Below are 144,179 nucleotides of genomic sequence, written 5' to 3' on the forward strand. Positions count from 1 at the left end.
CTGTGTCAGAAAACTGTAAACTTACTGTGAACTGTAGATGGGACAAGCTCAGAATGTGGCCTTCTACACAAGGTGGCCTTTTGAAAGAATTGCATAAACTATGGTAAGTGAATGCCCTTGAAATCAAGGACATGAAGAAAATGCCCTGGCATGTCCGTGTTATCTCTTAGGGAAAGGAAAAGGCAAAGGATATCCCTGGTTCTTTTCACGTGGCCAAAGATGATAAGACATAGCACCAGGTGTATTCCTTTGCTGTACCTGTATTTGCTTAAGCTAACTGTAGACATCACCTCATGTTCTGCTTTCTTTAGCCATAAAAATGAGAAGGGCTTTGCACTACTCTTGAGCTCAAATGCCTGGAGTTCCCTGGTTATCCTAGCAGATCTTTTGGCACATCTTCAGGGGAAACTTAGCCTTGTTGGCTGGGCTGGGTTAATACTTCACTGATATGCCTTTCTAAATAAACAGAGCAAAATTAAAAAAAAAAAAAACCCATGGGTGTATCATTGAGATGACTCAGGGAAAAGACGGTTGGCACCAAGTCTGATGACCTGAATCCTAAGTTGAATCCTGAGGATTCACACAGTGGAAGGAGAGAATCGACTCTTAACCAATTGTCCTCTAATCACCATGGTAACATGGATGTTATGTGTTATCCATGTGTACACACACCCACACACACACTCATACTACAAATCAATGACTGTAACAAAAAATTACAAAAAGAGGTTGCAATTTTTTAGAGAATCCCTTAGCATTTTAAAAAATACTTTGCCCTACACATACCCTGAGCATACTTATTTTCACATTTGCAGAATAGATTTCTTGTGTACTGTTGGTCATTTCATTTGGTTGTTGCAGTCGTCAAAGGGAAATGCTGACATTGTGTTGGTGCTGGGAATGGACCCTAGGATCTCGTACATGCTAGGCAAGCTTTTGGCTTACGCCAGTCTTGAAGTTCGAGAGATCTCTTCATCTTGTGATGCCCCTGTATCCACCTCCTCTATGCTGCCTTTCATCCGGGCATCACCAGACCTGGCTTAAAACAAACCTTTCACTGGTAGATGAGCGGACACACATGTTTCGACAGTAGTTAATTCTGTGGTCCTCTTGCCTTTTAAAATGTACAATTTCTCTTTTCAGTTCACTTGGGCATTATTTTGGAGTATGAATGAGGAAAGGAATTAGAGGTGACCTACTTTAAGAAGCAACACTGCTGTGGGATAGCCTTTCTGTATGCTGTGAATATATGTTGCTCTCATTGGTTGATAGTAAAAGCTGCTTTGGCCTATAGCAAGGCAGAATACAGCTAGGCAAGAAAGCCAAACCGAATACATAGAGAAAGATGGGTGGATTTGAGAGAGATGCCAGCCAAGCCACTGGAGGAACAAGGTGTATTAGAGCGCAGGTAAAACCACAAGACACGTGGCAAAACACAGATGAATAAAAATGGGTTAATTTAGAAGTAAAAGCTAGCTAGTAATCAGCCTGAGCTGTTCAGTCAAGCATTGTGTAGTTAATGTTAGGCCTCTGAGTGATTATTTAGAAGTGGCTGTGGGACTGAGCAAGGCAGAGAAACCTCTGTTTGCACAACACAGTGTCTTCCTGCTTGATAGGAGAAGCAGGGCTGATGTCACTGACTTTCCCTCAATGTCCTGGGAAAAGCAGTCACTTGCTTCAGATTCCTTCCTTTTGATGTGGCTGCAGGCTTCTATGCAAGAGCAGAGAGAAAAGATGAGCATCTTTATCTTCCGTCAACAGGTGGAGGTCAGCAGCGCTGGAGCGGGGGTCCCTATTTGCTACACTGTGCTCCCAGGAAGATGGAGAAGGACCTGACTTTAAACACTCAAAATAAGTCTGGGACATGGCTCAGTGGTTAATTCTTGCTACTCTTCCACAGGGCCAGGATTTCATTCCCGGCAAGCACTGATGTCTGCAGGTCCCATTCCTGTAATCCCTGCTCTGTAGAAGCCAGCATACCCTTTTGACTTGGCAGGCACCTGCACACACGTGCATACATACATACACACAAACACAACAACAACAACAACAACAACAATAACAATACTGACAAAGGAAAATTGTTTAAAGTTCAAAATAAGCTGGGTGGTGGTGGTGCAGGCCTTTAATCCCAGCACTCGGGAGGCAGAGGCAGGCAGATCTCTGAGTTCGAGGCCAGCCTGGTCTACAAGAGCTAGTTCCAGGACAGACTCTAGAAACTACAGGGAAACCCTGTCTCGAAAAAAAAAAAAAAAGTTCAAAATAAGCTAGTCACAGTGGTATATGTGGAATTTAAAATAAGTAAACAAACAAATAAAAACACAACACTGTATAATGACCCTTGCCTAGGTTTCTTCTGCACAATAAGCTGCATTATTTTAATTTGGATTTAAAAAAGAAACAATGATTCCTTTGAGCAATGGGTCTTTTGTAGGGATGCAGTGTTCTTCTCCAAAGACCCATGCATTGAACACATGATCAAGTGTCTGGAACTTTTGAAAGTCTCACCTAGATGGAGGACAGGTCGCGGGGAACAGTACTTGGACCCTGTGCTTTCTCCCAGATGCCTCTCTCTGTGTGTTTTTTGTCTGCTGTCAGGAGGAGCTCCTGCCTTGTACCCTACTTAACCATGGCCTGCTGTACTGTAGATCCAGAATCAACAGCCAGGAATCTGGACTGAACCCTCTGAAGTCAGGCACTAAGACAAATAATTTACCCTTTGAGCTATTTTGTTCTGGCATTTTGTTGCAGCAATATAAAGCTGATCAACATACCTAGAATAACCTCTTTGAGCTCACATGGGAAGACACACAGAAAGATCTTATTTCAGGTTGAAAAACATGGATCACAGGTTGGTGAGGTCCTTGAAATATTAAAAAAGAGATGGACAGTCAAAATAATTTGGAATCAAAATTCTTAGAACACTAATAGGAACAATATCAAGAGAACCCAGGAGTTCGTAAACTTGTTGACACTGGATTTTTTTTTTGAGAGAGAAAGAGAGGGGTCAGGACTAGAAACAAAGTCATAGAAACTTATGGGAAAATGAACCATATAAACTGGTCTCAACAAAATGGAAATGGCCACCAGGAAAACATTCAAAGTATGTAGCTTTTACATGGAGAAAAAAAGGAAAGAAGAATACTAATCCTGAGAACTGATGTTCTCATGGAAAAATAAAGTAAAAAAATACATGCTTAAAATAAATTCAGTGTATTCAGTGTCTCTACAAGAGACAATTAAAAGCAAAATAGATAAAAACAAAAAAACTACGTTGTGGGGGAAAAAGTATGCTAGATGCTAATGAATGGTAAGAAAACAAGGGTAGGATTTAAATATAAAATAAATATATATATAGATACATATCTACCTGTGCAAATAGTTAGAAAGATATTAGGTAGATCAATAAATAGATTCTTTTGAAATAGGGTCTCAAACTGCCAAGGTTGACCTTGAACTAACTAACTAACTAACTAACTAACTAACTAACTATATATATGTATGTATATATATATATACATATATATATATATAGTTGAGGATGACCTTGAACTTCTTTTTTTTGGTTTTTTTTTGTTTTGTTTTGTTTTTCTTTTTTCTTTTTTTTGTTTTTCGAGACAGGGTTTCTCTGCAGCTTTTTTGGAGCCTGTCCTGGAACTAGCTCTTGTAGACCAGGCTGGCCTCGAACTCACAGAGATCCGCCTGCCTCTGCCTCCCGAGTGCTGGGATTAAAGGCATGCGCCACCACCGCCCGGCTGACCTTGAACTTCTAATGTTCTTACTTCTACCTCTGAGTGTGTGGATTACAGGCACAGACCACCACAATGACTTACGAACTTATGAACAGTACTCAGATCATCATCTAAGGCTTGAACAATTGAGATGGGCAGCAAGCAAGAAATGGGGTAAAGAAGAGTCTTAAGAAAGAAAAGCGAGAGAGAGCTAGGATGTGCCTGCTGAGCAGCCCCAGAAAAGCGTGCCTCAGGTCAGATGCCCTTTCCAACTGGCTATCACGATCATCTATCTATCTTTCATTTTTATTTCTTAATTTCCAGGCAACTCTCTCTCCTTTAAAATGACACTTTATTAATTCTTTGAGAATTACATAAAATGCAGCTTGATCATACTCCCTTATCCACCAAGATCTACTCCCACTTCCCTACCAACTCAACTTCCTGTCATTTTAAAATTATTTTTTTTAAAAAAAATTATGGAGTCGTCTGGCCATGGTCGTGCACATCTTTGTCTCCAGCGCTCGGGAGGCAGAGGTAGGCAGATCTACATAGTGAGTTCTGGGGAAGCCAGGGTTATGTAAAGAGACCCAGTCTCAAACAAACAACAAAAACAAAAAACAAGCAAACAAAACCTCATGGAATCCAGTTTGTGTTGCTCAAGTACTCCTGAGTGTGGGGCTTTTCCTGGAAGGTGTTCAGATTCTCAGTGGTCACACCCTTAGAGAAAACTGACTTCTTCTCTAAGCAGCTACCAGTTGAAAATAGCTATTCAGCTAGGGGGAATTTCATGCCCAGCTTCTTCATCCGTCCTGGAATTTTGTCTGGCTGGTTCTTGCGCAAGTCTTGTGCAGGCTGTCACAGTAGCTGTGAATTCACACGTGCCAAAGACATGTGTCCATGAAACACTATTTGCATGTAGTCATCTATCACCCCCGACTCCTACAATCTTTCTACCCTCTCTTCTCCAATGATCCCTTGGCCTTGTGGGGGAGAAGTGTGATATAGATGTTTCATTCAGGGCTGAGCATTCTGAAGCCTCCTATTCTTTGCAAAATTAGCAGTTGTTTCTGAGTTAATTGCCATTCACTATAAGATGAAGCTTCTCAGCCGGGCGGTGGTGGCACACGCCTTTAATCCCAGCACTCGGGAGGCAGAGGCAGGTGGATCTCTGTGAGTTTGAGACCAGCCTGGTCTACAAGAGCTAGTTCCAGGACAGGCGCCAAAGCTACAGAGAAACCCTGTCTCGAAAAACCAAAAAAAAAAAAAAAAAAAAAAAAAAAAAAAAAAAAAAAAAAAGATGAAGCTTCTCTGATGAAGGCCGAGGGATGCACTAATTTAGGGGCATAGTAATGCCATTGGAATTAGTTATAATCCTATCTTCATTTAGCAGACTAATAGTAGTGGGTTCTCCCTAGGCTAGACCTATCTAGCCACAGGTTCTTGGCATCAATAACCAAGAGGTGTTGGTTGCATCTCACAGAGTGGGCCTTAAATCCAACAAAAAATATTTGATTTCCCTTAAATCCTCCATGTCATCAGTGGGTATATCTGGACAAGACACTCATTTTTGTAGCTCACAGTTCAGCACGGGGGGGGGGGGGGGATTAATAAGTACATTACCCCTTGCAGCACCATGAAAGCTAGGCAGCAAGGAAGTTCCAGGTCAGTTCCAGCCTGATTTCTCTACGCTAAATGACTCTAACATGTGGTGTCTTTAGCAACAGAAAAGTTGGAGAGTAACTAGGAGCAATTTGACAACTTTTTCATAATTCTAATTTCCAGCAGGAATAAATAATTCATTGATACTTTTCTCTTGGTAACTTTATTACTTACAACAAGTGCATATCTTTTTGGTTTGGTGTGTAATTCTGAAAAAACATGATGAGATTAATATTGAGCCATGAGAGTGTTTGGGAAACGACATCTTTGTAGGCTCCACTAGCACTTTTCATGAAGTGATGACTGCTTCATGTTGAGATGGCTTCTCATGTATTTTCTTAGAGCCATTTCCTTTGAACTTGTTTGATACACAGTCTCATTACATGTTGAACCTGAAATGTCCTCTGTGGGATCATGTTTTGAACCCTTGGACCCAGCTGTTTGGGGAGGTTCTGGGGACTTCGGGAGGTGGCATCCTACTGAGAGCAGTAGGTCATTTGAGGGAAGTTCTCAGAGATATGGATAGTCCTGTTTCATGTCTCACTGCTCCCTGATCAGCCTAATGGGAGCAACCTCCACCACACACTTTTGGCTTCATGATCTGACTTTCTGCTGCCACGAAGTCAATAGTCAAGAGTACTTTCTTCAGCGACTATGGTCAGGCATTCTGTTGCAGCAGTGCAAAGGTTAATAAACCCTGCCCAGCTTTTGATATTCTGGCCTAAGAACTATTGCTAGCTTATGATGTGAGATTCTAACTGTCTCAGCAGACAATGGCTAAACTGACTTTTGTGGCTGTGAAGGGTATGTGTGTTTCTAGTCAGCACAGGTTAGTGTGGAGATCTGTTGGCAAACCAGGATCTAGAACTGGAGGACGACCTGCTACTCACAGCCACATGGGCTTAACAGGACTGAACTGATGCTCAAATCCACAGTGTATTTCTGCACATTCTTATTTAGTAGGACACTGTTACTTCTAAGACATCTCATTGCATTTTCTATTTATTTATTTATTTATTTATTTATTTATTGGTTTGTTTTGAGGCAGGGTTTCTCTTTCTCTGTGTAGCACCCCTGGCTGTCCTTGAACTCATTTTGTAGACCAGACTGGCCTTGAACTCATAGAGATCTACCTGCCTCTGCCTCTAGTGCTGGGATTATAGGAGTGCACTACCAGCACCCCCTCCCTCCTCTCCTCAGTCCCCCACCCCAAACTCACCCCACCCACTCCTCTTCCACCGTTTCTCTTCAGATACAGGCAGGCCTCTCATGGGTATTAGACAGTCGTGCCATATCAAGTTGCAGATCTCATTGTATTTGCAAATATGTGCATTGCTTTCATGACTGTAACGCAAGCCCTCTGCTGGAAGTTTTCAGAGGAAATAACCCTGTCAAGATCCACATGATGCTGCTCTCACCTCCACCCCCTTGACTGAGGCTAAATTGGAACACTCATGAGAATGTGGTACTTCTGTGAAACAGCTATTAAGTGGATGATGGCAGAAGGGAAAAATATAAATTTCTATTAGGAAACTCAAGCCTGCTTTAAAGGCAGTAATACTCCTCCAGAAGCTATACTGAAAGGTGTTGCATATGGAAACAAATATACAATCCAGGATGGCAGAATATGATGAGAATGTAGACAGTTTATGCTTGTGAGACAGGCTATACATTTTCAGAGAACTTAAAACATAAGCATTCACGTTCATCTTCTGGGTTAGTTAAGGTCACATTCACTGGCAAAGCAGAATTCCAGAGAGATTACAAGTAAGACCAACAACACAAGCTCTCCAGCTCTACTGGAATTGGATGATGACATTTCTAAAGCAGTTAAGAAGGATTACAGCATCATTTTGAGATCAGATTGTCAAAAGCTACTTTTTTAGGTACCACAAAACCAGAGTTCTGAAATATACCCTAACATTTGTGAAGCAAAACAAAACAAAACAAAACAAAAACAAAAGATGTTAAGAGCTATGGAAAGCACTGGGATCCCCTAAAATGGTCAAAATGAAAAGTTCAGTGCAACTTCAAGGAATAACAGTACAGACATAAGTGGTGATGGGCGAGGAAAAATAAAATCAGCAGTGTTTCCAGGGGTGCAACCTTTCTATAGCAACACAGCCCCGGGCTGCACTCTAACAGGACACGTGTTTTACTGCTTAGATCTGAGACTAAATGAAGGGTGGAACCTGCATTTACCTTGAGGGGTGCCACCTTTTCTTAACACTGGAAACACCATTGCTAGTAAACTTTAAGGTAGGAATGAAAGAACGGGGCATTGCTTACTCTATGTGGCTGCCAAGTGTGAGACACCCAAGAAGTATGTAAACCACATAGTTTAGAGCTGACTGCTCCATCTCTTGACCACTATGTTAAGAACTGCTTGCAAGAATTTCCATCTCATCCATAAAGATTATAAATTAACCTACTTAAAAATTTTGGCTAAAGACAACTTAGTGAGTGTATGATGACCACAAGCTACCGATAAGTAGGCATTAATAGGTCATGCTTCCTAATTTTGAATAATTAAGATAGGTAAATTCATGACGATTAAGCTTTACCAACATCGCTTGATTTTAGTTCACATTCACTCACATGATTTTTGCTCTTGTGGTGCTGAAGACCAAACCTAAGACCTTAAGATGAGCAAGCAGTCCAACTAAGATGTATTCCCAACCTGCATATTTTTAAAAGCCCAATGATATATGTAAATTTGTCTAAATATTAAAGGACAACAGCTATTTCAAGCTTACCTATTTTTAAAAAAGGAATGTAATTTTAGACCCCCAAAGCTATCCCTTCATGTTAACACCGTGTTGAGTCTGACTTTGACCAAGAATGTGACCAAGCCTCTGATTTGTGTTGACATCCTTACTAGAATGCCTTTTTGGAAGCATCAGTTTTCAAAGGGGTTACACAAGGCATTCCTAAATCTTATCTGTGAGGACATCACCATATACACTATTCAGCCCCAGTCATCAAAACACTTCTAGAGCCAAATGTGCAAATAAATTTTGTTATCTTAGGCCCCAGTCTTAAAATGATCAGTCACACAACACACAGAAGTTTCAACAGAAAGAAGCGGATGAAACAAACAAAAAATCCAAACCTAATGTTGTAATAGAGAAAATGCTGTTAGAGACTACAAATGTGGAGACTTATGTCTAAAAACAGCAAAAACCATTGGCCGCACTAGCAAAGCTGCCTGCCATGCTTGCTAAGGTTGTCAGGACATGCTCGAAGCATGTCAGCTGGCTTATTTTTAGCTGTTTTGGTGATGCAATATGAGACAGAGGAAACAGACCCTAAAATGTTCAGTCTCATTGAGAGTAACTTGGCTAAAATAAAGGAGTTATTGTACTACTTAGAACTGTGCTCAACAAGCTGAAGATTTGGAGTATGGATGTTGTGTGGTAGTGATCAACATAAAAGTCTTTGTGAGACATCTATTAAGATGTCACTGTTAAATCAGTTTGCTGAGTTAGAGAAAGTGACCCCTACAACTGTTTCCTCATAACACACCAGACCTCTGAGAGGCCCGAATTATGACTTTTCTAACATAACGTGACATGGTGATGGGCAATGCTTTTTCATCGTAGACGAGTCACGGGTGCCCATTTTCAAATCTATATGACAAAGTATGGATGGATGTTCTAGAAAGGCAACCAAAGAAGTGGAACTATACTGGCAGGTGACACGAAAGCCTTAACATCTCCCCTTCTCTCCACAAAAGCCTTAACAACCCATCCTCTCTTAGAGTAAAGCAAACACTTAAGTTTCAGGATATCAGAGCAACAGATGAACATTAGTGAAACGTGACGAAACAGTGGCATTAGACGACACTGAAACATCTAAGAATCAAGGGTCTAAGGAAGGGCTTATATACCAAAATGGTAAAATTCTGAGAACCGACAAGATAGAAAAAGAACCTCCTTTATGGTTTAACAGATACAATATACCGAATGGGCAATACTCCTCTGGTGATTGACATATTCAATGTGATCTCTATCAAAATCCTAATGGTCACACCACCACCACCAAATAAATGTAATAAAATGTTAACTAAGTTTATCACAAGCTAGAATTGTACGTGAAGAGGAGGAACTTCAATTGAGAAGTTTCCATTGGTTGTCTTTAGGAAAGCATGTAGGGCCTTTCCTGGATTAATGATTAAAGTGGGAGGGCCAGATTAGGAGGCCGGATACCACCCTTGGGTAGGTAGTCCTGAGTTCTATCAGAAAACAGGGTGAACAGGCTGTGGGGAGCAAGCTAGTGAGCAGCACTCTTCTATGGCTGTTTCAGTTCCTGCCCTGACCTTTTTTCAGTTATGGAGTATGTATGACCTGTGAGATTTAAGATGAAATCCTTTGCTCACCACATTACTTTCAGTCACAGTGTTTGAACACAGTAATAGAAACCACGCAATAGAAAATGAAGGCAGAAATTATCAGCAGGTTTGTGGGATATTGCGTTGACAGTCCTGCCCATGTGTGAGTAGTTTTGTGGAAGCACCTTGGGACTCTGGGCTGTGAGAGCTTAGAAGATGGGAACAGGGCAGATAATGTGGTCTTGGCTTGTTCAGTTTCAGAGGAAGTTTGAAGAGTTCCTTACTTTATCAGGGCAGCTCAATATTAAGAATCTGTGGTGTTCGGTCAGCTGAGGCTGTGACTCAGAAGCACTAACATGAAATCTTTGCTTTGCTGCAACAAGACAGTTCTGGCCAGTAGAGGCAGAAGAATCAGTTGCGATTAAAAAGAGGAGAGCATCGTGGAGGCAAACTTCTAGAAAATGTTTCCTCGGGATCAAGACAGAAGCTGTGACCCAGAAGGTCCAATGCTATCCTCACGCAGTTAAACTTGGTAATGTATAAGACAGTTCCGATGTGAACTCTCAGAAGCTGCTTGGCTAGCTATCTGCCATTCGCCACCTCCGCTCTGTCATCATGGACTAGTATTCTGAAACCAGAAACCACCAACACCCTTTCTTCTGTAAGGTGCCTTGGTCATGCCCATTTCCACAGCTGATAGGTAAATATAGTTCACAATCAGATTTTAATATCTTACTCTTAAATTTTAAGGAGCAAGACTCTTAAGGAACACTTACAATATAAAATTATGTTAAAGACCAAGGAAAACAATGAAGGGGACATAGAAATTCACATTATCCAGGCATGGTGGCACATGTCTTAAGCCCAGCACTTGCAAGGCAGGTGAACCTCTGTGAGTTTGAGGCCAGCCTGGTTTACACAGTGAGTTACAGGACAGCCAGGGATATAAAGAAAGTTCCTGTTTCAAAAGCAAAAGTAAACTATGAAACATTCATTAGAGGCTATTTTTTTTAAAAAAAATCTTTTATACCTTGTTTTTTTGTCATTTATTTTACATCCTGGCTGTAGTTTTCCCTCCCTCCCTCTCAGTTCCACCCTTCCCCATATCCCAATCCACTCCTCTTCCATTTCTGTTCAGGAAAGAGCAGGCAGGCCTTTCAAGGCTGACAGAATATGGCATATCAAGATGCAGTAAGACTAAGCACCTTGCCTTATATTAAAGTTGGGCAAGGCAACACAGTATGATAAAAGAGGATCCTAAATCCAGTTTAGCATCAGAGACAGCCCCTGCTCCCACTGTTAGGAGTCCCATAAGATCAAAGTACTCAACTATAACATAGATGCAAAGGGTCTAGGCAATTCCCCTGCAGGCTCCACAGAGTGCAGGTTGTTGGTTCAGGCTGTGATCCCCTATGAGCCCAGGTTAGTTGATTCTGTGGGTTTTGTGTTGTCCTTGACCCCTCTGACTCCTACAGTCCTTCCCCTTCTTCTGCAGGATTTGCTGGGTTCATCCTAATTTTTGGCTGTGGGTTTGCATGTTTTCATCAGTTGCAGATGATCTTATTCACTTCTTCAAAACAGTACAATTGTAAAGAATTGTAAAATAAACTGCATTTATTTTTCTCGGAGATGGGGTCTTAGTAGGCTCTAAGTGGGTTGGCTTTAAATTTTGGATCCTCTTCAGATGTTAAGATGCTTGATTTATAGGCGAGTCAAATATAGTCCTTTTATTATTACAAATTACTGCCACATATAACATATGCATTTTTCTCTGTGAAGCCCTGGCTATCTTGACAAGTTGGTCTTGAACTCAAAGGTCTGTCTGCCTCTTTCTTCCTTCCGAGTACTGCGATTAAAGGTGTGTGCCAACACTATCTGGCATCCTTGTCTACAAAGCTAAGATCCTGGACAGCCAGTGTTGCACAGAGAAAGCAAAGCCTGTCTGGGAAAACCAAAAAGTTTACAGTAAAAAGCTTTTCCCACCTGCTCTTTAGATGGGCTTTTCCTTTTGCTCAAGTACTCCAACCTCAGCCTCCTGAGATGCTGGGACTGAATCTGGCCCCGCTAAAGCTATATTTCTTTTTACCACAGGATGGCACTGTCCGTATAAACTTTAATAATAGGTAACATTTGTTGAGTACTGAACATTCCTAAAACTGCTTAAATCACTAATATTTATAATTTGCATTAAAAGTGAAAACTATATTATGTAGGTTCCATCACCCTGTTTTAAACATGGGACAAATGAGGAGTAAGTTTATGGAAGTCATATCTGAGACTGAAAGCCATGCATTCTAGTTCCAAAGCTCATATTGTTTCTAATTGTACAAAACTAAGACTCAATAAATTTAGGTTCTTGGGAATGTTTTTTCTTCTTACAAAATTATCTCAGCTTTCATTTTCTTTTGAGATGTGTGAACTCTGAGAAGATGAATATAAATGAACCATGTAACAAAAATAATCAACAACCACAGTTAACATTAAGATCAGTATTAAGGAGATTTAGTGTTACAGCAATAATTCCAATAATTCTACAGCATTAATAACCATATATTAACTCTGCAGAGCATTAAGTAAAAAGGCCTGAGACTCAGACACAAACACAATTGCTAAAAAAAAAAAAATACATAGTCGTTTGATATACTTGTAGTTACTCCATAAAGATGTCATCGAAGGATTGAATAGAAACGTATGAAATCATTTGTTCATTTATTCAGTAATGTCAAATTCAGTATTCTATACACTATGTTTATTCTATTTTTGTTCTATTAGATTACATATTTATAAAAATATTCAACTTATTTTTATGAAGAAATTAAATATTTCTGAAAAAGAATCATTCTATTACTGCTCTCTAGCAATAACCCTGAAGACATTCTTTCCAATCAACCAGCTGCTTCAGCACAATTAGCGCAGTAACAGCTTCTAACACCCAACTTTACAGAGTTCCTTTCCAGAGAGCACCACTTCACTGTTACATGATACAAACAATATTTTATAATTAACACGTTTCTCTTTGATACAGAACATTTTTTACCCTTCCCAGCAATCACACATAGATTAGAAATGTAACCTTCAAAAGGCACACACATTTACACTTTCAATTCTTTATTGTCTTAAAATTGTACAGGTCCTTTACAATACAGTATTTTGTTATTTAAATGACCTCTAAATGTTAATGTACAATGAATAGCTTTGCGAGTTCATCAATATGATTATTTGAAACAGTTCTAAGATGCTGAGATGTTTGAGTCCTGCACTTGAAAATCTTAGTGGTGCAGACTCTCCTTCCCCAGAAGAACGATGGACTGTCTGGAGAGTGCTTCTGAAGATTGCTCATCATTTATGGCTGATCTTAAAGTCAGTCAAATTACACTGTTATTTATTTTATTGAAACATCAAAGGGTATTTTAAAAAATTAAAGAATTTGCATTAGCAGTCTTCTGAGGAAAACTTAAAATTACGATTATCTGCATGCAGTAACACTCCTCTTTAAATAGTTTGGAAGGATTTATACATTTTATAAAGTACGTGTTAAAGAGTGGAAGGACTCTTGAGTTCAAAGAGAACAGATGCTGGTAACGACAACACTGGTTCTATTCAGCTAATGTTTATTAACAGGCAATTAATGAGGCTAGTCACAGACCACAGTGCAGACTCCGCCCTTGAAGAACATTAACTAGTTTGGTCCGATTTCTAGTTATTTGGGTGGAAACAAAACCACTTCGATTCAGCCAAGAATTTTGATGAATTTATTGTTCTTAAGATGTATCCACTTAAATGTGCAGATCACCAATGAAGTATACTGTTGTGTTGACTTTTGTTATTAAAAAAAAAAGATGGCCAGTTGTTTTGGAGTGATTTATTAGCACTGGAGGACAAATCAGAAAATGGTATCAGATGTAGATTTCTTCTGTGGCTATACTTTCTTATTCCATGACACAGCTTTCACCCTGTAAAACTTTGTCCCCAAAGGAACTTTAAATCTGTTTTGTGCCTAGGAGGGAAAGAAAAAAAATGAAATCATTGAATGACTAAATCAACTTATAAAAGTCCCCTCAACCATAATGCTTACTGCTAGAATATTGGAGAGGGGCATAAAGTAGAATCTTTACTTTGTATCAGACTACAAAGGATATGCTCTTGACCAAGTGAGAATATCCCGGAAACTAACGTTGGCATAGAGGGTGGGAGGGTGCTATAGCTACCCCTCCTCTCTCTAATGCAGTCTTACTATATACCCTTGATGCCCTGCATTCACTATGCCCATTAGACTGGCTTCAAATTTGCAGACTCTCTAAACACAATAACAATACTTACAAGATTTCTGGCTTAAACTAAATTTAATAAAACTCAAGAAAATTAAACTTAGCAAAAAATCTCAAAATATTAGTAACTATTTCCATACAATAAAACCCCTAGGTTACAGGGTATAATTATAGTTAAAAGGCATAGTTTTTACCTTTTTGGCTTGACAATATTCCTTTTCCATTACTTTTCCAAGGACCCAGGGTCTTCGAGATGCACCTGAAGCTAGTAAATAAATTGTTAATTTAATTTTCAAAGTTCGTGGGAAGAAAAGAACTGCAGAATCAAAATAGTAATGGTGTTCTCAAGAATATGTAATATTCTAAAAAGCATTGAAACAATCTGTTGCACTTTCCAACATGCAACTATGCAGGTGCTACTCCCTCAAAAAGTGATACTCCCTCAAGGAACACCAGCAAACTAAGTGAACATCATGAGCAAATAATTAACTCGACACTGCCACCTACTGAAGGAACTATTATGATGACCTCTACTTCTCAAAGTGGTAAAATACAATTCTAGGGTCTAAGTGAAAACAGGTTTCTGTCCTTCAATGTGGATTGGAACCTGCAACCACAATGCCTAGCACAGCAATGTCAAGACAATTGGGATTCAGTAAGCAATTAATAATGAAAAACCAAATTAAATCCTGAAGTGGACTTCCTGTGCAGAGAGACCAAGAACGGTGGAGGCAAGCCCTTTCTTTCAGAATTATAGTAGTTGTGCACATTTCCAGATTAACATGTTTAGAAATAACATAATTTAACCACATGCTAATTGTTAACAGAATTGACATGAATATGTGAATTCTTAGTTTTATCATGTTTGAATAAGTATACCATTTGATCAGTTGATCCACTGTAGAGCACTACAATCAATTTTAGATTTATTAAGTCCATAAAACTTATGTAACTAATGTAGATTTTTGTAACAAAAAGTGAGCAATTTTTCCTCCAAATGACTTAATTTGTGTATATAACACACAACATGAGAATATATCCTCCACTCAAGATTAATATTTTAGAACTATATGTGACACTTACCTCCCTCACCTGGTTTGAGATCCAGGGCAGGAAGAGACTCTGAGTGCAGAAAATACAAAGTAGGACTAACAGTAAACAACACATAATTGTCATGCCGTTCATCTAGGATGATGAGAACCAAATCTCCCACCTGAAAACTAAGGAGAGGAAGGTTACAGTCCTAGAGAGAGTTTATCACATGTGATACAAACTTGCTAGTATCCAGCTGGCTCTGAATCTGGGTTCTAGATCCACCTGCTTCAGCTGTCCAGGTGTAACTGCTATGGAAAGAGCACAGTCTCTGCTGACCACGAAGATACTCGCACAATTTCCCTTTGTCAATATACCATGTGGTACAGGTTAAAACTATTTGTACTGCATTTGCATTAGGTGTTACAAGCAATCTAGAGATGATTAAAGTAGATAGGATGCACATACAGGACACACACAAATACTGTAAAATAAAATAGAAGGGACTGGAGAGGGTGGGAAGCTGTCACAAAAGCAGAGGAATCTTTTCACAGATTTGTTGTCCTGAGTTCAATTCCCGGAACACAATGGTGGGGGAAGTCTGCAGACTGTTCCCTGACCTTCACACGCATCCTGTCATGCACACCCACTGGGATGACTTGAGGGTCCCCATAAGTCCCTTTCATTTATTGGTACAGATGTTAAAATCAACAGCCAGAAACTTTTAAAAACCAAAAATTTTCTTAATAAAATCTTTATTATCTAATTAAAGAAAAGAAGAAAAACCACATTGTACCAGGTAGGGGAAATATTTAGCCACGGGATAATTTTCCCTCCATAATCTTTCATTTTATACAAACACTCTGACACTCTTCATTCTAAAAGAAAAAGCAACTGAATTAAGTCCAAGTGTTCAATGAGTATAAACCTTAAAGAAAGCCTCAGTATAAACTTTAAAGAACATATGAAAAAGAAGTTGCAACTGCTTACATGCACTCACTAGTGTCTAACTCCCAAATTGTGCTCAAAATATTAACAGGTTCTGGAGAGAGCCTCAGATGTTAGTTGTAAGGGTAATCTTACGTGTTAGGTTCTCTACCTGACAAAATCAGTTCTCAAGCTTTTTTCCCTTCCCTTTTCTTGTTGTGAGCATAGTCCTTTATGGTTGAGCCATCTCTCCAGTCCTCCCTTCCCTATTTTTGAGACAGGCTCTTGCTATGTGATCCAGGCTGGACTTTGACTTGCAAGCAACTATCTCTGGCCTTCACTTTCTTAGCGCTAAGGTGACAGGCGATGATACAAGCATGTTGTAAGAAGAGTCTGAAATACTGCTGCGATGATGGGGTAAGCACTGTTTGAGTGAACTGCAAAAGCTAATACATTAAACAGAGGTAAAGGGTCTTCTGAGCCAGTTATATGAAGCTCATCTCTCATCTTCCAAATACCAATGATTCGGTGCACAGCTAGTTAAGCACAGAGAACCATTCTGACATTTCATCACTAACAGAATAAAACTGAGATGCTAGGGCCAGAACAGATATCTAAGAACCATAAAAAAAAAAATCTCAAACCAATTAACAACAATTATAATATTATAAGTACAATAAAGGTCTTCACAAATATTTAATTCAGAAGCTGGGCACTAGGATCCACTCCTTTCATCCTAACATTCAAGAAGATGGTGTGTGTCAGACCAGCCTGGGCTATATATATATATATTAAAAAAAAAACCAAATAAATGTTTAAAAGTTCAGCAATTCTTGAACAACAGGCCAGGCTTCATGAGCAGCTATGATGCTTTTCTTTATTACTCTGAAGCTCCTGCAAGACAACCCACAGGAGAAACAACTACTTCAATTGGTTAGGTTAACTTGTACCAGATAAGCTATAATGTCAAATGAGGACTAAGGAAGTTAGTCAGAGTAGATGGCAGGTCAGGTATTAGCCAGTACAAGAAATGCTGCAAGCATTTTGTGTCAATGACATAACTCTAATGGAATGACCTAGAACACAGTGCGCGGGGCTCCAAAAAAAACTGAAAACCCTTGTTTTCCAGTGAGCTGTTACACAAGTCACTCAGCATGGTCTAAATGATCGTTGTGATGACAACGTCTTCATTAACTAATAATCTGAATCAAAATTCACAAAATAAAAATTAAATACTTACTCTCGAATGGCTATTTTTTCAGAATGCCTTGAAGACACTGAGGACATGCTCTGAGACATCTGGGACAAAAGAAGGAATCATGCATGAGCAGCACACATCTAAAATACCATACTCACCAGAAATGTCTGGTGACACATTTCAATCTGTGTTCAAGCTGAAAAGTAGTATTTACATTCAGGAAAAATTCAACAATGAAATCTAAACTTCATTCATTCCCTTCCAAATACTATCTGATACAGAGCAGGGCTTAGAGAATGAGAGAATTTACTATCTGACTAGGAAGGCCTAACAGCTTGCAAAGATTTGATAAAATTAAACACAAAAATAACATACATTTACCAGTGAAGTTCGGTCTTACACAGGTTCACTCTATAAATAAGGCTCTAAGTGTGGAGAACAACATAAAAATATTTCTGTGTGAAGAAAGTGGGAAAGCACACTTCTCTAGAAACCAGGTATGGATGCATGTGCTAGCTCTCTGGGTCAGGTGGGAGTATCTCTGTTTCTTTTGTTACTACTATCCTACGTGCTAACAACTATCGCCCTATGAAAACAAAATAACAAAATATTAGTAAAAATCTCAGCCAACTGGGGCTTATTTTCCCTTGGGGACACTGTATTGGATAACATCTTTAAAGCCTTCTTAACTTGTAGTCTATATGTATAAAACATCTACTTTTTGTTGTTTGTGTGATGGCAAAAGAAAAAAAAGAGAGGCTGGCAATGGTGGTAAAAACCTTGCTGGAATTACTAAACTCCGGAGCTAGGACTATGCACTTCATGCAATTAGAAAGAGATCTTGTCTCAAAAACAAAGGAAAAAGAGAGGGGATGCTTCACTACTACATTTACTTTTGCTTCTTGACATATCAGAGTTTCTCTACGTAGTCCTAGCTTTCCTGGAACTTGCTCTGAAGAACAGGTTGGCCTGTTGAACTCAGAGATACACCTGCCTCTCTCTGCCTCCCGAGAGCAGGGATTACATGGACCAGTTAATTGTTTCTGAGACAGCTTCTTTCTATATAGCTCAGGTGAACTGACACTTTCTATGTAAGCTAGGCTGGCCCAGAACGCAGAGATTTGCGTCCCTCTGTCTTCTGAGTGCTGGAATTAATGGTGTGTGTCACTACAGTTGGCTCACTGTTACTTATTAAAATAATCAATTGCAGGGGCCAGTAGAAATGCTTAATTGGTAAAAGTGCTTGTCGCATAAGCCTTGGGACCATGGTGAAAGGAGACAACCAACTTCTAAAAGTTAACCTTGTACATCCATGTATGTATTGTGATATGTGTAAAATAAAAGTATCTCCCCCCTCACCAAAGCATGGAACATAAGACTAAACTATTTGCTTCCTTTAAAATATGCAATAATCAGAAAATAATCATTTTAAGGAAAACAATCTGATTTAGGGGGAAATTAAGTACTTGCTGTATTTAAAAAAATCATTAAAATATGATCGTCTCTGCAGTGGGCTGTCACAAGGGCATAGCCAGCTGTCTTCACATACAAAATTCATCAGACTAAATATAAACGTTAAAAAGCACACCTAATTCACTGAATGATAAACACAAAGATCACAAACATAAATAAGGAACCCAAGAAATATAGTTTTCTTAATAAATTACTATATTCTTTTCCATTTTTCCCCCTAAATATTCTAGTAAGGTCTACTTGGTTAAATTTCCATGAGGATTATTTTCAAGTCAAGAAAAACAGGATGGGTCTGGAGAGATTGCTCAGTGGTTAAGAGCACTGATTGCTTTTCCAGAGGATGTGAGTTCAGTGCCAACATCTACATGCTGGTTCACACTACCCACAGGCACACAGAAGGTATACATACAAAAATGTGGGCAAAACATTCATACATACATCTGTACAAAAGATACATACATACATCTGTGGAGTAATTCAACAACCAAGCATAACTCTGACCTGACTTCATTGAGGGCCAATGTCCAAATGGCTTTACAAACATTAAATATATCTATCATATACATTCTGTGCTGGCAAGATGGCATATCAGATTGAAGGCACTTGCCACCAAGCCTGATGAACTGAGTTCAATCCCCAGGCCCAATGGTCACAGGAACTTATTTTGTGAAGTTGTCTTGATTTCCATACTCATACCATGGAGTTCAATTCCCAGCACTCACATGGTGACTCACAACCATCTGTAATAATATCTGGTGCCCTCTTCTGAACTACAAGCACACAGCCAGGCAGAACACTGTATACATAATAAATAAATACATTTAAAAAAATAGAAACTGAACAGTTTTGAAAAAGACATAACCAGAAACTCTTACCAGCCTCTGATTTAACCGCTTGTTTTCTTCTTCTTTCAGCTGCAACGTCTGCAGAGAGAGAGAGAGAGAGAGAGAGAGAGAGAGAGAGAGCGCCACGTTTACCTCGGAACAGCTAGCAAGGTTGTCATCTTTACACTGTGTGCGTGTCCAGAGAGTTTAACTGTTCTCATCACTAATCCCTTTATGAGAATGACAACACTGGCTACACTGTCCCAAGACATGCTTCCTCAAGTTTTCAAATTTTGTCATTAGCTGTGGAATTTTAAACACACAATAATATCCGCACTTATCAGAGAAGATTCTCTAGCTCAGACCTGGAGTCGCATTTACAGTGTATTATCGCATGCTGTGTGACTCGAAGCTAAACAAAGAAAAAGATTGAATAAGATGGGACAGTCTGACTCTGGGTTATTGTCACACATGTAAGCTTGTGAAGAATGAAGACACTAGTAAGAAACTTTATGATGCAAAGAATGAAACTAGCCATGGTCTTAAGAGTTCATTCTCTTTTCAAAGGACTTTTGATTCATAAAATTTTCAATTTTTTTAATCTTTTTATTTATGGTATTCATGTCTATGTGTTTCTGTGAGTTTGTGTATACAATTTTGTTTGCAACTGGAAGCCCCTTATTGCCAACTTGTCTTCTTCGCTTTAATTAATATTTATTAAAAACTTTATTACTTGAATCTTTATTAATTCTTATATTCTTGCTCATCTCAAAAAAGAAAATCTATTTATTTTTAAATAAATGTGGTAAAAATCTTGGCTGTCATTAATAAAATATATGCTCTTTTTTGACTCTATAGTGCCAGTCACTGACCCAACTGCTAACTATTAATGGAGAACAAATGACAAAAGACAATAATAAAAATATTTAATTCATACAGCACCTGAAAATGTACTGGTCTCAGAAAGAAAAGCATTTGAGTGTTTTTATTTTGTACTTGTCGTCACATTAGACGAGCACTGCACAGAATGTCTGCTCACCCGCTCTAGAAGCATGATCCTCTGCTTCTCTTCCGATAGCGTATTTTCTCTGAAAGTGGGAGGATGTTTGTTAATAAAGTCTAAGAACTTTAAAACTTTGAATTAGACAATCATCAACAGAATTTTAGAAGTTTAGCCAGGTGTGGTATTGCAGGAGGCAAACAGGTGAATTTCTCTGAGTTTAAGGCCAGCCTGGTTTACACAGTGCCAGGACAGTCTGGAGTAACCCAGTCTAAAAATAAAAGCATTTAGAAGTTTAAATGCTACTATTAATTCAGTTAACTTTAGTAGAATAAGAACTTGTACTAAATTTTCAAAAGTAACCCATAGATCAGAATAGCTATTAATCTGTATGTAAACTCAGATACTTCCTAATAAGCAAAACTTTGCATACCTTTTTATCTAAAGATAATTTCTTCAAAATCCATGCTTTCCCAGATATTAAGTATCTTTCTCCCCATCTCAATTCATTTCCAAAGAAATGTATATGATGCAATATAGCTCTCTGCGAATGTTATGGTGTACCTGACATTAATTAATTGATTTATTTTGGGAGTGTGTATGTGTGGTCTATGCATGTGTGTGTGTGGATATGTGTGCATATGTATGAAGACCAAAGGTCAGCATTAGAGTCTTCATTGAGAGAGCTTGCTACCATTCTTTGACTTTTCTCATTGACCCTGGAGTTCAATAATTCTGCTGGCCAATGAGCTCCAGATCTGCCAGTCTCTGTCCCCCATGCCACCACCTTCACACTGGGAATATTCGATAAATGCTCTCATGTGCCTGACCTTACACTGAGCTTTCTACATTGTTTTGATTTAACTTCTTCTCCTGTATATAGAATATAGTTAGGTTTATTTCCCCCTACAGGTTATGTTTCCACTCTGGATTAATTTGTATCATTTACGACTTCTAATTTCAACATTATCTTAGCGTGTTTTACTTTGTCCTTTAAAACCACACTTTTACTTGGGCTGAGAACAATTAGTAAGGTAAAGAGGCAGGTGGTTCTCTGAGTTCGGGGCCAGCCTGGTTTGCAAAGCTAGTTCTAGAAGAGCCAGAGCTTTTAAACAAAGAAACCCCATTATTACAAAACAAAAAATATTAGAATTAGTATTTCCTTTTAGTATGTTCTGAATTTTAAAACAGAGCCTCACCTAAACTGTTTACTGTGGCCTCGAACACAGAGCTTTCCCCTGTGATCTGCCTGCCTTGGCATCCTTCACGGCTGAGATTAGCTGCCTGTGACAGCAGGCTCAGGCCCAGTGTGGCCCTGATGAACACAGTGGGAGACAGAGCCACTTACTGGACAGACATCATGCTTGTCTCCATCGCTGAGTCCACCCTTCCCTCATCAGCTATCTCCATGGCTGCTCTCTCCGTCTCCCCGGGCAGCTCAGGTGCGCAGGCCCCGTAGAGCTCTGGGGCTGCAGCAGCAGAAGCTGAGGGAAGGAAACTGCTGGTGCGCAGTTTGCTCACTTCCTCTTCAAGCTTCTTCTTCTCTTCAAGCAAACGAGCTCGGTCTTCGGAAAGGGACTCTATCAAATCTAAGACCCCAAGTTAAATAAGCATTAATAATAAATAAGCGCTTTACAAAAAATTTAAAATCATATAAGACACCACTAACCTTTATCACGCTCTTGTTGCTGCATTGTACTTTTTAATTTATCACTGAGATCATTTATTATGTTTTCTTTCCTCATTTTCTCTCTTGTTAAAACAGTGTTAAAATTGGTCTGAAACAACAGAAAGAGTCAATAATCTGCACATACTTAGCAGCCACTGCTATGAAAATAAGGTTGCTCTTTTCTTAGGTATATTTATGGAGTCACACAGTGAAGCTAGTGGTATGTATTCCAATAAAGATTATATTTTATCTTTGAAAACACATTTTATTTTCTCATTTTGCCTGTACTATTAGAAGAAAGGTATCAGCAAATGCTTGGTATTTGGGGAGATAGTCAGACGGGGCTGTAAACACTAGAGCGCTGCTGCATGCATCAGTTTCTTTGGTTGATTTTCCTTCGTCTGATATCTTTGATCTCTGGCTAACTTGTGATTACCACACTAGCATGCAATTCTCTCTCTCTCGGTCTTACTTGGACTTTTGTGATGGCCTCTGGACCCGTACAGTGACTAGACTTATTAATCCCAAGGTTTCACCATTTCTCACTGCAAAGATGTTCACATACCCAATTGCTTAGATGGATCTTATAACTAGCAATTTTAATTACAATTTCATTTACAAAGGAGACTAAACTTATTAATTCATTTATAAGAGTTCATTACAATCTTCCTAAAATAGAAAACACACATGAGAACGGCCTATCCTAACTTTTTATCATATCAGCTTAGCAGACCTCCTCGCCCCACACTTTTAGGAATCCATTAATGGCAACAGAGAGATTTAACTGTTTGATAGTTTTAGACAAAATCTATTAGTAAAGAACAAACTAAATTATGATTTCAGGCTAGGAACACACTGGCAAAACTCTAATAAGGAAATAATAATGCAGCCTAGGGGCCAGATGGCAGGATGCATTAAACTTGGGAGGCAGAGGCAAGCAGGTCTTTGTGAGTTTGAGGCCAGCCTGGTCTACAGTGAATTCCAGGATAGCCAGAGTTGTTAAACAGAGAAACCCTGTCTGAAAAAAACTAAAAATAAAAATTAAAAATAAAAGATGCAGCTTAGTACTATGAAATTTGTTAATATGCATATTAACCATTGTTCATTTTGAAAACTTTTCTATTTCTGTAAATGAAATGGATTAAGATGGTAATCAAAATTTATAATAAGCAAAATTGCATAAAAATGAATAGTGAGATTAAAAACCAATTGGCCTTTATTTGAAATTGTAAGATATCTTAGAAGTCATGCCTCTAACTGGACTAAGCTCCCAAGGTCCAAATGAGGAGCAGAAAGAGAGAGAACATATCAAGGAGGGCTGACTGAGAAGCCAAGGACAATGGCACTGGGTTTTGATTCTACTGCAAGTACTGGCTTTGTGGGAACCTAGTCTGTTTGGATGCTCACCTTCCTAGAAATGGATGGAGCGGGGAGGATGGACCTTGGACTTCCCACAGGGCAGGGAAACCTGACTGCTCTTTGGACTGGAGAGGGAGGCGGAGGAGGGATGGGGGAGGGGGAGGGAAATGGGAGGAGGTGAAAATTTGTAATAATAATAATAAAGAAGTCATGTCTCTAGTATTTTTTAAAAAACACAATTTTTAACTTAAGATAATTCAGATAGTTGTTAATTCACATTTTTTCAGTTAAATCAGTTAATTCAGCCTGAATTCATTATCCAGTATGTTCTTTTTTGAGTATGTGCTTATGAAAGAACACAGTGAGAATTTGCAGAGAAAAAGCCTAGTTAATTACATGTAGAATGAGTTGTGCCACAGATGCTCTACGTTCACATGCTCAAAAGGACAGATTCCATGTCAGCCTGAGTTGAAAATTCTTACATGGGCTACTAGCCACAGTCATGTGACAAATCACTGTTAAGTATTCCTTTTAAATAAATTCTTTTATTATTAAGAAGATCAAACAAAAATTAAGAAAACCAAGTAATGAAAACAAATTAACATCTAAGAACGCTCCTCAGCTGCACAGAGAACAGCTTTGCTGGCTTCTATCCTGCTTCCTCAAGTCTGAAACACACCTGTTGTTCAGCAATCAAAGAAGTTCGGACATTCTGCATTTCTTCATTCTTTCTTTTTTCTTGTTCTTCAAGCTGTTCTAGAAACTTAGCTTTTTCTTCCTGAAGCTTCTCCTGAAGTTCAGCAACTAAGCTTGAAGAATCTTCTCTGGCTGATTCAAAAGCAGAACTTAAAAATTGAAGAGAATTTCAAAAAACAATTACAAACATAATCACAATATATCAAATATTATACTTAGGCCATTTACTTCCCAGAAACCCATGAAAATGAGAAATGTATTTCCATGTGAATCCTACCCTTATGACTGAAAAGTAAACTATGAACTATGAATTACAGGTATCTTAAGTAACATGGCTGATGACAGCAAGGAACGTGGAATTATCAGGGCTTCCACAGGCATCTATGAAACCAATGTTCTTCTCAAGCACTTAAGATTCAGCTTTTCTACCCCTAAAACTGAAGAGGAAGCACATACCAGCTGACTTCTTAGATGGAAAGTTTTACTTCCCATAACATAGATTTTCAGTTCATTTTGATACTCAATGAACAAAAGTGAAGCTAAAATGAATTCTCCAGACAAAGGAAATGTATGTATTTCTGAACTGACTTGTTTCATTCAGTCAAAACTTGCTCATCTTTTAGGGGTTGCTGACAAGGAGCAGAGATAAGAATGGCCAAGTAAACAAAAGCAATCTTAAGTAAATGATTACACCTTGGTTATTAATCTTAATTTGCTTCCAACCTTTAAAAGATTCCATAAATTCTTCAAAGCTGTTGAGACAAGCCAGGCATGGTAGTTCATGTCTATAATCCCAGCAATCAAGTTTTAGGCAACTTTACCCAAGCCTGGGCTTCACACATTATCACGTTAGCCTGGTCTGTACGACCATACTTTCTCAATACCTCTCTATGCAATTCTTAAAAAAAAAAATGCTACAACAAAATAGAGGTTATTGTGTTATTATTAGAAAATTAATTTTCAGTGTGTCTTTGCTTAATTTTAAAAGACACTAGAATTTTTTTTGGAATAGAGGTGCATTTTTAGTTTCCTCACTCCTAAATAGTTGTCTATTATGGTAGCAATGTACAACTAGGAACTGAAATAATGTAGGAAAAAAACCACTGGGAATCTTTTTTTTTTTTTTTTTTTTTTTTTTTGGTTTTTCGAGACAGGGTTTCTCTGCAGCTTTTTAAGAGCCTGTCCTGGAACTAGCTCTTGTAGACCAGGCTGGCCTCGAACTCACAGAGATCCGCCTGCCTCTGCCTCCCAAGTGCTGGGATTAAAGGCGTGCGCCACCACCGCCCGGCTCCACTGGGAATCTTTTATCCATACATCCAAATTTATAGAGAAAACTGACTCAAATCTCAACACTCAGGCAAATCTTACACACACACACACACACAGAAGTCTGATTTGTGGCTTAGTGCAGAAAGGTTGGTATTTTCTAATTAATGTAACAAACCAATTAAAAGGTAAAGGATTTATTTCTAGTTTTCCTTTGAGTTGAAAGAAATGGAATGGTGAAAGTTAAAGCTTTAGTATGCAGTTAGCAGGGCTGCACGCAGTAAATGTTAATAAGAAAACAGAATATAAGAAAGACTCAGGACTGTAACAATGGATAACCAGGCACGGACAGAGCTGAATAATACAGTAATACTAATACAGTAGCTGAAGAATTCTCCCTAGAGCTAGAGGGTAACTGGCCACATTAGATAATCAAAGACAGACTGTATAGAATGGGCTCAAAGAGTGGGGTTGTAACTAGCCACTTACAGTGATACATTCAAATTTTACTGTAACAAAATGCCTTCTGATAAAAGAACAGAACACAGCAAACAGTCTAAAAAAGAGGTTTGTATTATTAAGAATAAAACAAACTATGCCACTGGGGGCATGTATGCACTGGGGCAAATACTTATCATTCTATGTTTTTTATCTTTGTATTGTCAGGTGCACTGCATTTCAGGATGAATGCTAGGCTGAGAGGGCACAGCTGGAAGACATGGTTCTAGTAAAGCAAGCACATACAGCCACCACACTTACTCCCTGTGATTAGCACGGGTGTACTGCACAATGAAAACTAAAAAGGCCTAAGATACAGAGAACAACCAATAATTATCCTGGGATGCGAACTGATGTTTTTTACGCTGGCTGGCCTCTACTTTACATATGCTGTTGGCCTTCTTTTTGCTTCCACCTCCTGAGTGGTGGGAATTAAACCCAGGGCCTTATTCCAACTAGATACGCATTCTACGAAAAAGACATCATCTCCAGCCGTCTCAGAACAAAAAAGCACATCCCGTGCCAAAAGATATTCTACAATACCTTGTGCTGAACATGATTTTACACGGTTATCAGGTACGTGATTTTATCTTATTTTATATTGCCCTAAGGCCCGAGATGAATTAACTAACACGGTAGAGAAACAGTAACTGCTGACACCACCCTTTGTTGAGCTTTGCTTTTCCACACGACCACTGGCTTGCTATGGCGCAGCGAACTGCCTTCTGGGAGAAGTAGTGGTGGTAAAAGGAGGCACTGAAAACCCAACACTAATTGGCTGCCACCCTTAAGCTTAAGTGGTTCTGTTTAAGCTCAATCAGACTCAGCTTAGGTATGACGGCAATTATGACCTAACTGAAATGAAATTTCAACCTGTAGAAGAATGCAAAGAGACCCATATCTATCACCATGCACAAAACTCAAGTCCAAATGGATCAAAGACCTCAACATAAAATTTGATATCATTTGTCTTTTTCATCTGCTACTTGTATTGACGGAAGTCCAGGCACCATAACAGATTAAAAACTACTGCGGAACTATACGTCTGACATCTTACCATTCATTATAATAGTGAAAAAAGGATGGTATTTTTTTCTTGTTAATATAGTAAGAATTAATTCTTCCTTAAGTATGTGAAATTCTATGCTGGGACCTGAAAAATAGCTCAGCAGTTAAGACTGCTCTTCCAGAAAATCTGGGTTCAATTCCCAGCACCCACACCCCAGCTCACAGCTGTAGCCACAGCTCCAGGGGATCTGACACCTCACACAACCAAGAAGCAGATAAAACACCAATGCACATACAACTTAAAAAAATCTGTGCCGTGAAATGGAAAATATTATCAAGTTCTTTGGCAACTAATCAAAATATGTAATAAATGCACCTTATGCTAAAATACTTATACAAATATTTTGGATATGTATTGCCAGCTTCATTTTACAACATGTCAACATTTGTATAAATTAGTGAACTAGAAATCACACAGGATTTCTTTTCAATGTACAAGACTGGCAGTTTCATGTCCTACAATGAAACCAATGAAAATTAACACTGCATTTTAATTTCATAACAAAGGACATGCAAAATTATGGGAAGACTACTAAGTATGTTATATTTCAATCAAAATATACTGCTAAGTTAGCCATGGTAAAATCCTACTTATATCAAGAAAGGTTTTAAAATAAATCTGACATATTATTAGTATTATGTTTTTCATTTGTATAAGTATATACATGTTCAGGGTCAAGTAAAGATTTCTCAGGTAAAAGGGGGACTGAATAGAAAATGTCTGAAAAAAATCCTGCCTCTACTGGAAGGCATCAGAGAGCATTTCTTAAGTACACTCTAAGAATGTTTAAAGGAATTTTTCCCCAATTATTCAAAAAACCTAGGATTAAAGGACTAACTTTCTGTGGGCCACAGCCTGTCGAGGTTAGATAAGAGCTGAAATCAAATCTATTTAATGAAAATAACTGGATTCTGCAGTGGCAGAGAACAATTAAAGGCAAACCATAGAGACAAAACGACTCTTCTTCAGGCATCAGATCCAAAGCAGATATCAGAAAACATCCTAGACAATCTTTCCTAATGGTCAGTCAGTGTCAGCCCACAGAAAGGGCTGGATAAAGGCTTACTAAAATAGAAAAAACATAACAATAAAGTTTTAATTGGGTATTTAATTGGGGAATCTAATTAGCTCTAGAAAATCGTATTTTGCACTGAATAACAAGACCTGGGCCAGCAATCGTCTACACTGCCTTCCTTAGACATCTGGGAGGATACCGTACTGCAGGTCATCCTGAGCCTACCGTGACTCACGAGGAAGACATTATGTATTGAGACTATGTGCTATGGGGTTGGAAAGCTGGCTAAGTAGTAAGAGCAATTGCCACTCTGCTCCTATAGAGGATTCTGCTTTGATTGCTTGCACCCACGTGGCAGTTTATAACCACCTTTAACTGCAGTCCCAAGGGATCTACTGAACTCTGTAGGCATCAGTCACACATATGGTACATATTTATGCATGCAACCAAAACCCTCAGACACATAAAAGAGTAAATCTTTAAAAAATAATGTTTAAAAAGCAACAACAAAAAACCCAAAGAACAACACCCCCTGGCACTGGTGGGAGAGGACAGCTCTTACAACACCCCCTGTTACGGGCTGGAGAGATGACAGCTCTTTGGCTCGGAGTACTTCCAGCTCCTGCAGAGGAACCTACTTCAAGTTACTAGGATACACAGGGCAGCAGAGAAACCCTCTGTAATCCCAGTTCCAGGGGATATAACACCTTCTTTTAGGATGTAAAGACACAATAGGCACATATGTGGCACAGGTATGCATGCGGGCACAATACCCATACACATAAAAATAAAGAGATCTTCGGGAAAAAAAAGGTTGATAAGACTCTGGACCAGTAAATCACCCACCTGAGCTAGCTACCCCACAATTTGTAGCAGATACAAATCCGTTTGTTTGTTCATTCATGGTGAAGGACGCATAAAAATATGCCGGATACTCCCTTGAGATATAAAATTCCTGTTCCCATATCCACCCTTCCTATATCCCAACCATCCTCTTCCCCCAAGCTCTTCCCATCCTCCACTTCACACTTTTCTCTCCTCGTCCCCCCATCCCACCCCACTCCCAAGTTCCCATTTTTTGTCCGGCAATCTTGTCTACTTCCAATATCCAGGAGGATAACTATATGTTTTTCTTTGGATTCACCTTCTTATTTAGCTTCTCTAGGATTTTTTACGAATTATAGGCTTGATGTCCTTTATTTATGGCTAGAAACCAATTATGAGTGAGCACATCCCATGTTCATCGTTTTGGGCCTGGGTTACCTCACTCAGGATGGTGTTTTCTATTTCCATCCATTTGCATGCAAAATTCAAGATGTCATTGTTTTTTACCACCGAGTAGTACTCTAATATGTATATATTCCACACTTTCTTCATCCATTCTTCCACTGAAGGGCATCTAGGTTGTTTCCAGGTTCTGGCTATTACAAATAATGCTGCTATAAACATAGTTGAACAAATGCTTTTGTAATATGATTGGGCATCTCTTGGGTAAATTCCCAATAGTGGGATTGCTGGGTCCTGGGGTAGGTCGATCCCAAATTTCCTGAGAAACCTCCACACTGCTTTCCTAGGGTTGGCAGAGACTTGACTCTAGAGGGGTTCCCAGGTGTCCAGGAAGATGCCCCCAGCTAGTTCCTTGGGCAGCTGAGGAGAGGATGCCAGAAATGTCCAGATCCTATTGCCATACTCATGAATATTTTGCATATCACCATTGAACCTTCACCTGGCGTTGGATTGAGAAAATAACAGAGCCCCACATAGGAGCACCAGACTGAGCTCCCAAGGTCCTGATGAGGAGCAAAAGGAGGGAGATCATGAGCAAGGAAGTCAGGACCGTGAGGAGTGCGTTTACCGATTGAGACGGTGGGACAGATCTAACGGGAGACCACCAAGTCCAGTTGGAATGAGACTGATGGAACAGGGGACCAAACCGGACTCTCTGAATGTGGCTGAGGGTGGAGGAGGACTGAGAAACCAAGGACAATGGCAATGAACATGAACTCTACAGCATGGACGGGCTCACTGTGAGCCTTGTCAGTTTGGTTGCTCACCTTCCTGGACTTAGGGGGAGCTGGGAGGACCTTGGACTTAACATAGTGGAGGGAACCCTGATGGCTCTTTGGCTTGGAGAGGGGCGTAGTGGGGGTATGGGTGAAATAAAGAAAAAAATATGTCGGATACTATAGGATAATCATAATTAAGACCTAGAGTTTGGGAGTATTTTCCTTTTGCTTGAGAGGATAAGTCTTTCATGACTAGAGGGAAGCTGTGGCAGCAAATAGCAGGCAAAGTTGAAAACTCATTCTTAATCACAAGCATGATGCAGGATTAAGTGGAAATGCACAAGGCTTTTCGTCTCAAAACTAGCTCCCAGTGATGTACTTTCTCCAGCAAGGCCCCAAACAGTGATACAAATTGGACACCAAGTGTTCAAAAGCCCAAGATTGTGGGATTCATTCCTTACTCAAACCGCTGTGCTGTCGTAGCTCATCCAGAGGGTGACACACAGCACTTATTCTGTTGTTTTTTTGCATAGGCAAGCTTGGTTCCTAACGATTCTTCCTAAATGCGGACACCCTTCAAAAGCACAGGTGAAGCACCAAAGCCACACCAATGGGCAGCAGAGCAGGCGGGAAGGGTAACCTTCTCAAAGGAAAAGCTGTAAAATCATGCAGAGCATTTGAAGTTACATAAGAGAAAGAAAAGGAAGAAGTATGGACCTATGATTCATTAAGGGTGGGTGAAAGAATTTTTCAGGCAGTAGACTTAAAAGAGATTTAGATTAAATTTGGTAACAAGGCTATTTATAGTGGTACAGGACTATAATTCAAGCACAAAAGAAGCTAAGGTGGGGTTCTGAGTTCAAGGATAACCTGGAATGTGAAATGAAACCATAGTCCTCTTACCCACCAAATAAAAAAAGCTAGTGACAAGAAATTTGTGAAAGCTGTGGCTAGTTCAGTATTATAACAGCTGCCTGATATCTTTTAGCATTAGTTCAATTCTCAGTACTGAAGGGACTGGGGGGTGGAAATGAGGGCACTTCGTGGAAAATGACCATAGATGTATCTCTGAAGATGGAAATCCCACCATGTACAAAACTCTGGTGTGTACACATACAAAGACATGAGTCATGCCTGTCAGGTGAAGAATTACAATCAGATAAGGTAATGACTGGAGTGGGTAATAGAAGAAAGCTTCAACTATTTATCAGAGTTGCAAGGGTAATTACAGAAATTACCTAGCAATTAAGTCTATCCACATTAAGGCATTTGTTTTTTAACCACTCTCATTCCCCCAATTTATGAAGTATAGTATGAAAATGGTGGTTACCCTGAGTTCTTTTCAACTTATCTTACAAAATTTCAGTGATTGTAACAGAACAAAAAGGGGAAAGAACAGATGTTTCATTGAGGAAAGACAGAATAACATCAATTTTAGTCTTACCTTTGAAAAGAGAGAGGATACCAAAATCTCAGGCATATGTGGGACAGAAGTTGCATCACACAAAACAAATATGATATTTGGACATACAGTATGGGTAAAGAAATATGTACATCTGAGAATTGATTCTAAAACAGGGCACAATGTTAGACTGCTCTCTTCTACTACAGCCGCATGGTTTGGAAGACAGAAGAAAGTCCTATTCTCCAAAAGTGGTTGTAGCCAGTTGTCAGTAACTTCCTCACAAGTAACTGAAAACTATTAATTTATGCTGCAGATTAAACCAACATTTGATGCTTTAAGAGATTCCTGAGTACTGCCATAGCTTGTCAGTATGATGAGGGCATCAGAGTCTATCTTCATGGCATTTCACTTAGAGCTGGATACACTCACTAATCATAGTCAACCTTGACAACTGCTCTTGTCTAGCTTGCACTGCTCAATTGTAGCAACAAGTGTGCTGAGTCAGTGTGGAGAAAATTCCCCACTCCTGTATTCTGATCTCTCTCAATACTGGATCAAATTCTTATTCTCCTACCTTGGTTTCTCATCACTCTAGCTTGCCAGAATCTTGGCAGGTCAGGTTTGCTAAATTTCCTTTTGTTTGATTGCTTTCTCCTTATAAGGCTCCATCTACTACTGATCCTGACCCTCGTACCTAGAATAACCTTGAACTAGTCCATGCTGTACTTAGAACTAAGCTCAGTTCTACAGTGACAATTTATGTTGCCTCCTGGAATAATTCCTTAATATTATATTATCAGGCTATTATCAGTTCTGGTCCTGAGCTTTTCTGTTTTAATTTTTTTTAACTGTTTTAACTTTAGTCTCCCATAGTACTATAACCATTCTCCACAATGCTTATTTCTCTATTAAACCCTTTTATCTCTTAAAAATACAAAAAGCTATTTTGAAATTAGCATTATATTGCAGGCAGATAATTAAGAGTGTTTAAAAGTGGTGACGCGAGAGGCGGGAATTAAAAACAAACGCATATACACACAAGCATACACATATATATTACACGTATGCCCTTTAAAATGTTCAGTATGAGACTAATGACAGTACTAAATGATGCACTAACCGTACTCTACAAAATGGACAAAATTCGAATACAACGTTTCTATACCAATCTGTGGTAGTTGAAACATATTAACAGATGGCAAAAATAAAATATAATGAAAAAAATCCCTAAGTCTGGAATTTAAAAAGATCTTTCCAACCAGAGAAAACAAGGAAACTGTAATATCAAGAAACGAATAGTGAGGAACATTCTGCATATTCCCACCTGATTTAGCCTCAGCTAAAGCACAGGCACAGGAAACTTAAACTCTCATACAAATATGGGAAGAGAACAAAATTAATTTCAACTAAAGAATTCAGTATAAGCAACAAACCTAAAAGAAATTTTTGAACAATTAATTTCTTATATACATTTTTCAAAATACTGATCTATTTTGTGGCTTGTTTACTTCTCAAGACAAGGTATGGCCTAGCACAAGTTCACTCTGTATCCCACGATTGGGCTGATAGCAATCCTCATGCTTTGGCCTTCCAAAGTACTTGGATTACAGGCACAAGCTACCATACCGAGCTCATGCACTAAGCTTAATACTTACCTTTTAGCTATTTGATTCTCAAGATGTTTAACTTTTTCTAATAATGCTTTCTCAACAAGTTCTCTCTCCAACTTAAATTCATTTAGTGCAGTTTGAATAGCTTGGTCTTTCTCGCAATTAAGCCTCTGAATCAACTGTTCTTTGTCGTGTTCGTGGCTCATGACCAATTTCTCCTTGTCTTTCTCTAGGTTCTGAATGAGAGCCTCATACTTCTCTTCTTGCCGGCTTAGTTTTTCATCTTTGTTTCTTTCAAGTGCACTCAGTTCTGAGTTCAATTTACTCTGCAGTTCAACTATTTGTTCTTTCAAGGTTTTTTCTATTTCAAATGCTTGATGATGCAATGATGTTACACTGTCTAATTCAGTCTTAAGTATATTAGATTCTTCTTCATGTCTACTAATTAATTCAGAAATGCACTGATCTTTTTCAATTGTCATTAAAGCTCTTAACTCTGCTAAGCCCACCTGATAATTCTCATTATTTTCATGAATCTTTTGGTTTAGTTTACTTATTTCTGTCCTCAAGTTTTCTGTCTCTTGATCAAGGAGAGTCTTCAAAGTTTCCTTCTGCTGTGTTCTGCTCTCTTCCAACAAGATCTTTATCTCATCAGTCTCTGCTTCCTTTAATGCAAGTTCAACCTCCAATTTACACCTCATGTCTGACAAATCAGAAACCTTGAGTTTCAATTCCTGCAACTGTTGTTCTTTTTCCTGGAGAGTTGAGGCATGAGATTCTAGTATATGGTCAATTCTTTGTTGATTTTCCTTTTTCAATCTCTCCAAAGACACTTTGTACTCTGTCATAGCTTTCTCAAACTCATGTGTGTGTCTGACATGCATTGTGTCCTCTAATTCCTTTAGGTGGCTTTGCTCTAAGCACCGAAATTCAGCTTTCAGTGACTCTATTTTCTTATCATTTTCAACATGTAGCTTTTTCAGGTCTTCTAACGCCATCTCTCGTGACTGCTTTAATTCTTCAATTTCACAATTTTGCGTACGCATAATATTTTCCATCTCTACCAACTTCTGGTCCTTTTCGCGCTGTAAGACGACGACGGCATCCTTTTCATGTTTAATCAATGCAAATTCACTGTCTTTACTTTGTAAAACTTCCTCAAGGGATATTAAATCTCCTTTCAATTTTTTAATTTTATTTGCATTTTCTTCACTGTCTTTTACTAGAGCATCAAGTTTACATTCATACTCACTTTTTAAAGACTGGAGTTCTTTCTGATGTTTTTCCTTTAGTGTTATTTCTAGGGAGCATTTGACTTTTTCAATAATATTTCTTATTTCTATTGCTATACATTTTAAAGAACTTGATAAATCACACTGTTCTTTTTGTACGAATGTTCTGAGGTGGCACAGATCCTCCTTGATGGTTTGTATGCCGATGTGAGAGTCTTGGGCAGCAACTTTGCATTTCTCCAGCTGGACATGCAGAGCAGCACGCTCTCCAAATCCTTCTTTTCCATGTGCACTCGTGTCCTGCAAGCGCCTACTATCTATGGCATTGATGACTGATGAATAAAGTGACTCCACCATCATTTCTGGACTTTGTGGATCACTTATAGGATTTGGAGATGACAAGTTTTCTTCAATCACAAACTCATTCACAGCAGACATAAAATCAGACTCAGGACTTTCTGCTAATGAATCCAAGTCTAACGAAGCTTGGTGAATTGTTTGTTCTGCATTCGGATGGGAGATGGTTTCAAAGTCAAATGTATGAGCATCAATGCTGTCTGGAGACAATTCTTCTAAGGGACACACTGCTGGATATGAGGGATCCTGAACAGTTAGTGGAGGAGGAGTTTTTGGTGAGGTAGTCGTTGTACTTTCTATCCTTGGAGAAGCAGCTGACTGTGGGGATGCCTGACTTGCAGAAACCTGGAACACAGAATGAGACTTCTAAAGATCTGTAATAAGGCAAACATCTTATATTAATAAAATTATTTAAAATTCATTTGCCTTTTGTTCATTCAGCAGATCTGTAATGGTCTGTGACATTTCATCCAAACTTTGTGCTGCTTTAACCAAATTATGTAGGGCAAGTACATGCTGGTGTAGAGGTTCAAAGTCACAAAGCAAGGGAACCCTGGAAAAGAATGCAAATAAACTAAACTGAACTTTTGGTTTCTTACAAGAACTATAAACAATTTCATTCTTTCAAAAACAATACAACAGCATGACCGGTACTTAGGCAAGGATGGGCAAGCTGGAAGAAGACTGTATCCTACAAAAACATGTATGCCAAGTCAGGAAAGCCAAAAGAAAGCAAATAACTTTTACCACTTCAAGATCAACTAAACTAAAAATACTTATGGCCTTTACCTGAGGAACGGCTGCACTTCTGAAGGACAAAATGATTGGAGAAACTGTAAATCTTTTAATGATATGTCTGGAAGTTCACAGTCAAATTTTCGAGGCTTCTGAGTCTATAAAAGGAAAAAAAACTTTACCAAATAAAATAAAAAAACAGATAAATTTAGATATTTCTTGCTATAATTGAATCTAACATAAGAGACTGACAAAAATCACAACAGAATTAAAATCAAAAGACCATGCAAAGATTAAAGGACACACTAGCTCTGTGAACCTTTAATAGTCTGGACAATGAATTGTTTGGTGATAACCAATACACTTATTCTTTCTCTTTTGTTCTTGCACCACTTTATAGAAATTCTAGAATCCCATCAACACTATGTGTTGGACTGTGCATAGGTTATTTCCATGACCCACAGAATGAACATAAAATGTCTCCCTATAGTAAACTCCGTTGCTGTACCTAGGAATATTTCTCTCTTTGCTCTTCACATTTTAAAAAATACTATGGGTCAACTTTTATAACTCTAAACTAAAAGTATTAATTGTAAAGTCCTACTAGTTTTTTTTATAATACTGGCAAGAGTGGTATATTTTAAAAATAACTTCAATTATCTTGGTTACTAGTCAAGAAGATGTAACTATGTCAGGACACTCTACATAAAACATAGATAAATGAGTATATACGTGAATTCCAATTATATTATCTGTATACACTCTTAAAATATTGCCTTGCAGAAACATGTTTAAAAGTGAAATCCTTGCTGGGAGGTGGTGGTGCACGCCTTTAATCCCAGCACTCAGGAGGCTGAGGCAGAGAATCTCTGTGAGTTCAAGGCCAACCTGATCTACAACATTTAGTTCCAGCATAGGCTCCAAAGTGACAGAAAAGCCCTGTCTCGAAAAGAACAAAAAAACAAAAAAAAAAAAAACACAAAACAAAACAAAAAACACCCTGAAATCCTAATATGGGGGAAGGATACAAAGCATTTCCCAAATTTTTTATTAAAAATACCTCATTGAAAAATGAGTAGATCCAGCTAACTGTCCTTAAAATATAACAAATGATATTTTCATGTTTAATTTTAATAAACATCTACTGCAGACCCAAGTTACTCTCACTTATCAAATAACGATATGGGGACAAAAGGATGAAAGGGCAACAGACAACAGAATACAAAAAATAAACGGAAAAACAAAACATCTAAAAACGGCATTCCCACTACTCGACAGCCTAATGTGGGCTGCTGGGTGATGAAGGAGCGGCACACATACTTTGCAGCAACCAACAGCTCTCTAATTGAACTAAAGAGCTGTTCAACAAGAAAGAGGCCATGTCTGGTACTGGAAACCTAGCTAAACACTCAGTGCTAGTGAAATCATGATTGTAGGAAATTTAGGACAACTGTGAAGAGAGTGGAAACTATGAGAGGACTGGGGAATTTGCCTTTTAGTAACAGTACAAGTTACATCTGCGAAGTTTCACCAACAAACCACTCAGATGTGAGCTAAACAAGACCCCAACCTACATGGGGGAAAGGCCTCAATCCCACACAAAGTACTACAGGCAACTTAATAAAAGATAGGAGCCGGATAGGTGGCCTTCCCCAGGGATGAGCCCACTTATCAACTGTCCAGTGCCAAACTGTCAACTCTGAAATATACATACAAGTAGCATTCTATGGACTAATGAGGATATATTTAGGAATATATGACATATACAGTAACAACTGATGAAAAATGGCCATGAATTTGAAGGAGAGCAGGAAGGGTTTAGAAGTAGTTTTGGAGAGAGGAGAGGGAGGAGACAGGAGGAGAGGAAAAAACACTGTACTTTGAATCTCCAAAAACAACGAAAAATAACCATTTACACATATCAAGGCTTACACCAGGTAACCCCTAAAACCAAAACCATTATACGTTGATTTAATCCTATTCTGTTGCTGATAAATGCTAATCCTGAAAAAAGAAGTTTTATAAGACACAAATTTAGTCACCATGAGAAAATACATACACAAAATGAGGGGGGCCAGGAGTCCAGTCCCTTAAACAGACGATTTCTTAAAAAGGATTTCCCTGCATGAAGAATTAGAAACATGGTTATTCTCGAAATTATTTAAGAGGTTAAAAAATAAGAAAGGAGAAGGGTAAATACATTAACACTTACTAAATAATTTCCCAAAGGATTCCCTTTTGGACTTCTCAGCTTCATACAATTGTTTTCCATCTTTGACTAAAGCACCAGCCCACTGAAAAAAGTTTATGTTAATGACATATGCCAATTATTAATCTTCATATATACAATTACACAGCTAGAACTGCTTACCTCTCTGTAGTGTTTAATGAACATTTTTCTCCGTACGACCTCAACCACGGCTAGGCAGTACATCTGAGGGACTGTGCTAAGAGCCTCGACAATTCTGACTCGCTCTAATAGCTCTATGACAAGGCGGAGCAGTGCTTGCAGTTTTTCTCCATCTTGATCAGCATGAAGCATCACAAAGCAACACCACCTACAGAATACAGGTTGTTATTCTGTAACTCACTGTTTTCAACAGTCCCAACACTTGCTAAAAATTATCTTGTAGGTAAGCTGTGAGGATCAAGACTATGACATCTAATCTCAGGGTTAATCAATTCCAATGAAATCATAAGGGGAAATTACTCATTACTGGGAGATAAAAAGGCATAAACTCTCAAGAATCTAAATTAAAATATGACAAAATCTCTTACTTCAGTCTGACATGTAGGTTGTTTGCTAGCTCTTGTTTGGCAGTGGTACACTTTTGTTTAATATCCAACAATTTTCTGTGGTTTTGCAACATAATCATCAGCTGATTTGCATGACTCAGGCACAGATCAGGTAACACAGATGCATCCTTCAAGTTTTCAGCTCTCATCTGATTAGCTAAAAATCCCTTTGAGAAATAAGTATTTAATTTTGTTAAATAAATGACATAAGCACTCAAGAGAAAAACAGACAATGGTGTGCTCTCTATTTTGTCCTCTAAAATCCGTATCACCCTAAAGGGGAAACATATAAATGGACAGTTGAAGGACCAAAAGCCAACTTAAAATAATCTCTATCTTGAAAGCTGTACTAAAATAACTATTCCAAACATAAGCCCAAAGCAAATTCTTTTTTTTTTGGGGGGGGGGGTTCGAGACAGGCAAATTCTTTTTAAAATGTCAGTAAAACATTTATTTTTTAACATTAAATTTAAGCTACATTAGATTTTTTTATATTTCTTTGTTTTTTCTTATTAAAAACAAAAACATGAAATATCAATATCACCAGGAATAAAAATTTAAAAGGGAATAAAAGCCACAGCACTTTAAAACCAGAGACAGGAAGGAAGACAACATGGGCTACACATTCCATGAGCTACAGAGGGCAGGAAAGAGAGGAAGAAGGAAATGGAAGAAGGAGATACAGCAGCACGAGATGAAATTCAACTATTCTGCTAGGGGACTGGAAAACAAGTGGTCATAAATGTGAAGTAATCGATTTTCAAGATTTCTTCTTTTCCTTTTTTTTTTTTTTTTTGAGGGAGAATACAAGGTACTAATTATAGTTCAGCTTCCTTTTTCATTTTTTTTAACACCTTAACAATAATCTTTTCCACACCAGCTGTGGAAAGTACTTTCCTGGTTTGTATTTCAGTTTTCATTCATAGTACCTGACCTCACTTTAGCAAGTTCAGCCACTAGGAGCATGCGTTGGCTGTGTGTGATGGCAGTCACCTGTATTCACAACACAGAAAAGGAGGTAGATGCACCTCAGGCTGGGTAACAGAGTGAGATCCTGCCTCAGACTGAATAACAACACAGAATATATCTTTTGTTTCCCCTCTATTATGTGGTATACTGTTATAAATATGATTTGTGCCCACAAGCTCACTTTTTGAGTGATGGCCCTCCCTTGGTGCTGTTCTGAGAAGATATGGAACCCTTGGGATATAAGACTTAAGCAAAAATGAATCACTGTGGTATGGGCCCAGCCTGCTCCATCCTTTGCTTCTGTATCCTATTTTCTTCTTGTCTTGCAAAGAGGTAAGTTGTACCTCTGCTCCTCCTGAAGCTGCTCCTCCTGAATCTGCTCCTGGTGCCCTACATTTATCATCATTGCGACTATACCCTTTTTTTCCCCCTTAAACTAACCATAGTGTCAGTTATATAGTCACAGAACAGGCAAACCTATAATTAATACACATGAGAATAATAATGCATTACCAACAGTGATGGGAAGCATGAATAAATGTGTGCACTAAGTAGACACTGTACCTAAAGTATACAAAAAAAAAGCCAAGCATAATACCTGAGCAAGCTCTTTCTGTTCATTTACCAGTCGGCCACAGCTAGCAATCATCTGGTCCAGGGCATACAGACGATCTTCAAGTCCTTTAATGGCTTTCATATTCTGATTATCAAGTTTGGCAATAGTTTGATGGCATTCTAATATAAATGGTTGAATAATCTTTGGGTCAAGCTAAATGAGAAAAAAACATATAGGAGTAAAATCTGGAAATAGTTTCAACTATATTTCACACTAATTGAACAGAGTCAGATATGAAAGTGACAGAAAATGACACAGAAAAATCGTGCGCAGGAAATCAAGTTACACTTCCAAAGTAAGGTAACTAAGACTCGTCTCATCCTAAAAATCTGGTGCTAAACAACTACAATAAAAATTCAAGTGCATAATCCAGTAATCACATATCTCAATCAATGCTATAATTTAATCAATTCTCAATATCCATAAGAAAATGCTATTTTTCAATTGAGCCAATAATGACAAACTCATTCTTGGGCAGTAACTTGATCAGTTCAACTTCTCTCAAAGCATCTTCCACAGCCAGGCATCTTGGCATATGCTTGCAATTTAGAGATTAGGAAGCAATGCAGAATGAGAGTTCGAGCCCGCACAAGCAACTCGTCCCCATCTTTAAAAAGGCAAGATTTTTTTTCTTCCTGAGTAAGACAGAAAACTTACTGCAAGGAAATAGCTTAATCAGTGTGCTTTCTTAATTTTAATCTTTACTGAAAGGAAACAGCTTGATCAATATGCTTTCTTAATTTTTAATTTTACCTGTTATCTGGCTTTAATTCTACAGGTATGATGGTAACTATTTTCTTGTTATTAAAGGCTCTTGAACTTTGTCATAGCAGACAACCTTTGCCAATCTCTTCAGGTCCTGCTGGTTCCTTCACAGATTTCTTCTCAGAATCTAACTACTCCATTTACGTTATAGTCTCACTCAGAGATTCAAACTATATCGCCTAAGTTAGTTTCAAATTTTCAGTGTTGGGATACTGCCAACAGCAAGTTGTTCAATCATTACTTTGATTGCAGTACTGGAGATTGAGCCTGGAGCCTTGGTAGAAAGTGTTCTACTTCTGAGCAAAAGATACTCCATTGCCTGCACATAGGATCAGAAGATTTCTGAGAATTAGCTCTCTCCTTTCACAAGGCAAGTCCTGGGGGTTGAAATAAGGTTTTCCAGCTATACCCACTAGGTCATACTGCCAGATCCTAAGCTCAACTTTAATGAAAGAAACCTAACACAGTTTTTCAAGCCTCAGATGTGATCTTCAGTGTCTGCTACTATCAACATGAAGGTATCAACAAAGTGTGTGTGTGTAAGCACATGTACATGTGTGGGTATGAGTGTGAGCTCTCCAAAGCCATGACATACATGTGGAGGTCAAAAAGCAACCAGTGGAAGTCAATTCCCTCCCTCCACCATCCTTTACCCACTGAGTCATCTCACTGACCAATGTCTTTGGACTGTCCTTCTGATCTGTAAAGGAAATATTTGATGGGGCCCTTTAAGTGGGGCTAGAGAGAAGGTGAAACAGAATGACAATCCAAGATGTGAACAATGGTCAGAAAGAGAAAACAATAAATTTATTTTGAGTTTCTTTAACATAATTTCTAAGAAACTTAACATAATTGCTAAGAAACTTATGAACACTATCAGGCAGTGGTGGCGTACACCTTTAATGTCAGCACTCGGAAGGCAGAAGCAAGTGGTTCTCTGTGAGTTCGAGGCCAGCCTGCTCTACCAGAGCTACAGAGAAGCCTTGTGTCAAACAAAACAACAACAACAACAAAAAAGTAAAATTAAAGCAGATGTATTAGTGTAGCTTTCATGCATTTTGACAACTGTACACTGTTTGCTGGAGCGAATGCCTAACTGAATGAAATACCTACCTATCAGATCAGATGTTATCAATGATACAGATGCTCAACACATTTAGGAAACCAAGATCTTAGAGGCATTCACTTGACTTACAACTTAAGGTAGGCAGTGCTGTTCCAGGCATCCTACAACACTTAGACCAAGTTTTTTTTTTTTTCTTTTTAAAAGAATGAATGAATCAAGAACCAAATCTATTTTCTCACTAAGTGCCCCTTTAAGCAAAGCCTAACTATTCCAGTCTTCATATTCTGTTAACTGAAATCTTCAAAACCTTAGTATTCTGTGTCAATAAAACAATTTCGTGATGCAAATGTTTCGCGTCAGCTCACAGAGTAAATATAAAGTGACATTTGTCCCAGGTTTACCTCTAGAACTGTAACTGTAACGCCTTACTGACCAATTTAGATAGACTAGTTATAATTTCTCATGTAGGGAGGTGTTCACCAGGTAGTGATTTATCTTTCAACTACTCAAAAATTACATAAACCCTTCTCACTTAATCAAAAGCATGATTACAAGTAATTTGATCTAATCTACAAATTCCAATCCAAGGTATACTACTTCAACTATAACTTTAAAGCCCACCCGTGACACACACACAGTACTTACCCTGCTCATAGAATCAAAGCACTTCCTGACCAAAGATTCCACATCATTAGGTCTATCTTGAACATTTATCCAGTCTAACAAGGACACATTAAAAAAAGGAAGATCACTGTCTTTCTCATCTACTGAAGCTTCTTCTTGCTGGACAGTACTTTGACAAGATTCCCTAAGTCCTTTGCCCCGTTCAGCATCGGTGGGATCTGGAGGTACATGCTCCACTGACTTGTGAAATGAGGTTAACAAGGATGTGTTAGTTGTTCTAGGCATAGCAGGAGAGAGCACCAGTTCAGTGGATCTTTTCATCTCAGTTTTCTCTGAGTCTTCATGTTCATTTAAAGAATCCAGTCTTCCCAAACATTCCCTGTAACTATGTCTGGTTAGGCACTCCAAGAGAGGAATCTTGGCCATTACTGCAACCGCAGTTCCTAAACTTAATATACAAAACATGAGTCAATAAATCAAGTGTGTTCTAGTACCATGCAATGAAATCACAAAACTTCAAAACACCAGCCCTACCACTGTTCCATTTGCAATACACATATGAGCCCTTTCATCAGCTAAAAGTACAGTTTAGTAGAGAGGTGATCGCTATCATCAAAATATAAATTTATAAGAAAGCTATCTAGATTATACTAAACATGTAGATATTGACTTTTTAATCAAACTTTTTAAAGAAAATTTTTTTATTAGAAAAAATATAATAAAACAAAGGTTGGCCAGAATAGCCCCTCAGACTACAACACTACCGTTAACACAATCAAATAAATTTAATGTGCTGAAAGCACAAGATAAAAATTTAGTCTTCAAATAACTCATAACTCACTGCATCAGGAAAATGGATTAAGACATGAACTGTTAAAAGAAAATAGGGGAAAATATGAAATCTCTGAGATTTCATAAAGCTATATTGTATATTAAAAGATTCAGGCAGGTTCTTAAAGCAATTAAATTGATCTGGTTAGTCAGAGTCCCTCCAAAATAGTTACTTAGAAAAGTTATTGTAATGAACAATAAAAAATGATCCGTTAATGTTGACTATTCATTCTCTTTCCTATCAATATTTCTTTCAGTATCAATGAAGACCAAAACTTTTCAATAAATAGTCAACCTATAATGCCGAGAAAACTGAGAGAAAGGAGCCATGTGGCCAGCAAAAATGTTTGTCTAATACAGGGAATTGAATTGAGTCCCCAACATCACTAAAAAAAAAAAAAAAGTATAGATTAAGGAAGAGAAGAAAAATAAGATAACATGCTATCACCTCTAATAAAAATGCAAAGGAAAATAAGAAACTAGAATACAAAATCTGGAAAGTACATATATGAGCATGAATTGACAACAGTTATTTTAAGGTTGAATTAATGCTCATTTAAATATTAATTATAGTTTTGTAGTACTTTTCTTCCAAAATCCAATGGCATTAGACATCTAATATGTAAAGAACTTATACTAGGAGGGCAATATTAAATTGTTTCTGTCTGATGGCTTTTTATTTATGAGATGTGAGGTTTGGTCCTTTTTTTTCCTCTCCTCCACTTTACATTTTCTCTATTGGGCAAATTATAAAGAAAGATTATTAGTTTTACATATCAATCCAAGTTTTTCATGACTAAAACACTCAAGGGAGAAAGAGAAAAATCAACATGTAAAATTTGTTCTCTGACTTCAACATAAGCACCATGAAGCACACAGGTCTGTACTTGCACATAATAACAATTATTATAATAATATCAAATGTTTTAAGACTCATTTAAATAAACATATGGCCTCTAAGGAGCAAATATCCAGTGACTGAAAATTACTGATAAATTTCAAAGGCATTATAAAAATCCGCTTAATGATAAACATACTGAGTAAGTTTTAACTTGATGTCTTCTATGGATTGCAGATAATCTGAATAAATACTTTCAAACTTGAAAAGGAGCTTTTGGTATGAATTTGAACAGTCCTCCAGATTGGCCATGATTGCAGCCCAGCCTTGGTGCTGTAGATGTTCATCGTGGACAAGACCTTCACAGAAAGAGCAAAGCTTCTTTGCAACTTCATACATTTCCTGTTTTACAATGGAAAAAAATAAAAGAAATCAATGATGTGTGTGTACATGTTTGCACATACATACATACATTATTTTCAAATATTTGTGCCAAACATAAAAGATTAAAAATTCATTATCAATTCTAGAGTAACACAAACACATGTTGAACTTGTCAGAGTCCTCAAACTATAGTTGTGTCTGTGTGCGCACACACAATGTACATGCTGTGGTATATATGTATATGGTACCTGTGCAATAGTATAAGCATGGAAGCCTAAAGAGGATACGAGGTGTCCTATCACTTCCACTTTATTCTTCTGAGACAAAGTCTGAGCCTGGAGCTGGGCTGGTAGCCAACAAGCCCTAGTGACAATTCTTTCTACTGACCCCCAATTACTGGGACTAGCACATGCAATTATTCCCAGATTTCTATATAAGTGTTGGGGACTCAAGTCGTCATTCTAGCCCAGCAAGTATTTTTACCATCTGAACCATTCTGCAGCCCTAAGAGTCAAATGACTTAAGAACAGATGACTGGAAGTCAGTTACATAGAATGAAGTATCAATTGTAAACTGGTAAAGACCGATGTGAGAGATTTCATACCCCGCCACAAAAAATTCTGGACCTGTAGAAAATAAGTATCACTCCGTCTTAGCCACTTTAAAAAAGAAAAAAAAAGGGGGGGGGAGAGGACAAGTAAAGACATTTAGAAGCTTGGGTCACTTATGGAGGTTCAAAGAAAATGCTGACATAAATTAGGAATGAAAATTCCAAATGCTGGAAAAGAAAAAGTAAATAAAACTGGTTAGCAACAAACAGTCTACAGGAAAAGGAAAAGAGAGGGCCACAAGTCTAAAGACCCACAAAATGATACCAAAAAAGGAATCATATTTTACTGTGGGCCAGCACAGTGGTACATACCTGTAGTACCTGGTGTAAGAGGGTCTTCCGTCTATGTGTTACTTTCACTGGTTAAATAAATAAAGAGACTGCCTTGGCCTTTTGATAGGGCAGAAAATTAGGTGGGTGGAGTAGACAGAACAGGATGCTGGGAAGAAGGCAGGAAGAGACTGCCGCCATGGAGCCAGCTGCCAGGTCAGACATGCTGAATCTCTCCCAGTAAGCCACAGCCATGTGGTGATACAGATTTAATAGAAATGGGTTAATCAAGATGTGAGAGTTAGCCAATAAGAGGCTTGAGCTAATGTGCCAGGCAGTGTTTAAATGAATACAGTTTCTGTGTAATTATTTCGGGGTTAAGCTAGCTGGACGACCGGACACAGACCGCAGCTTGTCATACTACACATTAAGTATGAAGAACACATAGATAATTAGACCGACACACTCGGCATGTTTCCAGAGGAGGTGACAGAAATGAAGCAAGCAAACAGTTAATACTAGGAAACTGTATATAGAATATAAACATTAAGATGTAAGGGGAGGTTTGTGCCAGAGGATCCCCATCTCACAAAATACAGGCTACCTATCGTTCTTATTTTCCATCAGAATTTGTGGTTAGGACCCTAGGATCCTACTGCTGAAGACAGCACACACATTCACCACAGGAAAAAAAAAAGAAGCTGGTACTGATCAGGAACCTTCTTCCCAGTCAGCTAGCTCTCACAGAACTGGCAGTTGCTTTCTACACAACTGGTGTGTGGGGGTGGGGAGTAGAGAATAGTCATCACTATTCTTACTCAGTTGTAAACTCCTTGAACTGTAATGATGACTGGATAAGAATATTGAATATATGCCCATAGGTGCAAAATATTAGGATAATCAACTTCTTTCTGTTTTAAGGCCTATTCCACAGGAAGAAACACATGCATACCTTGTATCTTAAATCTGGTCAAAAAGCCATGATTGGAAACTCAAAGGACCTAGGTGAACCTAGTACTACTATGCAAAACGCAGAAAGTATGTGTCAGTCAACCAGGAGGTTCATGGATCACCCATGACATTCACTCTTAGCTGAGTCGTGTATGTATGTATGTGTGTGTATATGTGTGTGTGTACATACATATATGAAAATGAGAAATGAGGAAATACAAAAGCACAAAAAATATCCAGAAAATAACTACAGGCACAGAGTATAGAAAAACTCAGTTCTATAAGAAAAAAAAAATCAGCAGACCAATTTCCTTTAAACAAAGGTAAGTTATTAAGATGTCTAAAACTATTGTTAGAAAGACTTTAAAACCAACTGAAAATTTCCCTTTATTTAAAAGTACACAAGGCCCTAAATAACCAAGTAATTTCCAAACTGCCTATAAAACAATAACTGGCATTTTGATTCACTTGAATCTCAATACCGATGTTCCTCACTCTCATTTCAACTATTAAATTTTTAATATTTTTTCATCTATAGTAAAAAATCATCTCTCCTGATATGCAGCATTATTCTTCTTTTTAAAGTCTGTTATTATATTTATGTGCAGAAAACTTAGCAATGCACATTTAACGCTGTCTACTTGTGAGTTCTTACACTGCTATTGCCTTCACACAGGTTATCTTGGAAGACAAGGGTGTTCTGGCAAAGCTGGTGGAGGTATTAGGACCAATTTCATGACAGCATTATTCTAAATGCCCGAGTATAATCCTGCCATACGTTTTCCTTGTATAAAACCTTTATCGTGCTTTTGTTGATTTACATTTTATCACCTTTCCCTTTAATCAGTTAAAATATATTAAATATTCAATATTATATTTTCTTAGAAGACCAAAAGGTTTATGCAAGAAGATGACACCACCATCAATTGGTCCTGACCTCATCCCGAATCAAGTACTATCAAGTTCTGAGTAAGGTCACTTCCTACTATCAGTCAATCACAAAATCTGAATGTTTCTGCACAAGAAAAAAAATATTTTAAAATCTATGACTAATGAATAGACAAATATCAAGATGTTAAGCGACGCTCCCCCCACTGACAAAAAAAAAATCAAATAAGAGCTTGCTGCTCACTATTAGGCTACACAGCAGCTTCATCAGCTCATATTCCCTTCTGCTTTAGGTTGCCACTTTGATTGGAATGTGTGAATTCTCATCTCTGTTTCCCTGCCACAGGAACCTTCTGTTAACCAACACTGAAACTTTACTAAATATTTACCTTCTAAAAATTACAATATAAACTATTACTTCACATGTTCTAAGACACATTCTTTATCTCAAAGAAAAACATAGGCACCTCTTGACAGCTTAGAGTCAATGCCACTACAGTTAAGTAAGAGTAAACTAGAAGAGAAAACAAGGCATTGGGCATGCCTGTTGTGATTCTAGGACTGAAAGCTAAGACAGGAGGATTGACAGTTTGAGGATAGGAGTTACACACATAGACCCTATCTAAAAAAAAAAAATACTATAACAAAACAGGAAAATCAAATAATTATCAACAATATATGGGGATTGAAAGTATCGGTAAATAATACAGATGAAAAAGGAATGTGGTCCTTTTCTGATAACTAGAAATGAGTAAGGAAAAAGAACTGCGTTATAAGTTATCTGAGCCTCTTGTCTATTCTAACATGGGTACCTAATCAACTAAAGAATGTTCTAAAGTAATTATCTGACCATCCCCATTTGGTGAGATGCTGGTTAAGTCATGTTTAAGACAACCTTCTCACACTATTAGTAATGCAGAGGACTAAAATTTTAAATCTAGGTATATTAATTATAAAATATAAAGGAATAATTTTCAAAGATTTATTTTTATTAATTTGAATTATACATATGTGTGCATGCCAGACGAGTGGAGGTTCCTGTGGAAGTTAGAGGCCTCAGATACCCTAGCACTGGAGCTTTAGGTGGTTGTGTGCCACCTGACTTCTACCTAACTTTAGCCCCAACTCTCAACCCTGCACTTCTGTAGCGTTATAAAGAAAGCCTGACTTTAAGAGGCTTGTGAAACCATTATCAGAAGGCCTCACTGCCAAGTAGCTGAGTTAATCCCAGGAGCATGTGCGGGAAAAAGGTCCTACTACCACTAGATAGATGTTTTCTGACCTCTATGGTTTTCACACTAGATCATGCACACATGCACATGTACACAAACTCATAGACACACATACACACACACCCACTAAAACATAAGATAAAAAATGTAAGTTGGGTATTTTTAATGTTATCTGTGTAATTCTGACTTCTCTGCTAACTAGACTTGAATGCTTTGCGAAGCAATTCATTAAAAAGAGGTCTTTAGATCTTACCACTGCAAGTTGTGTCCTTGAAGCTACAGTGTGAAAAACTGCAGGCATCATAAGAGACTCCTCAACTTTTATTTCCATGTCATTTTCTGTTGAAAAGGTAGTTTTAGGAATAGCAGGTGCACGGTCACATAAGATCATTTCTTTATTAAAGAGAAAAATTGGATTTGTGTCCTGTATTTAAAAAATGCAGAAATGATAGGAATGTTATAACTGATGATCTTGCACCCTGCTCCCCATCTTGTGAGAAGGCAGAATGTGCAGTTTAGACACCTACCGTTCCAGCACTGTAGGTGCACACTCTTCGATCTGCAGCCATGCATTCTCCTCCATTGACCACTAGCACCTGGTGCTGAATAGCAATCTTGTATTTGCTTTGAATGGCGTGTTTAAGGTCAGCCACACTTAGAAAACAAAATCCAGTTATTTACATATGCCTAGTGCTTTTATAAAAGCAGCACTCCATAAAACACACATACCATAATATGCTACTGAATTTCATTTTAATATTTATCTCAAAAATAAAAAAGGTAGCAAGTTTCTTATATTTTAAATTAGATACCACAATCAACTGGCTGTCAGTGAATTAAATGCCTACTCTGTCACATCTAAAAGTGAACCCATAAAATACAGGCAACACTTATGATTACTTTTCTGGGTTTTTATATAATTGTCAAAGGTATAAATGGACATACATGTGACATCTAGTTTGGTCGACCGCCTCAGAACCTATAATTTGTGTTTTTCACAATACACTCTAGAAAATACATTAAGTCTAAACCAAGTGAAAATGCTTTCCTTTCAGAAAAATTCATAATAATCCACAGCCACGGGTGTAATCTGCAATCCCAGAAGGAAGAGCAAGTTCAAGTCCAACCTGGACTTAAATAATGAGCAAAGTCATCCCTAGAGAAATAAAACTAAACTGATGAAAAATGTATGTATTTAAAAAATAAATAAGGCCAGAGATGATAGCTCTGTGGGTAAAATTCCATGCCTATTGCACAAGCAAAAGGCACAGAGTTTGAATCTCTGGAAATCATATAAAAAGGGGAGTAAGTGATAGTCCGTATCTATAACCCCAACACTAGGGTAGGGAGGAGACAGGCAGATGCCTGGATACACTGGCTAGCCAGTCTAGCCAAATCAGAAAGCTCCAGATGAAATCCCTCATCTCAAGGCGGGGAAAAAAAAGTAGAAGGTGACAAAACAGAAATGATTAAAAATGAGCTGCATTAATTTATATATTCCATTTGTTTTATTCTCTTATTAATAAGCCAAATGAACTCATTGACACATGCATGTATACACATAAATACACACAGTAAGAAATAAAATGCAACACAGTTTTGGGGTTTGTTCGGGGTATTTTGTTGTTGGTTTTTTTTTTTTTAAATTCTTGTTTTTGTTTTGGCTTTTTGAGACAGGGTTTCCCTGTGTAGCTTTGGAGCCTGTCTAGGACCTCTTTCTGTAAACCAGGTTGGTCTCATTGCCTCCCAAGTGTTGGGATTGATGGCATGTGACACCACCGCCTGGCACAACACAAAGTTTTAAAACACACAAATTACTGAAAACTGCAAAGAGATGCATATTGCTCTAATAAACTTTCAGTTTGGAATTGCCTTTTGTTCATTATAACTACTAATATAGTCACGAAAATGTCACAAAGCACAATTTAAGAACACTGAGCCTATCACTTCAGAATGCTAACAACTGTGCATGATGTGTAAGGAAAATCCTTGAGATATGCTGGAAGGCCACTGGCGCTTTTTGGTTTTTTTTTGTTTTTGTTTTTGTTTTTGTTTAAGATAAGATCTCATTGGGTCTCTTTGGCTGATGTGGAATGCAGATATCTGCCGATCTCCAGGGTCAACTGCTGGGGCAAAAAGTGTGTTCACCATGTCCAGTTGGTGAGTTTCAGTACAGATTGGTTACAAAGAAAATTTTTCTTTTTTGTGTGTGTATTTGTGTGTATTGGGCATTGCACATGTGCCCGTTGCCTGTAGAGGTCGAAGAGACCACTGGAATCCTGTAAGTGGATCTACTGCTATGAGTGCTGAGACTGAACCTAGCTCTCTTCAAGAACGCACGCTCTTAGCCACTAAGCCAACTCTCTAGCTGTTTTAGTAGGTTTCTTTTTAAATGTTTGTATGTATACGCACAGGTGTTGGGTATATATGCACATGCACAGGAAGTTACAATTTCATGCTATCCACAGGAAGATGATTTACCTCCTTGGAAACAGCATCTCTTACTGTCTTGCATTAGGCTAAACTGTCTAACCAGTGAGTCCCACGGGACTTCCAAAACTGTGATAACAACCACACACCGTGACAGCTGACCTTCCTATGTGGGCTCTGGGCATTAAAGTCATGTTGTGCTTGCAAGGTAGGCATTCTTATTGACTGTGCCATCCCTACACCGCAATAGGATATTTTGTTCAATTATGGTATGAATTCGGACGAAAAACCAGAGAGAAGTGAAACAGAACTCACGTCTGCACAGTTAGCTCAGTGTCAAATGTCAGAGTGGTCCCAGTGTTAACCAGAAACACATATAACTTCATGATGATCTTTCTGGAGTCTGTGAGCCGTACCTCACACTCTGGTGCACTTCCTAAGTGGAAAAAATAAGAGTAAGTTCAAACACTTTCATCACTACAATAGAACAATATTACTATACAACAAAAATTTAAAATGTACGTTGATTTTCAGAAGTGAATTGGACAAAGCAGTCAACTCAATTTTTTTTAATGAGACTAGTGAAAAGCCTAACATTTCTACATTGCACAGTTGGCTTGTTTGCATGAGGAAAAAGCCCATCACTAGAAAAACAATGTGTATTAATTTTCCTTGCTTTCTATATTCAGAATAAAAAATTTGGGCGCCTAGAGGTGCAGTTCAACAGAGTAATTGACATGTATGCAAAAGGTCTAGATTTAATTCATTATTGAAGACTGAAATGATAGAGTGTGTGTGTGTGTGTGTGTGTGTGTGTGTGTGTGTGTGTGTGTGTGTGTGTAGAGTGGGGGTTATATACTTGTAATCCCAGCAATCAGGAGGCTAAGGCAAAAAGATGGCTTTGTATTCAAAGCCAGCCTCGGATACAAATTAAGTTCCAGACCAACCTAGGAAGCAGTGATTCTGATCTCAAAACAAATTAACACTTAACCCCCAAAGGCACTGCTCATTATTTTTCCTATTTCAATGTGTAAATAAAAACTAGAATTAGCCATTACTAGGCTAGGAAGATGGCTCATCAGGTAAAGACACTTTCAGCTTAAGCAACAGGATCTGAATTCAAATCCCAAGCACCTATAATAAATATCAAGGGAGGGGCTGGAGAGATGGCTCAGAGGTTAAGAGTACTGGCTGATCTTCCAGAGGCCCTGAGTTCAATTCCCAGCAACCACATGGTGGCTCACAACCATCTGTAATATGATCTGGTGCCCTCTTCTGGCCTGCATGCATACAAGGGGGCTTAACATTGTGTATACAATAAATAAATACATCTTTAAAAAAATTAAATAAAATAAATATCAAGGGAGTTCATGGGCAAGCGAGTGGATCAAAACTGCAGTGAAGGTGTGTGACTTACCCTGCTTCCGTGAAGAATATCACTGCTTTTCTTAAAAGATTACGAATGGTTTATATGGGCTTGCTTGATATTGGCAACTGAGTGGCACTACTGGTGAACCTCAGAGAACTGGAAAAGACAAATTTCAGAGTCACTATAGAGAAATAATTCAATGACAAAACAACATGCAGTTAAGCATTCTCTTCCTTTAAAGCTGCCAATTACAGTACTTTTCTACCTGGTCCAGAACCTCGGTACATGTTCTCACCTGCATATTCACTGAATGCATAGCACAACTAGGATACAGACCCATAAAGACAAACAACTGCTATTTCTACAGCCATTTTTCACACTTTAAATATAATGATCAGACAGGCATGGTTACAGGAGGAGGATCAGGAATCATTCAATATCATGTTGGGGTTCACTAAAGACAAAGTCAGAGGGGCTAGAGAGATGACTCAGTGGTTAAGAGCACTGACTGCTCTTCAAGAGGACCTGGGTTCAATTCTTAGCACCCACATGGCAGCTCACAATTGTCTGAAGATCTAGTTCCAGGGAATCTGATACCTTCACACCAGTGGACATAAAATAAAGTTAAATAAACCATGAAAGTATTGTCAGAGCAACAACTGCAAGGAAGAGCCCAGGCTGTAGAGTCAGATGGTTTTAGGTTGGGAATACCCCATAACTTTTTAAAGATCTTTTTCATTATTTAAGGTGTATTTGTGTATGTGTGCTCACATACTTGTATACATGCATGTAAAGGCAGGTGACCACTAAGGCTAAAGGCACTGGGATCCCACTGGAGCTGTACCTATAGGTATGGCAGCAGTGAGCCACTCAAAATGGGTGCTGGGAACCAACTCTGTATGAGTAGTACAAACTCCTGATGGACCCATCTCTTTATATACCCTCATTACTTTAAGACACTTATAAATATTATTGAACCATTTCAGTACCTAGTTTGGGCTAGATGGCTCCACAGTTACATAGACCACTTGTTGCCAAGCCTGTTTGTTGGTCGATGGTGGAAGAGAACCAGCTCCCTCAAATTATCCTGTGACCCCCACCACAGGAACTGTGGCATGCACATACCCACATTCATAAGAATAAAAATAGCAGGCAAGCTCCATAAAATAAGCCTGTTTTCTCGGGGACCCCCACGTCCTGGTTTTCATTAGTCAACACGTACCCTTCCACTGCCGTAAGATGCAAGCAAAGCCTATGGTTCTAATAAATAAAATATAAGAAAAGGTGACAGGATTAGGTCTGTGGTTATTAAAATTAAACCTTCCATCTTATAGTTGACTTCCTTATCAGCCTTGCTTGGCAAGTGGCCATATAGAGAGCTACACCTTTAAAAAGATGGCGGCTTGCTAACAAACAGCAAGAAGCCAGGAACTTCAGTCTGACAATTCTTAATGAATTGAATATTGACACTACATGACTCTGAACAGACCTTTTCCCAGCTGATCAACCTACAAGATACAATCCCTAGATACAATATTCAGGTTGCTTCAAATAAACAGGTTTATAGTAAGTTTTTACTCAGCAAGAGATAATTAATACAGTACAACCACCTCAGAGGGATGTTATGACTAAAGGAAAGAAAAAAATGTAAGAGAACAGTATGAAGCAGATAATAATGTGGGTCACCAATGTCTACTTGAAATGCGAGGCCTCCTTCCAGTGTAGACTGGAATGTGGCCACCCCTATGGCTGTGTGTAGATTCTAATACTGCTGACTACCAACTCTCAAACCTGGCCCAAGATTGAATATAAAATCCTTCTTTAAAAAACTTCTGAAACTCAACATTTCCAATTTATTTCATACTGTGCATATCTTCATCTGGCTATCTCCTAATTCACTTTGCTTTATTTTTTCATTTCTCTCTGCTTACTGAATCTGCATTTACCTAGTCTATCGCACGCTGTCCAGCGCTCCTACCAGGCAGACATTAGCACATCTATCCATTAATTCTAATACTTAAATAGTCACAGATTATGTACTCCTATTTACTGAGATAATTCAGTTTCTCCTTGTTTACAACAATCTTGATCTGGCTCTTATTTTTCATCTCTAGTATACCAGATCTTCACTGCCTTCAGAAACTCTGGTCTAAGTTTGTAGTAGTGTAGACTACAAACACTCAGGACCCAGAGCAGAGCATCAGAACTGCAAGTTACAAGGACTCCTAAGGCAGGCACATAGGTTCAAAGAAAAAAGAAGGACCCTAGCTGTAAATGCTAAGTAAGCCCAGGTTCTCCTACTATGTAATTGTTACTCTATCAGTTGACAGCAGCAGCCATCATTGTATATACTTCCATATTTTTTAAATAGGTTTTCAGGAGATAGTCCAGACTGCCCTCAAAGTCTTTATCCTTCTGTCTCGCATTTTCAATGTTGGGATTATAAGCAGGCTTTACTATGCCTAGTTTTCTATGCGTTTCCATAAATACTTTCATTTGCTCTTCAGAAAAACAATCCTATAAAGATGGTCATTGTTATTTTATGGTAAGAAGACTAAGGAGTTGATGTCATAAGTTAATGAGTGTTGGCTCAGAGTTACATAATCCAAGGCTTCCACTTTATTTTGCCTTCAATAATTATGGTACTATTAAAAACAGCAAACTCTCTATCTTCACCCTTCTAAGCTTAAATACAATACTGGTCAAATTCTTTGAAGCAGACAAGTTCCTAACTCTCATCTCTGAGTATTCAGGAGGGTAGTTTTCCCTGGTTACAATTTTCCCAGTCCCTGTGATTACTCATTCTACTCTGATTATCTTTCCTTCTGCCATACCTTCACATACACCCATTTTGATAGACAATCACATGATATTCATCACTTCATTAGTTATGCTATATATTCTATATACATTACAATGTTTCTCATGTATTCTTTACATTTATTAGAAAGGAAGCTTTTCAAAGTCAAGACTTGAACTTGGCCTGGCCCAACATAAACATGTAACTACCTACATACCTACCTGTTACAGACAAAGCAAAGCTAGAAGGGCTAAGCCATCTAAGTCTGAGAAAAGACTTTGGGCTTGCAAACTGTTGAGACTAAGAAAGACGATAAGGATCTTTGGAGTTGGAGTAAAGGCGTTTTTAATTAAGACACAGCCATGAGCATATGGGGTCAGAGAATGGAATGTGGGAATCTAAATGAGAAATGTCCCATAGGTTCACATATTTGAACATTCGGTCTCTGTTTGGTGGAACTATTTGGGGAGGTTATAGAACTTTTAGGAGGTGGAGCCTTGCTAGAGAAGTCCATTACTGGAAGAGGACTTTGAGAATCTATATCTCAAGAGCAAATTACAGGTTGCTCTTGAAAATATGATCTCAGCTTCTTGTTCCTCTATGTTTCATCATCATGATAGACTAATCCAAAATAAACACTTTCATATGTAAGTTTTTGGGAGGTATGGTATTTTATCACAGGCACAGAAAAGTTAACACATTAACATTGACTAAAATGTGATTATAGTAACATGTCTTTTGAGGGATGATGAAAAAAAGTAGGAATGGCAAATTGCTGTCTGCAAGTAACATACTTGGGTCTGTAACAACGAACAAAGTTTCATGTAGGCTATCACAGAATTAAGAAGTCCATCATGGGTCTCAGAATCATTTCCCTTCACTTAATCATTTTTATATTATTATAAATGCTTCATAATCAGCAATACTAATAATGCCAAACAAAGCATTACCCTAAAGATTACACTATATTTACTTATTACCCCTTAGGGTTTAATCTCACAATAAATACTTCTATATAGGATTATTTTTAACAGAAATATTTTGTTTCAGAAGTCAAACTCCTGTATCAAAACATGTAATTTTTGTTGGTTTCTTTGATGTTGAGAAATGGCCTCACTATGTAGTCCAAACTGGCCCTAAGTGTGGCTCAAGCTCCAAGTACTGGGATTACAGGCACACATCTCAATTCTAACTAAAAAATTCAACTTCATAGCTATCAGAGTATGCTATAAACTTGCTTTTACCCACTCATACTCCTCAGGCCATATATCTTGTTTATAAGGTTACAATATCTTTGCCAGTAACAGTTCACTACTTTATATTTACATGCCATATTTGGCTGCCAATAAGGTTGTTACTCATTAACAATTCTCTACTATATATACTCTAAAAGGCAGAGTATAACACTGCAGTGATAATCTCTAAACTACTATAAACTTCAATCACCAGAAAAAATACACACACACACACACACATACACACACACATACACACACACTCCATTATATAGGGCCATCTTACTTAAAGGTTAGGCAAGGCCACACACACACACACCTCATATTTTATACATATAGGTGCTCAAGTTGAGCACCTAACGATATGTTGAGAAGCAACCCCTAATCTACTCAGATATGGAAGCCTATGGTTTCATCCACTGTTTTACAGATACAAGATTGGCACTTTGAGTAGGCTGATGTGGGATGACTGCTGTGAATTGCAAGACTGGCAGCTTTACTGAGAAGTTCCCTTTTGAATCTACACCCTCATTCTTTATATACCCATTAACTGAAGGTAACAAAGTTCCACCCAAGAGCAAGGAGAAACCAAGTCACATAATATGGCTCCACCCTTATCTGTAGTCTAAAAAATGTCAGTATATGGGTTTTGGCCACAAACGCTTTTTAATTTTCTACACATCCAAAAATGCAATACATAAAGTTAACAATCATTACTCTCACCAAGAGACTGTTAATTAAAATCACTATACTAAACAGATATATATACACTGCCTCATTTATCACAACACGTAACACAGTATTATTCTTGTTTCTATTTGCAAATGAAAAAAGATTCAGAAGTTACATAGCCTGCTTAGAGTTAGAAATGCAGAAAATAAAAATCCCAGGGGCCGAGTTCAAGTTTTCTATATAATTTCAGTTAAAAAATAGCAGCCAGAACTGGAAAAACTGGCACACACTTGCGATGCCTGCACTGTAAGATCCCATGTTCAATATCTAAAGCTATTAAAATTAACAAATAAAAAACAACAACAAAAACACAAAACAAACTCAACATTTTCGGGGGGCAGAACTATGGAATGCATAAAGAAGTAAAAGGGCGGGGCTAGAAATGTAGTTCAGCAGCAGGGTACTTGCTCAAGGTCCTGCTCCAACCACGGGAAGATGGGGCATGATTATTTTGAAAATGATAGTATCCACAGGGAATAATCCTTTCCAGGGTATGTATTTCTCGCAGCATCAAAAAAGCAAGGCAGCAAAAACAACTTTAGCATCCACAGCACCCACTGCTGTGAAGAACCAATCTCATCTGAAAAGAGATCTGATCTATCCTCAACATCTATCAAATCATCTCCAAGTTCCTGGGATTTCACACCAAATGGGCTTCAAGTAACCAGTGTTTCTAAAGGAAATGAGACTTTGTGACACCAGAAGACAGCCAAAAAGAGACTCAGCCCCAATCCTTTCCGGATTCTACTATCTGCTTATCTTCCCTGATTTGAAAAGGAGGGAAAAAAATTTCAGGGCAGCAAGTAAATCTCAGGAGCTGCCTGGAGGGGGAAGACAAAGGAAAGAAAAAGGTCATGCCATTTAAACTAAGTTAGTGTGATGGTCAGTCACATGGCAGATTAGCAATTATAGAACAGGGTAGCAAGTTTTAGAATAGTGTTAAAATGATAGGAAATGCATGCTTAAAACACACAGAAAGAAGAGAGGGGAAAGTTTTCTGAGTAATGCAGAAAAGTGAGCAGGCAGACTTCTGAAGTTTCTGGGCCATATCTCTGTAAGCAAAGCCTGATTTTTAACTTGCATCTTTTGATACAGTAAAAGTTGCAAATACATATAGTGTTCTTTTAGTTTGTGAGCTATTCATAGAAGTGGGGATAGTATTCATTAGAAGCTGTTTGTCTGTTGATGTAAATCGAGGGTATGTGAATCACCCACCATGTTTTCAGTTAGTCTCCACAGAAAAGACTTTCAGAGACTTTTCTAGCTAGAAAATTTTCTGGGTAACCTCACTGAACATTCACATGGTGGTTTCTAAATGGGCTATTAAAAGGGGTTGAATCTATCTAAAGCAGAGCAGAAAATGTACCAATCATATATGTTTAGAACATCTTAGTGCACCATGGGGCAAGAAAAACTAGTACAGCCATGCTAAAATGGCAAAGAAGTCAACATTACAATGACTTTCATTGGCACAGTCTAATCATTAAAAAAAATTACAAAAACTGAATAGCCTCAAATCCATAAGAACTCATCTGTGTCTAACAATACCTTAGGAAACAAGCAAGCAAGTGATGGAGGGTCATCTGTCTATGTGTTACTCTCATTGGTTAATTAATAAAGAAAACTGCTTGGCCTGATAGGTCAAAACATAGGTAGGCAGGGAAGACAGAACAGAATGCTGGAAGGAAGATGGCAGTGAGGCAGACGCCTCAGGCAGATGCCATAGCTCTCCTCTCTGAGATGGATGCAGGTTAGGATATTCCCGGTAAGCCACCACCTCGTGGTGTTACACACATTAATAGAAATGGGTTAATCAAGATGTGAGAGTTAGCCAAGAAGAGGCTGAAACTAATGGGCCAGGCAGTGTTTAAATGAATACAATTTGTGTGTTGTTATTTCGGGTATAAAGCTAGCCATGCAGGAGCCAGGTGGGAACACAGCCCACCACTCCACACAACAAGCAAGTAAGCAAACAAACAAAAACTCTGAGACAAGAGAGGTAGCTAAGCAACAAGTAAAGGCACCTACCACCAAACGTGAAAACCTAAGATCAATCCCAGTATCCACATGTTGGAGAGAATAGATTTGAGAGATCAAGTTGTCCTCTGACATTAGGATGTGTGTGCTATGACCATATATACAAAATCAATACATGTAATTTAAAAATCAAACAACTTGGTGAACTGGTTTCAGAACTCATTATAAAAACTAGAGAAAGAAACATTAAGCAGCTGATAACCACAAAACACATCGAAAAGCAGCAACAACAGTGCAGATGAAACACAGGGATGGTCATTTCAAACTGAAATAACACATCTATACATCAACAGATCTTACAACATGGTTCAATGCCTGGAACAATGTAAAGGTAGGCGAGAACCAACTCCAAAGTTGTCCTTTGACTTCTACATGTACTGTAAATGCAATAACATGCAAATTAATAGAAACAATCAGGAAAATGTTGACAGATACTTCTGATGGGTAAAGAAGGCTGAGAGATGACCACAGAGATTACTTGGCACTCACTCTAAGCATAACATGCTAATATAAACATTTCATATGATTTAACTGGATAGTTATCGATAGTTTCTGGCTTAGTCCACAAAATAAAGATTTCACACCTATGAGCAATACAGTAAATGCAGAATAGAAAATAGGCTTGTAAGAAAACAATTAGCTGAACATAGAATGATAACCATTCCCTAGAACATCAACTTACTTTCTTCAACAAGTTATTTCCTCAGAAAGGGAAGCTTATAATAAGTTAAAATAAATTAAAAAATAATGCATGTATAGACCTGTTGGGGGGGGATGAAATAATCAAAGCAACTAATAAAAGCCAAATTTTAGATAAATACAGAAATTTAATCCTGAGCTAGAAATTAAAAATTTTCAAGCTGGAAGTTTGACACTATGAAATGCATGTCCTGTGTGCATGCATAGTTTGATTTCCAGCACAAACCTCCATTATCCAAAAAATATTTAAAATTTTGTGAGAGTGGAGACTAGAGAGGGGTTGCTCAGGGTTCTCCTACTGATGTTCTTCCAGGAGACCTGAGCTCAGTTCCCAGCACTACATTGGGTAGTGGCCCCTAACTCAAGCTCACAAGGAATCATCTGCCTCTGAACTCCACAGTCACCAGTACGCTTACCTGACACACATATAATTAATAATATTTATAAACCCACTTTTGTTTGGTTGATAATGGCTGGCATTGTAGTTAGGACAAAATAAGCTTCAAAAAACTAATGTGTAAGATGATATTTGATTTAAACTATTAGTCTAATGAAAACAATTGATTAAAAAAAACCAAGAAGCCGGGTGGTGGTGGCGCACGCCTTTAATCCCAGCACTCAGGAGGCAGAGGCAGGTGGATCTCTGTGAGTTCAAGACCAGCCTGGTCTACAAGAGCTAGTTCCAGGACAGGCTCCAAAGCTACAGAGAAACCCTGTCTCGAAAAACCAAAAAAAAAAAAAAAAAAAAAACAAGAAAGATTAGCAGAAATGAATTTTGTTCATGAAAGGTAGATAAATTTAATGTTGAATGGTACACCAACAAGGCAGAAGGATACAGAAGGCTCACTAAATATTCTAGCTTTGTATATTTTAAAATTTCCCAAAAACATAAAAAAAACAATTTTTAGTAATTTTCATCATTCATAATGAAGATACGAATAATTATAACCTTTCTAGAAAAGAATTGGTATCTGTGAGGGTAAGCAAAGATTTTATAAATTCAAATCTTACTTAATTCAGTAATACTACTAGAAAACCCACCCCTTTTCCTTTAAAACTGCATCAATAGAATTACCAGGTTTAACAAACAAAAAACCAAGAAAAACCTGCAAATCCAAGAAGCCTACAAAGCCAGATATTGCACCATCATTTGAACACACCATGAGCACAGATACCCATGCAGTTCAATAAAGACCCATGTTAAGAAAATCGTGGACAGGCAAGTGGGTACTTGCCTTTAATCTCAGCAAATTCTCTTAAAATTCAAGGTCAATCTGGTCTACTTAGTAAGTCCAAAACATCTAGGCATACACACTCTGTCTCAATCCCTCTCTGCAAAATAAAACAATTTGTTTAAAGTATTTAAGATAGTTTACTATTATAATTAATAAACCTGTGGTTATTCATTTCCTAGTGTAGATACTGTAAGAAAACATGGGATAGTGATTAGTAAGGCTAATAATGCTGTAACGGAACAATACACAGAACACAAGTACAGACACGTGACGACTCGTGCCCATAATCTCAACACTGGGCAGACTGAACCAGGAGGACTATGCTAAGCTCCAGGCCAGCCTTAGACAATCTTGGTCTCCTGCCATCTCCCAATAAATAACACAATCACAGATGGGCAGTGAAAATGTTGAGGAGCTGTTTAGAGGGAAAACAACGCAAAAATGACAAGTATCTCAAAGTACTGGATTAGCAACAGCTTCTATTGGAACATATTTCTTGTTATGTTTACATTTTTTGTTGTCTGAGACAGGGTCTGACCTTGAACTTGTGATCTGTCCCAGTCTCAGCCTGAGGAATGTTAAAATTACAGAAAAGTGCCACTGTGCCTGTCACCTCCCTGGCTATAATTTGTCCCAGAAAGACACAAAAACAACTGACTTAGGCTAAGGGTAACATATCCCTCTTCTGTCATCCCAGGCTGGACGATGAGGAAAGTATTTTGACTTCCAGCCCTCTTCTCAAATTTAGATAATATATCCCTTGTAGTGCCAAATAAGAAAAAGGGAAGGCAGAAGTCTAGCGGAAACAAGGTGGGAACTGAAGGAAGCTACTGAGACATAGTGTGGGTATACTAGGCACAGTGGTTTATTGTCAGGTTTTTGTTTCTTGTTTCTGAAAAATACAATATTTGCAACATAAAAGCAAAGTTTATTAACAATTCCAGGTTCCTACCTACAGGACAAAAAAATGGTATCGGTGAGGTAGGGCAATAGTGCAAGCACAAGCAAGCACATGCAAACTCACAATAAGTATGCAAAATTGGCCCAAAAGCATAGACTAAAGACTTGTGCTCCTAGCCAATCACAATACACTAGTAGTGATAGCCAGTTTCAAAAAGGACCAACCAGAAACGTTCCTGCAGCCATGTAATTTCCCTAAGCCCATAAAAAAAAAAAAACGCCTGACCATTTTACAATAAAGAGCTTCTGCAAGGGAATCTGAGTCTGTGTCTTAGTCTCTGGGTCTTCTCACCCTCCGTCTACCCACCCCCCAGCAAAGATCGCATAACAGACAGCAGCAACAAGCATGCAAAAACTCCTTAGAGGGAGTTGTTTTCATCAATAAATTGGCTTGTCTATTTACTTGTTTTTTTAAAAGAGCTAAAAGAATGATTTCTCAAAAGCAAACTCATCTCCTAAAAGCATACAGGAAAGAACTGGGTCTACATGAGCTGGTACAGTGTCTGTACTTTATGTACATATATTAAATATGTACTACATAATACCCTGCTATTCATAATAAAAACAATTCTTTCCCACACTTAACTTGCTATGGGCCAATGGTCTTTTATTTTGTCACTTGTATTATTTTTAATAAAATGATGATTGGACAGTAGCCAGGTAGGAAGTATAGGTGGGGTGACCAGGCAGGAAGTAGAGGCAGGGCAACGAGAATTCTGGGAAGAGATAAGTTTCAGTCTGCAATCAGACCCAGCCATAAACAAAGCAAGAAAGCAAGATGTGACTGCCTCGCCGAAAAAGGTACCAAGCCAAGTGACTAACACAGACAAGAATTATGGGCTAATATAAGTTATAAGAGCTAATAAGAAGCCTGAGATACTAGGCCAATCAGTTTATAATTAATGTAGACATCTGTGTGATTTATTTGGGACTAAATGGCTGTGGGACCTGGTGGGACAGAAACCTCTGGCAACACTTACTGGCCATCTTTACTCATGCTAATGTACAGAACACACTAATAAAAGCCAGGTGTGGTGATACTATCTTTAATCATAGCACAGGCAGGTTTGAGGACAGCTTTGAGGTCTACATAGTAAGAGAGCAATTTCAAGTTAGCTAGGACTACACAGGAAAACCCCATTTCAAAATAAACATCTTTTAATTCTTTAAAATGGATCTTACAAGTTTTTTTTCCCTGTAAGATCTCAAGGAGAATCAACATGTTCTTAAATCATGTATCAGCTCTTAGCAAACCATATGTAGCCAATCCATGAACATAAGCAGAAATACAAATAATATCTAGTAATGCCTAATACAAAAGTGCTGTCACCACCTTGTATCCAAGGCAGCATATAAACAATACACTTTACTAAAAGCATGTAAAATGGTAGTCACTGAAAGAAAAATACCAGCTTCCTAGCAAGTACATATGTACAGAAACGTAGAAATCAAACTTCCACTGTGCATCAACACCCAACCAACCAACGTAAGCGTTATTCAAGATTCTCTTAATCTCAAGTAATACCCAGTCTTCTAGTTTAAAAAAAATCAGAAAGAAAATAAAAAAAAAAATTATTCTCACTGGTTGGTATCTGGTACCTACTCAAGAGTCAACAAGGCAAAGTACATGTATTCTCAAGTCAGCCATAGGGAAGTAGATAGACAAAACTCAAGACTATCTGACTGAAGGGGTTTACCATCTTTGGTTTAAAAAGGAATATGGGAGGTCAGTTCTACAGCAGTAATACTGTGAGGGGACTGCTGTATAAGTAATCAAGATTACTCAGCTTCTGCCACTGTCATTCTCTTCCATCATAGAACCTCTTCCTAAAGCTGCCATTTCTACAGACCCCTTCTCTCTACCTTGGTGCTCATACTACTGACTCTTTTAAAAATATCTCTGGGCTGGGTATGTAATATAGTGGTAGATAGTTCATCTAATATGTTCAAGGTCTTGAGTTCACACTCCAGCACAAGAGACAAGCTGTCTCTATCTCAACCCGAAGCCTGGATGCTATTTTTTTGGTGGCCATGACACAGCTTTAGAACACCACAGTTGTGTCTGGAAATGGAAAGGTTTCATTTCATTTCATTCTCTCCACCCCACAGTTTAGACTAGACACAGTACGGCAAATATAAAATTCTGTGCAAACAAAATAAAAGTTTGTCATCTAAATTCACGTACATTTAGTAGGCAGGAAATGAAGCTTATTAGTGGAATACTTGCTTAGCATGCACAAGGCCCTTGGGCAAGTTTCAATTCTTAAAAAATTTACTTATTGTGTTTAATATTGTCTTAGTAAAACTTTACAAAGCTCAATTTGGTATTCTAACTCAAAGTTTTAAAAATCACTGAGATGGTTCTTCTCCAGCTTGTCCCTGAAGTAAATAGCTTTATTAATAGGTTCTGGGGAGGAAGAAAGAAACTTATCAATACACTGCTATGGAATAATCCTTTTGTACACTGTGAAGCTTTGAAAAGGGGGGGGGGTGGAATATTCCTATACAACACTGTGTGAATATATGCTGCTGTGATTGATTTAATAAAGAAGCTGACTGGCCAATAGCTGAACAGGATAAAGCTAGGAAGGAAAGACAAGCTGAAAATGATGGGGAAAAGATGGAGTCAGGAGTCACGAGCAGACAGAGAAAAGTGAGATGGGCATGGTGTACTGAGAAAAGGTACCAACCCACATGGCAAAACATAGATAATATGTATTAATTTAAAATGCAAGCATTAGCTAGTTAGTAACAAGCCTGAGCTATTGGTCAAGCACTTATTATTTATATTAATTCTGTGTCAGATATTTGGGAGTGGCTTGTGGAACAGAAATTTACACCTACAATACACAATCTGTTAAATTTCTATTTTTTTAAAAATTAAATTTCTAACTCTCAGTATATAAATGGGGATGCTAATAATGTCTACTTCACATAGATATTATAGAAGAAAGTCAAGTTTTAGTAAAAGATTTTGTACAATACCAACTTCACAGTAACTATTCCAAAAATGTTATCTAGAGATAAAAATTGACTGTTCTAACATAAAAACTCACCCCCAAAGCACCTGCTGACTCCACTCTTACTAGAAGTCTTACAATAGACAAAGTAGAGTTAAAAAAATAACTGAGAGGCTAGGGATGTGCCTCACTGTTAAAGAGTCCTTGCTTAACAGGCACAAGTCGCAAGGTTCAACGTCTAGCACTACAAAAAATGAGAGTACATCCAGGTAGCTAATTTTTGGAAACTTCTTTATTAGCCAATGTATTACAAGACATGTAAACTTTTAAAAATCTACTTGGTTGCCTATCATGTGATTAAGTACTTCTTCCCTGAGCCCATAACTAAAAGTCATTAAGTCTCCTGTCTTCCATTCTATTTTTGTCTAGTCTCATATACCTGAACCTGACAATATGATAGCAGGAAAGCGTGGGTCCTGTTTTAATGCCATACTTCTCAAAACCAAAACAAATTTCATTAAATTTACTCAGACACGGAAGCACATATATTTAGATGGACATTCCACCAGTACCACCATGGCTTCCTACATGGCATTTAAATTGATAAGAGGAATAATCCCTGATTCTTCATGTCATTCTATGCTTCTGTTTTATAGCCAAGAACTCACGAACATTCTGGTAATCTTTGCAGTCAATATTCTGTTTCACAGCCACTTACAGGCCAAACTTCAGGTTCTAACAGTTATATTTGTAGCCCAGAGTAATGCCCTGCTATACCTTGTTTTGTTAGGGTGTTTTGTTTTGCCAAATACTTTCTTTCCATGGCACAAACTGTGTAACAAATGACAGTAGAAAATTGTCAAACTTTTTTTGAATGTTTGAAACCAGGTCTTACCTGTAGCACAGGTAGCCTCAAACTCACAATCTTCTGTGCCTCTACCTTTCTAAGTGGTAGGATAAAAGATGATAGTCAACACATTTGGGTAATACTGTCCTTTAGATACTACAGTAACACCGAACACACATGATGTCAATGATTTTTGAAGCATAAATGATGTGAGGACTAAATATCTAAACTATGTAATAAAAAACTCAAATGGCTCAAAGAGAATTCATACGATACTATTTGTCAAAATAAGATGATCCAAAGTTGAACTGTCTGTTTAAAGTGGACATGGTGGCATATGTCTGTAATCTCAGTACCCAAGAAGCAGCAGGTACAGGAAGACAGTTAAACATTTGTTCCAGGCCTGTTAGAATTACAGATACTAATTTCAAAATAAAAATATTTTTTAAAGTATCAATGGAGAGATGGCTCAGCAGGTTAGAACACTAGCTACTCTTGTTGAAGGCCTGTGTTTGATTTCCAGCATCCAAGAGGCTCATAACCATCTGTAACCCCAGTTCCAATGCCCTCTTCTGGCCTTCAAGGAGAGCAGACACTCACTTAGGTGGCTAGTGCACAGACATACAAGCAGGCAAAATACCCTTATACATTAAAAAACAAGAGCAAAAACAAAAGAACTAAGTAACCCAATACATATATAATTACAGTCCTGACTTAGTATCCTACCTAGTTTTTCCAAGTCTGTGTTTTTGCAAAAGTCAAGAGATACATGAGTTCACTCCACCAATGTTCTAAAAACTGCTACATCATCAGACTATTCATAAAACCCAATCTTCACAGTCATTCAACAAATTTAATCTTTTTTTGTTTGTAGTGCCAAAGTTTGATATTAAGTATCTTTTAAGCCGGGCGGTGGTGGCGCACGCCTTTAATCCCAGCACTCGGGAGGCAGAGGCAGGCGGATCTCTGTGAGTTCAAGACCAGCCTGGTCTACAAGAGCTAGTTCCAGGACAGGCTCCAAAGCTACAGAGAAACCCTGTCTCGAAAAACCAAAAAAAAAAAAAAAAACAAAAAGTATCTTTTAAAATCTCAATATATAAAATGACCTAATATCAAGAAGGGAGGTATGCAAATGCTACAGTAAAAAGAACAGTCAAAAATTCATACAATGAAGGCATAACTAAACAAAATTTAAAAATGGCAATTGTCTGCCTCCTGCTTGTGGACCAGAATGTAAGCTCTAGTGCCATGCTTGCCTGCCAATTGTCATGCTCTCTGTCACGATGATCAGAGTCACCCTCTCAGACTGTCAGCCCGCAAGAAACTCGTTCTTCTATTAAAAAAAAACCTGCATATATAAAATCAAGTTCAAAATAAAAACTAAGTTTACCCTAATTGAGCACATTACTAAAACTTCAGCTTACAAAGCTAACTGCTTAAACAATTCTAGGCTAGTAAGATGGCTCAGAAGGTAAAGCACCTGCAACCACACATATAGGAGCTCAGCACCCGACCCCACGGTAAGAGAGAAAGATCTAACTCTCCTCTGACCTCCACGCAGTACCTCTACACACAATAAATAAACAAACAAAAGAACTAAGATCTAGTGCTCTTATCAACTTATAACTTTGGGATTGTTAATTATGTACATTTGCCCTTATGTAAACTTTTAAACTTCATGATATTCTTATATGATCTAAATTTGCTTGTTGCATTTAATTTTCAGTATTAGCATAAAAATTGACTGTGGCTATGGTAAATATTTTTCCAACTTTAGAATTTTGTTGAAAACATGAGTCAAGATCCCTTCTGCGAAAAATGTACTTCAATAACTATCTCCCTGCTCTCCTTTCACTGTATGGGTGCGTTTTCAACTCATCCGATTTTTAAATTTTCACTCATTGTATGGTGTTTGAGGCAGTGTTTAGATGAGTAACAACACACAAACAGAAAGTAATGTCTGTTTTAAACAAGTCATCTGGTAAAACAGAAAGCTTAAAAAATTGACTGTGGGTTTATGCACAACATTACAAATACGGTCATGTTTTTTCCTTTATTCTTGGGGAACTGATCCCATGGATACCCAAATTATTATAACTAAATCTGCAGTAGCAAGTCCTTATCTAAACGTTGTAGTGTTTACCTGACACACAGGCTATGCATTTTAATCTACTACAGTGTCTAAATGTCTGTAAATACTTGTTAGAGTGAATTGCTGAGGGAATCATAACTAGAAAGTCTGTACATGTATGTACAGTAATTGCAATTATATGCCTACACTTTCTGAGGCTCGCAACTATGGGTACTCTCAGTACTCCTGCCTGGGCCTGAGTTCTGGGAGTTCAAGTATGTATCATCATACCTACTCACAATATCTTAAGACTTATTTTTATTTTATGTGTATAAGTGTTTTGCTTGCACGTATGTGAGTGCATCACATTCAAGCCTGGTGCCTGTAAAGGCAGCTGTGTCGGATGCCCTGTAATTGGAATCAGAGATGATGTGAGCCTCATATGGGTACGAGGGATCAAACCTGGGTCCTCTGAATACGTACCAAGTGTTCTTACTGATGAGCCATCTTTTCATCACCCCAGACTCCCAACTCCTATTATTTTTTGACTACGTGTCTAAGTATTGTTATTAGTTTCTGTCCAATAAGACAAAACAGTACATTTCATTGGGACAACACTTGAGAGAAATATCAAAACATGTCAGTCATACTCAAACTTAACTAGTATAAGAGCTAGTAGGACAAGCTTAAGTTAAAGCAGAGCTTTCATGATTTTCATAACAAGTCTGTGTCATTATTTGAGCTGGTGGCCCAAAGAAAAAATCCATCTACATCATGATGTAGCACCTGTATGACCTAAATACCCTGAAGTATAGGAATAACCTCAACTGTATAGCCAAACCATGTCAAAACAAAGACAGTAAGGAAAATAAACTCTGGCTGGACATACTAAACTAAGAAATAGTAGCTAAGATGGTGACAAGACCATTTTTAGCATTCACAATGCCACTAAAGATGGAAATGACTTATTCTATGTTGAAAAGGTAATAAACAGTTCACATAATTGCTCTCTTGCTGTTCCTTTTTCCTTCCTACTTTTTTTCTTTCTCCTCCCTTTCTCTTCCCTTTTTGTCCTGAGACAAAAAGGAATTACATGTAGCCCAAGTAGCCTAAAACTTCCTAGGTAGCAGAAGTTGATCTGTCTCTGATGTGGGCCACCCACCAAACCTGGCTCTACTAGCACATTTCTGGAAGGAATATAAGTTGGTGGAACTTTTAAGGAGACTTAACCGGCAATGTGTACTAAAAATATACAAACTAAGAATTGTTTCTCTGAGCCAGGTGATACTGCTCACACCTCTGATCCAGGTATTTGAGGGAGGTAGGCGGAATCTCTGAACTCAAGGCCAGCCAGGTTTACAGAGCAAATTCCATGACAACTAAGACTACAGAGAAATGCTGTCTTGGAAAAAAACAAAACAAAACAAGTTTGTTTTTAGATAGAGTTTCCGGTAACTCGGCGTAGCCTCAACATCAATTCTGATCCTTCACCTTCTCATGGTCTTCTGCTGTTTTCTTTTTGAGACAAGGTCTCTACATAGCCCTGGCTGTCTTGGAACTCACTATGTAGACCATATGCAGCCCTGGTCTATGTTGGTTCCCCTAAATGACACTTATATTTATTCCTCTAATTATTACCTATAGGGAGACAGAAGAATAACAACAGAAAACCTATATTAAGCCCTGTCCTACTCTGTGATCTTGACTGGCTTCATCTATCAATTTTCTTTCATTTAATTAAAAAAATAGAAAACATTTATTTCCCAAGATGGTTCTGAGGAGCTAAAGAACGATCTTCATGTATGTGACAGAATTGTGCAAACTCTTCGACATGTGTACAAAAACAACCTCAGTTAACGTTAATAACAAATTCAGACTCATCCTCAACTCAGAGAGAGTACTGACTGGTGCAAAATATTTCCAACTACAAATCCTACTGTTAAACATGTCAAAATTTCTTTTTCCATTTTTCTTTCCTGGTTGTAAGGATTGAACACAGTATCTGCTAAGGGATAGTTCTACCACTGGTAGGGATGGTTGGTAAAGTCAGGAATCTTAGCACTGGGACTCAGGTAAAGCACAGGAGTAAGCATGGGCCTCACAGGGGGTTGTTGATTTAGCTCAAAAAGGGGGTTAGTGATATAAAGAGATTGCCCTGTATGTGCACAGAGGAAGCCTAGGGCTCACTCTCCAACACAGGTATGGTAATGAGTATCCCAGTAATCCTAACAGTTGGAAAGGTGGATGCAAGATGACTATAACCTCACAGGTATCCTTATCTACATAGTAAACTTAAGGCAAAGCTGAGCTACATGAGACCCCACCTAAAACAAACCAACAAACAACAACAACAAACCAAAACCACATTAACTGCTGAGGTACATATCCATACCTGGCTAACAACTCCAAATTTTAATTTAATATTTTTCCTTTAAATCTTTCACTGATTTTCTTTTAGAATCTAACACCTAATCTTCCCTGGCATAACCTTTAGAGTTCGCAATTTTTTTTAACTTTCTGGTTCACTCCAATCCCCCTTCAATATTTCTAACAAATGTCATCAAATTCTGATTCTCAGTATCTTCTCCTATCTTATCTGAAGCTATCTTTTGTATGCTGTTACATCTAGCTAAGCACCCACCTGATACCCCTTACTTCCTTTATTTAGCTGGCACCCCCACTGCATGTGAACTTGACAATACTGACACATAATTAACCTGGAAAGATAGTGCTTGAAAAAAGACTTATTTCCATCCAGATTACCGGGACTCAGTAACTTCAACATTTGAGTTTATGATCTACACAAACTGAAATGATATATTTTAGAGCGTTGGTACAGTAGAGTTGGTAATAATGCACATCCGAATCCTTTACAGTACCCAAGAGTATAATAAAAATCACTAAAAGTGATGGATATTAAGCTTCAATATTAATAGCTTCAAAATTAACCCTATTTCCTTTTTCCGGGACTGTCAAAGGATCCCATACATAAAAAACAAAAAAACAAAAAGCCATACCAACACTTTAAACATTTTTCAGGCCAGGTAAAAATCCTTCCTCCACCAATCTCTGCTTATCTGAATTTTAAAGTCTAAGTACGGCCCTATTATCGCTGTCCCCAGCTCCAAGTGACACTCAGAATTATTTTCTCCTCAAGATACGGAACTCTAACTAGCTACATAAGCAATATGGATGAACTAAAGTAGGAGGGAAAAAAGGACAATTTGCTTCTCCTTAGATCCTTTGAATCTGTACGTGGCTATACATGAAGGGAAGAGCTGGATAGATGTCTTAGCAGTTAAGAACACTTGTTCTTTCAGAGGGCCCAGGTTCAATTCCCAGCTATATGGCAGCTCCTAACTCTACTACTCCAGTTCCAGGGTACCCGATGTCACATAAAATAATCTAAAATAATAAAAATTAAAAAATAAAAATGAGCTTACTATATTTATACAGAATATATGGATAATGCTTGACTTGTCTCTATATAAAGTAATCAGAAATCAACTAAAAAAATTATCTTGACTTGTCTGTCAGGCCTACTGTTGTAATCCCAGCATTGAGGACAGACAAGTAGTCAAATCTCCGAGTTGGAGGCCAGCCTGGTCCCCATAACAAGTTCCAGGCCAGCCAGAGCTACATAGTGTGAACTTACCTCAAAATTAATTTATTAAATGTCTAGCCTACTTTTCAACTGGAATAATTCTAATTTTCCTCTTGAAAAATCATCACTGTGTTGAGGCTGGAGAGATGGCTCAGAGGTTAAGAACACCGACTGTTCTTCCAGAGGTACTGAGTTTACTTTCCAGCAACCACATGACGGCTCACAGCCATTGTAATAAGAGCTGGTGCCTTCTTCTGGCCTGCAGAGATACATGCAGGCAGAACACTCCATAGATAATTAATAAATCTTTGAAAACAAAAAACAAAAACAAAGAAAAATCACTATGATGACAAACAAGGTCCAGTCTATCCTTACCACTAACTTTCTAAAATACTAAAACATCAGAACTAGCTTTCTTATATGGGGAAAGAAAGTGAGAAACCCCATACAAGAAACTTTGATCTTCAAAACTAAACACACTTATTAAAATCCAATACTAGGGTATAGGGTATGTATGATTTAAATAGGAATAGAAATAAAGTTGCTTTCAGGTTTAACAGACCACGAGAAATGAATGTTACCAAAGAAAGCAAACTGAAGGCCTCAGGAAGAAAAATTTTGAAATCATTTTGTCTCATTTCTAATTCTGCAAACTGCAATTATTACCAATTCTACCACACCGAGTCTTCACTGGTTCCTGCATCAATGAAAATAACATCCACCACCAAGAACAGATAGGTGACCCAGACCAAGAACTGGGGGTCAGCCTCTGCAAATCAGATGCACCGTCCCCCTATAATACCACTCCTTATCTGCCAAGAGTAAAAGAAAACGACAGGTATCTTCTTAACATTCTACAAAAGAAAACCTTTTCGTAAAGGTACATAGTGTTAAATGTGTGCCTTCTCTGACACAAGACAAGCATGCTCAGATAAACATCAAATGGGGGTAACAGATGAAAAGCTCGTGACCAAAACCAGAAAAGAAATACTTTTAAACCAGGAATGGAATTTGGGAGTATATCGAACGATTTATTCCTTCAGCATACAGAAGGCACATGGATATACAAAATAACTTGGTTTTCTAAAGCTGATGAGTTCTGGGCCAGCCATGGCTACATACTTAAGACTGTCTCCTTCCTCCTCTACACACATGCACACATGCGCGCACACACACATACACAATTATGTATGTGAACACACGTGCATGTACTCAAATAGAACAAAAGATGGTACTGAAACTCCCCTACAGGCAGTGTGAGTGCTGGGACTGAACTGGAGTCCCTTGCAGGAGTAAGTGCTCTTTACTGCTGATAAATTTCCAGCCCCCAAAATTTAAAGATTACATTTATTTATTTTGTGACTGCATTTCCCACAGTGCATGTGAAGATCATAGATCAAGTAATGATATTCAGTTCTTTCTTTCCACCATGACATACATGTCAGTGTACTTTGCCTGGACTGCATATACAGAAATCATTCCACAGCAGGACATTAATAGATTACTCATTACTTTATAAAATCCATGACTTTAGAGAAAAATTTCTAGTTGCTATTTTATTTACAGTGTATACTAAATATGAAACCCAAATTACCTATATAATACTGAAATAGCTTTACTCTATTAAACCAAGACTATAAACATAGGAAATTAAAAAAAACTTGCTCAAATGATATCTGCAGTCAAAGTCACCCAAACCCATACACAGAAATAACAGTATAGTACTGAATTATTATCTTGATATATATTCTGGGAAGTTACTAACCAATGTTTGTGTATAGATAGCGAAGGAAAAACTGATGTGGACAGTTTTAAATTAATAATAATATGAAAATAGATCACTGTTTTCATAATTACAAACCACCACTCCAGTCTGCTTCTCAAACACCTTTTCCCAGCAATTGATATTTGTCAATTTGCCTTCTTTAAAATGCCCACACACGAACACACACATACAAAACGTGTTACTATATTTCACTGGCGCATTACTGAATACAAGTGTACTATTGCATAGGTTCACTTTAAGGGCTGGACTCAAGTCCAAGTGCCCCTGACACTTGGCTCTACTCGCACTCCACTCTCTACCTTACACATGCAGGGCCCACATGCTCCACTTTATAAGGAGGGTTTACGTAAAGTTTCAATCCCACATAGACAGACTTTACAACCTTCCACTGGTTTCTTATTTTCCTTCTGAAAACTTATCAAAACTCCAAGGTGTGTCAGATGACAGCTCAAGCAAAGGGGACAAGAGCTGGAGGCCAATCTGAGCTACACACTTAATCTAAGGCGAGTAAGGATTAGAGTGAGACCCTTTCTCCAAACAAAACATTATAAAACTAAGATGTCTAGGGTGTTAAAGAAAAAGGAACTTATAAATATCACTTCTCTCCTCCCATGCTAATTCTACATTCCTTAAACTTGAGTCAATTTCTAATAGAGTCAATTATTTTATATGAACATCCAATTCTATTTCATAGCAGGACATGATAGCATACACCTGTAACACTAGCACTTAGGAGGTAGAGGCAGCAGAAAGACCAGAATTCAAAGACCAGCCTCAGTTGCACAGTGAGTACATGGCCAGCCTGGGCACTTGAGAACCTGCCTCTAAAGATATTCTTACGTTACTTTTATTCCTTAGTTCAATGGTCTCAATGTAGCAAGTATAAAGTGAATGAACTAATGGATATATGGAAAATGGAATAATGGAAAAATATTGTCAGATACTCCCTTGCATCTCCTGAAAGCACAGCAGGCTGCAGTGGCTTGAGTCTACCATCCCAGGACTAGAAGGCTGACACAGGTCTGCTGATGGAAGGTCAGAGCTAGTGTATGCTACATAGTAAGCTGTAAGCCAGCTGAGGCTACATTGTGAAACTCTTGTCTCTCAAAAAAAAAAAGTGTACATAGGGTTAGGGATAAACTGAAAAATAAAATTTTGCTAGCCTTTGATTTTTAATTGAGTATGGAGACCCGCCCGGCCTGGAATTCACTGTGTAAACCAAGCTGGCCTTAAACTCAGAGACCTGCCTGCCTCTTCCTCCCAAATGATAAGATTAAAGGTGTGCCCCCACCACACCCTGATGTTTGTCAAAGAGAACCAAACAGCTCTAGTCTCTGGGCAATGAAGGCTGACTGCTTTATTGTTTTCCCGGACTGCCAGTAACACCGGGAGAATCAGATCCAAAATACCTCACAGTTTAACTCAAAACAAACTAAGTTATTTTTAAAATGTGGCCCGTCCACTAACTAGTTACAGCAATAGATTAATCAATGGAAATAATACATTCTGTGCCTCGTGACACAGCTACCTAGATACCATTTTTGTTGTTTTTCTTTTTTCAAGACTTGGTCTCACTGTTTCCCAAAAGCACTGTAACTCACTATGTAACCCAAATCGCCTAAAGCTATCCTCCTGCCTCAGCCTCCCGGAATGCTGAGATAAATTTCGCAGCAAGATTCTAACCCTAGATTCTAGATAAAGTTTTAAGCACAGTTGTAAATGCTAAACACATGACAAAAATTAGCTAGAAAATGGTAGATCCATGCCATATTTTGTATTAACACTAAATAAAAGATATTCCCACACACAATAATAGCGGCCTATTTATAGATCCAATTATAAAAAAATCACCTATTGAAATTCAGTAACAACATTTGGTTAAGCACACATGCTTGTCTGCTTAGACTGCCTCTAAACTGCTAGCCTTGCAAGCCCTCAGATAAATAAGTCTCATCAGACTAAAGTTCTTTTACAGAAAATGCTAACCAAAATGGGCAAATGTTAACGGTTATAAAAGACATGACAACATCCCCACCCAACTGAATGTCTTACAGGGACTTTATCAATAAGTGAGTGCATGAGTGCTGTGGCACCAGGCCTATACAGTTTACAGAATGATCACATTCTAAGACTCATGACGGAAAGGGCAGAATTACGAAACCATAAACAGTCACCACCACACATCCACCAGCCTGTAGAGAAACTACAGACACAACGTTCGGAAGCTGTCATTTTTTTTTTTACCAAGTTTTGGAACCAGCATACACCCTCACCCCAAATTCATCAGTGGGGCGAGCGGAGGCTGAGTCATTCCGAGGAGTAACTTTACACCGATGCTCGCACTCCGGGGTCGGGACAAAGGCATCACCTCTGGGGTTCCACCCCTCAGTGCACTCCCGTTCGGCCGCGGTCCAAACCTTCTCGGGTTTCCAGAGCCCGACACACCGCTGCGCCGAGCCCAGGTGGCGGAGGCCGCGCGCTCCAGACCTCCGGCGGGCACGGGGCGCCCCGCCGCTCCCGCGGTGCTGTCAGCGGCCGGCGGATCCCACCGTCCCCGGTGAAGACCGGCGCGGCGACCCTGACAACCCAAGCCGACGACCGCTCCCACAATCCTGTCAGGGGCCAATCGGCCCTCCCCGAGCCCTCCACCAAATGGGGGCAGGGGCGGCACTCACCCGGCGGCAGTGCCTCCTCCGCCCGCGGCAGCAGCACAGCCGGAGGCCCCCGGCACCATCTTCTGCCGCCGCCCTGGCCTCGGCGGCGGCCACCAACCGCCCCAGCGGCGCCGCCAACCGACACAACCGTCGGCGCCCGGCCGCCGAGTGCCCGGCGCGGCCCGGAGGTTCGGCGATTGCGCGGTCGGCCGTAGCCGCTGCTCAGACCTCTTGACACCGCGCGGGACCGGAGTCAACCCGCCGAGGCACTGGGACCCAAGGCAGCCCGAGCTCGGTGACACCGGGTCGCGGCCGCCGCGGGGTTTGTTATTGTCAACTCGGCCCTTCCGCCGCAGAGCACGCCGGGAAACAGCCAGCCGGGGGAGGGGCGCTCCGGACGGCGGCGCCGCCAGGGCGTCTGCGCAGATCCGGAAGTCGCTGAGCAGCCGGGACGGGCGCGGTTCGGTCCGCCGGCGTCGCTGCCTGCCTGGCGGCTTGTCTGTTCTTCCCCGACACGGAGAGGTATTGCGATCCCCCAAGGTGAGCTCGACCTTCTGGGCGCGGCGGAGCGACCCCGGCAAAGCTGGAGCAGCCCCAGGCGAGGAACCGGAGGCGGAAGCGAGCGCTGTCCAGCTCCGGGGCCTTCTTGGCCGCCCTGAGTGCCAGGGCAGCACTTGGGTCGGTGACTGGGTCAGCCGACTGTCACCTGGGGCACTCATACCCTGACCGCCTGGGCGGCAGGCAACTCGGAAAGTATGCCTGGCATCTTTGTAAGGGTAGGGCGGCACAGAATCAGGCGGACCAGGTAGGCCGAGAGCATGTCCAGCAGAGGAGAACCGAAGTCGAGTGCACTGGACTGTAAGCGGCACGACCGTGCAATACCGAGGTCTCTAAAGAGTCAACAACGTCAAGACTAGGGACGAAGAAGTCCGTTTGGGAGAATATTAAATTTGGAAAGGTAATCGGGCTCAGGCAAGGACTTGAAGCTACAAATTTAAAATCTGAAGAGCAAATGTTACACGCAGACTAATTGTGTGACACAGACACTTTTTAAATTGCTGTCTCCAGGAATTTCTGGTTGAACTAAAAGTTCAGGACTGCTATCTCAAAGTAAAAAAGAAAAAAAAAAGTGGTTCACAACCAAATGAAACACAAGGGGTATAAACTAAGCCAAATATGCAGTCCTTCATTAATTGTAGTAAAGACTGGAAAGCATGGACTGGTTAGCATTAGCTGCGTTTCAGAGTTGTTCTGGAGGGGAGCTTGTTTATATCACTTTGTTTGGAACTTTGCACCATATCCCAGAGAAATCTTGTCTTTATGAGTTTTTGACATGCTATTATACATATTGGGTATTTTTAACCTAGACTTTTAGTATATTACCCCGGCAAAGTAAAGCAAGAGTGAAGAAAATAAGCACAAAATTATTATGCACCAGGGTAAGGAATTGGCAAGACTACAGAAAAAATTGTTTTACTAGAACATCAATTAACATATATACGAAAAGTCTAGCTAGAAACTGACTGAAAACGGGGCTGGTGAGATGACCAGAGGGTAAGCCAAGGTCTCTCACACACTGAATTTACAACAGTCAGGTCTCCATCCTAGGGCCCACATTGTGGGAGGAGAGAACCAGCTCTTTGGAGTTCCCACACACTAGCACACCAGGGTTTTTACCCTGTGTTTCTCACAGTTAATCAGTGACCTTCATCCATACAGATGCAGTCCAGTTTCAGATGTTAGAGCACCACATACCCTCGTGGCCATCTACTAAAAAGCAATATGATGTTCTTGACCCTGACTTGTTTGGAGAACTATTATTACAAATGTCTCATTGCCACTTTATACTCCAATGGACATGGTTAGAGTTTACATGCATCTCAAATTCTTTACTAAGACGAAAGTGAAAGCTTGTTACCTGAGTTCTGTTAAATATACTTTTGAGTACCTAGGAGATACACGTTGCTAATCATGTGTACCTGTAAGTTTTCTCTTCATAAGCCATTTCCCCCCATTCTCTTCAACACTCTACTCTCTGCAGTAAACAAGACTGAAGTCTCCTGCAGCACCACTTGAAACATCTTCATCCAGTCGTAGTTTTGCCTTCTGGGCTTTTCTCAATGAAACTGCAAACAGATTTGCAGGGACCTTTAAATTATGTTGCGCGGACAATGCTGAAGCTTTTTTTATTTGAATTTACTAATGCATTGGCCATGCTTGTGTTGTCTCCTTTCTGCTGCTTCGAAACCCCTGTCCATTACTTGATTATTTCCCCAAGTGTCAAGTAATTAGAAAACACTATGGATTAGGTGCTGTATGAGATGAAGGAAACTTACTCTTGACCTCAACTCATTTTGAAAAAAATGTCTGCCAATGTGTCAGTGCACTTTTGGTAGAGATTAAGTAAAGGTGCTTTTTCAAAAACAAAAAACAAACAAACAAAAAACCAAGCCTAATAACAGCCTGAGTTTCATCCCCAATACTCACAGGATAGAAGTTTGTTTTGTTTTTTTGTTTATTGAGACAGGGTTTCTCTGTCTCTTTGGAGCCTGTCCTAGAACTCACTCTATAGACCAAACTCACAAGAGATCTGCCTGCCTTTGCCTCTTGCGTGTTGGGATCACAGCCATGTGCCACCATCTCCAGGCGTAGATGTGACGTTTGAAGTGATTCTCTTTAGGAGTGTGAAGGGATTGTACAGTCTACTGCGTGCTTCATATCATTCAAACTGTTAAATCCCGTTCTTCTCAGCTTTAACTTCAGTGTCTCCTAGTCTTTACCTGACACATCTGTAACTCTGATATGTCTTAAGTGTCTAACATGTTGATTGTAAGCTCCTGTTTAAATATTAACTCTTCCCCCACAGAATGATGTACACTCGGTACTAACTTTCCTTGGCAGCACCTCACAACTTGTTCAGGCCCTCTCTTTCTGACTGGCCCTGTGCTGGCCTCCATTATTATTCTATCAGAAACTGTGTAATTATGTCTTCCCCTTCCTAAGAATTTTCAGTGGTTGTTTTCTATATGACACAATTTGAGCCTTTTAACATAGCACAACAAATTTTACTGGGAGTAGGACTAGGTACCAACTTATCTCACACTATACCTGATTAAATTCGTTCCCCTTTCAGTGAATCTTTAAATAGGATGAATTTTTTAAATTCATAGGATTCTGGAGAGAATGACACAAATCATTATAAGGTATTTATACAATGTAATAAATTCTTTAAATGCATTAAAGGCCAAGTAAGTTTCTGTGAAAATTCTCGCCTCACATGTCTCAGAGGCCACTAGTAGTAATACAAGGGCCTCTCAAACAAAACTGCAGGGATTGCTGAGCCCTTGGTGGCAGGGGCAGGAGGATCAGAAGTTCAAGGACATTCTTAGCTATGGGAGACCAGCCTGTGCTACGAGACCCTGTAAAACAAATTGCAATGGCAAATTTCTATGTCATTAATATTTTACAAAAAATCCCTTAACAGTGTTGGGGAAATTGTGGCACAACACCTTAATTTTGTCAGCTCAACCTGATTTGAAATTCCAAGCAATATAACAAACGTTGCCCCTAATTTAAGGTATATTCAATAGCAATCACTCAATGTATAGATTTATCAGTTATATTTGTATATTTGGTTTTATTCATTGTATATCAAAATTATGTCTGTTTTGAGCAAGTTAAAATACTGATTGAAATTTTGCTTTTAAGAGCATGCTTAATGATTGAGAGCACTTGCATTTGGATTACTATACCCAGTTGGTGGCTCACAAACACCCACAACTCCAGTTCTAGTGTATCTGACACCCACTTCTGACATCTTTGGGTACCAGGCATATATAGTATAGGCAAAACACTCATAAACATAAAGTCAATATTTTTTAAATTGTAACTCAGCTGTTGTCAGTCACTATTGAAAGTGCCATGGGCACTGATGATGAGGATTTTCTGTTTTCAGCTGTTTATAGACCTTAAAGCTGTCCTATACCATTGTTTTGTTTATATTCTCTGTATAGCTCTGGCTGGCTTGGAACTTGTTCTGTAGTCCAGGCTGGCCCCAAACTCAGGTATCTGCTGAATGTTGGGATTAAAGGTGTGCACCACCACACAACAGTCAAAACTCTTTAAAATACAAAGTGATTTTTGTCTTATTTGTACCTTTTATATATTTTGTAAACTGCATGCCTTTTGTAACCTAAAATGTTTCTTTCTAGTTTCCAAAACTCTATTTAATTAACATTTGTTTTCAAGCTTATGTCCTCCAGTGATCCTTCAGTTTTAATCAATTTGCTCTCTGTACATATAAAATACTTTTTCAGGAGTCATTCATTTTTAACACACATACGCACACACACGTTGTGCAATAGCACACACGTGGAGGTGAGAAGACACCTTGCAGGAGTCAATTCTCTCCTTCAATCGTACAGTTTCCTGATGCGCTCAGGTCCTCAAGCTCAGCAGCAGGCATATTTCCTCTGTGAGCCATCTCACAAGCTTCTCATTCATTTTTAGTGTGACTTACTGCTGTGGAACAGTCCTTTGTACAAGGTAAACATTTCTCCCTCGATCGGTTTAATAAAATGCTGACAGGTAAGTAGCCAGGAGTGGCCAAACTAAGGATGATGGGAAGAAGGGCAGAGTCAGGGGATGCCGACCAGACTCGAGAGAGCAAGACCAACACGCTGTACTGAAGAAAGGTACTGCCACATGGCAGAGCGTAAAAAGAAATTTGGGTTGCCTTAAAATATAAGAGCTAAGCTGAGCGGTGTGGCGCTCGCCTTTAATTCCAGCACTCGGGAGGCAGAGGCAGGCGGATCTCTGGGAGTTTGAGGCCAGCCTGGTCTACAAGAGCTAGTTCCAGGACAGGCTCCAAAGCTGCAGAGAAACCCTGTCTCGAAACAACAACAACAACAAAAAAGTAAGAGCTAGCTAATAAGCCTGAGCTTTTGGTCGAGCGTTTATAATTTATATTAAGCCTCTGAGTCAATTATTTGGAAAGCAGCCCTGGGTATTTGGGTCCTGGTGAGAGAGAAATGTCCAATTACAACTTACTGTAAAAGGAATATTGAAGCGAATATTTGCAAATCTGGATTCCCGGCTTTACACTTTCTCCCTACCCTCCTAACTACTATTCCTGAAATCCCTACTCCCAACACCTTCCCAATTCTCTCATTGGTGAATAATCTCTCTTAATTTGTAGGAGAACTTCCTCACTTCTCTGCCGTGAAATCTTCAATCCTAATTGAATCTATTATCATGCCAGTCATAATTCTGTTCCTTGTGTTTCTGGTTGTTGGCTTTAAATGTAGCTCATCTTGCAGCTCTTTCTGTTTTTCTGTAAAACCACTTAAGTGCTATGCATTGAATTTCCCAGAGAAAAGCCATATCTTTGTTAAAGGTGTGAGGTATTGATTAGAACTTACTGATTGTGGAAAGCTGGAATAGTGCAGCTTCAGAGCTAAATTGTCTGAGACTAACAGCCCTCTTAGGAGCTACGCAGTGCCTACCTTGGTATAACTTACCAGTCCTGTGACTTGTTTAGGAATGTATTGATGGCTCACTTCCTCCAACCCAGAAACAGAATGTCGTCAGATGACACACAACTCAGACCCATAGCTGAGACTGCTCCCCCTGTGCTGTAATACCAGTGTTTCCACCCATTTGAAAGGTACCTTGATTTGTGGCTCTTCTTTTCGTACAGACAGTGTCTCTATGTAGTCCCCGCCGTCCAGGAACTTCATAAGTTGACCAGATTGGCCTTAAATGCAGAGATCCTCCTTCCTCTAGCTACAGAGTGCTGGGATTAAAGGCGTGTGCTACCACACCTGGTTTATGACATTCTTAAACTACAAAAACTTTGTAAAACTGTGTTAGAACATGTTATTTAGGGTAAAAAGAATGACTAGTGGGTACATATTTGACTACCTACAATTTTCTTTTGTTTGTTTTTTGAGATGGTTTCTTTGTGTAGTTTTGGAGCCTGTCCTGGAACTCGCTCTGTAAACCAGGCTCTGTCTCTTGAGTGCTAGGATTAAAGACTTGCGCCACCACTGCCTGGCTGCAGGTTTGTTTGTTTTTATAAGTATGAATTAATACATTATTGTATCCTTTGCAGATGTTTTGTTAAAATTAGTAGTTGATGCTGAGGATGTTGCTCAGTAATAGAGCATAAACCACTGGATTCAATCTCTAGTTTTATAAAACAAAATTAGTAGATGCTGAAGACTAACAAATGATATGATTAGTTATAACTTTTAGGTTTACATAAAGACTTGAATAGAGGCTGGAAAAATGACTTAGCAGTTAAAGGCACTTGTGGGTTTAGTTCACAGCACCTATATAGTGGCTCATAACCCTCTGTAACTGGCAGTGTTGGTGTACAACTTTAATACCAGCACTCAGGTGGCAGAAGCAGATGAATTTGTGAATTCAAATCCAGGCTGGTATACACACAGGGAATCCCAGGACAGCCAGGACTACATCGACCCTGAATCAAACATCCTAAATAAATAGTAAGGGTGTGGTCACCCTAGCCTATAGGACTACATAGTGAAAAATTAACAACAACAACAAAAATATTGAATAGTTTAATATTTTTGTTTTGTAATTTGTTTTAAACTCTCTTTAAATATTGGTTGACTTACAAAGTTTCAATTGTTTAAAAATTCAATTTTTCTATGGTTATTGTTTGAACATACTAGAACAAAAGTATTAAAATGTATCCATTCTGAGTGTCATACACTAATTACACCACTAACCAAACAGTAAGTCTAGGGAGACCTGTCTTTCTGTGTGTATTTTGTGTAGTCCTAGGAATGAAATCCAGGGTCATTCACCTGCTTAACTAACCTTTCCACTGAGCTACACCCTCAACTCCCCTCAGGGAAATTAATGCAAATAGTTCTGGGAATCTCCCAACCTCTGGGCATGGGTGGGTCACACCCTCTCGAAATGCATACCTCAAGTAAACCTAAATCTACTTGAAAAGCTTTCTGGTTTTTTATATTGGATCTAAGATTAATTTGAATTTATCATTCTCAAATCTGCCTTGGTCTTTTTAAAAAATGGGTATGTATGGCACACACCATTAATCCAAAGCATTTAGGGAGGCAGAGGTAGGAGGATCTTTTAACTTCAAGGCCATCCTGGTCTACAGAGTGAGTTCCAGGGCAACTGGAGATACACAGAGAAACCCTGTCTTGAAAAAAAATTAGGTTTGTAGTTTACACATACATAGCTAATAGGTTAGATGACATGTAGGAGCAGGAAAATCAATTAATTAACATTTGAATGGTAATCAGATTCCTTTTTTGTTTTAGTTGTTTTTTTTGTATTAAAATTTTTCAAATGCCAGGTGTGGTGGTGAACACCTTTAATCTGGGAGGCAGGTGCAGGTGATCTCTGTGAATTGAGGCTAGCCTCTGTGGTCTGCATAGAGGCTCCAAGCCAGCCAAGGCTGCATAGTGTGACTGTCTCAAAACAAAAACAAAGCATTTATATATTATGTATGTGCATTTGAGAACAACTGAGTGGCTATGTAGACTGACCTCAAACTCATGATTTTCTACCTCAGTCTCTTGATTGCTGAGATTGGAGGTTTGTACTACCTTGTCCAGCAAATTCTTCTTAAAATCATACTGGGAACACCTAACTTTGTTTGTCACCCTATTCTGTACATTACATGTAAGATTATACAGTACTGACTGTATTCACTATACAAACACAGTTCTCAACTCAAAAAGGTCAAGTAACCATGACCCAAAGAACATGGATTCAGGTTGGTTTATGAAAATGATTAAGTATTTAATTCTAGAACAAAAGAAAGTCCTAAATCAAGGCATTTTTCCCCAAAAAATTGGTAGTAACATCAGGTCAGATGGGTTACAGGAAAGTGGGGAAATCTCTACTGTAGGTCTCAAATGTTACCTGTTGACGCCCTTAACTTTTGGGTTAGTGGGAGCCAGGGGGCAATGAATGTCTACTAAGTAAAGTAAAATTGCCCTAGATAATTTGGCTCTGGACCTGCAACATTTCCACTCTTCATAATCACAAAAGTTATAATCAATCAGCAAGCCTTGTAGAACTTTTAACATGTGGTATCTTTTTTTCTAGAAGCCTAAGTATACATTCCCCAATACACCCTAGAATGCACTCCTTGGACAATGAAACTAACCCCAGCAGTTTTTGAAATCTATAATGTTTGTGTGTATTTGAGTTTAAACACTGACTTACATTTAAAACAATATTTAAATAAAGAACTCTTTCAAAATATCTCTTAACTTTTTTAAAATCCACTTACATTCATGTGTTGGAGCCTGTTGCCACCTCCTATTTTTTAATCCATATCCCAGGGTCTGGGAGCTGACCAAAGACGAGTGTTGTGTGAATGCGCATTTTCTTTCCATATATTGATGTTCCCAATAACAATGTTACCATCCCATTTTAAGATTTTAAAACAATGAATGCCACCAAGAAATAATCTCAGCCAGCTTTTGTTAAGTTACAGATTTTGGTTTTAAGTTTTGGTATATAATGTGCTGTAATAATAGAACACAGAAAAACCAAGCTGGAACTGACATGGAAGATTCCCTACTCCCGCTTGGTCCTCATAGTCCTGTGAAGTGCTGTGCAGGCTGCCGAGGAAGAAAAGTCATCAGCGGTCTTCCTCAGCTGTGGGTCCTGCAGGGTACAATACTGACCGGCCAGGCAACATGTGCCCACTTGTATAGCAGTGGCAACTCTGCTGAGTGTAACCAATGACTTCCTGATTAGTTTTCAGGCTTACTCCACAGGAGGGAATCCACATCCAACATCATAAACCTGGTCAAAGCACCTGACGAGGGAGGCCATATACCCTAACATGGAAACTATAGCTGTTCTGCTAAATGAAGATGAAGTACTTGACAAACTGCTTTTTAAATAATTGCGTTTATGCCCCATAGATTAATACTGTTGTCAGCTTTGATCAGAGTAGATGCTTTTCGCAGTGATCAATGCTGTCTATGGACTCACAGTGGACCAAAGTGCTAAGAATAAATGATTAGTGGATGCTCAGCCATAAGTGGTACATCTGTGTCACCCCCTCCAAGGTTAAGAATAGAGGATGGAATATTCAGAGTAAAGGACGGAAAGAGCCAGAGGACTGGGAGACAGAGGGTGTTGTGAACTGCTATCATCTAGGCATGAAGTGGATGTGGCACTCTTCAGCTCCCAGTTCCTGTAATTGTGTGCACAAGACCTGCACAAAATAGGGACCATCAACATTCTGTCATGAATATTAAAGACTTGTGAAGACCCTTCCTTGAGTATTTACCGGCAAGTAGTGATAAATCATGAAGGGAGAGATGCTTTCTTCAGTGGTGTATGATGTGGGATTCCCCTCTGTGTGCTGTAAATACCATTGGTTAATAAAGAAACTGTCTTTGGACTGCTCAGGGAATAGAGGTAGCCCCACCAGAGACAGACACCAGAACTTCAGCCAGTAAGCCACAGCCACGTGGCGATTTACAGATTACTAGAAATGGGTTAATATATAAGAGTTAGCCAATAAGAAGCTAGAGCTAATGGGCCAGGTGGTGATTTAATTAATAATAGTTTCTGTGTGATTATTTAGGGGCTAAGGAGCCAAGAACTAACTAGCGCCCTCTTCCAACAGGTGTAGCCACTGGTAAGATGCCTCTGCTCATGTAAATAACCTTTCATCTATGCTCCTGTAAGATACATTCCTTTGAAACTCACTGAGTCACCACTGGGGTGGGCAGAATAAAAACACAAGCTTATACTGGAAAGAGAAGTGATCAATGGGAGAAGGAGGTCAACAGGAAGACATAATGGGGTGAATGTTATCAAAAACATTGTAGTCACATTGTAATCATGTATAAAAATGGCATAATGTAGGGCTGGAGAGATGGATCAGCAGTTAAGAGCACTGACTGGTCTTCCAGAGGATCTGGGTTCAATTCCCAACACCCACTTGGCCATTCACAACTGTCTGTAACTCCATTTCCAGGGGACCCGGCATCCTCACACAGATATGCAGGCAAAACATCAATGCACATAAAATTTTAAAAAATGGCATGATGAAACGTATTACTATGTATAATTATTGAATGCAAATAAATAAATAAAAGCCACGTAAAGATGGGGAATACACAGGGAGTCTGGATCCTGTATGGTGCTTTGTTGACTTTGAATTGTTTTGAATGCTGATGCACAAATGACAGCTGCTGAGAGAGACATGGGATTATAAAAGGAGCTGATGGATTAAACTAGCCTAGATATTTTAGGGATGTCTTAACTTTAAAATGGAATTCAGAGATGTTTTGTGTTGGGGGACAGCTCATGCTTTTGTTTCCACAGAAAGTGAAGGTTGTGGGTTCTTCAAAATTAATAGAGACCAGATTTGATTGGGGAAGAATGAAAATCTGAAAATCTTGACTACAAACATAAAGAAATAAACCAAGAAAATCTGCAAAACAGGAGGCATACATGCTGATCCCTTGACATGGAACGGCTCTGAGCCCGGGTGAGACAAGATAATTCTTGTCGGTTACAGAATCCTCTTGACTTATTTTTACTACATGCCATCATTTCATATGGCATGGATAGAAGTTTGGTTATACAATCCAAGCAAACTTAAAAGTTGACAGATGTCTTTTACCTGCCCATATGTAAAGCAAAAAAGACTTATCTTTGGCTGGCTTGTGTAGAATACACAGCCCATATTTATGTTAATGCAGATGTGCGTGTTACCTTTGAAAGTTTGTGTGTTTTCAGAGCAAGGGGACCAGACACGAATGAAAATGGGTGGTCCTGGTGTTACAACCTTTCAGATGCCTCTATTGCAGTCTCCTCAGAGTTCTGTATTCAGAACAGCTTCAGGGCTGCTGGTTAAGATGGTCCAGCCTCACAGACAATTCTACCCAGGACTTCAGATAAGTCTTGCACTTTTCCATTACACAAAGATTTAGAGCTAGTTTTCTTAGGACTTGACCATTATCTCAATTTTCTTAGCATCCTCTGGGGATGCTGTCACTCCCAGACTGAGGAAGCAGTCTAGAAAACACAATGTCCACCTTCTCAAGGGTGGGGAGGGTGGTTTTTGGTTATTTGGTGGGTTATGAATGTTTGTCATTGTTTAGTGGGAATATAGGAATATGAGATAAAAAGACAAGTATTCATCTCAAGTATTTTACATTCATATGTATTTTGTATATTGGCACAAACTTAAGGTTATTTTTATATGAATATGTACAAAGTATTATACCTGTGCAGCTCATTTTAAAATGTAATATAAAGTTCTAGTCTTTGAAAGCTATTATTAAAACTGGTTAGGATAATTTTTAAAATGCAGATTAGTAGTTAGTCATCTTCAGCATTCAAACTTGTAGTCATGTTAAATATGTTTCAAAGTTAAACAGACATATTTTTGATAGATAGATGATCTTCAAACGTTTCAGAGACCTATATTATATGACTTTTAAGATCTTTAATAACCTAAGGCTTTTCATGACAGTGAGACACATGTGCTCCTGGCAGCACCAATCTGCTTCATAACAGGATGATGGGCACTGAAGAATCTCCATATGGAGTTTGCTTGCCTTGTGGCAAAGCAGTTACTTTGGTAAAACACCGAGAGTGGAGCAGATGAAATGCAGAACCAACGTTTAATCCTGAGACATAGTGGAAAGAACTAACTCTGACCTCTACACGTGCACCTGAAATAAATAAGTGTTAACTTTTGTCTTTCAAGACAGGGTTTCTCTGTGTAGGCATGACTGCCCTGGAACTCACTCGTAGAACAAGGCTGACTTCGAATTCAAGGAAATCTACCAACCTCTGCTTCCTGGGTGCTGGGATTAAAGGTGTGTGCCACCACTGCCTGGCTATACATACAATTTTTAAAAAAGGAGTATTGGGATGATTCAGCCACTCAGCCTGATGACCTGACTGTGACCTCAAGAATCCACATAGCAGAAAGTGAGAACTGACCCCTGAACTCTGTCATTTGATTTCTGCATACATACTGTGGCACAATCAGATTATAAACACAAACTAAAATAAATAGTTACAACAAAGCCAAACATATCAACACAAATGCATCAAAACAAAATGTTGAGAGCATTTTAGAATAGAAACAATCAAAACATCAACTGATGATGGTAAATGTGGTCAGTTGCTTTGAAAAAAGAGAAGCAAGAAATTTATTAGCTCTCAGTGACCACTCTGCTAAATTGGCTCTGTTATTTAACCACCATTGAGTGGTGTTTAAGACAGAACTGATTTAACCCTCCTTGCATCTACTACATTAAGGAAAGCAAAACAGAATGGTGACTGGAGCTCTGGACTTGTACGGGGATGGTTACCCCTAATGTGGCCAGCAAGGTACACATTGTCTAAAGTTGTTGAACTGTCAGGAAGAGGCTGGCGTAGTGGTCGATGCTTATAAATCCCAGCATTTAGGAGCTAAACCAGTTACAGGCCAGGCTGAAATAGGTAGTGAATAAGACCTTTTCTCAAATACTCTACAGACGAATCTGCCTGCTTTTATGATGAATGTGTGGGAGCGATCCCAACATGGTAGCAAAGCAGGAATCCCTGAAAAAATACTCTGGGAGCTGAAGACAAGATCTCATTCCTTTTCTGTGCTTAGGCCAAGTAGTCCTTTACTGGACAGTGCCCTCGAGTGTGCTTTGGGCCCCTAACGCTTCCCTTCTGCTAACAGCCATTAGAGACTCCAGATATTGACAAACGTCTCAACGGATTCAAAAGTGACAAGATTGAGACCCACTGGGCTAGTTGATAAATCAGTAGTCTAGTTTTCTATTAAATATTAGTAAGTGGCCAAGCTTTGATCTAGCACATTCTTATCTTTGTTTTTGGTAGTGAGCTGTATTGCCTGCTTTATCATCTCCTATTAAATATTTTACACATATTTATTTATTATTTTTTGTTTGCTTTTGGCTTTTTGAGACAGGGTTTCTCTGTGTAGCCCTGATTTTCCTGGAACTTAGTTTTTAGGCCAGGCAGGCCTTGAATTCACAGAGATCCGCCTGCCTCTGCTTCCTAAGTGCTGGTACTAAAGGTGTGCGCCTCTGTCTTCTATTTTGATCCATTGTCTACTTTTATGCCCAGCATCTTGTACATTTAATTATTTTAGCTTTGTGATATGATACAGTTTGAAATCAGAAAATGTGATGTCTGTTAGCTTAGTGAAGTTTCAGATTTTTTTTCCTATATCTATAGAAATTGTGTTGGGCTTTTTAAAAACACTGCATTGCATTCTGTTGGGTAGTATGAATCGTTAATTTGATGAAATTAATTCTTCCAGTCCTTGTACCTGGATAATTTTATTGGTTTCAACTTATTTCAGCAATGTCTCATAGTTTTCAAATTTAATTATCTGAGAGTACATTATAAAAAATTAAAAATCATTTTAATTAATTCTCTACACACACACACACACACACACGCATACATATTCTTTTTTTTTTTCTTTCGAGACAGAGTTTTGCTCTGTAGCCTTGGCTGTCCTGGAACTCACTCTGTAGACCAGGCTGACCTCAAAATCACAGAGATCTGCCTGTGTGTGCCTCCCGAGTGCTGGGATTAAAGGCGTGCGCCACCACCGCCCGGCTCACTTTTTTATTTTCTACTATTTTGTTACTGTTACTTATTTTTTGAGAAAAGGTTTCTGTGCGGCCCTGGCTTGCCTTGAGCTCAGAGATCCGGCGACTGGGCCACCATGCCCTGCCTTGTTTCACCCTTGATGAGTTTATCTGGTCTTGCATAGCTGCCCCCCACATACAAGGACCCAGCTTCCCGTGTGGTGGTATATGGAGTACACTCACAAGGTTGTAAGTTGGGTTGAGCACAGTTCATGCCTTCAGCTCCTGAGTACTTTAAACCCTAGAGTTTGTCAGCATATTCAGAATAATAATAGCGCCATGACTGTAAAATAGCCAAGAAATATGAAGCAAGTCCGGTCCGATCATTCCGTGTGTCCGTGCTCTTCACAACTACAGCGTTTTTCTAAACATCTGTGACCTCTTCAGCCTAGCTTCAGCATATCTGTTCACATTGTAGAAGCCTACTGACCTATTACGTTTTCCTTTTTTTTTTTTTTTTTTTGCACTGTGTTTAAATGTATTGGGGGAAAGTTTGAATTGTATAATAATAAAAATCAAAACCAATAAAATATTACTGATTCACATTATTTTACATTTTGTTTCATGAATATAAAAATAATTGTCTTACGCTTGCTGTTGTGTGTTCCAGCACTCCGGTGGTGAAAGCAGGGTGCTCAGAAGTTCAAGGCCAACTTTATCTACCTGGGAGCTGAATATGAGTTGAGGGTAAAAACCCTGTCTAATTGTCTTAGACTAGGGATATAGCCCAATGATTGAGGGCGTGCTAACTTTGCTTGAGGACTCACGTTTCACTCCCCACAGTAAAAAACTAGCCATACCTGTTTGGTGTGATGGGAAAGCCTACTGTTCTGGCTGGTTTTGTGTCAACTTGACAAGAAATGAGTCATTAGAGAGGAAGGAACTTCAGTTGAAAAAGTGCCTCCATGAGATCCATCTTTAAGGCATTTTTCTCATAGCGACGGAGGGCAGGGCTCATCCCATTGTGTGTGTTGCTGTCCTGGACTGGGTGGTCCTGGGTTCTGTAAGAAAGCAGGCTGAGCAAGTCAGGGGGAGCAAGGCAGTAAGCAGCTCCTGCCTCCAGGTTCCAGCCCTGCTTGAGTTCTTGTTCAGACTACCTCCAACTATGATCTGTGCCAAGCACTGCGCCCCCGTGTCTGCATTCGGCGTGCTTTTACCCAGTTACTGAGCTTCGGGCAAGGGGCAGGAGGTTAAAATACACAAACACATACAGACAGAGAGACAGCGACATGGGTCATCCTTAAATTCCCCAAGAATGCCCCCTTTATTGTGTTCAGGGGCAGATTATATAGAGATAGCCACACCCCAGCCAAACCCACCAGAAACCACTCTGCCATCGGGAACTCCTGAAGGTCTTGCACTCAGCACAGCTATAGGCACTCAGATCAGGGGATTACAAGAAATTCAAGATCTGGGGTCTCACTGCTCCCAACAGATCTGGAAGTATAAACCAAATAAACCCTTTCCACCCCAACTTAAAGTTTTGATCATGGTGTTTTGTGGCAGCAATAGAAACCCTAAGACACCTACCATTACAGCCTCTGGAAGACTAAGGTAGGAAAAAAGTTTCAGTTCAACCTAGGTTACACAGTAAGACCCTGTGGTTAAAATTAATAATAATAATGAATATTAACAATTAACAATAATGTTCTTCTATAGAGAGGGAAGTGCTAAATAATGGTCCATTTTGGGCACACCCCCATAGGTCAGGGAAAGAGAAGACAAAAAGAGCATTTTCAAATGAAAAAGAATAGTTGAGAGGTGGGTAGAAACTTGTGAATTTAAGATAAAAGGTGAAAATGAGAGGCTAAGACCACAAGGGGAAGCTGCTAACTTCCAAACCATGGAATTAACTGGTTGTGTTTATCATGACCTGCTTTTACTTCCTTGGTGTGTATTCTGGCAGTGGCCTGAGATTTGTAAGCAATTTACTTTAAACCATACATTTGAAATGCAAGTTTCTAATTAATGATGGCAAGGGTGTGGAGGTAGTAAAACCTAGTGTTTCCCACACACACACACAGAGTGGTGTATTCTGAGCTACACCGGCAGCCCTCATGAGTTGATGCTTCAAGAACCAATAGTGCTTGATTCTGAGTCCATACAGCAAGCCAAACTAGAAACAAATAAACAAAATCTTTGCTTTTGTAAAGCTGTGTGTTCTTTAAATACACAGCTGAGGAAGTCTTGAAATGTATTGACTCTGGTGATGGCGATGGCGGGGGTGGGGGTGTAGGGACCACTTTCCTTCAGGATTTCTAATACATGATATGTTCTGTTGCCCTACCCACAAAACCCATCATGACACAATATTAAAGACTGCCAGCGTGTAGTTATACAGTTCTTAGATGAAGCTGCCTCTTTGTCGTGATGTGTAGAGTTGAACTTGAACTGAGAACCGGTGCGTCCCTTTCGCAGAGCAAACTTACGAATTAACTCTAAATACAGCTGGGTGCGATGGCCATTCAGGAGCTGGAACTACTTCTACTCTAAAAATGACTCATAAGGCACTATTTACATTAGAGTAGAAAAACCAGTCCTGATGTAGTTTCTTTAGCTAACTAGTGACATGTTTTCTTCAATTAATAAATTGAAAGAGTGACCAGCAGGGCGGTGGTGGTGCACACCTTTAATCCCAGCACTCAAGAGGCAGAAACAGGCGGATCTCTGTGAGTTTGAGGCCAGCCTGGTCTACAAAAGCTAGCTCCAGGACAGGCTCCAAAGCTACAGAGAAACCCTGTCTCAAAAAACCAAAAAAAACAAAAAAAAAGAGTGACCAGACTCTAAAAGCAATAAAAGGTTATATGGGGCTTGGGGATTCGTCTCAGTGGTATAGCAAATATGAGGCCCTCACAAAAAGCCTATTCCCTCTCAACCTAAACATTTCCACCTTAAAATACCTGCGCCAGACAGTTGAGCTTTCCCGAGACCAGCTGTGTCTGTGGATCCCCTTCAGCGCTGCAGTTCCTAAGACTATCAACAGCAGACTGTGAAGTGTCCACACTGATATTCTGCATTCCCTGCCCTCAGACAGAGTCTTACTGATTCATGGTTGGTTCACTCAGCAGCAAATACCTGTGGGAGATCAGACAGTCTAACAGGTGTCTTTGTAGAACTAATTACAGCTAAGGTGCATGCTGTGCCTCTCCTCATAGCATACCCGGGACTCTGGAGTCTGCCTTGTTCACCTCTTTCAAGTCCGGACAGAGCTCTTGAAACACGTTGTGGAGCATAAACCCACAGGAGGTCTGTGGACAAACTGTAGTGCAGTCACACAATTGAATGCCACTCTGTAATAAAGAAAAAGACACGAACCAGAGCCACATGCTTCAGCATGTGTATACAGAAACCGTATTTAAGTGAAAGTTTAAAGCATTTAATCAGATGAAGTATTGGAATGAAAAAGTCAGGCAGTATTTTTTTCAACCTTAAGGGAGAAGAATTTGGCAATTGATTACAATATTATGGGTAGCAAATTAATTTATCCACAAATGTCTGCATGCACAGAGAATAACATGAATAGCAATGCAATATTATTTGGGACTAGAAGACTGTCCATTAATAGTAAAGAGATTCATTAATTTGTGTTGCATAAATCCTTTGCACCCAGGATAAAAGAGCAAGAAATATATATATACAATTAACTCTCAGATACCTCTGGAAGACAGAAGTGCTGTAAATATTGGCTATTTCTAAGAAGTTACACTAGACACATATGGCACACTTGTGAAAAAGAAACTTCACTTTCCCCTAGAAACACTTGAGTCTTGAAGCATATTCTAGAAACTTTCAGTGATTATCACAAAGGCTCTCGCTTGCCTAGAGGGAAGGCATGAGGTAGGCCACAAGGTTGTGGCCTCCCACAAAGCTAGAGTCTCAAGATGAGTAGCAGCAGATGAGAGACTTCTCATCTGGACCTTGTTGCAGTCCTCTTGCCTGTGTCCTTAGGTTGCTTCAGTCCCAACTGAGATGCAAGAGAACTTCAGCGACCAAAAGCTGAAGCTGGCTCTGGACCCTACCCATGCCTCTTAGCAGATGAATGTTCTTTAAAAAAAAAAAAAAAAAGAAAAGAAAAAAGAAGGAAGGAAGGAAGGAAGGAAGGAAAAAAGAAAGAAAGAAAGAAAAGAGAGAGAAACTAACTTTTCTGTATGCCTTGGTTTTTCCACTTCTGTAGCTGTACTATGTACAACACCTGACAGGTAATAGCAGGTCAATTAACATGGCCTGTGATTAGTTAGAAAAGTACCCTTTCCTCTTCCAAACCCATGTTTTTCCTCAGCCTGTGCTGCTTTTACCCGCAAACTGCCATTCCAGGAGCTTTTGGTGGGGGAGTGGGGGAATGGGGGGCTGGGTAGTCTACCATCTGCATGTCATTTCCTTGTTGTCTGGACCTTCACAGAATTACAAAGCATTTGTATATTCCTCCTATGCTTGTTTTCATTTTCTGTTTCCATTTTTGTTTTTATGGGTGTTTTTCTCTTTTAAAAATGATTTATTTTTATTGGATGTGTAAAAATGTATGTATTGTACAGAAGAATGTGCCCATTGGCTGGTAAGTAAGAATTGCCCCTGGAACTGGTAAGTAAACCTGGGTCCTCTGCAAGATCAACAAGTGCTGTTAACAACTGCGTCTTCTCTTGGCTGGACGGTGGCGGCCCACGCCTTTAATCCCAGCACTTGGGAGGCATCTCTGCGAGTTTGAGACCATCCTGGTCTACAAGAGCTAGTTCCAGGACAGCCTCCAAAGCTACAGAGAAACCCTGTCTCGAGAAAACAAAACAAACAAACAAAAACAACTGAGTCATCTCTCTAGCCTAATTTTTGTTTGTCTACATAGCTCCATTCTGTTCCAGTTAATGATTTCCCTGCCTCAACCTTATGAGGGAGGGGATTAAAGGCATTCGCCAGTATGTCGTATGTCTGGCTCCCAGTGTGCCTTTTTCTGCCGTTTGTTGTTCTGTTCTCCAGCATCAACTGGCAGTGCCTGAGGCATCCATCTTTTCAGAGATGCCTCTATCAGTTAATGGCACACACACACACACACACACACACACACACACACACACACACACACTAAAACAGTTTCTAAAAACTGATTTGGGGGATGGGGAGATAGCTCCAGTAGATAACAATTACCAATAACTCAGTATTTGAAAGACAAAAGCAGGGGATCCCAAGTATGAGGCCAATATGGCCTAGCTGGTCTCAAAACACAAAACAGTTATTTTATATAATATATTCCGTGCAGAGGCCCAAAGAGACCAACGGCAGAGCAGTTTGGGACTTGTTTTGAGTTTGTTTAAGGCTATCACTGTGCTCTAACTCAAACAAAGGTCCCACCTATATGTAAATCAGAATTCTGTTCTCTCAAGACTATCAGCAACAGGTGTGGCTGGTTGCCAGGCCTCGTGCTCCTGAAATAGGGAAGTAGTTGGTTCCTACCTAAAACCAAAGTCTAAGGAGCCAACTAAGTTCCAGTTCCCTTTATGGAAGTAACTTGGGATTGCACCCAGGGAGTGGTTTGCCCACAGAATGTTTGGTCTAGGGCAGGAGCAATGGATGTAGCCTGTGACTTTCAATTTGTATGTTAATACAGTCTTCTGTTTTACCCCTCTATTTTAAAGTCAGGGGTATATTAACCCATTGGAAATTAAACACGAGCGAATTTTCAGTACTTGCTGAAAAATTCCCTCCCGATACTATCTTACATGTTTCTACGTTATTATTTTCATTCGTGTCTTTGTATTCTTTGCTATATTTCCATTCCTACACCTCCACTCTGGAAGGAAGGTATTCTTGTTGAGGCTGGCCCCCGACTATTCCAGAACATCATTCACCTGACTCTTTCTTAGAACTGTCTTGTGGGGCAGAGATCAAATATCACCAGTGGAATTTAGTTTCTGAAGACTAGAAAGAGAAAAGAACTGGATTAGACACCCCTATCCTTGTCATTACAAAATTATAATGCAAGTTGTGACTAAATGATTTTTTTCTTTCTTCCCCTCTGCTATTTTTCTCCTTTGCCTTTCTCTTTCATCTCATCATGTCTTATGAAAGATTTAAGGAAGAACTGTCCTTGAATAATCCTATCGAGAGCTAAACCTCAAACAGTGTAAGCTACCAGTGGCTTCTTAAATATGAAATCATCCATATCACTCACTTAGGATACTGCTATCTACCACAGTAGATGAATTCCTATAATTTTATTTTTATCTAATTGTTTTAAAAGTTGAGGTTTGACAAGAATGAGTTTGCATATTTGCCCACTCCTGCAAGAAGCTATTTTAAAAGATGCCGTTGGGGGCTGGAGATGTAACTCAGTACATACACATCACAGAGGAGGCCTTGGGTTTGCTTCCCAGCATCCACCCTCCTGGCTCCCAAGAATGGGCTGTCAGATTACACAGATAGGGGGCCTGGAAAGTGTGTTGAAGTTATCGGAGTGCTTGCTAGCATTCGTGAAGCCTAGATTTGATCCTTTGCACCACATCAGTTTGGTACATTGTCACATGCCTTTAATTTCAGCACTTTTGGGAATTCGAGGCAGGAGGATCTCTGAGTTCTGAGGCCAGACTGATCTACATGAAGTTCTAGGCCAGCCAGGACAACACAGTGAGACTCCTGTATCAAAAAGATTAGAGATTTGGCTAGCTGTGGAAGAGCACGCTGAGAGACTCAGAAGTTCAAGGCTGTGGAACAGAAGTTGAAGGTCAACTTTGGTTACTAAACCAGACCCCCGTCTTAAAAAGCAGGAGGGGCTGGGTGGTGGTGGCACGTGCCTTTAATTCCAGCACTAGGGAGGCAGAGGCAGGTGGATCTCTGTGAGTTCGAGACCAGCCTGGTCTACAAGAACTAGTTCCAGGACAGGCACCAAAGCTACAGAGAAACCCTGTCTCTGAAAAAAATAAAAATAAATAAATAAATAAAAGCAAAACAAAAAGCAGGAGGGGGCCTAACACACTGCTTGCCTTTCTTTGTAACACAAGAGGGCACTGTAAGCTAGCAGTTTCAACACTATCTTAAAGAGTCCAGCTAATGTTATTCACAGGATTTATTGGAAAACTTGCTTATTCATGAGACTGTTTCTAACCCACCCATATTTACTGGTCTATATTACATTTAAGCATCTTTACATTGTCTAATTTTAATTCAACTTAAAAGAAAACTTAAGATTGTAGAAAACATTGCCTCAAAGTAGTTTACCTTGAGGTGTCTTCAGAATCCCCTTTCCAACAAAAATTTAATACAGTTTCATAGTTCAGTAGATAAAGTCAGAGTTGGAATTAGAAGAAATGAATTGTTGAATTTCCTGCATACTGTCAAGTGGCTTATAGATCTTCACTCCTGAACCTGCTCACTTTTCTGAATTCTAACTAAAAAAAAAAAATCACAATTTTCCCATTCTACCTGTACCCCCCACCCCCTTCCCCCGTACACACACACTAAATGTTTTTAAAAGACTCGTGGAGCTGGAAAGATGGCTCTTAGGGTTCAGAATGCATGCTACTCTTGCAGAGGATTGGAGTCCAGTTCCCAGTACCCACACCAGGCAGCCCATAGTTGTAACTCCAGCTTGAGGAGAGGCTAGTGCTTTTGCATACCCACATATTTTAAAAATATTCATATTATGAGTTTGATAAGGAAATCCTCTTTCAGACCAATACTTTTTTTTGTTCATTTTTGAAACAGGGTTTGTCTGGCTCTCCCTGACTGTCTTGGAACTCACTCTGTAGCCAGGCTGGCCTAGAACGATCTGCCAGCTTGTATCTCTGGACTGCTGGGATTAAAGGTGTGTGCCACTACCGCCCAGCTATCTTTCAATGTACACAGGAACAAATCAGAATATAAGCCAAGGGGGCCTGAGGATGAAGCTCTGTGTTGCCTCACATACTCACCATGTTCAAGGTCCCCACCTAGGAGCCCTGAGCAAAATATATTAAGCAAAGAAGAAAGGAGATGGGTGCAGCCACTCAATGAACAAGACATAGCTCTCATCTAAAAGGGAACAAATAAATGATCATTTATTCTGAGGCAAGTGTGAGCATGCCTGTGAACATGAAGTTGCCTCAAATAAAATATTCTAGTATAAAAGTAGTTACATGAAATTTTAAAAAAAGTCATGTAACTGTTACGTATATTACTTAAGAACCTCTCTGCCTACGCAAATAATTCCAATCAGAACAAATTAGACCTAATGAAAGACGCCAACGTTAATGCAGCACTCCCGGGTGGTCCGGAAAGCATGGCGGCAGGGCGTGTGTGTGTGTGTGTGTGTGTGTGTGTGTGTGTGTGTGTGCGTGTGCGTGTGCGTGTGCGTGTGCGTGTGCGCGCGCGCGCGTTCCCTTTCTGGGCGGCAGCCTAAATAGCCTGTGGGAGCGGTCCTGACCCTCCCTGGGGAGGGGTCCATGCTTGGCAAGCTTTCCCGGAGGTGGAGTCTGGACCAAGGCAACTCCCAGGGTGAGGGACTTGAAATGGTGCTTCCTGCTCCATTTCTGCTCCATTGGCGCCAGGGGCTGGGGTCTCACTTTCGACTAAACAGTAACTACTCTCACTTTGTAGTCCTGATTGACCCTGGAATTCACTGTATTCTGGGACTCAGAATCTGCCTGCTCCTGTCTTGCCCAGGGCTGAGATCGCAGGAGGGATATGACACCCATAAGAGTTTTATATGTGGGCTCTGGAGATCCCAGCTCCATCCCTTGCTGTGTGATGATAGATTCACTGAACCATTTCCCTAGCTTTTAGTGAAGGTCTAGTCAGTCCACTCTGAAAAACCTTTAACAGGTATTTCTTCCTTCTGGAGGTTTCAGTTACTTAATGCTGGCCTGTAACCCTGTAAGAAGCCCTTAAAAACCGCCTTTAACTAAAACACACGGACTTCTGACTTGGACCAACAATGTTAACAGAAAGTAAGATAGAAGCTTGGCATCTCCAGTGGTACAGCATTTCCCCGGCACACGCATGCCGTCAGTCCACACACACAGGAACAGTCTCCATCAGTGTCAGGATGTCAGTAGCTCCAGTGGTACAGCATTTCCCCGGCACACGCATGCCGTCAGTTCACACACACAGGAACAGTCTCCATCAGGACCCAAGTGAGTCAATCCATGCAGGACAGCCTCCTGTGGATGTGGAACTACCACAGGTCCAGTCCACAGATCCTGGCAACGAAGCGTTACCATCTCAGAGGCACCGAAGAGTGAAAGAAGGCAGACCCTTATATGAAAGATTACACAGTTTCACTCTGTTTCTATGATACTCCAGGAAAGGAAAATCCATACCAGCAGAAAGACACCTTTGGTTCTAGGGAGAGACAAAACACTGACTTCAGTGGAACTTTCTTGAGTTGAGGGCAAGAGATAGTGGTTTGGGGAGGTGGGGAGAGGTGAGGTCTCAACCTGTACTGCAACATGACCTTGAACTTGAAGAAATCCTCTTGTTTTAGTTAGGCATACCTCTCCATGATGGTTTTCAGGTATACGAATTGAACCCAGTGTCTTTTACACCAGGCAGTCAATCTATCTGAGTTGAGTTATGCCCCCAGGCCTTCTGGTAGTCTTTTTTTTTTTTCGAGACAGGGTTTCTCTGTAGCTTTGGAGCCTGTCCTGGAACTAGCTCTTGTAGACCAGGCTGGTCTCGAACTCACAGAGATCCGCCTGCCTCTGCCTCCCGAGTGCTGGGATTAAAGGCGTGCACCACCGCTGCCCGGCTAGTCTTTTATATTGTAATTTGGGTGGTGATTACCTGGCCTCATACACTTGTCAAATTCAAAATTATATGCTTTGTATTTAGCAGGAGACGAGTGTGGTGATGCTTGCTTGGAATACCAAACATCAGAGGCGGAGGTTAGATACAATGAGTTCTAGGCCAGTCTGGACACAAGAGAAGCTGTCTGCAAAAACAGAAGAAGAAAATGTCCCAACTTGGTGGAACAACATATAATCCACATCACTTGGGAATCTGGCTGGAAAACCCCAAAATTGAGGACAGCTTGGGCTATATAAATAATCAATGCCTTAACACAAAAAACAAACAATGAACAAAAATGGTTGACTTTATTTCTTGTAAATTATATCTGACCAAATAGAAGTCGCACAGAATTTCTGGTAAAAACAGCAAGACAGAGACAAAGCCAAGGAGGAACCTGAGATTACAGGAAACGTGAAAGCTAAACTACAGACTGCTTACAACGTGTTGGATAATTGATGTGCTTGCCAGGGTGCTCTTACATCTCCTCATGGCTTCGTAGCTCCAAGCTGTGGGTCAGAAAGAGATAAGGGAACTGTAAGCAGACTGTGACAATAAAATTAACTTTAAGAGAGAAAGGTAAATACAGGAGGTTGAAATCTTGATAGGCAGGCAGCAGAAGCAACTGTGCCACACTGGGCATGACTTGAGTACATAAGACTTCAAAGTCCACTTCCACAGCGATACATTTCCTCCAATAATCCCACACCTACTCTAACAAGGCCACACCTACTCTAACAAGGCCACACCTCTTAATAGTTCCACTCCCTATAAGCCAAGAATTCAAACACATGAGGCGACGACGGGAGTCATACCTACTCAAACCACCACACAGATCAAATTCCAAAAATAGGTCAGTGCATGGCCAAACTTGAGTTTTACAGTAAGCAGAAATGAACTTATCCTGTCCTTGTAATAAAATAGTTTCCAGACTTAAGATGGAGTTAGTCTATCATTTCCCCCTTGGCTTATATGTCTTCTTCAAATCCTTGATAGAGAACCATCATTTCTGACTCTTGCAGAAATGGCTGATAAAGCCAGTCAATGGTATGTATTTTAATACAGTCTGTCTGTCAAAAAACAAACTTTATAATGAATCTAAAGATACATGGCCTGATTGTAAGCAGTATTAGGAGGATTTTTAGGGGGCCTACAGCATCTGAAATGAGAGTAGTTAGCCAGGGGGAACCAGTTGAATAGGAATTAGTACCAATTATTTCCTCCTTGGTAATTTAAGTATTTGGTTTTAAGATAGTTTTTTATGATAGCTAAAGTTTCTCTAATTACCCTTGATTTGTTAGCATAGACACAGCAAGTTTCTCTTAGGACCACATATAACCCTTCTTGTTTCATAAAGAGCAAGTCAAGACCTCATCTGTTTTGTAATACTACTTCTGTTCAAAGAACAACACAACACCAGTAAAACCTAAAAACCCTACAACAGCAAGACCTGAAAAACCAGATATGGATGAACCAGAAGAAAATGATCTAAAAAATAACCTCAAGAGAATGTTTGAAGTTCTTAAAGATGAAATAAGAAATTACCTTAAAGAGATGGACGAAAAAAAAAAACAAACAAAAAAGGAAAATATCAGCAAATCACTCAAAGAAAACCAAGAAAAAGAACTCAAACATATAAAATGGAATTTTCAGGGAGCATGTCCTTTGAAAAATGAACCTAGATCAGCACAGTTCAGAGTAGACCCTGGACATGTCACTGTCAGCAGAAAATGCAGCTCGGCTGCCAGCCATACAACCTGAAGTGTCCCTGTAGAATCCTGGGTGGCCTCTGCTTGGGTGCACCTTAGCTCTTCATGTCTTCCACAGAAAAGAATTCAGGATGACTCTGATCAGAGCTAAGTTTATTGAGTAAAGAGAAACATGTGTGACTTCATTGGTTACAACGAAAATCAAACAAAGAGAGATGCCTTTGAAGATAGCCAGGAGTGATCTTTAGAAGAATAGGCCCATATATCTTAGTGGTAGCTCTATATGTGATTTGGGGGCTTTTAATTTGCAAATCAGTTTAGATATAAAGAAAAGTACAAATGGGCAAACTTTTTCTTGGCAAATGTCTTTTTCCAACCCACAGAATTCTGTCCCTGAAGAGGCCTTTTGGCTCACCTTGTGCAGCTATAGCGGAACTAGTAGAGACAGAACACACATCAAGTGAATGCTCGGTTATACACAGGTCGAATGGGTGTGAGTGACATAGTTCAGTCCATTTTTAACAGCGTCATCAGGGATGTTTTGTTTTCTTTTTTCTTTTATCTTTTTGGGTTTTCGAGACAGGGTTTCTCTGCAGCTTTTTTAAAGCCTGTCCTGGAACTAGCTCTTGTAGGCCAGGCTGGCCTCGAACTCACAGAGATACGCCTGCCTCTGCCTCCCGAGTGCTGGGAATCAGTGATGTTTTTGGACAGGGAAATATAGTTTTTCCTGAGGGCGGTCTGGTCAGTACTGTGGAAACCTCTTGAGTGTCAGATGAGAGCAGATGGAAATTCGAACCAGAAGATGGGAGGTGTCCTTTCCCATTTATTTACTTTTTCTTCTAAAAGTATTTTTATGTCCTATCCCCTGTGATCTCAGAGAAACTCTGAAACATAGGCTGTAACTACACAAAAGAACCAAGAGGTGAGGGATCACCCACCCAGCGGGGTACCCCACTCTCTAGGCCCTCCATACCAGGGCAAAACCCCGCACCCCAACCCATCTGGCCTTAGCTTCTCTAGCCAGCCAGCAGGCAAGCTTCCTTTTGGTAGGCTGCTCCAACACTCCCACCCCATCAATCAGACTCTGTAAGCTACAAGTTCCACTCCACCCCCAAGCCCTCCTGTCCCCGACGACCATGACCTCAGAGGAATTCTGAAGCACAGGCTGTGGCTGCAGAGTGGACCAAGACAGTGAACCAAAAAAGCAGAACAAGTGAGTGTATCATCACAGTATGTCAAGAAAGACCTCAGATGCTCCCTGAGACACAGACAGCAACCGTAGAGAGCAGACCAAGAACAGTTCTCAGAGACACAGACAGAAACTGCAAGGATTAGACCAACAGGCAAAGACACTGCTGGCACCAACTGGAGGAAGAGATAGGTAGGTGCCAATGCAAGAATTCATCCAACAACCTAAAAAGCAACCCGGTAACACCAGAACCCAGTAGTCATACAACGGGAAGACTTGAACATCCTAATACAGAAGAAGCAGAAGAAAACAATTTTAAATATAACTGTATGAGGATGATGAAGACCTTTAAAGAGGGAATGAAAAGTTCCCTTAAAGAAATGAAGGAAAGGGCTGGAGAGATGGCTCAGAGGTTAAGAGCACTGCCTGCTCTTCCAAAGGTCCTGAGTTCAATTCCCAGCAACCACATGGTGGCTCACAACCATCTGTAATGGGGTCTGGTGCCCTCTTCTGGCCTTCAGGCAAAACACACAGACAGAATATTGTATATATAATAAATAAATAAATATTTTTAAAAAAAAAAAAAGAAATGAAGGAAAGGAGCCCGGCGGTGGTGGCGCATGCCTTTAATCCCAGCACTCGGGAGGCAGAGGCAGGCGGATCTCTGTGAGTTCGAGGCCAGCCTGGTCTACAAGAGCTAGTTCCAGGACAGGCTCTAAAAAAGCTGCAGAGAAACCCTGTCTCGAAAAACCAAAAAAAAAAAAAAAAAAAGAAAAAAGAAAAAAAAAGAAATGAAGGAAAGGACAAACAAAAAATGGAAGAAATCAAAAAATCTCTTAAAGAAAACCAAGAAAAAACAATCAAACAGGTGAAGTGAACAATTCAAGACTTAAAAACTGAAATAGAGGCAATAAAGGAACCCTTGAAGGAAGCAGGAGTGAGGAAGTGTCCTGACTGCCAGTAGATGGGGCTGTTGCTCTGTTGCACAGAAAACCAGGACCGAGCGAGACCTTAGCACCTTTTTGCCTCTTTTAAGCATCCTGTGGGCAGTGAGCAGATGGATCTGTGCCGCTCTGTGTAGGCTGGAATCCAAGTCTCCGAGACACCAACTCCTAAAAATAGTTAATCCTGATTAAAAGCCACAGTAGCTTTGGTAACAATTTTACTCAGAAAAGCAGCTGCTTGGGACCACATGGTCTAAGACAGTATCAAATCTAAGCACACAATTTTTCTCCCTTCCCAGAAACCTGATCCATGCTCTTCCAAGTTCTCTGAGGAAACATGGTTGAGAAGCAAGAGGGAACCCATTCCCAGAGAGGGGTGGGGACACAGAAGTTAAAATGGGTTTTGGGAGAGGTCTCTTCCACATTGTTTATCTATCTTTAGTTCAGGCAGCAAGGGGTGTATTAAATGGCATGGCGGAGCCTCTGCGGCAGCCAAAGCCAAATGTACTGTCTAGGGGAATCATCTATTTTAATTTATTTATTGGAGTTCATTTGGCCTGATTGTTTCTTTTGGTACTAGCACCCAGTTCTCTCTCTCTCTCTCTCTCTCTCTCTCTCTATCTCTCTCTCTCTCTCTCTCTCCCTTTTTTTGAGACAAGGTTTCTTTGTAGCTTTGGAGCCTGTCCTGGAACTAGCTCTTGTAGACCAGGCTGGCCTCAAACTCACAGAGATCTCCTCTGCCTCCCGAGTGCTGAGATTAAAGGCATGCGTCACCACCACCCAGCTATCTGAGGAGATTTCTTGCATGTAGGTTGAGAGTCCCTTTGCAGTACAACCCTTCACTCATTCACTCTCAAACAACCTCCAGAAAACCTGACCACCAAGGAACTTTTACTTTGCTCTCTGCAGCTTTCCTGGTTGCTGTGGCACCTTGCTGGGCTCTTTACCCCCATCTCTATCCTGGGGTCATTAATCATTCAAAAGAGACCCAGGGAGCCACAGAAACACATGACAGGTTTGTGTTTCTTCCCCGGGGAGGGGTTTTGAGCACTCTCTTTGATGGGTTTGAGATGAACCCTCAAATTGTTAAAAAAAAAAAAAAAAAAGAATGATTTGAGTGCCCAGGAACAAACCAAAAAGCAACTAGACAAGGTGATCCTTTTCGTAATAAGGATGTGCCTCAACACCAATGGGGCTAGCAAGTGTGCTGGAGAGATTCCAGCTTGTACCGTTGATGTAGGTGGTGATCATGTGTCATCCCATTGGTGAGAGCTCAGCATCGCAAGCTGCCCAAACTGGTTCCTCAGCACTAAGGGGAAGTGGAGGTTCAGGAAATTCAAGTCCTTGTTGGGCTTTAATAAAAACAGTAACAACAACAACAACAAAAACCAAGGTCCTTTGACAGGAGAAAAGAGAAAGAACAATAAACAACAACCCTCTCTCACACTAGGATACACTAGCGCACCTCTCTTTCAGCCAGTGTTCTGTTGCTGTGGAGACACCATGGCCCCATGGCCACTGCAACTCTTTTTTTTTTTTTTTTTTTTCCTTTCTCAAGACAGGGTTTCTCTGTAGCTTTTGGTGCCTGTCCTGGAAGTAGCTCTTGTAGACCAGGCTGGTCTTGAACTCACAGAGATCTGCCTGCCTCTGCTTCCAGGGTTCTAGGATTAAAGATGTGCACCACCACTACCCAGCAGACCACTGCAACTCTTCTAAAGGAAAACATTTACCTGGGTCGGCCTTACAGTTTCAGAGGTTTTAGTCCGTTATCATGCCAGGACAGGGCAGCATGAAGGCAGACACGGTGCTGGAGAAGGAGCTGTGGGTCATACATCTTAATCCATAGGAAGGAAACTGTCACACTGGGCATAGCTTGAGCATAGGAGACCTCAAAGCCCGCCTCCACAGTGACAGGGCGTCCTCCAACAAGGTCACACCTCCTAATAGTGCCACTCCCTATGGGCCAAGCACACACACACACACACACACACACAGGAGTCTATGGGGCACATACCTACTTAAACCACTACAATCCCCATGCCGACCTTGGACCCCTTTCCTAATTTACAGACCTCTGCATTTACTTTTAAAACTCATGCCACTGCAGAAAGAGTCAAATTTCCTCAGTGATTTTTTTTTTCAGAACAGAAAAATATTTATTTCCCTTGCTTTTTGCCTCACCATCTTCCTTATTTTCCAGCTGCCTTCTCCCCCCACTGGGTGTAGGAGACCTGGGCTAGGAATGAGAAAGGAAAAAGGAAGGTAGACAATGCTATCCTTCGGGGAACCGCAGATGCCCTTTAATGGGAAGTTTCTATCTCTACGCGCACTGACTGCTGCTGGCCCAGATCTTCCTGCCAGGTGGGTGAATTAACAATGTGCTTCTGCCTCTTTCCCAGGGGGACCCATTGTCCCCTTGCTGGCCTATGGCACCGTGCCGCACGCATTGTCTCTTACACCGCACTGTCCCAATTAGGCTTTCTCAGCATTGCTGGCACACATTATCAGAAATTGTTCCTCTCTGCTCAGCTGTAGAAGTGTTATTTCTTTTTCTACCTGGCGTGTCACCTATCTGAAATATCTCTCTGTTTAAACAGAGTTCCTACGGCAGTCATTTGCATGAGTTGCCCAATATTATCCACTAGAGTCAGAATAAATCCCAAGCTTGTCATAGCCTCTGTGATTTCCTGCGATCTGACCCAGCCTCCAGCTCCAGGCCTTGCTACTTCCCGTCTTACCAGAGGGGACAGACACACCTTGCCTTTTTTATAAACCCTTCAAACTCATTTACGTTCATTGTGACCTGGTTTCTTCTTTCATGAAGGGCTCAGCTTGTATAGACTCTGAGAGGGGCCTTCCTACCTCCTGGCCTTCTGTGGCCTCTTTCCACCCACACGGCCTCATTTTTTTTTTTTTATCACATCACCCTTTCTGTTTTGTTTTCTGAAGAAAGATTCACAGCAAAAATCCATGCTTAAATTATTTTTGTTAGCTTTGTTTTCCTACTTTCCATTTAAACATAAATCCCATGAGTCAAGGTCACCTTCATCTGTTTTCCATCATATTCCCCACTGTAGAAAAGTTTATATCAATAAATACTTACTAGGTGAGGACAGTGTTTCAATACCAAAGGTTAATCAACATAGGCAGGATTTCCGCCATTGTGCTAAGCAGATAAAGGAAAGATGTTATACAGAGAGAAGTGTAGGAGTGAGACTTGGGCTCTGCACTCTTCCTGAAATGCCTCCAAATTACTGACAGAGGCAAATAGAAAGCAAAGGCATTGTTTCAATATGCAATCCTTTAGTTACCACGGTTTAATTTGATAGGCCATTTTTTTTCTGTGCTATGTCAACTGGGAATAAATAAGACACAAACATTGGTAGATGGGTATGGTGGCACCAAGCCGTTAATTCTAGTGCTTAGGAGGTTGGGGACTGAGAATTGAGAGTTCTAAGCCATCCTAGGATAAGGCGTGAGGTACAGTGTCAAACAATGACAACAATGAAAAACAAAACCAAGCCAGGTAATGTAGACAGCGGCTCCTTGCTGGTTCTGGGCTGCCCAGACCCGAAATGATCACACAGCAATTGAATTATTACAACACCGCTTGGTGCATTAGCTCATGCCTCTTGTTGGCTAGCTCTTACATCTTTTTTTGTTGTTGTTGTTTGTTTGTTTTTCAAGACTGGGTTTTTCTGTAGCTTTGGAGCCTGTCCCGTAGACCAGGCTGACCTCGAACTCACAGAGATCTGCCTCTGCCTCTGCCTCCCAAGTGCTGGGATTAAAGGCATGTGTCACCACCACCCAGCAGCTCTGGCATCTTAAATTAACCTATTTCTATTAATCTTTGTATTGCCATCTGGTTGTGGCCTACTGGAAGGTTCCAACCAGCATTAGGCGTCTGTCTCCTGTGGCAGCTCCCTGGCTTCTCTCTGACTCTGCCTACTTGCTCCCCCTCTATCTGCTTGGAATTCCTGTCTTGCTCTATTCTGTTCAGCAAAAGGCCCCAAAACAACTTTATTCATTAGCAAAACACATTCACAGCATACAGAGGGGAATCCCACATGAAGGTAGTGGTGGCACACACCTTTAATCCCAGCACTTAGGAAACAAAGACAGGTGGAGCTCTCTGAGTTTGGTACCAGCCTGGTCTACAGAGTGAGTGCCATGACAGGCTCCAAAATTGCACAGAAGAATCCTGCCTTGAAAAAGTAAGTAAGTAAGTAAGAAAGAAAGAAAAAAAGAAAAGAAAAGAAAAGAAAGGAAAAACCAAATCGAAATGCTAGAATAAAATTGGAGTCAAACATACATGGAATCAGAGAAGGTACTTAGCCTGTACTTGAATTTTGGAAAAGTAAGTATTAGTTCTCTAACAAAATGACTGGACTCAGTTCCCTTAGCTCCTAACCTCAATTCTATCCCAATTTCTTTCTCTGTTTTCTTGTCAGTGCTTTAGGAGATGAATACCCACTTGTGAGCAGATGCCTTCTTGGATAATTTTGGGGAAATATTTATTTGAAAATTGCCCTAGTTTGGTTTCAGTGATAAAAACCACTGACCAAAAACATCTCAGGGAGAAAAGGGTTTATTTGCTTTATACTTCCACATCAAAGTCCAACGTGGGGCGGGGATGAAGCCAGGACACAAACTCAAGGCAGGAACCTGGAGGCAAGACCTGAAGCAGAAGCTGTGGGTAAAAGCTACTTATTGGCTTGCTTCCTGTGGATTGCTCAGTTTGCTTCTCCCCACCCCCATCTCTTTGTTCTGAAATTTATTCTGTAGACCAAACTGGTCTCAAACTCAAAGGTCTATCTGCCTTTGACTCCTGAAAGGTGTGTGCCACCACTGCCTAGCTCAGTTTATTTTTTGAATCTATAACAAAGAGGCTAAATCATCACCTCATGGTGGGCTCTGCATCAGCTCTTGCCTCTAGGTTCCTGCCCTGTTTGAGTTTCTCTTCTGGTTTCCTTTGATGATGAACCATGATATGGAATTGCAAGCCAAATAAACACTTGCCTCCCCAACTTGCCTTTTGTTCATGGTGTTTCATCTCAGCAATAGAATTCCAAACTGAGGCAATTTGGTTCCAGGATAGTATTGTTGTGACATGCCTGATCATACTGCTTGTTGGTGGAATGTGGAATTTATGATCTCAGACTAGGAAAACAGTTGAACACTTTAAGTGGGGATTAATGGGCCTTAACAGTAGGATCAAGGAAGACAATGCTGAAGGCAATTTGGATTGTAAGACTCAGTTCAAGAAGTTTCAGAAGGGAAGAATATTGCTAAGTGGCCTACAGACCCTTCTTGTGGTATTTTGGTAAAAAAAAAAAAAAAAAGGTGATTGTCTTTTGCCCTTGTACAAAAATATGCCTGACATTAAATTGAAGAGTTTTGGATTAATTGCAGAGGTGATTTCAAACTAACCCAATATTGACTGTGTCATATGGTTATTTCTGGCCACTCTTATGCAAATCTGTAATGAAAAGCAGAAAACTCAACACCAGTGTCTCAATCTTCCTGCTGACTGTTGATCCAAATATAGAACTCTCAGCTACTACTTCCCAAGCATCATGCCTGGCTGCGTGCTGCCATGTGTCCTGCCATGATGACAATGGACTAAAGCTCTGAACTGTATGTAAGACTGCCTCCATTACATGTTTTCCTTTATAAGAGGAGCCACGGTCACAGCAATAGGACATGGACTGAGACAAGGTTACCTTCTGGAAGGATTTCTTCAGTGCATAGGATGTAATTTAGTGTGCACAGGGTGCATTTAAAATGGTGAGTTCCAGCTCGCGTGGCAGGAAGAATCAAGAGGCACTCTCACTTTAAGTCTGATTGGCTCCTCGCCAGGGCACGAGGAGGCCACAACAGACCTCTAGGTTTTCTCCAAGCTGTATAAGCTAAATTCTAGTCTATGCTATAGGATACTGTTCCAAATGGGAGCTTAGTCATTGTCCTTGCTTCTCAAATTTGTCCCTAATCCTTTTTTCTTCTTTCCTTTGAAGATACTCTTACTGATGAATCTTAAAACCTTACCATGGATAATTCACTGAAAGTGAATGTCCCTATATTCACTGAGAAGTTCTGGAGTTTTCATCCTAACTCTTTTGCTTGTCTGGAACCTACCTGTGGATAAATGGCTCTATAAAACTCCTGGTTTTTGTTTTATTTTGAGTCAGAATTTTGTGCAGCTTGGGGTGGCTTCCAAATCATTATGTAGCCGGGGAAGACCTTGAACTTCTTTCCACTTCCATTTCCCAAATGCTGGGATTAGAGGTGTGTATAAGCATACCTGACTCCATAGCACCTTTGAGACCGTGTTCTCTGTGGGTAAGGGACCACTGTAGTTTTCCCAAGCATAGATCTAGTCAGGTTTTATGGTTATAACAACTTGGGAACCGAAGCCCATCTATCTGTCCTGTATTGGTTGGTGGTATCTAAACTACTACCTGGTAAACAGTGGACCTGGACAAGTTAATCCTGGAAAGCTATTTGATATGACACACTCTCTAGTTAAAGACGACGAAAGCAATGGGGATGTGGCTCAGTTGGTAGAATAGCTTGAGGAACACATGCAAAGCCCTGGCTTTAAGCCTCAGCACAAAACGATCATGGGAGTGTGCAACCCCACACGTTCTACTACTTCGGAGGTAGGGGCAGGAGGATTTTGATTTTGCAGCCAGCTGATGTCACAGAGGAATACCTCACTACCAAACAACAACAACAACAGCAACAACAAAGAAGAGCAGGTAGCTAGGAACAGTGTTATTTTGTCTTTTGGTAATATTTATTTATTTACTGACAGTTAATTAGAAATGCTCTTTCTTTAGGTTTTTGTGGTGCTAGAGTACTGGTTTCCTCATTTGTTATGAATTTTATGGTATTGTATGTGGAAAATCGATGCACAGAATCCATGTGTCCTCATATCATTATTTCTGAAAGGCCAGCAAGAACCTCCACTCACCCTCCTTCTGCTTTCCTCTCCCTCCACCCAGCTTCCCCAACAACTCCCTTCTGCAACATGGCTTGGTTCATTTTGATCAGATTTTCCTACATCCCTACTATATCAATAGACAAAGCTTGAAATATTACATTTAAGTAGTGTTTGCTTGAGGAGCAAACGAAATCATTTAGGACTGCAGACCCTCAAGCAATCCCTTCAGAGAGCAAAACAATAACATCATGTCGCTCTCTGAGTCGGTATATTTGCAAGAGAATAACTGATCCAGAAGATAAGCCTATCAGTAGTGTTCTACATAAAAATATTCTGAGCTTTGAAAGGAGAATAGAAATCACACACATATATTCTCAAGGATTGCTCTGAATAACAATGGTGATATTACGCTAGAATAAAATTATGGTGCTATAAACCTGGGGGTTCTATTTTTATCTCCTAATTTTATACATGAAAGAAATGGAAGCTGAGAGGTGCCAAAAGCCTGCCAACGTTCAGATAGCTGCTGGCAACAAGTGTAAGCAGAAATACAGACTTAGGGATCTGTAGTCAGCCTTCTCTGAAGGATGCTGCTTTTGGACATTGTTGTTTATTAAGTTTGGGGATCATGCAGGGCTTCTCTTCTGCCAAGTGCTCTTTCCTCGAGTTTAGGGTATTGTCTGTCTTTCCTAAGAAGTATGGCTGGATGGGTTTGTGATCAGCAGTGAACTTGGCAAAGACGTAATGAGGAAATGAGCTATTTCTTAAAGATAAAAATTAACTTTTTGTAAGAGGTTCTTGATTTTCATTATATTATTTGCTGTGTGTGTTTGTGTGTATGCGTATACATGTGCACATATGTCATAGTGTTCATATGGAAGGTAGAGGACACTTTGTGAGGGGCTTCTCCTTCTACCATAGGGATCCTCATGGTCAAACTCAGTTCATCAAGCACTTTTAGTCACTGGGCCATCTCACTGCCCCAAGATCTTGCTATTTTATTTGTATAAGGACACTTTCTTGCTGGGTGGTGGCGGCACATCTTTAATCCCAGCACTTGGGAGGCAGAGGCAGGTGGATCTCTGCCCCTCTCCCTTAAATAAAGAATTCCTGGAAAAAAAAAACTGTGTCTGCAGTAATGTGGAGAGATTGGGATGTTACAGGTCCAGAGACTGCCTTATCTTGGGCAAGCTTTAGCCCCTGAATAGCCATTCCTTGCCCATCTCTTTGTCAGAACTAACATCTGTGACTAGGAAGGGCAAACCTTTGAAATATATTAAGGTAGCAATAGTTCCCACCAACCTGACTGCTGAGACTGTCATCACATAGCATCTTGGGCCTATAGAGAAGCATCCCACATTTTGCTGCAAGGAGCTCTCTACTGTACCTGGCAATGAGTTTTAAACTTCCCTTGATTTGGGACATATTTTTTTTTGTCCTGTACAACTAAGAAATGGCTTCCATGTTAAAACACAGAGTCGGGGTAAGCTAAATCTGCATTCACGGCCATGGTCACTCCAAATGTCTCCAGGATATACTATTTCTTATCTCTTTTAAGATGAGGGCTGTGGTTTTTATGTCAATAACAGATTCACATAAATTATTACCAAAAAGTGATTCAAATATTATCTTTTAAAATTCTTCATTCTGTGACATACAAAGATGTAGAAAAGAGCATTTTAAAATTTGGTTCAGTGGCCATACCTGCAATAATTAAGCCAATATCACAATTTTTGAGTAAAATCTGGTTGAAATTAGAGATAGACAGGGGATCACTGTGGCCTGTGATGGGGGATGGATTAATGCATGGTAGACCTTAGATACTGGGTGAAAATGTCTCTGCTAATGGAATGAAATGGTTTGCATCTTGTTAAATGTGCTGTACAATAGGGGAAGCTACATTGTTTTCAGTTTTCTTAAATAGTTTTCTACAGGAATTGCACACATTTGAAAGTATCCAGAATCAAACTGTCACAGTCAGTATTGTCACAAAGGAAACAGCCTTGGATCTCAGACCTGTCTTCAGTTAAGCCTGGCATGGTGGCACATACCTTTTTGGGAGACAGCAGTAAGCAGATCTCAGATAGTTTGAGGCCCACCTTGTTGTCTACAGCACAGAGTGAGTACCAGAACAGTCAGGGCTACACAGAGACGCCCTGTCTCAAAATATTGGAAAGAAAGCAAGAGAAAAGAAAAGGGGGGAAGAAAAGAAAAGAAAGGAAAAGAAAAAAGAAAAAGGATTCCAAACCAGGTATGGTAGCACAGGCCTTGAATACCATAATCTCAGAATTTGGGAAGCGTAGGCAATTTAAGGCTACATAGCCAGTTGGAGACCGAGGCCAGCCCATACCAATGAGACCCAGTCTTGAATAAGAAGGGAAGCGTGAGAGAGAAGAAAGATGTCCGTGAGGAAAAACAAATGATAGAGGGGGAGAGAAGTAAACGTTGATGAACATAAAGAAGACAATAGAGGGACAGGGAGAACAGAGAGCAGGGGAGGGAGAGAAAATGTTGCTTGCTGAGACTCATGGTCACGCATGGCTTTGTAGTGACACACCACCTTCCTCCAGTGTGTTGGTCAAATTCAAATTAAACTAAGACCACCCCTCTTTTGCCCTCTCCATGATCCCAAGTTCCTGGAATGGGTTGAACTCCACCTTGGGTTTGACTGATGACAGCTACTAACCACACCTGATGTATTTTTAGCCACTCTACCCTTCAACTCTGTGCTTCACTGCTTTAACTTCAGGTTAAAGGTTAACTACTCCAATATCTTCTGAGTAATGCCAAGACTTGTGACCCCTGCGTGTAGTTTTTTCCTTTATAAACCCTACCCTATGACTGCTTAGGGCCACTGTCAGCCTACCAAGTGCTGAGTTGCTGCCCTGGTCCGGACCTGCTTCCATAAAGACCCTGTTGTATTTGCATCATATTCAGGCTCCTGGTGGTCGATTGTGGGTTTGATGACACCGACTTAACACCAGCTCCAGTAAGCAGCAGAACTTGGCAGCTTGGGCCACGTGGTTTCAGCTTTAGAATCTAGGATACAATAAAAGGGTTATGGAATCTCCCTCTCTAATTAAAGAAAGTCACTGAGACCAGGCAACATGTTAGGGGTGTTCCTCCATGGAGCCCTAGACAGGCCATTGTGTGAAGCTATAAAAGGGATGCCTGGGTTGCCTTGGAGTCCCCAAGGTGGTAGAGATACCTGCTAAGGAAAGCTGCCGACAGGGAGTGGAACCAGACCAAGAGAAAGGAATATGTTGCAGTCAGATAGCTGAAAAGAGTCGGAGATCTGATGATCTTTTTTTTTCTTACGAAAGACTTTTTATTTGTTTATTTTTGGATTTTGATAATGGTTTCTATGTGTAGCCTTGGCTGTCCTGAAACTAGCTCTGTAGACCAGGCTGGCCTTAAACTCAGAGACCCACGTGCCTGTGCCTCCAGAATGCTGAGATTAACGGTGTGCACCATTTCTCCTAGCAACAATATACTCTTTTGGTTAGTAAATGCTTACAAAATTCTTATTTGCTGTTATAGGTTTAACAGTAATATATTTTTCCTAAAACATTTGTCATTCTTGCATTTACTTTCTAAATAAACTAGAAACTATTTGCCAAGAGAGGGGGAAGCGGCAGATATTTTACATTTGTAGATTAATCTGGAATTGTAACTTTGTAAAGCAAGGAAGCTCTCCTACAACAGCAGCACATTCTTTTGTCTCTAGCTTTCTTTGATAGACAGTTCTCCAGACTCCTGTCTATATGGTTGCTCTGATAGTGTAGTCATGGACTTTTTGGTTACACTATTTTAAATTTGTTGGTGTTACAAAGAAAGTTTATGTTTCCACTGCATGCTTATCTATTAAGAAAGAAGCTTGTATCTGAGAGCTTACAAATGGGATGAAAAGACAAGCCAATGTTAAAGTTGGAATGAAAGAACAATTTAGCTAATAATTATGTGAATTAATATATAAATGAAGTTTAAGAGTCTAAAAGGGTCACACTGTTTATAATGACTACAGGGGGCTTGAGGGAGGCACAGCTTGACCTGATTCTTCACAAAGAGGTGACTTGCTAAGTGATGGTTAAAGAAATGAGACTCAGCGTGACCTATGCTACTCTTGATAGGTCAGAGAAGAAAGCTAAAACCAAAAAGAATACTAGAGAGAAAAGGGGGTGGCCATTATTCCAGCTCTTTAAAACCACATGAGACAGTTCATAATTGATTCAATGAGGAGATCATGATGAAGTCAGAAAGGTGGCATCAGACAGCAGGGCTGTAGAATGATTTTAGCATACTGGATGCAGCTTGTAATTATGGTAGAAAGTTACTTCAGTAACACAGTCTTACAGAGAATGGTGTTTTAAGAAAATGTAAAAAATAAGTGAGGGGTTCCAAAGATAAAGAGCAAGCTAACACTAGAAGCAATCAATGTGGGGGAATGGTGGAGCATTTAAAATGCTGGCCTCTGGCTTGTGAGCCTCCTGCCCCAGCACCCCAAGGACTGAGACTGCAGGAGTGCGTCACCTTCTCAGGTCTAAGGAGCACGACACTAGCTGGGTTGTTACTGCTGTTGCTAACGGTACTTATTGTTTCTTTTGTTTGGGTAGAAAGATTAGAGCAGCGAGAATATTTAAACGGAATGGGTTCACAGGAAACATGAATCACTAAAAAGCATAATTAGGTTCAAATTCAGCATCCTGTAAAGGGTGTTTTGGTGTTTAATAAAGGGTAAAGGCATTAGACCTTTAAACTTAAAGATCACATTTATGAGGAGAAAGAAGAAAAACGAGCATGCTTTCAAGAGACATTGCAAAGGAAAGCTTTTGGTTTGGGAACACTCCAGATATTCAAGTCATAGAAAGCCACAAAGCATGCATGCTGTCCATAATGCTATATATCTGCTTCTGCATTTGGGGAAATACAAATTATTGGCTGCTAATTAGAAGCATACTATCATTTCAGTTTCATAGAGCCATCTCCTGGCCATGCCAGCAAATTTGAATATTTAGGAAGAAGTCCTTGGTTAAAAAAAATGCTGATGTATTTAGAAAGTTAGAAAATATAAAGTTATATATTTTCTTTGATTTGGGAGTATATGTATGCATGCGTATACCCAATTCAGGGTCATGCATAGGTCGTCCTTTATCGATGGAGCTACAGAAGACTGCTATAAGAGCAACAAGCGCTCTCCCTAGCCCCATACTCAAAACTTTGGTAATTCAAAGTATGTCTCTTTTACACAATAAATGTCATGAATAAATTCTAAGCTGTAGGTGATGATATGAGAAGCAGATTCGAAGGCAGATGAGATACTACACCCATATAATGTAGTGAATGAGAGGAGCCAAGAAAGCAAAGAGGAGACTCCGTTTCAAATGCATGGTGGAGAAGCACTAGGCCTCACAATGGGAGTGTGATAGGGGAGCTAGCTGTCCAGTCCAGAGAAGCAGGGTGATTCAGCAGAAAGGAGCAAGTATAGCCGCAGTTGCGTGGTGCCCTGTAGATGTTTATTATACACATCTGCTCTTCTGTAGGTTCTGGAAATTCAAACTCAAAGCTTCATGCTTGTGTAACAAGCAATTCTATCCCCTGAGTCATTTCTCTGACCTCCACTTTAATTTGTTTTGAGTCAAGGTCTCACCATGTATCCTTGGCTGGCCTAGAACTTGCTACTACTTCTTGTACACAAAGCTGGCTTTGAATTCACAGAGATCTGCCTGCTTTCACATTCTAAGTTCTGGGACTAAAGGAGTGCATTAAGACACTGATCTATTTCAATGTTCTTATTTGAAATATCTCTGTAAAAGGAGCACTGTCTGTATAGGCAGCCTCTGCAGTGAGTGTTAATTGGACTAGAATTCCTCAGAGAGGGTTTGATTGGACAGTGTAATGAGAGGCTCCTCCTTTTTCCTATAACCCCATAAGTTTCTGTCCTTCCATCCTGTCTGAATATCCCCCACTGAGATGTTGGTCTCTTAATATTAAAGTTTTACGAAGGACTAAAGTCCATTTCTTGCTGGTGAACTTGAGCCCACACCCTGACTATCCAGCCATCAAACATCTTGGTCTATCTGATCTTGGAAGGTCTGTCCTTACAGGTCAAAGTATTATCCATCACTGGGGATCTGGAAGGGAGGACTTTATTCCTGAGACATCAAAACCACATAAACAATAAAGAATACAGCAGATTGTTAAGCCCGATCCCAAGATTATCATGAAAAACAGTAAGTCCTCTTTATCCATGGGTACCTGAGATCCATGGTATTGGGAAGCCTTTGAAAAGTAGAACAGAATGTGGGTTAAATTTGGAAATATAATTCTAGGCACAGGTTCTCTTTGTGCTGCTGTTACAATAGCAATAACTATTGCAGTCCACTATAACCCAGATGCTTTTACCATCTTAGCCTTTGGGTTGAGGACCGAGATCTCCTGGATGATAGAGCAACAAGCTGATAGCTATACATTGATTATATGCAAACAGAAAGCAGAGAAGACCAATTTCAAGAGGGCATCCAGTGGTGGAGGAGATCAAATGGAAAGTAGTGTGAGGCAATTATTGAGCACATTATAATTTTAAACAATGTAGTTTTTACTGAATTCAGTTTTGGTGGAGTAGGCCTTGATGCAGCCAAATGGTGTCACAAAACATTAGATGATATTTATGTTTGATAGGATAGCATGAGGGATTCTGAGTTGTCAATATCTTCCAGAAAGCAACTACATGTTTGCATTACGTTACAGGAAGGCGAAGGCTTGTTTCATATTCTAGCTTTTTACAGAGATAGGGCAAATAGGCCCTTATTAATTGTTGTTGACTCTGTAGTACTTTTCCCCAAAGGCACAAAGAACTAGCACAGTTAATCTCTGCATTCTGTGCTGTCATGAGTCATGAGGTTTCTTAATAATTTGTTTTTAAATCTGCTTGGGGCAATAGAATCTTGCTTCTCAGACATTTTCAGTGTGCATTTTTTTGTTTTGTTTTGTTTTTTCAAGATGAGGTTTCTCTGTGTATCTCTGGCTGTCCTTGACTTGCTATATACAACAGGCTGGCTAGAGCTCACAGAGATTCACCTGCCTTAGCCTCCTGAGTACTGGGATTAAAGGCTTGAATCACCACCACCCGACTTCAGTGTGCGTCTTTGCTGTTCAACCTATGCCTTTTCTGCTTCTCCAGGTGATAGACTTGCAGCCAATTCTAGGAAAGAGGTTTGAGTCGTCTTTGTTGCCTCCAAGGCTTGCTAAAAGCTGCTGTAGTTCTAACTGGGACTTCAACAACATGCTTTGACTTTTCTGTCACATCGTGAAACTCCAAATGTCACTCAAAGTCATCCCACCTCAGCAGAGTCTTGGGTAGCTCTCTTGGAAGCAACAATGTGATATGGGAACATCAGCTCTTGCAGGATGCTCTCCTGGACAAGCAGTGTACTATTCCTGTTCCATCCAGATGGAATGGTAGGGTAGGCTAAACATACCTATAGGGTTTTCTAACTTAGCACATGAAAAAAAATCAAGCTGAAACAAGGTAATGCTGGGCAGAGAAAGCAGCAGCCAATAAATTTTTCATGAGCAGTGCTGGCGGTGAATCCCAGACTGGTCCCCAAACAGATTTAGCCAAGGTACACCAAAAGACAGCCCACACGGACACCAGTGGCCTGAGGAGTTCCCTTGTCCTTTAGAAGCTTCTACTGGAATAAAGCTGATGACATCTGAGAGTCTAGCTGCACTAATCCATGTGCTACCTAGTTGTGGGTCAACTTGACACAAGCAGAGTCTTCGGAGAGGAGGAAGCCTCGATCAAAAAAAAATTCTCTAAGACTGGCCTGTAGGACCTCTCATAATTAGTAACTGACGTGGGTGGGTGGCTCTTCCCATTGGGGGTGGTGCCATCCCTGTGCTCGTGGTCCTGGGTTCTATAAGAAAGCAGGCTGATGGGCGGCAGTGGAGCGGGCCTTTAATCCCAATACTCAGGAGGCAGAGGCAGGCAGATCTCTGCGAGTTCGAGGCCAGCCTGGTCTACAAGAGCTAGTTCCAGGACAGGCACGAAATCTACACAGAGAAACTCTGTCTAAAACAACAATACAAAACAAAACAAAAACAAAAACAAAAAAGAAAAAAATAAAAGAAAAGAAAGCAGGTTGAGAAGACCACGGGGAGGAGCAAACCAGTACGCATCACTCCTCCATGGTGTCTGTATCAGCTCCCATCTCTAGGTTCCCATCCTGTTTGAGTTTCTGTACTGACTTCCTTCATTTGGTGGACATTTATATGGAAGTGTAAGTCCTTCCCAAGTTGCCTTGATTGTGGTGTTTTGCCACGGCAATAGTAGCTCTAACTAGGACAATCCATATGTACTTACCACTCACTGGCCATCACCACTAAGCAGGAATCCTGTCTCTGCAGAAAAATGCTACAGACAGTCAGGGATTCTATTGCTGTAAAAGACACCATTTCGTGGCAACTCTTTTACAGAAAGACATTAAAATGAGAAGGCAGCTTACAGTTCAGAGCTTCAGTACATATCATCATGGTTGGGAGCATGGCAGTGTGCAGTAGACGTGTTGGCTACATCTTGAGCAGAAAGCATCAGGAAGTGAAGTGAGACACTGGGTGGTATCTTGAGCATATGAGACCTCAAAACCCACTCCCACAGTTACACACCTAATCCAATAGGGCTACAGCTCTCAATAGTGCCACTCTCTATTAGATTATGGAGGCCAATTATGTTCAAACTACCACAGTGACCTCTTTTCCCTTCCAGTCAACAGAATACCAGTGAGAACACCCCTTGGCTTTAGTCATACATCCCTTCAGGGACAAACATGGCAGCATCCCTATAAAACTACAGAATCAAGCCTGGAATTAACTTTCAAAAGAATATGTCAGGATAAGAAAATCAAGTGTACTTATTACATGGACACAAATTGCTTTTAAAATATACATATTTTAAAAATGGAAACTTTATTTTCCATGATCCTTGAAGATATTATGTGGATCTTGAGCCATTTAAGGTTGTCTGCATTGACTGTCAAATTATCATCGGAAGATGGTGCACTGTGGCTATAGCTAAAGCGTTGGGAAGTACATGAAAAGCATGGCTGGTTTTGTAAGAGAGAACCGTGAGTTACAGTCAAACACATCTCGGTTAGAAAGCCAGCCTGAGTTGAGCAATTATACTAGAAAGGGCCAAGGCTGCCAGCTACGCATGCTTTAATTTCCCAGAGTAGAAGTCATCTTCCCTTAGGTCTAATTTTTCAATTGCTGTATTATCCTCCCTCCAGTACAATGGGGAAGAATTGTGTGCATGTTGACGCTAGATCTCTAGCATCTGTTAATGTGTCCCACAGGTGCCTACAGGGCAGAGTTTCAGGGTCAAGAAGTCAGTGACTTGATCAGTGACTCTATGGGTCCTGAAGACTGAGTGGCTACAGAGTTTGGAAACCAGAGAGTCTTCACCTGCCTTTACACTCCAGACTAAGCCAGACTGTTGCTTTCTTCATATTGTGTTGTCTGGAGGGAGCTCTGAGTGTGCTGCAGATTGGATTTTAATGAGACAAACAGAATCAGAGGGAAGGGAGAGAGTACACCCTTAGGGCTTTATGGGAAACCCTGGCTCTTGCCATCTGTTTGGCTTCTGTGCCATGTGCACCGCATCCCCATCGTGTTCTATTCAAGCAAGATTAGGGAGAACGTGCTGATGAATGAGCCTGCGTGCGGGAACCCTTCCAGAGCATCGATGTGTCCAGTGTAGCTCCTGCCATTCGACAGCTGTCTCAACCGTCTTTATAGGCACCCACTCTCAGAGGGTGTCATCATTTTAGTACTGACCAGCAAATGCATAGTAAGTGTCTAGTGTTGTAGAGATGCTTGAGTCAGTCACGTGAAAATGTATGCACAACAGCGCCCATGAGTTCGAGCAGTCTGTTTCCCTCTCCCCCTCCCTCTTTCCCATCCCTCTTTCCCTCTCCTTTCTCCAAATTCCTCCTTCCTATACATCTGTCTTTCATTTCCTCTCCCTTCGCCATATGCTTTTCTCTTCCATCCTTCCTTCCCTTCATCTTCTCTTTTTTTCCCCTTTGCTCTGCCCCACCCCTGCTTTTGCTTCCACTGTCTCTGTCAGCGTTTCCTCCCTGTTTCCCTCCCTGCTGCTAAAACCTAGTCCAGATGCTGCTTAGGTCACGGTCATCTACAGCCGTGTCTTCTTCCTCGCAGCTGATTTCACACATAGGACTCGGGCTAACAGAGTCCAAGCTCTCAGGGGCTGCAGTTCCTATGATTGATACACACTAGTTTAAGTGACTGCTCCTCTCCATTCACACACCCTTAAGTTATAAATTTCTTCCTTGAAATGCAAAACCCCCTTCCCTCCCATTGTCACACGGGAACCAAAGACAGCCTGAGCAATGCTAACTACAAGCTTATTCTGTGAACTATTCATAGATCCTATCCTGAAACCCTTTCCTGCGAAATATGCAAGAAGGGACCCTCACTCTGCCATATGAGCCTGAGCTCTGCTTGGAGCCCTTGCTATGCTGCTACCCATCTGTCTCTCTATAGTGTTAATAACTCGTCTAATAAATATCTAACCCCAAAGGATTCTCTCTCTCTCTTGCTCTCTGTCTCTCTCTCTCTCTTCCTTTCTTTCCTTCTTGCCTGCCTGCCTGCCTTCCTTCCTTCCTTCCTTCCTTCCTTCCTTCCTTCCTTCCTTCCTTCCTTCCTTCCTTCCTTCTTTCCTTCCTTCCGTCCCCCCCTTTCTGTGTGTTTGAGATGTTTTTGGGACAGGTCTTGTCTTGCAGCATAGACTGCCTTGGAGTTTTTGTTCCTCCTGAGTGTTGGGTGTTCACCCAGGCCCATTTCATCTCACACTTGTTTTAGGTGCTGTATTTCTGCCTTTGTTAACAGACTGCTTCCTCGTGTCTTGGAGACTAGTGTCCCCATGCTGAATGAACTTAATGATCTAACACCATATCACACCTCTGGAGCTGCTCGTTTCCACAGCACTCACCCCAACAAGTTCTCTTTTTTGTTAGAATTGTATTTTATATGCACACACGGCTCCATACTTCTCTAATTTTGCCTAACAACAAGAAGAAAGCAGGATATGGTAGTGCACACATGTAATCCTTGTACTTTGGAGGTGAAGACAGTAGGATGAAGAGTCGGAGGCCATGCTTGGCTATACAGTGAGTTCCAGGCCAGCCTAGCTTACCGAAGATCTTGTCTAAAAACCAAGCCAGTCACTCAGTCAATCAAACAAGCGAAAGAGAAGTGGAGCTTGCTGGTTCTTGTTCAGAAATCCAGCACTCTGGAGGCTGAGGTTACAGAAGTCTCACGAATCCAAGAGTTGCCGAGTGAGATCTTGCTTTAGGAAACAAAACATAAATGAACAACAACAGCATCAAAAAGGAGAGAGAGTTCTTCCTTGGGAGGAACTTGTATTATTCTCCCATGCTGTTAAAAACAAAAAATCCCTAAGAAGTTGTGAGTGGTGGTGTTATATGCCTAGCCCAGGAGCCTGAGGCAGAAGAATTGAGAGGTCAAGAGCAACATGGTAAACTGCAATACCCGCCTCAAAGTTAAATTATTCCTGTATGGAATAGAGAGGCGCTCATAACACCCCACCCCACCTAAGGAACAGATCAACTGGCAGTTGCTTGTTGGTGGGGGAGGGAGCCATTTTTCTTTGTGGAACATGTATACTATTATGTAGCCCATACTCCAGTGGACAGCGCATAATAAAGGGGCGGCCTTTATTGGGCTCAGTGAATTATTTATAAGAAAGAAGAGGGGATGAAGTTGGGATGGGACATGTTGGACTTGGGGAGGGAATTGGGGTGGATCTGATCAAAATATATTGTATACATTTGTGAATTTCTCACAGAATAAATATACATTAAAAATGGAATGAAATACACATTTAAGAAAGGTCAAGACATCTTCTGTAGTAGAAGAGAACTTGCCTCTACTCTGGGTTCAGTCCCTGTCACTGGGGTCCAGAATCCCTCAGTGGACCAGGCTTGTGAGTGCTCCATTTCTGTTGGAAAATGTTTGATTTTTGCTCATGTAGCTATAGCTGTGTAGTGAAAGATATCATAGTTCTCATGAGAGCGCATTAGTGCTCTGCTCCTCAAATTAGCTTGCATGCTTTTTGGCAAAATATCTTGATCTGGGATCAGAGAAAATCATGGACGTAGTTCCCTAGCAACGTGCTTTCAATTATAATGAGGTTAAGTAACTGTGTCCAGAATCTCCACTGTATCAAGAACTGACACCTGGCGAGGATTAACCAAAATCTATTAACTTGAAAAGCCCTGTAAGTTAGGGTTGTCTTCTTAGGTGTAAACAAGCATCGTGCTTCAAAGACCAAAGGCTACTGAGGCTGTGAGCCTTGGCTGCGTTTGAAACCCTATCTGTAGTAGATTGTGGGGGATTTTTTTCTCATTATATTCCATCTGCCTGTGTTCACTCCCTCCGCACACAAATTTACCGAATGACGAGTCTTGTGCTAAACGTCTCTGGCTTGTTTTAGCACAGTCGGGGAGTGCCTGTGAGGCCCTGGATTCTATCTCCAACCCTACAGAGCAGAGAAACAAATGAGCAGTCAATCACACAGAAGCAGTACACACGCTGTACAAGGATGGACTGCAAACTGCTCAAATTTGGCTCTAACTTCCCTGTCTGTTTCTAGGTCTCAATGACAGCACGTCTCATTAAGTAAGACAAGGGCAGCAGAAGGCCAAAGGGGAGAGATGGAGTGGGAAGGTCTTGATTATGTGGCCTTTGTGCCTTAAAACACAGAGTGTTCTCTTCAAATGGGAAATGAAGGAAGGTTCTCCCTTCTCCTCAACTGGCTGTCAGCCTCAGACGAGTGTCCCTGTGTGTCTAAACAGAGCAACTGCAGCTGGACGTTTCCTCTGACAGCCCAGGTACCAGCTCCTTGTGTGATAATAGAGAGGACAGTGCCCATACCATATGACAGCATGAAATTAGGCTCAATACTTGATAACTTTCTAATGTCGTCACTAGTTAAAGAATAAAATTGACCTTCGTTATTCTTTGAGGGGATAGATGTCTGTTTCTGCAAACATGAGACAGGTCACTGAATCACATGACCAGGTGAGCTTCTCTTCTCTTTAAAGCAGGATCTCACCATGTAAAACTGCCTGGCTTGGAACTGTCTGTGTATGCCAGGCTGGCCTGCCTGGAACTTTTACAGACCCATGTGTCTCTGCCTCTCGAGGGCTAAAATTAGAGGAAGATGACACCAGGATCACTTGGACCAACTTCTTAACTATTAGAAAGTTTAGAAAGACTGAAAGATACGCAATGTACTTGTCTTTTTCAGACTTGCTTGGTCCCTATCTCAGATGGGGTTCATTCTCTGTTTGCCTGCTCTGTCCTCCTACATGCTGGGATTGCAAATGTGCCAACATATCTAGCTCCAATAGTTTATTTTGATAAACAGCAGTATGTATTATGCATAAATTATATATAACATTAAAATATAGAAAATATATTTTTGCTGTATTTTCATTTCATAAAGTCTACTTTTTTTCCCCAATACTGGGGATGGAAGCCAAGGCCTTATGCTTCCTGAGCAATTAACTGCTAAATTGCACCCCATTCTTCTACATATTATTTTTGAGACATGAAAACTTAATTGAGAAACAAGTTTCTTTTTTAATTAACTGAATATATCTGTATATTGTGTGTATTTGTGTGGGCAATGGGGGTCAGAAGAAGACTTATGGGAGTCTGAACTGTCCTACCATGTGAGACCCAGTGATCAAATTAGAGTTCAGGTATTCAGGCTTGATGGTAAGTGACATTACCTACTGTGTTGTTTATCCAGCCCCAATTATTTGTTTTCTTCTGAGATAGGATTGCATGCAGCCCAGGTTAGCTTCAAACACAACATGCACAAGTATGTCCTTGATCTTCAGATTCTATCCGTCTGTCTCTCAAGTTCTGAGATTACAGGCATGCATCAACACACCCACTGCTACATATATCTTAGAATCACACTCTGCCAATGTACAAGTATACACAGATTCTCACTCACAGGTTTCTTCAATTTTGATAAGAATCATAGAAGCTGGCTTAGATGGGCATGTTTAAAAACTGGAACTTCCAATTCATGAATATATTATATTCCCCAATTACTTTGAATCTATTTAGAATATTCTATAAACTGGGGCTATAACTTAGTGGTAGAATGTTCACTTGATATGTACAAGTTCCTGGAATTATCCCTAATAACACCAAATATAAAATAAAGCCATAGATAACTTATGTTTACAGAGATATATAATGATCTCTGAGGACAGTTTGAAAAGATTTTGTACAATTTATTTTTAATTACAGGATAATTTAAAAACTTTAACGGCAGTTAAAGTTTTAGCCTTGAGTTGTTTTTCTGATAAGTAATAAAAACAATTATTATAAAATTTATATGGGGACTTGGGAGATGGCTTAATGTCCATGGCACAGACATTAGGATGCAAATCTGAATCCCAGCAGTGTATATCCGGAAAATCAGAGCTGGGATGTAGAGACAGGCAGACCCTAGCAGTTAAATGCCCAGCCACCCTACTCAAAATGGCAAATTTTAGATTCAGTGAGAAAAAATGAAGTGAAGACGACTACCAGGGAAGTAGTGACCCCAGGAAGTAGTGACCCCAGGAGTAGTGACCCCAGGAAGTAGTGACCCCAGGAGTAGTGACCCCAGGAGTAGTGACCCCAGGAAGTAGTGACCCCAGGAGAATTTCCGACCACGCAACACACAACCACCAAACTCCTAAGAATCAGAGAGGAGACAGAAACCAAGGGACAAAACACACATGCAACAAAGACAAGACCAGATAGCAGCACCTAGAATTACAATCTTTCCGATAAAAGATGTGTACACACCAGTGTAAAAACACCATCAATAACAAGCCAGGACGATATGTTTCCACTTAAGCTTAGCAAACCTGCCAAAGCAGGCTCTGAGTATTCCAATATGGCTGAAGCACAAGAACAAAGACCTTAGAACAGACTTTATAAATATGATAGAGGTCCACAAGGAAGAGACACATAAGTCTTTTAGCCTTAAAGAAATCTATGAAAACACAAACAGTAGTGGAATAAGATATTTCAAGAAACAAGCTGGTGCACCTATTTTAATATCTAACAAAATAGACTTCAAATCAGATAAGATAGGGAAAGACATTACAACTTTATCAAGGGAAAATTTCACTAGAGGACATTACAATTCCTAACATCTATGTTGCAAACACAAGGGCACCTGCGTTTGTAAAAGAAGCACTAGTACATGCTAAATCACACACACTGAGAGCAGGGAACTTCAATATACCACCTCACCAATAGACAGATCAGCTGGACAAAAACAAACAGAGAAATGCTAGATCTAATATAGTGATATTTTATTTGTGTTTTAATAAATAAAGTTTGCCTGAAGATCAGAGTGCAAAGCTAGACAAAGTAGTCAGCCATATAGGCCAGGTACTGGTGACTCACACCTTTAATCCCAGCAGCCATACTAGTTAGACATAGAGGCCTGGTAGTGGTGGCACATGCTTTTAATGCCAGCATTAGAGAGGAATATAAGGCAGGATGAGACTGGAACTCACTCTCTTTACAGTATGAAGATTTCGTAGAGGTAATAGCTCTCTTGTGGTTGGCTGCTTTGCTTCTCTGATCTTTCAGCTTGAACCATAATATCTGTCTCTTGGTTTTTATTAGTCATACTACAATCTAACTGATGTCTTAAACAAATAAACCTCCTGAGTAAATTGGGAGCATGGGGACCTTGGGAGAGGGTTAAAGGACAGGGAGAAGTAGGGAGGGGATGAGAGAAAAATGTAGAGCTCAATAATAATAATAATAATAATAATAATAATAATACAAATGAACCTAATATGTATTTAGAGAATATTTTACCCAAAGACAGAGGACTATACCTTCTTATCTGAACTTCATACAACTTTCTCCAAAATTGACCACATATTTGGATACAAAGCAAGTCTCAACAGATACAAGAAAATTCAAATAACATTCAATCAAACCACTGAAGAAGGATGCTTAAAAGAAATCCCACACTAGCTCAGAATTGAGTATAATAGAAGGTTATTTATTTAGGGGTAGACTCACAGATCACAGTCCTCTGCTGAAACAGGGAACAGCAACCAAATCCTGCAGCCGGAAAAGAGGCCAGAAGTGCACTTTACATCAGCATATATATTATAAGAGGTCACGCCCAAGTGGGTGGGTAACTTAAAGGCTACTGGCAGTAGGAATTCCTACAGCAAACCACCATGCATTAAAGCTGGATATCAACAGCAAAAGAAACAACAGAAAACTTACAACTCATGGAACCGGAACAACTCTCTATGGAATGAAAAGTGGATCAAGAAAGAAATTAAAGTTCTGGCCTGCCTCTGGAGGCTATGAGGATATCTGAGGCTCTTGGTACCACTAGAGCCCAGGCGGAAAACTGCGTTACTGCAGGAGGCCATGTTAGTATCCGTGGTCTGGGTTGATTTTGATGGCCATGCTGAAGTGAGTGGCCTGGATTGCTGCTGAGGGCCATGTTGGGGTCCAAGGTCCTGCTGCAGTTAGGGACCATATTGATGTCTGTGTCCCATGTTACCACCAAAGGCCATGTGAATGTCTGTGATCTGTGTCACTTCCTGAATCCATGTTGGTGCCCATGGGCCAAGCAGTTGCAAGGGGACATCTTGGTGGGAGAGGCCTGTGCAGTCACCTGAAGCTATGTTAATGCCCTTGGCCTATGTTACTAAGGGCCTATAATGGTGTCCATGGCCCAAACTATGGAAGAGGGCCATGTTGATATGTGTGGTCTGTACTGCTACCAGAGACCATGTTGAAGTCTGTGGCACATACTATTCTGGAGGCTGTGTGGACATCTGTGCCTCTGCTGACTTTAAAAGGCAAGGAAGCTACTTTTGCTGTGTATCAGGGACTGCGGACTCACAACTGAGCAAAAGGGGCATAGAAAGCATCTGTGACAAACTCTACAACTCCCCAGCCCACAAGTAACAGCCTAGACAGAAAACCATTGAAGAAAACTCTTAAAGATTGTGATAAGAATATTGAAGTGTAGCCCTCAACAGCTGAAGGCTTCTGGCAGGAGCCCAGGCGGAAAAGGTCTCAAGTTTTCTTTAAGGGACTTGATACTGGGAGTTTGACCATGCATTACTAAATATTCAGAAAGCACAAACTGGACTTGTGATTTTCTTCTTCTTTGTGTGGAAGTTTTGTTTAACTATGCAAAAGATGTGTTGTTTATGTTGCAGAATATTTGTTTACCTATGTAAAGATGTGCTGTATTTGTTTAATTATGCAAAGATTTGTGGCTGTTTTACTTTTCCTGCTTAAGGCACTTGACTGGTTAAATAAGAAGCTGAATGGCCAATAATGAGGGAGGAATGTTCAGGGGGCCGCTTGTTAGTCCCATCCACCCGGCTAGCTTAGCCCCGAAATAACCACACAAAAACTATATTAATTAAATCACCGCTTGGCCCATTAGTTCTAGTTTCTAATTGGCTATTGTTTTACATTTTAATTTAACCCATTTCTATTAATCTGTGTATCGCCATGTGGCAGTGGCTTACTGGGTAAAATTCCCTGTCTGTCTCTGGCGGATCCATAGCGTATCTTGCACTCCACCCTTCTTCCTCCCAGAATTCAGTTCTGTCTTCCCTGCCTACCTAAGTTCTAACCTATCAACAGGCCAAGGCTTACCAGCAAGATTCTAACCAGCGTCTGTCTCAGGCAGAGGATCAATGGCTTCTCTGACTCTGCCCTTCTTTCTCCCAGCATTCAGTCCAGTCCTCCCTGCCTACCTAAGTTCTGCCCTATCAACAGGCCAAGGCAGTTTCTTTTTTTTAATTTTTTAAATTTTTTTTTTAGTATTTATTTATTTATTATGTATACAATATTCTGTCTGTGTGTATGTCTGCCGGCCAGAAGAGGGCACCAAACCTCATTACAGATGGTTGTGAGCCACCATGTGGTTGCTGGGAATTGAACTCAGGACCTTTGGAAGAGTAGGCAGTGCTCTTAACCTCTGAGCCATTTCTCCAGCCCCCAAGGAAGTTTCTTTATTCATTAATGGGAATCACAGCACAAAAAGGGGCTCCCACATCACCTCCCCTTTTCTGTTTAAATAAAAAGGAAGGTTTTAACTTTAACATAGTAATATTACATATAACAAAACAGTTACCAAGCAAGAATTACAGTTACAATATTTATATCTACTTTATCTTTTATCATAACTAAGGAAAACTATAACTATAGCTATAAATCCTTCAATTCCATCAAGGGCTTCAGAAGGATATGATATTACCTAAGTAAACAGGAACTTCATTGTAAGCAACTTCCAAAACTCTAGAAATGACAGAGACATCTCACTGCCTGGACAGTCACCCAATGTTCTTCTGTACTATTGGGGCATCCATCTTCAGCCTACAGGCCCATAATATTCAGCAGTCTTTTCCATGAAGCAGGGAATTTCAAAGACAGGTCTGCCTATATTGGCAGTTTGCCAGTCACTTTCTTCTGTATCCTACAGAATGCGTCACAGACTTTCATGAAGCAGGAACCCTGAAGGACCATCTCACCTTTAGGCAAGTTCAGCAGTCATCTCTCTGTGGGTACTGCATGTCCAGTGAAGCAGACCAGGCAGGAGCAGTTTCTTGCCCAAATGGCTAAGGAGCCTCTTCGATGTCCATCTTCTTGAAGTAATTGGTGTTGCCAGGAGCAGATGTGCCTCACTGTCATGAAAAGTCCTAAGTTATTAAAACATTTTAAATGACATATTGTGATGGTCTCTGAAAGGTTTGAAAAATACCCATCTAACTGAAATATATCTCTATATATCTAGAAAAATCTAACTAACATGACTACAAGCTTGACTATTAAAGACGGCTCTCTATTAACCTATATTTCTTAATTATACATTACATTTTTAATGAGCTACACAATCCCAATACTGTAATCAAGATCAGAAATACATATACATATAACAAAATTGACCTTAAATTTGTATCAACAAACCATGATCCATACCGAAGCAAATTCTTCCTATCTATATCATAGGAAGTATAAGTTGAGCTTCTAGGCAGGGAGAGTAAGTAGGAAAAAGAATTGAGGCTCAAAGAAGAAAGAGAAAGAAATGAGAGGAAGATGCCAGGTGCCAGACAAATAAACATTGAGGAAGCTTGGAAGTAGAACATACAGAATGGCAAAAGGTAAAAACTCCAGAGGCAAAACATAGATAAATAGAAACAGGTTAAACTAAGTTAAAAGAGCTAGTGTGACAAACCTAAGTTAAGTCTGAGCATTCATAATTAATAAGTCTCTGTGTATTTATTTGGAAGCTAGTTGGCGATCCAAAGAAAAGACTAACTTGGTCTTCTTCTTTCTTCTGTTTGGGCGGTCATAAGGGTTGGGGGGGGTAGACCTGGGAATATGGGGAGGTGAGTGTGATTGGAGATCATAACACGAAATTCACAAATGTTCAAAAACATATTATGTTGTAAAAAAACACAGAACATTGACATTAAAAAAAGACATCAAAAAATTTGCAAGAAAATGGATGGAGCTAGGAAAAAGTCATTCTGAGAGAATTATCCCAGATCCAGACAAACAATTATGGTATCCACTAATATGCCAATATTAGCTATTATACCAATGAAAACTAAGCTACAATCTTCAGAACTAAAGAGTAAATAAATATATATTATATATTAAAAGAATATAATAAATAACAATATCATTAGAAAAGGAAACCATATTAGTTAATTAATGGCGGATGGGGGGCCTGGAACAGGAAGATCAAGGGTGGAGCGGGAGAGGAGGAGGTATTAAGGCAGGGAATACAGTGAGACAGCCAAAATTAAAAAGCATTCAAGGGGTAGTATGGAAGCCTAATACAGTAGAAGCTCCCTAAAATATATAACTATATAAAATACATGAAGGCAAACTAAATGAAATCACCAAATAATGAGGGAGAAAGAGTCCCAACTAGACATCTCTTGTCACCCAATAAAGTGTCCCGTACCAGGATTGGGTTATGTCTAATTGAGTTGTTGCCCAAAGGAATACCATGGGAGTACCCAAACACCCATACTGATGCACCCCCATACATATATACACACATAAACACAAAATGCACACAAGTAAATAAGTAAATTTTTTTAAAAAAGAAAGTGAAGGTAAAAGATATTATGGTTTGGTTCTGAAATGTCTCCCACAGACTCCTGCTTTAGCAGTTGTTCCCCCATTTCAAGACGTTATTTTGGGAGGCTTTGGAGCTTCAGAAAGTAGAGCCTGCATAGCAGAAGCATGACACCAGCATGCAAAAACCCCCGGTGGTAACACACCCCCTTTGTACCTTACTTCCTTAAGGTTTTTGAAAATTTCTGATAATGCCTGTTTCCCCCACAACTAGCTTGATTGGATCTTCATTAGCTTGATTGATCTTTTTTTTTTTTTTTTTTTTTAGCTAGGAAGGTATTGGCATAAACCTTGATGACAGAAAATTCAGTTCTCAGTCATGGTTGGCAGTTAAACATTCTCCTTTACAAATAGCACTGCAGAACAGGGGAGAGTGGCGCTCCTACACGGCCATGCTATTGACACTGGTAGAATGCTGTGCTATGCCACTTGTTTAATAAAGTCAAATTACGTGATAATATGCAGCAACAATAACAGAATCTCCATTTTCCAGATGAGGGCAGAGACACTCAGGTAAGCTACGGAAGCTTTAAAAGGACACACCAAGTGGAATTATATACTCGACAGCTACAAAGCTGTTAGTCTCCTTTTCTGAAAAATGTATGCATGTGTGCATGTTGGTCATAGCCACACACACTCCCTCCTCCCTGCTCCTCTGCCCTCAAGTTATTTTCCATTTTCCTCTCAATTTCATATATATCAACATATTTCATGTATTTTAAAATAATGACTGTATTAATTACTCTTTTTTTTGCTATGAAAAAAAAAACACCACGACCAAGGCAATTTAAGGAAGTAAGAGCTTATTTGGGCTTACTGTTCCAGAGGGCTCAGTCCATCACTGCAGCAAGTGGCAGCAGGAACAGAGGGGCTAAGAGCCTTTCCCACCTCTGCTTTGAAATTTTATCTCCCTTGGTCATGTGAACATCTTGTGTGGGTAAAGCTCCTGGGAGGTTATGTGTGTAACGGCTGTGCCATGCCCAGAGGATAGCATTTCACAGCTGTCTTTCCCATTCTCCAGCTAGTGCATTCATTCCACCCGCCTCTTCCTTGGTGTGCTCTGAGCATCATGGCCGTAGTGGGATTTGATACATGTGCTCCATCTACGTTTTATTCCCAGCCCTGTGACCAGTTATGAGTTTCTGCGTTACCCACTGCATTCTTACATAGGAAGCTTCTCTGGCCAGGTTGAGAGCGGCACAGATCCACAGAGATGAACATAAATATTTGGAGGGGAGTTTGACAGCATGGCAGTTTAGCACAACATCAGTGGGGTAACTTCCCTACAGAGTGCCACCTTTCAGCTCCTCACTTTGTGTGTGCAGCAGGGCAGTAACTCTCTTCTTTATTAAATATATTCATTGATATATTTTTTTAAAAAGATAGTTGGCATAAAAATTACATAGTTGGGGTATAACTGATTTTTCAGCACATTATAGACTATGAGATAATTAAGATTAAGTTAATTTGCTTTTCTCCACCTCATTAATGAGCTTTTATCTTCAATAACTGCTTGTTGAGTCTGTCTGTGTCAGAGTTCACTAAGCAGACCTGTGAACACTTGCCAGCCTGTAAGTCTCCTTAGTACGTTAAAGCCTTTTTAAATTACACTCAAAATATAACATGAAAGTGTCACCTGAGACGCTTTCTTGAAGGAAGGAGGGAAGGAAGAAGGAAAGAAGGTAGGAAGGAAGGATTTATTTTGAATCACAGTGTGAGGATATAGTCCATCATTGCAGGGAAGTCATGGAAGCAGGAGAGTATCGGGGTGCAAAGGGAGAAAGATGCATGCCTGGGCCCACTATTGCCTTTCCCGTTTTTCTGCAGTACTGGTTGCCAGCTCATGGAGCAGTACTGCCCATATTTAGGGTGTATCTTCCCACCTCGCTTAACATAGGCAATGAGATCCCATCACAGGCATGCCTAAAGGCTGAGACAAGACTCAAAGAATTATAAACAAACTATTTTACATTCAAAACTGGTATCTGGTTTTCTGGAGAAAAAAGAAGTAAGATGGCTGGGCATGGTGATACATGCCCTTAATTCCAGCACTAGGGTGGTAAAGCCAGGCAGAAAGGACTAAGATTGAAACAAACATAGTCCAAGTAGTTCCAAGTCAGCCAGGATTGCATAGTGGGAACCTGTGTAAAATGATAATAATGATGATTATGATACAATGATGATGATGATGATAGTTTTTAAAATGTATTTGGTAGTGTATATAAATACTTATTGTGTTAAATGCTTATTGTGTAAAAAACAAAATTGCCATTGTCTCATGAATTATTCTGAGATGGCCTATCAGAAAGTATTTTTTTTCCCCCAAATGGGCTTGATTGCAATTGTTTTTGTCTGTTTGTTTGCTTTTTCCCTTGGGCAGGGTGGTGGTGATGGTGGCAGTAGTGATGGGGAAATGTTGGGGATCTTGTTATGGAGCTCAGAATGGCCTTCAACTTAAAAATTCCTGTGCCCAAGACTCCTGACTGATGGGATTACAGGCCTGCAAAACCATGCCCATGTCTTCTCAGCATCCCCTCACCCACTTCCTGTACTCAACCCTGATGCTCACACATGAGCTAAGCAACTGCTATACCACTGAGCTAGAGTGTCAACCCCGACTCCTACTGTCAGGGATTAGTTTAAATGGCTCAGTCAGATGGCACGACATGGCTATAGTCATAATATCTGAAAGGTATCAAACAATGATCAGACCAATGTGAACTCTGTATGTGGTATGCTTTATGACCTAGGAATTATAAAATGGGAAACTCAGTCTGCATTCACGTCTTGCCTTGGCCCAGCATGGTGAGGATACCGTGTGCAGCTGTGCCTTAGTGTTGATGAATCAGAGTCAGATGGAGCACGGCTAGCCAGCCGTCTCCCCAGGGTTTTAGATGCCCTGCAGCTACCCTTCTCAGAGGGCTTTACAAGATCAGACACTGCTGCCGAGAGCACCAGGATTGAATTCGCAGAAACATTTCAAGTTTAGAGATCCAGATCCGGCATCGTTTAGCCCTTGTTAAACCCTCATTAAAAATGAAAGAAACCCTTCTCTATCCCTTTCACCAACCAGGAAAAGTGTGAACACTACTCAAAATGCCAGTTCTTATGTCTCAGGGCTTTGCACCTATTAATTAAAGCATCTTTATGTTCCTTGGCTATAATCTGGGGGTGACTATCTGGTCCATTGTTGGCAAATGTCAAATGCTTATCTAAAATAATAGCATTCAAGGATTATTGCTATTCATATTAATAGTAATGTTTTTGTGGCTATAATTTGCTATGGGGATTACGTCCTTTAGTTACATGAAGTGGTTTCTGAAGAAACTAAACTTAAAGAATTTGTCATGCACCTGAAACAAATTTTTGCTTAGCAGGATTTTAATGTTCAACAACAAGGTAATTAATAATAAATGTTCACATGATTATGTATCAGAAGATTTAAGTAAGATGGAACAAAGCCCTTATAATTCTGTCTAAAAGGCAGAATTATATGATATTCTCATGGTACTAAGGGATTTGAAGGAACCTCTTTATATAGTTACTGAGTCACAATATGCAGAAAGAGTTGTCTTGTATACTGAAACCACTGAATTTATACCAGATGATACAGAATTGACTCCATTATTCATGCAGGTTCAAGATATAATCAGGAATAGGCTTTGTCCATAAACATAACACACATCCGATCCCATATGGGTTTGCTAGGTCCTCTAGCACAAGGCAATGCAAAAATTGATCAATTACTGATTGGAAGTGTGTTGAAGGCCTCATAATTCCATAAAAAAATCATGCCAATATCAAAGGTTTAAAGAAAGGGTCTCCTATTACATGGCAACAAGCTAAGGTGATAATAAAGAGATCTTCTATTGCTCTTTCTATAACCAAACACTGCTACCTGCAGAGACTAACCCAAAGGGTACTCAAAGCAAGGAGGTCTGACAGACAGGTGTGTTCCACTTTGTAGAATTTGGAAAATTAAAATATGTACACCACACCATTGACACTTATTCATGTTTCCAATGGGCAACTGCTTTGATCTTAGAAAAGTCTGATTCAGTAACCACATATTTATTAGAAATTATGGCCATCATGGGTATATCTGCACAAATAAAGATAGATATTGATCCAGCATATGTCTCTAAGAAAATGAAACAGTTTTTTGCTTATTATAATATAAAGCATATTAGAGGTATACCACACAATCCTACAGGTCAGGCAGTTATAGAAAGATCAAATTGAACTATTAAAAAATGTCAAACAAACAGAAAGGGATGGAAAATACCCACATAAATAGATTACATAATGCTTTATTGACCTTGAATTTTCTTAACACTAATGAGAAAGGATCAATAGCAGCAAAGAGACATTGGATAATAGAAAGGTCTTCTGAATTAAATTAGCTAGTGTATTTCATGGATGTGTTGATCTAATGATGGAAGCCAGGAAATTTGCTATATTGGGGGAAGGGGTTTTGCTCTTGTTTCCCAGGAGAAGAAAAGTTATGGATACCATCAAAATTAATAAAGATTTGATTTGAAAAAGAGAAATCTTGAGAAAGATAAATGATGGATTATCCACAGCAGTGACAACCAATCAGATGGTAAGAAGGCCTCAGAAAGTTTGGGGCAGGGTTCTGTTCTTGTCTTTGCAGGAAAATACTCATCTTCAAAAAGTCAAGATAGCCTGGACATTTAGATGCCTAAATAGGAAAAGATAATTATCCAGATAGGATCACCAAGTAAAGAGAATTATCACATGTGAAGACATATCATCTGATGGTAAGAATCTCTGAATACTAATAAAATAATAATCACGATTCACTTAAAAATCAATGCTGGCTTTGGAGTTGTACACCGGCTCTGTCTTTCTCTAAATCCAAACATGTTGTTAAAAGAAAAAATCAGAATTCTGTCTCATGTCAGGAGCCATGATATGGGACAGGAAGAAAAAAGAATTTAGAAAATTTTTTACTTTTCTTTATACCTCTTTTTGTCTCTTTCATACCTTTCATTGAATATATATGTCTGCATAAATAATGTTTAAGTTTTCCACAATGAACAATGAATTTTCTTGCAGTAATATTTGAAGTTGCACAGTTGTTTAAAGATTGTTTAATATTCTAACACAAAGTCTTTGCCTTTAAGTTATATATGTATTATGATTCATAGGTCAATAGTCATTCATTTTTGTCATAGTTATAGTTAGACTAATCAGGTTCTTTAGATACATAGAGATTGTATTCTGCATAGATAGGTAATTCAAGAACTTCAAAGAGTTGTAGAATATGGCATTTAAATAACTTAGGGTTCTGTTGAAGTGAGGCATAATTGTACCTGGCAGCACTGATCTATTTCTGAGAGAATGTTTACCACTGAAGACACTACACTTGGGGTTTGTTTCCTTCTTGGCAAAACTGGCCTTTGGGCAAGGAACTGCCCATGCATCCACCACTGACAAAATGCACAATGTCCGGACAAGACAAGCAGGATACAAGAAAAAAGACTGTCAAATCTTGCCAAGGCAGGGTAAGATGGTTTTGAATAATCTGAAAATGTTCTGTTGGTTATTCTAGGCCTTAGCCAAAGTGGTTGCTCCAATGTTGCTAATGAGACTTTGGGTGATTGTTCAGGTAGCCTGCTGTCTCTGTCATTTGTCACACATTTTGGAAGTTGTGTGATTGCTCTTCCTGCTTACTCAAGTAAAATTATTTCTCTTCTCGGGTCTTTGATGGGGTTGAAGACTAGATAGTTGTAGTTACTCTCCTCTCATGACTTGGCCAAGTTATTTATTATAAAAGACTTAAACTCATTAGGATAGGATAATTATTGAAATATTTATCATGTGTTCTTGCTTGATATTATTTATGCTGGTTGTAATTCTAATTTTTTAAGTTATAAACTGATTGGCCTAGTATTTTAGGCTTCTTATTAACTCTTACAACTTATATTAGCTCATTATTCTTGTCTGTGTTAACCACATGGCTTGGTACCTTATTGGGCAAGGCAGTCACATCTTGCTTCTTCTGTGGCTGGGTCAGGATTGCCTGTAATTCTAACTTTTATATCTAATATTTGTCCTTATTGTATATAATTTTGTGTTAGTCTTTGAACTTTCTTATTTAAATAAATGGGGGAGGTGCTGTAGGGATTCCTACAGCCAGTAGCCTTTAAGTTACATGCCCACTTGGGTGTGGCCTCATACTATATATGCAGATGTAAAGCCTCTCTTCCGGCTGTGGGATTCGTTTGCTGTTCCCCGTTGGAGCAGACGACTGTAATCTGTGAGTCTACTTCTAGATAAATAACCCTCTATTATACTTAAAACTGAGCTAGTGTGGGATCTCTTTTAAGCATCCATTTTCAGGTTCTAATACCAGCAAAGTAATGCCTCAACAACAGGACAGATGCACTTGCCAGTGAGAGTGAGGGCAAACAGGCAAAATGCAAAGGCTTCATTCTTCCATGTCATCTTATGTGGGCTGCCACCAGAAGGAGTGGCCCCTATGGTGGGTCTTTTCACCTTAAATGGTTCGATCAAAAGAATTCCTAAGCGGCATGTCCAGATGCTTGGGTTTAAGCTGATTCCAGATATAGTTAAGTTGACAATCAAGATTAGCTATCACTCTCTCCTTAACTCAATAAAAGAAAAAGAAAATGACTAATTTGCCCTCATTCGGACTTGGTTAGTTTATATTAGTCATCAATAAAGAAAATGCCCTGCACTTTCCAATATACCAGTCCTATGGAAACATTTTCTCAGTTAAGATTCTCCTTCTTAGATGAGTCTAACTTATGTCAAGTTGGCATAAAACTAAACATCACAGTTGGGTTAAAATATTTTTAATCTTGATAGCAGTTTTCTGGTACAACTCCAACTCCCTACATCTTGCTAGAGGTCAGTGCATTCTCCAATCGCAGCCTGGCTGCATTGTTCTAGACACAAGCTTCTGTCCTATGCTTGAGCCCAGTCTTTCTGGGGCTATATACCTCCCTGTTGTGGTGTCAGTGGAAGCTTCCAATCTCATGCAGTACTTGACTTTGCTCTAGTTTGCATCTCCTTTTCTTAAACCATTTCTTGTGTTAGTCTCTGCAGAAAATGAAGGCATTAGGGAGGTAGCTGTATTAATTCCTTCAGGGAGTTGAAGAGCTGACTATTCATATCCACAGGGCAAAGAAGGCAACTTGATCTTAGTGTTAGGAGTGAGGCTGATGTCCCTGGGCAGAGTCCTGCTTTCTTGGGAAAACACCGGTTTTGACCTTTCACCAGGTTGAATGGGGCCCCTCAGATGATCTGAGATAACCTCCATTACCTTAGTCAAGTAACTGTGGGTGACAATCACATCTGTAGAGCACCCAGATGAGGGTGGGATAACAGAGCCACAGCTTAGCCATGTGTAAAGCTATCTGTGCCAGTCTTCATGAGTTTTAATGTGGTAATGGCAATGTGGAGTTCTCTAAAACACAAGCATGTGTTAATGAAGGTTTTGCTTTGTTTTGTTACCTTGACACAAGCTGAAGTCACCTAGGAAGTGGAAACCTCAAAATAGAAAAAAAAAATGAGAAAATCTTCAACATATTGTCTTGGAAGCAAGCCTGTTAGGAATTTTCTTGATTAATTACTGAGATGGGAGGAACCAGCTTGTGTGGGCAATGCCACCTCTGGCCAGGTAGTCCTGAGTTCTATAAGAAAGAGGCTGAGTGAGACATGAGGAACAAGACAATAAGCAGCACTCTATGATCTCTGTCTCAGTTCCTGCCTTTAGGTTCTTGTCCTGAGTTTTTGCCTTGGCTTCCCCTGATGATGAACTGCAACATATGATCAAAACAAATTTCCTGAGTTGCTGGCAGCAATAGAAATTAAAGTAATGAATAATAAAAGAAGTTTCTCAAAGCAGAGCTTGTACTTCATGCAAACTTGCCTGAAGTCTCACGGAAGGGCCTCATATGTGGTGTTTTGACAGTGCGTGGGGCAGCAATATTATTTTCTTAAACTTTACATAACCTTCTTAAAATTTAGAACACATTTATTCAAAGCTTCACAATTATTTTATAGGCGATTCTGAGCTCTCCCCCTGCCCGACCAGAGAACAGGTAGGGAAGAACGGGGAGGTAAGAGCTTTGTGCTAGCTCTCATCCCCACCCCATCAGGTTTCAAACTGTGTCCTGGTAGCCTCTATTGCATTTTCTGCCTCTGTCCCTAGAATCTGGTGGTGTCCGGGAAACCCCAAGCCTTGTAGCTCATGCCTCTCTGTCCAGTGCTGCTCCCGGAAGACAGAATAGAGCATCCCTATGCAAGCCTTTCCTGTAGTTCAGCAGACACTCTCTTCCCATTCCATCCCTCTGCCTGACCTTCCTACCCTCTCTTTTCCTCTCCTCTATCCTAACCCCGGTCTTTCACCCAGTCATTGTCTTTCCATTCACACTAGTTTTGCGTTGTTAACTGGTTCTTCAGTGCCCTTCTCTGTGCCTGCCTCCCTCAGCATGGAATGTATGGCTATGACTGTTGAGACCCTGTCTTGTATGCGCCCATGCCTCTCTCTGCACTCAACCCAATGTCTTCAGCCATTCGATAAATGTTTGTGCAATGAACATAGAAAAGAGGTGGCCTGGACGACTGGCACTTCTGAAGCCTGAGTGGCAGCTGAAATAGGGGAAAACCACAATTTCAATTCACAAATGCTCTTCTGTGGAAAACGAGCAAGAAGTTTAAGTAATCAATACTCTTCCTGAGTAATTAAACAGAACAAAAGATAATAATAGTTAGCACAAAATGCAATCACATTTTAATGGAGTCTGGAAATTAAACAGGCTTTCTGACAATACATCTTTAAATATTCACATTGCCCACATTAGAGAATCATAGTTTCTGGTGGCTCTGAAATGGCCCACTGAATTTGAATTTCACTGACGTTATTACCATGAAGCCTGCAAATAGTTTCCTTGATATTTACAAAATCAAACATAGCTCCCCTTAAGCACCAGATGCCAGCTGTTGCATTGATTTAATCCTACTTACTAAGATTAGTAGTTAAACTGGCAGTAGATACAGAGTCTTGTGATAGAGGCAAAAAAATTATTTCAGCACAGTAAGTTACTTCTTCTCTTGCCCTCTAAGTCCAATGGGGATGAACAACCCAGATGGGTATCCACATGTGGAGTAAAAGGGGAGCTCTTGGGAGAACCTCCAAAGAGTCAGAAAGTCTGAGCTCAGAAGGAGGCATTATCTACATTTGTTTCTGCTGCTTTTGTTAACACTACAAAGACATTACATTTGTTTGATTAAATAAAATTAACCCGGGGTCAGGAGGCTGCCTAAGCAACTAGTTGACAGGAAGTGGTAGGGAGGAACTAAGTGTAGGTTCTTCAGTGGGGGTGGAGAAGAAGAAGAAAGGCCTTTTTTCTTGGGAGACACAAGCAAGGAGAGAAGGTTAGCAATTTGCTTCTCAGAGCTAGGAGGATTTCCCCTCAGCCTTTGAATCCCGAGTTCTGTAGAAGGATAGAGATTTAGGTAAAGTTTCCTTTAGCATATGTGATAGAGCCGGTGCCTGAGGGAACAGAGTTCCCACCTGGCTGTACCCCTGTGGCCTAACCACTACTGGTAGCTGCGGAGTTGAAATTGCCGATTGGGACAGCAGTTGCTTAATTTGCAGCCACTGTATTGAATGAAAACAACAGCTTTTAAACTCACTAAGTAGTCCATGATCCCCTTGACCTCCTGGTCTGCCTCATGCCCCCAATTTGAAAGGGTTGGAATTACAGGTATGCGCCATTGCACCCAGCTTCGGTAGAAGTGTTGGTCACCAGAGCATCACAGTGTGTCAAGGGAAACTCTCAGTAGGATACACTGTGCCTGCTAGAGCACATCCCTGTCATGGTGTTCTAGTTACTTCTCTGCACTGTGACAGGATACCTGAGATAGTACGCTTGGCTTGGCTCACAGTTGCAGAGGTTTACAGGGCATGATTACTTGGGTCTGGGGTAGCATTATACATCATGGAAGGGGTGTGTGGTGGAGAAGGCATGTTTGTCACAGGGCACCCAAGAAGTACATAGAAGTAGGAGAGTGCCAGCACTCTGACATTCCATTTAAGGAATGTCATTTTAATTAAGGAATGTCATTTAATTTCACAAACAACCTGTCTCTCTTCTATTTATACCCATGCCCTAAAGCTTCTTCTGCTCCAGAGCTCCAAAGACTGGGATCTTGCCTTCGACAACAGGGCCTTTGGTGACATTCATGATCCACACTGTTACACACACTATGCACAATATATTTCTTTAAAACGGTAACTATTACATTGTGGAACCATCCGTCTATCATGATCACCAATGGGATTTATTTATTAGACTTGTGTTAGGAGTGCAAAGTTTCCTGTTCTCAAGGATAGCACCAGGGAAACCAGGAATGTTAAACATTCAGGCTCTTCTTTTCAAAGAAAAAGAAATATAACCCTTTGTTCACCAAAACACTTTGGAGTAAAGGATCCTAATAGCCTAGGTAACCCCGTGGCTATCTGTTTTGCAAGGCCATACCCCTCCTCTCCCAAGCCCCCACAACCAAAACTGTGCTACTAGCACAGATGACCTCTGCACTATCTGTATGACTGAGACCACACCAGATCCTCCACTAACTCCTTATGATAGCACATGTAGCCTATCTTAGAACCCATCTTCATGGAAGAGGTAACATGTACTTTAAGAAGAGTTTTGATGTAATTATGCCTCCTGTGCACAGGGAATTATGCTACACCAGGAAACTCTTTCCCCCAATTGTACTGTACTTAAATATGCCTTTAAAAAAAGCTGCCCCAGGTCAAATTCTAGAAATTTGAGCCAACACCAGCTACTGAGACATGTCGAACCTTTAACTGCTGAGACAACTTGCTGGCCCTTGTTGGATGTCTTACTGCATGTTGTAAATCATGTTAATGATGTACATTTAGAAGAGACTGAATTGGTCCTTCTCATAAAGACATGCTGAGTTCGGTAGGCAGCATTGGTCAGAGTTCTGGGTATCTACTCTGGTACATATGTGCTTAGAGGAACATCTTATATACACATCGGAGAAGGCCCAAGAACCAGGTGAAGATTCTGGAACTCAAGAAAGTATGCAATAAGGAACAACCTGCCTAGGAGATCTCCTACTACACCGTGACCTGGCAGAAGCCACACAGATGCCATGGGAGTGGGTATTACCAGAAGCCAGAATTTCAGTCATATCTGCACGCAAAACTAGGGCCCATACTTCTATGCCCGCTGATGATTCTTCCCTGAGCAGCTACTTCTTTTTCTCAATGCTGCAACTAATTTGTGAACTATTTAGTGTGATTACAGAAGCTGGGCCTCATAAAAAACCTAGCTGTAAAGGTCTTATGGACTGAGGTTAGTTTTGCAAGAATAGCTCAAAAGGACAGGCTATGAAGGGTGTTGGAAAAGGTGAGCCAGTCATGCGTGCTCTGCCATGAGAAGAGAGAGTATACACACTACTACTACAGCAGGCAGCTTTGCTGCTGAAGAGGAACTGCAGTGATGTGCACCAGCCGATGCTGAGTGTGGAGAAGTCTGCCCTGTCCAGCTGAAATGTGACACGAGCCACAAATGTGATTTCCCATCTCACAGTAACCACAGCAGCAATAAGCAGCAGACAGTTAATTTTCTTTTCATATTTAACTCACAATGTTCCATATATGATCATTTTAAAAAGAAATAAATAAAAAGTTACTAAAGTGACTTAGATTACTTTTCTCATACTAGGTTTAAAATCTGTTATTTATTTTCCCCTTCAACACCCCTCAGTTTATACTAGCACTTTCGAAGCAATCCCTGGCCTCAGGGTTCTAGATCATCACTCTAGACAGTGCTACCTGTGAAATGTGCTGGGAAATTCAGAGGGGGAAGCAAGGAGTCTTACGGGCAGAGCTGCTGGGAAAAACTGTGACAGCATCTGAGTTTGATGTCCTGTGAGAACTTACTTACTGCCTCTGATTATTTTTTGGCTGCTAGAAAGTTCAGCTTCTTCAGGCTTCCCATGTGGCTTGAAGACCAATAGTTCTCCAGGAAGGTTCCAGCTACCAGATGGAGGTTACTGAGGCTTTCAGCCTTGTGGATGCACATAGGGTGTGAGGCAGCCATTGTTGAACTATCCTGAGAGTGTCGAATAAACCAAGCTAATATCGCTTCTTTCAATATGTATTCATTTTGCTGGTTCTATCCCTCTAGAGTCCTCATGAGTACAGAGAGTGCCCTCCAAAGGGTCCAAACATCACGTTTGTAGCAGCCATGTGTGGATAGTGTACGCTCTCTACTTCCTCTTCAGCCTTTGGAGTTGTCATTATTATTTATGTTAGCCATTTTCTGTGGTGTTTAGTGACGTTCACTGCAGCTTTAATTTGCATTTCTCTAATGGCTAAAGATGTTGAGCACATTTCATGTGATTATGGCCATCTGCATATGCTTCTCAGTGAAATGTGTCTCTATGGCTTGCAACATTTTCTAAGTCGGTTGTTTCTTTATCTTTCTATTGCATTTTGGGAATTATTTTCTTGAACATATTACAGATGTTTGTTCTTTTTCAATGTAGGGTATTAGAAATATTCTCTATGGGCCCTCCTTGTTACCTAGATTCTCTTGAACTATGACTTGTAGCATAGTTAGTCTTTACTTTATAGCTAATGTACGTTTATGAGGGAGTATATACCATGTTTGTCTTTCTGAGTCTGGGTTGCCTCACTCAGGATGATATTTTTTCTAGTTCTGTTCTTTCGCCTTCAAATTTCTTGATGTCTTTGTTTTTAACAGCTGAGTAATACTCCATGTATAAATGTACAATATTTTCTTTATCCATTCTTCAGTTGAAAGATATCTAAGTTGCTTCCAGGTTTTGGCTATTACTAATAATGTTGCTATGAACATAGTTGAGTAAGTGTCCTTGCGATATGATTGAGCATCCTTTGGTTATATGCCCAAGATTGGTATAGCTGCCTCTTGAGGTAGATTGACTCTCAACTTTTTGAGAAACTACCATTCTGATATCTATAGTGGTTGTACAAGTTTGCACTACCTGCAGCAATGGAGGAGGGATCCCCTTGGTCTACATCCTTCCTAGTATAAGCTGTTATCAGTGTTTCTCATCTTGGCCATTCTGACAGGTCTAATATGGAATCTCAGAGTCATTTTGATTTGCATTTTCCTAATGGCTAAAAATGTTGAATATTCCCTTAAGTGTCTTTTGGCCATTTGAGATTCTTCCATTGAGAATTCTCTGTTTAGATATCTACCCCATTTTTTAATTGAATTGTTTTGTACTTTGATGTCTAGTTTCTTGAGTTCTTTATATATTTTGAGATCAGCCCTCTGTCAGATGTGGGGTGGGTGAAGATCTTTTCCCATTCTGTAGTCTGGCTTATTGACAATGTCTTATTTTGTTTTATTGACAGTGTCTTTTGCCTTACAAAAACTTTTCAGTTTCAGGAGGTCCCATTTATTAATTCTCAATCTCAATGTCTGTGCTACTGGTGTTATTTTCAAGAAATGGTCTTCTGTGCCATGCATTCAAGGCTACTTCCCACCTTCTCCTCTATGAGGTTCAGTATGGCTGGATTTATGTTGAGGTCTTTGATCCACTTGGACTTCAGATTTATACAGATGAAGAATGATAGATATGGATCTATTTGTACTCTTCTGCATGATGACATCCAGTTATGACAGCACCATTCAGTTTTCTCTGGGAAGGGGAAATCGGGGGCAGGTAGGGATGGGAACAAGGGGGATCAGTTTGGGGTGGGATAGAAGAGAGAGTAATGAAAGAGACGTCTGGATGGGAGGCATTTCAGGGTCACATAGAAACCTGGTGCAAGGAGTACTTCCAATAATCAGTAAGGATGAACCAAGTTAAGACGGCTAGTAATAGTGGAGAAGTAGCTTGAACTAATCGTCTCCTGTAATCAGATTGGTAACTACTCTAATGTAATCAGAACCTCCATTTAGTAACTAACGGAAGCAGAGGCAGAGGTCCATAGTCGAGCACTGGGCTGAGCTCCAGGAATTCTGTTGAAAAGAGGGAGGAAGAATAATATATAAGTCAGGTGGATCAAGG

General features: G+C 39.9%; 1 protein-coding gene across 2 annotated transcripts; it reads right to left on the bottom strand.

The window, feature by feature from the left end:
- Positions 1-12,415: 12,415 nt before the first annotated feature.
- Rb1cc1 (RB1 inducible coiled-coil 1) lies at positions 12,416-75,964 on the bottom strand. 2 transcript variants are annotated; one of them, XM_038347244.1, is made up of 24 exons: positions 75,643-75,964; positions 52,050-52,157; positions 50,948-51,068; positions 48,730-48,856; positions 48,456-48,626; positions 44,067-44,269; positions 42,220-42,646; positions 39,726-39,896; positions 38,141-38,325; positions 37,734-37,920; positions 37,575-37,656; positions 37,422-37,483; positions 35,417-35,520; positions 35,054-35,180; positions 33,084-34,972; positions 24,153-24,318; positions 22,115-22,223; positions 21,794-22,034; positions 20,485-20,533; positions 19,497-19,544; positions 17,191-17,249; positions 15,084-15,211; positions 14,186-14,256; positions 12,416-13,720 (listed from the first exon to the last, which is right to left on the bottom strand). In XM_038347244.1, exons 3-24 carry the CDS (start codon positions 51,016-51,018, stop codon positions 13,643-13,645), a joined length of 4,755 nt encoding a protein of 1,584 aa, XP_038203172.1. In that variant the 5' UTR covers positions 51,019-51,068; positions 52,050-52,157; positions 75,643-75,964; the 3' UTR covers positions 12,416-13,642. The 2 variants fall into 2 exon arrangements, with proteins under 2 accessions (XP_038203172.1, XP_038203171.1); XM_038347243.1 differs by having other exon boundaries at positions 15,075-15,211.
- Between the last annotated feature and the right edge of the window lie 68,215 nt (positions 75,965-144,179).

This window comes from Arvicola amphibius, chromosome 11, assembly GCF_903992535.2.
Source record: "Arvicola amphibius chromosome 11, mArvAmp1.2, whole genome shotgun sequence".
NCBI classification, from domain to species: domain Eukaryota; kingdom Metazoa; phylum Chordata; class Mammalia; order Rodentia; family Cricetidae; genus Arvicola; species Arvicola amphibius.

What these genes read in the sequence shown, in the direction of transcription:
- Rb1cc1 (XM_038347243.1), bottom strand. Translation starts at nt 51,018, where the DNA reads ATGAAGTTATATGTGTTTCTGGTTAACACTGGGACCACTCTGACATTT. An exon ending in GCTTTGATTCTATGAGCAGG is followed by an intron (nt 39,897 to 42,219) that starts GTAAGTACTGTG and finishes TTTCTCATTTAG; the next exon opens with CTTGACCCAAAGATTATTCA. An exon ending in ATCTGCTGAATGAACAAAAG is followed by an intron (nt 34,973 to 35,053) that starts GCAAATGAATTT and finishes TCTGTGTTCCAG; the next exon opens with GTTTCTGCAAGTCAGGCATC.